General features: G+C 39.9%; 5 protein-coding genes across 6 annotated transcripts; 2 read left to right on the forward strand and 3 right to left on the reverse strand.

The window, feature by feature from the left end:
- Nucleotides 1-9217: 9217 nt before the first annotated feature.
- Nucleotides 9218-13508, reverse strand: cldn1 (claudin 1). The gene is made up of 4 exons (XM_084120681.1): nt 13150-13508; nt 11014-11178; nt 9893-9977; nt 9218-9575 (listed from the first exon to the last, which is right to left on the reverse strand). The coding sequence occupies exons 1-4, from the start codon at nt 13370-13372 to the stop codon at nt 9416-9418; spliced, it is 633 nt and encodes a 210-aa protein (XP_083976807.1). The 5' UTR covers nt 13373-13508; the 3' UTR covers nt 9218-9415.
- Nucleotides 13509-17683: 4175 nt separating this feature from the next.
- On the reverse strand, nt 17684-27671 carry LOC311087351 (uncharacterized protein). Its single transcript, XM_084120697.1, has 5 exons — nt 27471-27671; nt 24494-24530; nt 21577-21670; nt 21354-21435; nt 17684-18886 (listed from the first exon to the last, which is right to left on the reverse strand). Exons 2-5 carry the CDS (start codon nt 24528-24530, stop codon nt 18620-18622), a joined length of 480 nt encoding a protein of 159 aa, XP_083976823.1. The 5' UTR covers nt 27471-27671; the 3' UTR covers nt 17684-18619.
- A 327-nt stretch (nt 27672-27998) lies between these two features.
- On the forward strand, nt 27999-38081 carry LOC311087325 (uncharacterized protein). The gene is made up of 2 exons (XM_084120650.1): nt 27999-28316; nt 29622-38081. The coding sequence occupies exon 2, from the start codon at nt 29627-29629 to the stop codon at nt 31130-31132; it is 1506 nt and encodes a 501-aa protein (XP_083976776.1). The 5' UTR covers nt 27999-28316; nt 29622-29626; the 3' UTR covers nt 31133-38081.
- Nucleotides 38082-38403: 322 nt separating this feature from the next.
- tns3 (tensin 3) lies at nt 38404-91904 on the forward strand. The gene is made up of 27 exons (XM_084120637.1): nt 38404-39048; nt 52331-52480; nt 52567-52617; nt 53620-53742; nt 53840-53904; nt 54918-55001; nt 56768-56871; nt 57071-57131; nt 59574-59649; nt 59962-60088; nt 60843-60908; nt 61099-61197; nt 68672-69334; nt 72430-72651; nt 75841-75938; nt 76386-76491; nt 76638-76715; nt 80358-80472; nt 82170-82624; nt 84097-84228; nt 84818-84913; nt 85023-85100; nt 85870-85947; nt 86066-86234; nt 90459-90527; nt 90608-90637; nt 90728-91904. Exons 2-27 carry the CDS (start codon nt 52331-52333, stop codon nt 90867-90869), a joined length of 3537 nt encoding a protein of 1178 aa, XP_083976763.1. The 5' UTR covers nt 38404-39048; the 3' UTR covers nt 90870-91904.
- Nucleotides 91905-102348: 10444 nt separating this feature from the next.
- On the reverse strand, nt 102349-132280 carry LOC311087314 (uncharacterized protein). Of its 2 annotated transcripts, none has more exons than XM_084120635.1 (3): nt 132190-132280; nt 108711-108968; nt 102349-108632 (listed from the first exon to the last, which is right to left on the reverse strand). In XM_084120635.1, exons 2-3 carry the CDS (start codon nt 108787-108789, stop codon nt 104761-104763), a joined length of 3951 nt encoding a protein of 1316 aa, XP_083976761.1. In that variant the 5' UTR covers nt 108790-108968; nt 132190-132280; the 3' UTR covers nt 102349-104760. The 2 variants fall into 2 exon arrangements, with proteins under 2 accessions (XP_083976761.1, XP_083976762.1); XM_084120636.1 differs by lacking the exon at nt 132190-132280 and adding an exon at nt 120852-120870.
- Nucleotides 132281-144179: the final 11899 nt, after the last annotated feature.

The raw sequence follows: 144179 nt of genomic DNA on the forward strand, positions 1-144179 counted from the left end.
TAGTCATTTCAACTGTTAAATCTTGAGTAATGATGAATTGCTTTGACTTGAGAAAGTGAAAACTGATAAACTTATGTTAATGTAAAAATATTTTGCCAGTTATTGATCACATTTTTCCCCAGTGTAGTTCATTGTAATGACATTGTGTTTTCCTCTTTTGTGTACTTTTACATAATACACCAACACTTGTATCTGTTCCCAAGAAAGTGGCTGAAATATGTGCAGTAAGTGGACATTTTTTAACTTTCCAAAGGAAAGAAAGTATAAGACTTTGTAATGTCCATTTGTTTCCATTGCACTGGACAGTGAATAAACCCTCTCAGATAACTGTCATATGGAGGAACTAGCCTACCTGCAACTGCATAAATAACTTTACTTAATTTATACTTGTATGCTTTATGGCTGCAATATAAGTTGCAGGATTCCACATCTACAGAAAGGCCTACAGAAGAGTCTGCACACACAGAGGAGACATAGGCCTACAGGTGGGCAGTGTAGACAACTTTTCCTTTTTATTTGTTGAATGAGGCATGTGTCTATATCTCTTGTTGCAGGCACTTGACCACTGGCTTTTCTTTACAAAGAACAATTGAAATAAAACTCAAGGAACTAAGCATATTTATATTTTATTAAACATTTAATGAAAAGTGTTTTTTTGGCAATGTTGTGTAATATGGCACATGCAACAATGTCACAGGCCCTGTCAGGTGTGCAACCCTCAGACTTTTCAGACACTGAAATCTTCCCTTTAGTTAGCCAAAGTTCATTTCATTGTGTGTCCTTGTCCTGGCTAGAGCTGCACTGTAACTGGTTTGGGTCAGGGAATGGGGTCATAAAACACCTGTCTGCAGGCAGGAACATGTCATAATCACCTATGAAAAAATGCAGTTCTGTTAGGATCAGCATAAGTGTATGTAATACAGTGAGCTTGATATTTAATTGTGGAACTTTTCTTACCACTTTCAAATAATGTGCATAAATGTGAATCTCTGAAAATTCTTAAGTCATGCACAGATCCTGGCCATTTTGCTTTCACATCTGTGATATGGAAGATTTTAGTCAACTGCCTTTTTTTTATTTGATATAATATTAATAATCTGGAATATTAAGAATCCCAATAGTAACTGGGCTGCACATTTACATTGTGAATCCCCTTTCTGTTCACATAATCCCCTTCATTGAGGCCTTGATGGCAGTCTATGGTCTAGCCTATAGTCTATGGTACCAATCACGTTAGTGAAGCCTGAGTGACACATAGCCTACTGTAATCGGCATGGTCATGATTGCATGATCTTCATAAAAAATTATGCAAGCCTAAAAAAAAAAAAACCTGCTTTAAAAAAAACTGCTTTACAACATTGGGTCTTCAGTGGCTTGGAAATGCCACAAAAAAACCTAAAACTGTTTTTTAAACCTAAAAGCGCCAGGAAAACTCCGAATGACACGACAGACAGCACTTTCCATCAAGTTCTCCGCATCTCCAATAGTGTAAAGGAAAGAGCCACTCGCAAATAATCTTAGGGTACAGTTTGTGCTGTAGTTAAAGCCCGACTCTGACAAGTCGAAAATAAATGTGCGTTTCCAACAATTTAATAATGTAAACGACAATCTCACGAGTCACGAGAAAAAATATATATCTCAGAAAGTGCACTATCGCGCTGCGCTGGACTTCCCGTATCAGCTCCACTTATAAAGCCGCGATCTAATCCTGTTAATATGAAATAAGCGGCTCCCGAGCAGGTTTAAGCTTGCGCACCTGTTGCTATGACAGCAAGTCCAGGATAAGCTTCGAAGAACCAAACAATCCAAGATCATGCCAAATCGTCAACAATCAAATCCAGCTAACTGAGTTAGCGACGTACGAAGAACGAGCCCCTGGTTGTTAAGAGATTTGTAGACAAACAATAAAATTTTAAAATCAATTCTGTATCGGACTGGTAACCAATTCAGAGAACGTAGGATTGGGGTGATGTGATCTTGTTATCGGCTGCCAGTGAGCAGACGGGCAGCCGCGTTTTGGACCATCTGAAGACGAGAGATAGAAGTGAGAGGTAACCCAACATATAGTGAGTTGCAGTAGTCAAGTCGTGTTGAAATAAAATATATATATATATATATGAAATAAAATATATGAAATATATATATATATATGAAAGCATATTGAATCATCTGAATCCCCGCTTGAAGCAAGCATCGGACTGATGATATATCTGATATTTTCTTGTATTTAGTTTATTGTTGTTTGTACTTTTGTTGAACTGTTATTGTTCTGAACAGAACTGAAAGATGGCCTTAATCAGCAGCGAGTGTTGCTCTGCTGCCCTCTTGTGTTCACAATCATTCAGCTCCAATACTTCCATCATGTGTCCAGATTTAAAGTAATTAGCTGATGAGAAAAGCATTGTTTTACCTGGAGAGATGCAAGAAAAGAAAGCCAGAAAAGCTTTGGTTAAAGGCATCAGATGACAGGCGATCTGAAGAGGAGTGTGTATGATGGAGAATTATATCAAATTATATATTTGAGAACTCTGGTCAATTTTAACATTGAGCTCTTTTTTTTGTACATTTGGAGTGCTGTCAATACAGGGTGCAAATTTTAAAAAGAGGATAACACGGTGTAGGCAACACAGATTTTTGTCGTTGTTCTCTGTATTGACAGCACTCCAAATTTACAAAAAATGAGCTCAATGTTAAAATTGACCGGAGTTCTCCTTTAAATAATGCACAGATAATCATGAAGAACTAGACCATTCATTAATGACTACTGCATCTGCTGCTAATAAACATTATATATGATTAATAGATTAATGTCATCATGTATTAATTCCTTAATAACATAGTATTAATTAATACTGTAAATTATTGTGTTAAGGGTCAAAGCCATGTATTTCAACTTCCAGTTATGTTTTAATTAATCATTAGCATAAAGTTCATCTCTGTGAAAAAGAAAGCCTGTAATACTCAAAATAGTTTGTTTGTTTGTTTGTCTTTATGTGTGTGTGTGTGTGTGTGTGTGTGTGTGTGTGTGTCTGTGTGTTTGTGTGTTTGTGTGTGTTTGTTGTCATGTTGGGAGAAGGCCCAGAAGAAGTGAACTTGAATTCTTCTGATAAATGCCCTGAACTGAGATCTCTCCTAAATGACTATTTACATGTCTCAAAAGTAACCGATAAAATTGAAATATTTATGGACAATCTTTTAGTTGAACGACTCCAGAACCGGGTACCATTTTCGATTGCATATATCTTTGAGTATGATGACCCCACCCTTACTTGGATGGTTCTATCAATTAAAAAAATCCTTGTGAGAGGGTTTATGTCAGAAAGCCAATTTTAATGCCCTAATTGTGAAATATTACATTTGCAGGAGAGGTTGATGCATGATTCAAACCTGCCTAGCAAAGGTGTAGTTATTAATATCTGTATGTGATGGTGGTTTTCTAACAGCTCAGCCTGCTTCTCTGACCTTTGCCATTGTTTTAAAAAGACTTGTGTCCTCTGACCCTAGAGAGGGCGGCGAGAAACCAGATGCATGAACTAGGATGTGGTTTTAACAGCTGCGAGTCTACAGTCAGATGTATAGTACGCTTTCAAGCGTAAGCTGCAGAAGATAAGATGTGTGTGTATGTGTGCTTCTTGCAATCTTGCCTTAACCGTGGATATTTCCGAGGCCAGTTGTTCACCTTGTAATGAATTGCTGCATTGTAATGACAGCCCCAAACTCTTAAGACGACACCAATGACAGGGACAGAATAAAAGGTTTTGTTTTCCGTTTCTGGGGGCAACAATTCGGGTGAAGACACGCTTCTCTGGTATTTTTTCCTTTTTGAATTATTGTCTTTGTATTATTCTGAATTTTTCTTAAGTAAAACGAAGCCATCCTTTGGTGATTTGGAAAACTTTCAAGACAAGTCTGAGTGATTTTTTGGGAAGTTGTGAGACTCTGGGTGTGTAAAGTCAGTATATTTTAATCATTAAATTAATAAATTTAATGTAATAACATAAACTAGCATTTTCAGGTACGGGAAAATATGTGCTCTAGAAATAAACTTGACTGTGAGTGTTTAACTCAGTAAACTCTTAGGTTTTAAATGAAGCTCAACACTGGACATTAGTTTAGTGTGCAGTGAAATGCATTAAATGATTCTAACCTTGTTGTTGTATCTCTTCAGTCTAAATTCTGCAGTGGGTTTTATGGCGAGTGATATGGGTGAACGCAGGGCTGGCCACGATCACACTGTTCTCACGCTGTCACACCACATGTTCACTTCTCACGCAGAGACAGAACACACACTGCTTCCCTTTCAGTCCAACAGAGTGAGTGATTCCACTGAGCTTTACTTTACTAAAGAGCTCTTGGGTCTTGTAATCAGCTTCTTTTAACTGTCCCACGCTTTCGCTGTAAAACCAAGGGTGGTCGGGCCTTCTCTGCTGCGGTACCTAACTCTGGAACAGTTTGCCCTTCGCTGTGAGGTCTGCTCCGTCACTATCCAGTTTTAAATCGGCTCTTAAAACTTATTTATGCTCTCTGGCTTTTAATTAAGTCGCTTTTGATTGATTTTATATGATCTATTAAATGGATTGTATCGGGTCTAATGTGTCTATAATTGTATTTTGCCTTGTCTATTTCGATGCTTTTTATTTGCACATTGTAGTTCTGTACAGCACTTTGGCGCAACTCTGTTGTTTTTAAATGTGCTATAGAAATAAAATTTGACTTGACTCTTCTGACAGCAGTGTGTGTTTCTGTGACATGATTCATCAAACACAATCACTGAAGATTCAAGATGAATGAATATATATATAATAATTTTTTATTATTATTTTTTTTTTTATTATTATTATTATTCCTGAATGTTGTCTGATCGTTCAAAACATTCAGTGTTTTAAAAAAAAATTTTGTTTTTTTTTAATGAATTGGTTATGTGAACATTGGGAAGATTCCATTTTATCATTCTTCAAACATTATGGGAATGTTCCTTTTGAATGTTCTGAAACAAGAAGCAACATTTAAAAACGTTACTAAAAGTTTCACAAAAAAACACTCCATGAACGATATATAAATAATGTTTTTGTGCTGATGTTTTGAGAACATTATTAAAGACCAGATAACTTTGAACAAACGTTTTATTAACGTTACTGGAAGCAGGGCCGGTTCTAGACATTAGGAGGCCCTAGGCAAATTTCATGTTGGAGGCCCCCCACCCCCAATAAAAAACACTTGAAACAAATATGATTCCTAACCTTTTTATTTATACAACATTTAATTTTAAATTTAGTATATTTTTACTTACACAGTACATAAGTTTCGACACATTACTATTTTTAATGTTTTTAAAAGTATCTTATGCTCATCAAGCCTGGATTTATTTGATCAAAAATACAGAAAAATAATATAATGAAATATTATAAAAATTTAAAATAATGGTTTTCTATTTTACTATACTTTGTGATGCAAAGCTGAATTTAGTGTCACGTGATCCTTCAGAAAACTTCATAATATTCTGATTTATTATCAAATGTTAGAAATGGTGCTTAATATTTATTTTATAATCTGTGATACTTTTTTTTAGGATTTTTTGATTATTAAAAAGTTGTTTTAAAAAAGTCTTCACTATCACTTTTTATATATTTAACACATCCTTGCTGAATATTCCTGTTTTTTTCTGTATTTTTGATCAAATAAATGCAGGCTTGTACAGCATAATAAGAAACTTCTTTCAAAAACATTACAAATAGTAATGGGTCCAGACTTTTTACCGGTACTGTATATTAATCAAACTTTATCTAAGGTAATCTCTTTTTTGTTTAATGAAGATGTTATTGTTGTTGTTGTTATTTTGCTGTTTTATTTAATTTATTCACAGTTCCAGGATACCACATCAGTAGATGAACATAAGTGCTTTTATCATTTTTTCATAGCTGCGGTATGGGCAGGATTTCTCCCTCCCATTTAATCAATACTGACTGCAGATATCGTCATATTATTAATATCAGTAATATGATATTATTGCATTGTTACCTTAAATATGCTATACACAAATCAAGTGGAAGAGAAAGACACGATCGCTACTGAGCAGAAAAAGAAAATTATAAACTGATATTATTGGCGTAAGTAGGCTATGATGATGTCAGGGTATAATCTAATCATCAGCAGAGTTTAGAAGATAGACCCATAGATATGAGATCCTTTATTTGAAACATTTAATAAAGTTGTAGTGTGTTGGCTTTTTAACTTTGAATACAAAAGTCTTGTCTTTTACTTTTGTAGCTTTTTACTAGTCAGCTCCCGACGCGATGTTATTCAGTCGCGTCTGGGCACGTTAATGACGCTCGTGCTCTTTTAAACTCGTAATAAAGCGGTGAATGATTTTTCCAGAAATGACGCTGATCTACAGTACAAGTTTATATTTAGAATACATTGCAATCACTCGACAACTCACACACCTGCATTACGAGCTGTGCTTCTTTGCGTGCCTATATAGGCTTTTGCTTAGCAGCTCCTGATGGATGCGTTCATTACACAAACTTCCAGAAGCCGGCAAGGTACTAGCCTGACTACGTCAGACTTCCTACTTCCGCTCAATTTAATTTTGCTTCTGTACTCAGTCTGAGACAGCGTAATAGCTTTCCGTTTTTCTCCGGTCTGAAAACAGCCGGGCCAATCAACGAACAGAGGGCGGGCTGAGAGCCGTGACGTAGATGCTGATTGTACCGTGGATGCATAGATTTACTTCACATAATCTGCAAAAGTCGTTCACAGCCATGTTTACTCCGGTATTTCGCTCGATGGTTTTGTTTTCGCATCATACATGTGTTTACAGTGGAAGTTAGATGCGGCTGAGCATGCACATAACACACGCCATAACCAAACGTTATGTGATTGGCTTACGGGTAACCAATGATTTTAAACATCAGACAAGCGCCCCCCCGCGAGAAAGAAAACGCTTTTCAATTGTGCCATGCCAGACTCTGTCTACGAAGCAAAGCGAAGTAGCAGAGTTTGGTATTACCAGGCTAGCAAGGTACCCGCTTTGAAACGGAAACATTAATTGGTTTAACTGCAGATAAGTGACAATTCAACAATATCCAATGAACAATGAGGCTAGTATTTCTGCCCGTCTTGACTGGTGGACTATAGGGGATGTTACGGTTATGGAGGCCCCTCCTCAAAGCCCGAGGCCCTGGGCAATCTCCTGCTCTGCCTATAGTTAGCGCCGGCCCTGACTGGAAGAATGTTTGTTCGTAACTGTGCCAGAGCGTCCCCTGTTTTCTGTGAGATCCTCCACATGATCCTGGTGTTCGGACCCCGATGATCGTCACTTGTGGTTATGTTTCTGATTGTTTTTACTTTAAAGTAATTTATTTTAATTCTACATTTATTTAATTAATTATCTTTTCCAGACACCAGAGGGTTGAGAAACACAAACCAACTTCATCATCTTCAGTGCATGAAGCAAAATCCAAACACTAATACAATCAGATCATCATATACATGTTGAATTTCTTCATCTGGAAGTGTAAGAGGAAATTTATGATTCAATTTATGATTCAGTCCCAGTCTGGTCATAATAATAGGCAGATTAGATCCTCAATCTCACACTAATGTGTCTGACCTCACATTATAATGAGCGTGAACTAATATAATGCCACATAACCTCTGTGTGTGTGTGTGTTATTCTGCACTGTGATGTGTAGTGTGCTTGTTTGATGGTGTGTTTGCTGAGACTCATCTGTAGCCTGAGGAGAAACACACACCTCTCCTTATGATCAGAGTCGCGACCTCATTCGTGGAGAGAGATGTTTCCATCCTGACTCTCTTCTGCTGCTGTTCACTGGAGAATGAGGGAGGAATGTGCTGCAGGTCCACACAGGTTCAACCCCGAGCATGTACAAACACACACACACACACACACACACACACACTCACTCGATAGAGGACAAACACTCCACAGCACAACCCGCTGAATGAATCTTTAGCAGATAAACTCATCTGAAAGCACTTCCACTATCATCATAGATCAGCTGAACAACACCTGAGATCAGAGTAAAGCTGAAGTGTGTTCCAGCGTCACCGTCAGCCCGACACTCACACAAGCTGCGTTTATGTCCATATATATTTTTCAATGCGAATTTTGATCCGCTGGATGGAAAGTCGAGATAAGATTCAAATCTTAAAATGTGCATGAAAGACTTGTGCGCTCAGTTCTTCTGATAAGCAGACGTGCGCATGAACTACGACGGAGACACATTTACCAAATATATAGTTTTTGTTTCATGTTCCCTGGTTTGCCATGTGCTCCGCTTTGTCATGTGATTCCCTTGTCCTCATGTGATCATGTCCTTCTTCTCTTGTGTTGTTTTCATTGGTTCGTTGTCTTGATTGTTCACAGGTGTGTCTTGTTTAGTCATCAGTCCTTGTGTATTTTAGCCCTCATGTTAGCCTTGTTAAGGCTGATTTATACTTCTGCGTCGGACCTACACGTTGGTTTTCATTTATACTTCTGCATTGTTGTCCGCGTTGACGCGCTATTACACATGTAGCCTACGACACAGCTACGGTGTGAGTTCGACACAGAAGTATACATTGAGCTTTACTTTGTCTAGTGTTGTCCCTGTAATCATTGTCAGTCAAGTCAGTTGTTTATTTTGTATCTGTTCACATTGGAATTTAATACTGCACTTGTTCTATCAAACTCACCTACAGTGGACTACTTACAAAATCCCTCAAAACACTCATGTGACTTTGCCTCAGCGTCAGCTGTGATTGGATAACTGGAGTAACCAGCGGACCAATGACATCGCAGCATCTCTAATGTTGGTTTGGTGATTCTGACACGCCGGAGTCGAAGTGTGTGATCAGAATGATTTGGTTTAATTCCCTCCAGAAGCGTCTCCACACGAGTGTGTTCCCGAACACCAGCATCCGAACGCAAGAGAACATGCGTTTACTGTGTTTCGTCTGACGCTCTGAGACACACTCGTTTAAGATGGAGGGAGAAACAGCCACATTGCAGTAGAGCGTTGGCGCTTGCAACGCCAAGGTCATGGGTTCGATTCCCAGGGAAAGCAAGAAGGAGGAGAGCTATCAGTTTTCCTGACCAATGGCAGATTGGGGGCGTGTCCATTATTTCAGCTCTGGTGACACTAGTGGAAATGACACACTTCAGCTTTATGGTAAGAATAAACTGAAAAATGAATTAACATTAGGGCAGAAAATGTATTTATTAAAATATTTTATTGAGTATTGATGAAGCAACACATTGATTTAAATCTTTTGAAACCTCGTGAGAAGTTTTGGTATTACAACACATAGAGTAATACAAGTACATACAAAAACTGATTGGCACATCACTGGAAAGCAGACAGAGGTGTGTGTTCATGCAGCAGACAGAGGTGTGTGTTCTGCCGTTCCTGATTCACACACGCTCCGCTCCTGGCCGCGCTGCGGCGCGTGTGGGAGGCGGGAAGGTTTTCCCAGCAGCTTTGCTGGGACAGTTACAGCACAGCATGCTTCCACCGATGACGGTCAGCGCCGACGCTCCCCAGCCCACGTACAGAGCCTTGCCGAACTCATACCTGTCAGCACACCAGCAACAACATCAGCGCCTGACCACTGTTCCACACGGCCACTTAGAGCCGCACACGTCACATGACTTCAAGACACAACTCAATTCATCAAAAACAAAATGCACTATAATGGATGGATTTACCGGTGTATTATTGAGGTGTTAAAAGATATTAGACGTGAAGCCACACACACTGAAAAGGCTAATTATTGAACCAAACAATAATACTTGAGAAAAACTGTAACATTTGGCTGTAATAAATTTAAAGCATCCAAAGTATCATTTGAAGAGTGAACACTGCCCGTCTCGTGGACTCCTGACGCTTACCTTGCATTTGTTGGAGTGAACGGATCGAAGAACTTCCGTCTTATGTTTTCTCCATACCAGCTTGTGGCAATAAGAGCACAAACCCTTGTAGAAATAAGAAGAGGTTTGACATGAACATGCTGCTGAGTTCCTGTTTCAAAGGGGTCCTATTATGCCCTTTAATGAAGTCTTGATTTTGTTTTTCAAGTGCACTAGAATATGTGTTTTCATGCTTGATTGTTCATTAAGCGCATTATTTTTCACATATTTTACATTATTATATCTCCTCTCAGCCCAGACTGGTTGAATGCATAATTTTCGATGAAGCCCCTCCCTCTGATTGGAAGCGTTTGGCTCATGTTTGGGAAATGTCGAACCCCTTCATAACCACAAGCTCGACTCAGATGTAAAAATTAACGATGGCGTCAATTTCAAACCATTTCGAGCCTGATTCAGACCCTGACAATGTTAACGAACAAGAGGATCGGAACAGATTTCAAGCACGGACTTTGCAAGCACTGATTTCACAGGACGTTTTTATAATGTTCTTATACGTTATAGATACGATGTTATCCACCATTTAATCATATTTGTCGGAAAACTATGGTAAAACAAACAGTAATCGATAATAAAATCATGGACAACTTTCCTAAGGAGCGGTGAAGCATCTTACAAAAGCAGCAGAAAACAAGCTGTTCTCCGTAAAATGTGCAGCGCACAGATAAACGTTGAGGCTATAAAATTCAGGAACAGTGCTTAAAGTAAAATGTAACCACTCTAAGTTCGTCAGCCTTAGGAAAGGTCAAACAAATGAGTTTTGGAAACGTGGGAAAAATAGCATCTCTTCAACATAGGACATAACATTCCGGAAGAATCGTGTTGTAGTCCAAACGAGCCACTCGTTGTAGTTCTTGGAAAGTGGATTCTGTTTAATAAAGTATCTCCCTTTGGAGTGGACTTTGAGCTTTGTAACCCTGTAGATATTTTTTATGCTCAAACAGCAACATTACACACTAACTAAAGTGGAAAAAGTGGAAAACCAAAATAGGACCCCTTTCATAATTCCATAACTTTGTTGACCACGTTAAGCTGAGCAATGGCACACGTGAGTCGTTTCTGTAATGAATATAATAGCAACATATCTGCGATGACGAAGAGGACGCCTCCAGCCACGGCCACCTTGTTCTTCTGCTCTGTGTTGTCAGACAGGCAGGTTGTGCACTTCATCCCGACGGCGGCGATCAACAGGCCGATGCCACACAGGAAGGTGGCGAGGATCATGAGGGCGCGGGTGCCCTGGACTTCCCCTGAGAGAGGACCGAGAGACATCACATCAGCACATCGCATCGGCACATCCATCACATCATCACATCACACCATCCCATCCCATCCCATCCTATCCCTTCCCATCCCATAGAATCGCATCCCATCACATCCTATAGCATCGCATCCTATGCCATCACATCCCATAGCATCCCATCACATCCAATAGCATCGCATCACATCCCATCCCATTGCATCCCGTCCTTTCCATCACATCCCGTCCCGTTCCTTCCCATCCCGTCCCATCCCTTCACATCCCATCGCATCACATTGGCTGCTTCATCAACAGTCCAGGCTTGTTCACTTAAAGTGTAAATTGCAGGTTACATTTTTCATGAAGATAATGCAATGTGCTTATTAAACATAAAGATAAGAATCCACTATTGTTTTGTATGTTTTTTATACCAAAATTCTGAATATAATATGAAAAGTTGGTACTTTTTCACAGTGGTAACTTTCCACTAGGCTGGGCGTGACGTCATAAGAGGAACTCCAAGCCTAGAGTTACCGCTAGTCTAACGGCAAATCCCTTACGAAAATGAAACATGGTTTTTTTGTAGTAACTGTGTTTTTTTTGTAGTTACCATGGTTAATTTTTTTGTAGTAAAACCATAGTAACTACAGAATGAACCATAGTTTAATTATGGTTTTTGCAGTAAAAAACATAGTAACTGCAAATTAACCATGGTTTTACTACAATAACCTTGGTTTAACCATGGTTTCAACCTTGTTCACTTAAACCTGACAAGAAACACTATTCCGTTAAAAAAATAAGATCTTGATTTCACAGTGACTTTATCAAATGTAAGAAAATGAGTCACTCATCATGTGACTGCTTATTCAATTAGTTATGCTGAAATTTTGCCAACTCTGCATTTGATACATTTACTGAAATACCTGGTGCTCAGCTAATACAAATATGTTTTAAGAATGTTATTTCTGAATGTTCAAAATGTCTTGGTTATGCGAATGATAAGGGCACATTCCATTGTATCATTCTTCAAACATTATGGGAACGTTACTTTTGAATATATAAAATAGTATATCCCAGCTGCACTGATCAAAAATGGTAACTTAAAAATTATATCATTCACTGGTTAAATTCACAAAATTTAATTGAGTTTTTAGTCAAGTAAAAAATATTGTTTTAAATTGTATCGTAATACTGCTGAATCAACCTAAATACATTAATTTATTCCAGCAAAATACATTTTTATGGGTTAAATCAATTTAAAAAAAAAGTTCTGTGAACTTTGGCTAAAGTTATGAACAAACGTTATTCAAGTTACGTTAATGTTAATAGAACGTTCATTCAGTGTTATCTGGTCTTTAATAATGTTCTCAAACTAGCATAAAAACATTTATTCATCATTTATGTGTTTTTTCTCAAACATTTTAGATTGATGTTCCTTTTTTAAATGTAGCAACTTTTTTCAGAACGTTCAGAGAACATTCAAAAGTAAATTTCCCAATAATGACTGAATAATGATAAAATGGAATGTTCTGAACGTTCTGAAACAAGTAACATTTAAAAAGTGTTGGCGAAAATTCAACCAAATTTGTTTTGGAAAAACGTTCCATGAATGATGTAGCCTATAAATAGCTTAATGTTTTTGTGCTAGCGTTTAGAGAACATTATTAAAGACCAGATATATTTGAACAGAACGTTCTATAAATGTAACAGGAAGAACGTTTGTTCATAACTTTAGAGAACCTTGTTAAAAGAAATTATATTTTTGTCTTTGCAAATTGTTACTCAAATACAGTTCGAGCTCAGATCAAGATTAAAGTCTTAAACTCAAACATCCCGAGGTTTTCCAGTGATCTAAATCTGAAAAAGAATTCGCGGCATTCGCCAGACTTGTCTAAACCTGCGCAGGAATAAGCGCTCACACACACACACACACACACACACACACACTGATGAACGGAACGGAATGAACGGGCGCTCGCACCTGGTATCTGCAGTAGGGAGTCGTAGACTTTACACTGGAGCTGGCCTGTGCTCTGGGACACGCAGGACTGCCAGAGCCCCTCGTACATGGCCTGGGCTGTGATGATGTTGTCTCCGGCGTAGGAGGAGATCTTCCACTCGGCCATGGCTGTAGAAGCGATGAGACCCAGGAGACCCAGAAAGGCCAGGATATACCCGAGGAGCTGCAGACCCGCGTTGGCCATCAGTGCGCTGAGTTAAAGCCCGCTGGAGTGAGTGAGAAGAGCTGAGAGCTGCTGACACATGAATGAAACTCCTCCAGCATCATCATCATCATCATCATCCTCCTCCTCGCGAGCTCTGAAGCCACACCTGAAGATCCGCTGCGCCTCCTACCGCTCGCGCTTCACAGACACTCAGATCACTTTATCCATTAGCTTCACTAATACAACAACAACGACAACTAAACGTATATTAAAGAATAATTATATGACAAATAATAAATAAATAGTAGGCTAGGGGTGAGCGGGGCACAAACTAATTAAGTTGGGGTTGCAACACACTTTGTTTAAATACTTCCACACATGCCAGCATGACGAAACTTAGTGTGTTCACTAGTTTCCATATCAACACTAGAGAACATTGCGCCAAAATTCAGAAAGCTTTGGAAGATATCACTGAACATTTATTTAACAGTAGCAAAAGCTGGCTAAATGTCTTGTGTCAATTTTCATCTCTCTCTTTTTTTTTTTTCTTTTTTTTTAAATTAGACAAATCTGATATTATTTTAATCTTATATATGTTATTTAACAGTTGATATAGTTGTTTAATGCTGATCTAACCAGCAGAAACACAGGGTTTAAACCCCAGTTGCTCAGGCGGGGCATGTTGTCACACAGTGTCACAATGAGCCCCTATTAGAACTATGCTATTAGATTCTATTAATTCTATTGAGAAACCATGAGAAAAAGTCAATGTTCAGAAATTATTAATGTATTATTATGTTTTGAACTATGCTGTATAGTTGTGTTTTCCGATGTGTTTATTGTCAAACTCAAAAATGTGTTTATTTTGAAAGATTAAAAAATGTCATTTTATATGAAAAAGTTAATAATAGTATTTTATTGAGAAAATATTTTAGTTTGTCTTGTATATTTTTTTTGATTAGATCAGATAGCATTTTAATCTGTCATATGGTCATGTTACAGTGAGCACCACCTATGGGGCATGTTGTCACATTTCACTTCCATTCTTTCTATCAAGAAAAAAGTAAACACTATATTATTGGGGGAAAAAACACATAATTATACTAGACATGTGTGCCCTTGTGAAAAAGAAGTGTACTTAACTGTATTGAAAGCGTACTTTTTGTGTGCTTAAAATAATAAAAGTATACTTTTTAAAAAGTGCACTTGCAGATAATATAATTAAAATTAAAGACCACTTAAGTGTACTTAAATGGAATACATTTTAATGACAATATTTCTTAACACACTTAAGTGCACTTTTTACAAATGCACTTTGTAATAATATCTAATTAAGCTTAACTTAAAGTAAGTACACTTTCATGACAATATTTCTAAACCCACTTAAGTGTACTTTTTAAAAATGCACTTTGTAATAATGTCTAATTAAGTTTTACTTGAAGAAAGTACACTTTCTTCACAATATTTCTAAACACACTTAAGTGTAGTTTTTAAAAATGCACTTTGTAATAATGTCTAATTAATTTTTACTTGAAGAAAGTACACTTTCATCACAATATTTCTAAACACACTTAAGTGTACTTTTTAAAAATGCACATTATAATAATGTCTAATTAATTTTATTTAAAGAGAGTACACTTTCATGATAATATTTCTAAACACACTTAAGTGCATGGTTTAAAAAATGCACTTTTTAATAATGTCTACTTAAGTTTTACTTAAACAAACATTTTAAATAATTATGATTTTATAGTGTTTTAAAGTTATTAAAGGAAATTTATTTTGATGTATTGACTAATATACTAAATAAATTAAGAACTTTAATGGAAAACATGGAAAATAATTTATTTTAATTTCAACTCAGGTGTGTTGTCCAAAAATAATTTGTTAATGTATTTTAAATGTGTTTAGTCTATAATATATACTGTGTGCATTAATGCACTTGAAATGTATTTTTCCAATACATTTGCTTATACATTATAATCAAGTACAACATATTGTTGACATTTTTGTCCGTTTTATACATAATATTTGACAAACACCTGCAAATTAAGAAAACATCTTACCAGCCGTCCCAGCCGTCCGTCCGTCACTTATTGGGTTCCCCGGAAACATTTCCGTTGTGTTCTGTCCTATTTGCAGCGCGTTTCTGTATTTGTTTGTGTTGTGAGTATTTGGAGCACACATGTGTTGTGAAACTGATGAAGATGTTTTCTTAATTTGCGGGTGTTTTTTCTATTTGCATGTGTTTTCTTCAGTTGCAGCGCGTTGAGCTCTCTCGGCCACCGTAGTAATCAGACTACACTACACTGAACAAAAATATTGACTTTTAGTTAGGTGAAAGAGTCAGGTTTTGTGAATTTAGGCTACAGAGTCTAACAACACAATGAGTTATACAACTTCAACTTAAACAGAAAAGCTGAAATAACCCTTTTGTATACTGTCTATGAAATAACATTTAACCATGCATGAAATATACGAACATGTTGTTTAATGCGCATGCGCCGGAAATACTACGTCATGATGACGCACTACTTCACTAGAGTTTGAAAAATGTGCTGTTATGTTTCTGTAATCGCGATGCGTGAGGAAACAGAAGCTTCCCAACCCAAACATATACTGCAAATAATCAGTCAAGTAAGTATATCTTGATGCATTTGTGACACCCCAAAGTATGTGCACATTTTGTGTAAAGTTGTTATACATTAAGCAGAAATTTATTTTTATTTATGTGAATTGTAAGAGATGTGGGACTTGAAATTAAATCATTAATTTACAGGATTATAATAAGAGTCCCGGTTTCTTACACTAGGATTAGTGTAAGAATATAAGCCGTTTCTCAATACTAAGTTCGCAGAGTCTGGACTTCCGTCCTTCCGAGTTTGGACTTGCCAAGTTCGACTCAGAAGAACGAACTCTCGAGGACGCGAGTCCAGTCATTCTACAAATGGAACGGCAGCGTACTTGACAGCGTCACTCAGCATGCAATAGGCCTGCATGCTTTACTTGAATTAACTTCTTTTTTATTTTATTTTTTATTTTCAATATATTAGATATATTAGTATTAAACTAATATGTACCTACTCTGACTATTTTCACTTTATATTTATAATAAAATTGAATATAATATTAAACAACTGCCTCTTTTTTTATTTGAAAAACTATTAAACATTAATATGTGGTTCAGGTAGCATTACCTACTGTGATTATATTTACGTCGTTTAAAATAAAATAAAATATGTGGAAACAACTGCCTCTTTTCATTAAGAACAATCTAGCAATAAACCCACTCAGCTACAATTTAAATAAAAAAAAGCGGGAAAAACGGTTTAAAGGTGTAAATCAATTGTAAATCGATGTAAATCAAAATGGAACAGCTTAGGATTGCCATTGCAATTGCTATTCTTCATCAAGATGCTGAAGAGGAGGCTGCCGAACGGAGAAGACAAATCCGTCAAAGAAAAGCCAGTGGAGGATGGCGAAGAGACGTGCCATATTAGCATGTCTCTCCAGTCTCTCCAGCTTTGTACGTTTCTTTCTTCATAAACTGCCCATATAATTATGTGGTCTTAGTTAGGTATATCCAAATGAAAAGTAATAATAAAAATGTATTATAATGTATCATATAGGCACCTTATATTAACAGACTACATAAAGTACTAACTCACAAAAAGTTATATGAAGTATTGAAGGGATGTCATGAGACTACATTAGATTTTTCAGTGTACCAAATAAACTGACAAGTACAATAGAGGTCAGACAGTTAATAACATGTAAATTAACTAGCTTACACTTCACACACCTTTTATTTGTCTTTGTGGTGCTCAAATAAGTTGATAAGTTTGTTTACCATCTTTATATAGTTATGTGCACATCATATCACTGCATTAACACAAACAGGACATTTAATGTCTATAATAATCATATAGGCTACACCTTTTAGACTCTGGGAATAATGTTGTGCTAGTGCTTATCAATAAATGAATGAAACCGAAATTGAGTATAAACAAATACTTGAAGAAAAGAGCAAATGTTAGAGGGAAATTTAATTCTGGCAGATTTTTATTAATTTTAGACAATATCCTTAAAACAACTGAATAAATAGCCTATAGTAATAAATACATTAAATATAGTAAAAACATTTTAAAAATCCAAAAATATAATAAATAAATATAATAAATACATAATGCAACAACAGTAGCTATGTATTGCTTTTAAAAAAGTTTTTATTTTAATGCAACAACAGTACATATAGTAAAAACATAAAAAAAAAAAAGCAATACATATAACAAATACATAATACAACAAGTAAAAACATTCTTAATTTATATATTATCTATATATAACAGGAACAAAGTCCACTCGCAGGTATTCACAGATCAGTGGCCAGGTACCTATCCTGGTCAAGTCTTTTTCTGGAGAGGATTTAAAGCCAGCCTTCAGGCTCTCCAGGAACAGCATCAACATGCGGGACAGATGCTGCCCCGTCAGAAAGCCCATGACGGAGCCGTGAAGTTGAAGTGCTGGTTACGGTATATTGGCTCGCCTGTGGAGCGTCCTACAGGGTCACTTCTGATAACTTCAGCATGACACTTTCAACAGTTTGTAGGACTGTTCACAATGTTGTGGAGGAGATGATGAGCATCCTCCACAAAATTATTCATTTTCCAAAAGAAATGGAAATGGATGAGGTGTGTGTGTGTGTGTGTGGGGGGGGGGGGTGGCTTTGCTCGCCTTGCTGGCCATGAGGCATCCCGCTGTGCTGCTGGTGCCATCGACGGGTGCTTCATCAGGACTGTTCCTCCTGCAATGCCACAAAAAAGATGCTACATAAATAGAAAGATCTTTCCTTCCATCATTCTACAGGGCACCTGTGATGCCAAAGGCACACTTATAGATGTGTATATTGGCAATCCAGGCTCTGTACACGATGCCCTTGTGCTGCGCAGATCACCAGTGTACCAGCAGGCTCTGTGTCCTCCAGCTGGATACTGTCTCTTGGAGATGGTGGAGACCCTTGCCTGCAGCATCCTATTGCAATCATGACCCCACCGCCAGCATGTCGCAAGTAAGAACACTTTTTTATCTCACACACACACACGATAAACCAAATTGTTACTGTCATGAATTTGCAATACACCACACATTTTCTACATGATTTTTGATTAACAGGCCAGGTTGAAGCCCGATACAACAGGCATCATGCACAAGCACGGACCATCATCGAGCGCAGCTTTGGGATGTTAAAAACTCGCTGGCGTGCAATTTTCTTGCGGGCCCTGGAGATCAGGCCACTGTTCGCCCCAAAGGTGATTGGTGCCTGTTGTATCCTCCACAACATCTGTGTGATGGGAGGTGATCTCTTGGAGGAGGAGGAGGATGAGGAGGAGGAGAGCCAAGGACAAGAAGACAGCGAGGATGGTGAGAATGCAGCAGTGGGTGAGAGGGACCGATCAGGGAGGACGTCTCTGAGGACGTCTGGCTGCTCAGCTTTCTTCTCCCGAGGAACTGCCTGCGTGTGTAACTGAACATGACTACATCTAGACAGCAAACCTTTCCAGATGTTGTCATGTTCATTAAAAGAGGAACATAAACAGTTAAAACATTAACTATGACATTAATTAGAAAGATAGATATGAATAAATGTGCAAGTAGATGGATATAAAGATAGATAAATTTATACGTTTTCTTAATGTTGGTACTGTATGTTCTTCATGAGATTTAAAGGAGCATTTCACCCATGGGAACATTGATCTTTATTGAAAGTGGGTCATATATGTAGTCTTCAGGACGCATTTTTATGAAAGACAACAACTCCCACAATGCACCACATTGCACAGCTGCGCAAGCCACTCCCACTAATCCAGAACAGCATATGAATCACTCATCCGTCTATAAGGCTAGCTACCACCGGAGCTTGAAATTCATTTCACACAAAATGTCTAGCGTTAGTTAGTTGGCGAACTCATTAGTGAATTACTCCTCATTTGTATTTCTTTCGAAGTGGTGAATTATTGCATGGTAACGTTACCGGGATGTTCAGTCAGATGCGGTGCGAAACTAGGATAGTTCTCAACACAAACGTCCGTGTCCTCGTCTGATTCAGAGATTTCGTCCAGGAGAAATTGGCATCGCCTTTGCAGCAGACAGACTCTATCTCTGTGTTCGTAGTTGCATAGTGAGATCACCGGCGCCACCAGTCCGCCCCCAGCTCGAGCCAGTCCGGGCTTCTCGTCCACGGCAGGCAGGTCTTCTGCCTCGGCTGCTCTTCGCTATGCGGCTTGTAAAGGTAGCCACAAACACCTGATTCAAGCATCAGACTTCCGAAATCCTCTTCTTCTATATCATATTGAGCACTCTCCTCCACTATTGTCATAACTTTACATCTGTCTCCACAGCGCCTGTTAGCTTAGCTTCACACAAGATGGAGGATATTGCTTTCAGTTTCAGAGAGTAAAGTCCCACCCACTGATCTGTAATAGGCCTGTAGCGTGAGCGGGTCCCGCCCCCTGGAATAATGAGGAGCTAGTGTTTGTAGTCTCTACACTTTTCAATGAAATGTGACTTCCTGCTTATTATGACGCAAAATTATGATTTTTACGTCATAATAAGCAGGAAGTAAAACACTTAAATCCTTATTTCTCCCATCTCAGGGAAAAATTAATGAAAAATCCACGTTTATTATAATATATGACTGGGTTTCTAACAATAAAAAGCTTAATGCAAATGGGTGAAGTGTCCCTTTAACTGCATGAAATAATTGTTTACAACTATAGACATTGGTTTTTATATTATTTTATATTATTTGTATTTTTGTTGTAAATATAAAGAATACACTGTTGCTACAACAATGATTTGCCAGGGTTGAAATTGAAACATTCATTTTTTATTTTTTTTTATTCAAATCATTTATATAAAATCATTTATCATTAAATAAAACATTAAATTAGAATTTATTAACAAGTTTTTCAAACAGAGACAGATATGTTTCTGCTCTGGCTGTTGCTGCCCTCTCCCTCTCCTCTTCTCTCTCTCTCTCTCTCTCTCCTCTTCTCTCTCTCTCTCTCTCTCTCCTCTTCTCTCGCCACTGCTTCTCTCTCTCTCTCCTCTTCTCTCTCTCTCTCTCTCCCTCTCCTCTTCTCTCTCTCTCTCTCTCTCCTCTTCTCTCTCTCTCTCTCTCTCTCTCCTCTTCTCTCCCTCTCCCTCTCCTCTTCTCTCTCTCTCTCTCCTCTTCTCTCTCTCTCTCTCTCTCTCTCTCTCTCCTCTTCCCTCTCTGCCTGTTCTTTTAGAAACTCAAGAAGAGTCTGGCTGTCCCGTCACCTCTTTCTTGACTGCTGGCTGCTCCTGGCTTCCACAGAAGGGGTAGAGGCTGGTGTGCTGACTGAGACACCTGTAGTGGCAGTCAGGTTTGATGCAGCAACTACGGGCAGAGTGATTGAGTGCAGCCCCTGGAGTGCAGCATTGCAGTGAACCACCAGGTGGCAGCACTCACACTACCGGCCTCTACCCCTTCTCCTGTGGGTGGATCCCTAAGCTCCTGAAATAAAGCAAAATGCTGTCATGTTCTCACCTCACGTTGTTCCACACTTTTAGACATTTTTTATTTTTATTTTTTGCTCTACACAAAGGAAGATATTCTTAAAGAATTTTTGTAACCTAACAGTTTGAGGCACCAAAAAATTATACAAGTCAGTGGTGCCCCAGAACTGTTAGGTTACAAATATTCTTTGTTTGTGTAAAGCAAAAAATAAATAAATAAATAAATAAATAAATAGTGTATACAGGTGTGAAACAACTTAAATTTGTGGGTGAATGACAGAATGTTCATTTTGGGGTGAACTATTCTTTTTACAGTCTCAGAGTAAACAATGTAGCAGCTAAACAGAGTAAACTACATTTTACAAGATAAAATGTAAGGGCCAATGCATCTATGTTAGGTTTCATATATAACCGGAAAGTCTTAACACACATCTTGGTAAGTCTCTTTCAGTAACAGAAAGTAGAGAAACAGGCAGATTACCTTGTATTTATCTTTTAGGTTGCTCCATTTTTTCTTGGCCTGTTTGGCAGTCATGGCCAAACCAGACGTGGAAACAAAATGCCTATAGGCAAAACAAAACCATAAAGATTGACATGATTCCACTTCAATAACGTATCATTTTTATGGATGAAGACTGTGCAAATCTAGCTCCAAACCTTCAGACATACAGGGAATTACACAAGCACTCAAAATCAATACTCACTCACATCCACTTTTGGAGGAATTGCGCCTCCCGGTGAAAAGGCTTTCGTTCGCCGCCCGCCACTCTATCAAAGCCCGAGTTTCCTCAGCAGTCCCTTGATAAAAAAAAATAATGCTTAATTTAAGTCAATGAAAAATAATAATAAAAAATAATAAAATAATTTGTTAAAAAAATGAAATAAAGACAAGCAAACTATTTGGTTAAAACGACAAGAGCACTGTAGAATAAGGTTTGCGTTTAATAAGTAGGCTAGTTAGGAAACTTTTCCCTCAGGCCAAACAATTGCCCATTAGATATAACGTTACCCAAAGCACAATAGATCAAATGTTTATCCACTACAGAAACAACACAGGCAGCACCATATTTTACATAACGCTATACTTTTTAGGAGGACTTGCCGAGGGTTACTTATACCAGCGCTGGATTGCCTGGATTTTTCAACTCGTAACAGTTAATGAAATCGTCTGAGCAAATTTTCAAATAGTTGCTAACCTTAAAATTCGACGGTAGCTTTTAAGTTTAAACAACATTCTGGCATCAAAACTCTTAGGTCAGTTAGACCTACATTTCGTGATACAACAACAATAGTATTTTGAAACCGGGACTCTTATTATGAAAACTGACTCTTATATTCACCTTATTTTCGAACGCGGAAGTAAATATGGGTCCAGTTTCCGGTTTTTGTGCGGCACTTCCGTTTCCTCGCTTCTCTGGGCTAACTAACGATATCGATTGCGAAGGATTATGCAGAGTTGACAGAAAAATGTTACACATGCCTTAGCAGATGAATACAACAAAGAACTAAAGCCCCGCCTCACCCAGGTCGGGTACTGGACCTGGTTGAAAACACTCATGCATCTAGCTGGCAGATTGCCAAAACTTCGCCGGCGCCTTCAGCACCGCCCTAAACACGGTCGAGCCAACGCTGGACTAAGTTGATATATCTATGGAGGTAGGCTATTTTGTCATGTCAGTCAAATGTATTAATAATGTCATCAGAATGCAACCAAAGCACATGATAGCAATAAGTAGATGGCTATAAATAATTATAAATCATACAAAATAAATGCCATGATGACTAGATTTTATACAGGGGTTACTATAATGATTTTGTTTCTCCTTGGAGTTTTTATTGAGACTTCATAGCCCAGCCACTTTTCTGGTATCGTGTGGTCTTCTGTAGGTCTTGTGTTCACGAAATGAAAAGAACAAACATACGGTCGTTTCTTCAAATGGGCTGCGTGGCGTGTCCGTTATTTCGGCTCCCATGTTAACAGGTTATTTAGAGCTTGCACACTGCCTGCGTGACACGCGCGTCTCAGGGAAAACGCGTGCATGCTAGAAATAGAATCGATATTTTTCACGCGACACGCAAGCGTTTTGGAAGCGTTTCCAGGCAAAATAGATTAGGAAAATATGTTTGTATGTCATTTTGATATGAATACATATTAATAAATGACATTTTGATGTTTGAATTTAGGTTTTGACATAAATGCAGATATAGCCTAAATGTAAAAAAAAAAAATATATATATTATCGATTTTCAAATATTGCACCTGTCAATACAGAACGAAATATTCTGTAGCCTATTTTGCCGTCAATACTGCCGACGTTGTCTTTGCTGCTAACGTTATATATTTATGTTTAACATTAAGTGCCTTCCACAACTCTCTCCCCATATGTCGAATATATCACCAATGAGGCTTATCATGTCACCTAGCAGCAGCAACGCCTCGTCAGAGACGTTTCTGGTGTGCAAAGACATAGAAAACACCACGCAACAGAAACGCCACGCAGCCAGTTTATTGATTATTAAAATGTCAATAATTCGATGATTAAAACACTCCTGCTCCAAGTAAATCTTTCTTTTGTGCCAGTTATTATGACAACCTCTAACTGCACAAACAATCCCGGTCTTCCTCGAAGCCATAACGATGAGTTTGTTGTTACGAACAACGCTCGCCAGTGACCGGAAGTGCCTGACCGGAAGTCTCGCACAAAATACCGTCAACTGGCTGCGTCCGTATTTCCGTTAAAAATAAGGTGACTGCTCTCTGCGGAGGATTTGGTGAGACGTGATACAGTGGCTCCTGTCGCATCAATTTTTCCTGTTATTTTGCATGTTTTATTGTTACAACAACTTAATAATATGCACACGAGATCTGTAATGCAAATGTATATGCCGCAGATGTTTCGAGTAATGACGGTCGGGGTGTGAATATGTCGATATGCAGACTGTCCGCCATTTCGTGAACGCTGTAACACGAGGTGATTGTGAAATGCGTTTAATTCGATTCAAATTGACTCCAGTTACAAGGTTATAGTGTTCATTATGAGTTTACTTTAAAATTGTGTTTGGTTTATTATGTATAACGTTACATATAAAGATCGGATGCACTTTCTCAGTCAAATGTTTCAGACATACATTCAGCTGATGTAATACTGTGTTATTTACTGCCGCTGCAGAAAGAAAAAATAATGTTAAATATGTATGGTTTACATATGCTTATAATGATCTTATGCCTAACATGTTCAGTCATTTGTAATTGTGTTAACGTTATATCTATGTATAAAATATTATTTTGACTCATTTGCGTAGATGTACAAGAGTCTGTACAAAATGTATTGCCAAGACACACCTTGATCAAGCTAAAACACTGCTATCAAGTCACTAACTATCCCTATGGCTTGTAAATGCTTTGAATCTTTTCTATCTTTTCCACCTGTGCATTTACATTTACATATAATATAATCATCATATATTTTACAGGTAACAAACCAAAGGAAGAAGGCTGCAGCATTGCTGTGTCAACCGTGGTAAATAGCCTAGAGGAACATCCTTCATGAAGATGGCTATGTGCGCAAGCTTAAAGGGTTAGTTCACCCAAAAATGAAAATTCTGTCAGTAATTACTCACCCTTATGTTGTTCCAACCCCGTAAGACCTTCGTTCATCTTCGGATCACAAATTAAGATATTTTTGATTAAATCTGAGAGCTGGATCACTCCTCCATAGGCTTCTAAAGACATTATAACTTGCTGGCCCAGAAAATGCATTAAAGACATCGTTAATATAGTCCAAGTGACTACAGTGGCTCAATCTTAAGTTTATCAAGCGACGAGAATACTTTTAGTGCGCAAAACCCCCCCAAAAATAACGACTTTATTCCACTTTTCATTTCCTTCTCTCTGGGCCTCGAGTCTTTTCACGTAGTGTTATAGCGCAGCGCGTCTGTGTTGTACGTCATCACGCATCACACACATGACCAGCGTCGGCCAATAGTGAGCCTACGTGTGACGTACAACACAGACGCGCTGCGCTAAAACACTACGTGAAAAAACTCGAGGCCCAGAGAGAAGGAAATGAATAGTGGAATAAAGTCTTTATTTTGGGGTTTTTTTGCGCACAAAAAGTATTCTTGTCGCTTGATAAACTTAAGATTGAGTCACTTGGTCAATTGAGTCAATTAACGATTAAAACATTAAAACATTACATTTAATTCACACTTAAGTGTATTGTTAACTGACATTAAAGTATATTTTAGTTCACATTAATTGCTTGTCAGTGCATTGAGCAGTGCACTTTAAATCCATTTTAAAGACACTAGAAGCAATCATGAAAGTAAATATAAAGTTGTATTAAAGTCCCACTTAAGTGGTACCAAAAAATCACTCTTAATGACAACTTATTGCATTTTATTTCAACTTAATATGTGATATATTTGAAATCAGTTATACTTAATGTGCATTCAGTGCACCAAAAACATTGCATTTAAGTCACACTTAAGTGTATACATTTAAAGTATATTATTTATATAATAAGTACACTTTATAAAAGTACACTAAAGTGCACTTTTTTTTCCACAAGGGTGAGATTAATGTGGGAAAAATAAATACTCTGAATCCTAAATAGATTTACACAAACTGAGAAAGTCAAGAAGCGTTAGGTTGTGACCCCGCTCTCTCTCTTATCACAGCTGCACTGATCAAACATGGTGACCTAAAAATGATAACATTAACTGGTTAAATTCACTAAATTAACTGGTTGCAGTCAAGTAAAAAATATTATTCATTAATATTGTAATATTGCTGAATCAACCTAAATACATTCATTTATACCAACCAAATTCATTTTCATGGGTTAAATCAAAGTTCTGTGAACTTTGGCTAAAGTTATGAACAAACGTAATGTTTATAGAATGTTCGTTCAACGTTATCTGGTCTTTAATAGCGTTCTCAAAACATTAGCACAAAAACATTAATACATCTTTCATGGAGTGTTTTTTCTGGAACGTTTTAGATTGTCATTCCTTTTTAAATGTTACTTCTTGTTTCAGAACTTTCAGAGAACATTCAAGAGCAACGTTCCCATAATGATTCAAGAATGAGACCATGTAATAATGTCCCCTTAATGTTCACATAACCAAGACAAAAACATTTTTAAAGCATGTAAAAAACTGAACGTTTTCATGACTTAGAAAATGTTGAATGTTAGAAAATATGTTTTACTGGAGCGTGTGTTTGTCAGCTGGGATGATATCAGAATGTTGAACGACTTCAGTAGTTGATGTACATGTCAGAAAAACATGATCCTAAAACAACATTTTTAATGAGGATAAGATGACAAGATCTATTACAGAACCAGTCAAGCAACGTAATTATGTTTCTGATGTATGAAATTTAATAAATATGAATAAACTGAGAGATGTGACGAGGGGCCTGTCAACTTGATTTTGTTTTCTTATTAAAGTGCCCTATTATGCTATTTTAAGGTTTCTTAATGTTGTTGTGGAGTCTCCTACAACAGGTTTACATGCATCAAAGGTCAAAAAACAGTTTCATTTTCTCATAATATACATTTGCACATCACATTTTTCAATGATTCTCAAACGACTCGTTTGAGCTACTCTGCTCTGATTGGCCAGACAGCTCAGTCTGTTGTGATTGGTCTACTCTGCTCTGATTGGCCAGACGGCTCAGTCTGTTGTGATTGGTCTACTCTGCTCTGATTGGCCAGACAGCTCAGTCTGTTGTGATTGGTCTACTCTGCTCTGATTGGCCAGACAGCTCAGTCTGTTGTGATTGGTCTACTCTGCTCTGATTGGCCAGACAGCTCAGTCTGTTGTGATTGGTTTACCCGTACAGCGCGTCAAACCAAAACGCCCATTGCCATTACAACATCAGCTCTGCGTGTCCTGAGGCTTCCTACACCATAAACTAAAGACAGTAACGAACAATGACGTCGATTTGACCATATCAATGCGAGCGCCAGTCCGATGATGAAACACTGGAAGAACTAGTTATTGAACCCGAACTTCCATCAGGACGACTCGAGCAGGACTCAGTGTTTCTCAGTGATACACTACTCAGTTTGAGGAACATTATGAGATGCTGCAACTGTAATTCCTCACCCTCAGCATTAACAAGTGCATGTCCATCAACAAACCCATTATTTTACTTATAGGCCTACTTATTTATTTACAGAGTATTTTTCTAATATATTGCGGTGAACATGTGGAAACTATTAATAACAGTGCACAATAGCCGAGCTCTAGCGTGAATGACTGACGTAACATAAACGCTGGTAAAACAAATCTTGCTCCATGCTTAATCTTTCCTCAGAGTAGTGAGAACGACAGACGATCTGCATTAATAGACACAGTTATAGGTAATCGTGGCCCACAGCTGATTAGCTGAAGTATTTCAGTAAGACAGTGATAACGTGAGTTAGCCAGTTAGCAGGAGACCTACACAATATAAAACTCAAAACTAAGTATTTTGAACACCATCTTTAAGAGTAAAAGTGGTTTGCGAATCCTGCATTGAACTCCGAGATCTGAAAAGCAGTCGTCAGTGAAATAAAGGGAACACAGCAAAAGTTTAGGATTATACTACCGTGGTAAAGATGAACTTTAACCTCTGATTCTCCACATGCTCGTCCTTGGGCAGTGAAAACACTGGCTTTACCTTCACATTGTAGAGCACAGCGTCTCCTGGACATGATGCTCTCCAGTGTCCACAGGAATCAGCTGCTGGTTTGAGTTTTCCCTGGTGTCTGCGCGCGCTGTAAGTGGGCGCGCAATATGCTAATGTTTCGTCTTGACGTCACAACGAAACGGCTTATGACTCATTTGAAAAACGATTCACTTCACTGACTCAGAGTCGACTCTTACTTTTGAAAGACAATAACTTTAAATACGGTGAACTTTCAGATTTTGAAAACTGCAGGATGTTTTCATTCACTTAGAGCTGTGTTACACACTACATGAAAGGTCAATCTCAAAAATCCATTATAGGGACACTTTAAACTTTCACAAACTAACAGATGTTTGGCCTGTGAAAATGTGAGATTGAATTTGTAAATGATTACAAATTCCACCTGAATTCTGTTTACTATAGAAAAGCAAATAAATCAAAGGCTGCACATCTGGTGTTGCTCAACGGTCCGTGTGGGTCAATCCATTAGTCTCGCTCCGCTCAAACCTTCCTCTGTCCGGGGTTTACCAACACATCAGCTCTGGATTCGGGAGAATTCTTCATTAATGCTGAACTAAATGAATGATATTTTGACCAGCACTCATTGTGTTTCAGCAGTCTGATGTCACAGATCGACTCGACCAATCACAGTCAGTCTCATAGATTGACTCGACCAATCACAGTGAGCCTCCTCAGACAGAGAGATCATCAGACGGAGATCCTCAGAGTCACTCATTTCTCCTGGAGCTGATGTGTGCAACAGCGGTACGTCACAACACTGTTTCTTTCCAAAGAAGAGCAAGGCATTACTTTCATGCATTTTGTTTCTTTATTTCATGCATTTTTAGTTGTAGTCCCCTGATCCTATTTTACGACCAAATTTAAATGTTCGGTAACACTTTACAATAAGGTTCATTAGTTAACATTAGTTACTGTATTAACTAACATGAACTAACAATGAGCAATACATTTGTTACTCTATTTGTTAATGTTAGTTTATAAAAATCCAGCTGTTTATTGTTTGTTCATGTTCACAGTGCATTAACTAATGGTAACAAATACATCCTTTGATTTTAATAATGTTTTAGTAAATGTTGGAATTAATATTAACTAAGATTAATAAATGCTGAAGAAGTATTGTTCATTCTTATTTCATGTTAACTAAGGTAGTTAACTAATGTTAAATAATGAACCCTATTGTAAAGTGTTACCAAATGTTCTTTTTTGGATAATATTAATATAAATACTTTTCATTGGAATAAATAAGCCGATAAATGAGATCTTAACAATTCAAGACTGAATTCATTACCATTAGTCGGGTATCATGAACTATAGACAACATCATTTTACAGTTTTTATTAATCTAGGTTAATGTCAGTTCATAAATATACTGTTGTTCATTGTTAATTCATTGTTTACGCAATAATAAGGTCCTGTTAAAGTTAGTTAATGTATTAACAAACACTATCTAACAATGAGCAATACATCTGTTACAGTATTTAGTAATCTTTGTTAATATTAGTTAATAGAAATAACTGTTCATTGTTAGTTCAAATTCGTTCAGTTATTAAAGTTATTATAATAATTACAAGTTATTAAATGTTATTACTGACAATAAGTTGATAAATAATGTTGACATTAACATTAACTAAGATTAACAAATGCTTTAGATGCATTTTTCATTCTTAGTTCATGTCAGTCAATGTAGTTAACTAATGTTAACAAGTGAAACCTTATTGTGAAGTGTAAATGTGTGTAAAAGTAAAGGGTCTGATTTCCAAGGGAACGCACACGCTGACAACACATATGCTGTGGATAAAAGTGTGTGCCAAAATATACTGTAAGGTTAAGCAAAACCTTTCATTTGCTTTCAATCATCAAGACCTAATGAGCATTAGATGACATCCAGCGTCTTTTCTTCTACTCACTGTAATGAATCTTCATGAAAATGCAGAGCTCTTTGAACTCACGTAACATCTGCAAACTGCACATGAGAGGAAAATGCTATTATCCTTGGAAACTGGAAGAGACACAGCGACTGCAGCTGACCTGTGGCTTTTCTGTTCCCAGAAGTCATGAGCAAACCCTGGCCTGCGCTCCTGCTGGTCCTGATTCAGCTGCACTGCAGCCGTGGCTGTCCTGAGCTGTGCCAGTGCTTCTCGGCTGCTAAGGTGGTCTGCGCAGATGACGCCATGAGAGCGCTCCCGCTCAACATCTCAGCTCAGGTCAGAGAGCTGATCGTAGTGGCGTCGGGCCTCACGCGTCTGGACGGACACTCCTTCAGACAGAACCTCAGTCTCAGCAAACTGGTGTTCCTCAACGGCCAGGTGAAGTCCGTCTCGGGCGACGCCTTCGACCGGCTGCCGGAGCTGCGGGAGCTGGAGATCAGCGGGAACCCCTGGCTGAAGCTTGAAGTGCAGGCCTTCGGCTCGCTGGCCAACCTCACGAGACTGATGCTCAACCACGACAAGATCGGCGTTCTGGACGCCCGCATCTTTGACTCTTTGCAGAAGCTGGAGATGCTGCAGTTGAGAGGGAACAACTTTCTGTCTCTTCCCGATCGTCCCTTCCATCGTCTCCACAAACTGCAGGAGCTGGACCTGTCCTTCAACCACATCGGCTCGGTCTCGGCGGATGTTTTCCAGAACAACTCTCTCCTGAGAGCGCTCTCGTTGCAGGCCAACATGATCCCGCAGCTTCCGGCAGGGATCTTCTCCCACCTGGATCTCCTGGAGGAGCTGAACCTCCGAGGCAATTGCATACGCAACCTGAGCGTCGACATATTCCCGCCCAGCCTCCGCAAGCTGATCCTCAAGAAGAACGATCTGGCGCAGCTCCACCCCTCTGTCTTCCACAAACTGCTGCACGTCACCTATCTGGACTTGTCTCAGAATCAGCTCTCCGAGGTTCCTGCGAATCTTTTCCAGGAGCTCATCTCGCTGAAAAAGCTGGATCTGTCCGACAACCGGATTACGACGCTTCCCGGCACCGTCTTCAAAGGGCTGTTCGGTGTGAAAGCCATCCATCTGCAGAGGAACAACCTGAGCTCACTGGAGGAGGATCTGCTGAAGGATCTGCATGACATGGAGCAGCTGTACCTGTCCACGAACCGGCTCCGGAGAGTCCCGCACGGCTTCTTCGACGATCTGGACTTCCAGTGCCTCGTTCAGCTCCACGGGAACCCCTGGCACTGCGACTGCGGGATACGCTACCTCTCCGACTGGATCAGGAACAACCTCAGGAACGTGGAGGACGTGACGCGGGTTTACTGTCAAACTCCCGGGTTTATCCGAGGGCACAGCCTGGTGTCCGTGGACGAGGAGCGGATCGTCTGTGGGAAAAACTCCAGCTCCTCCGGGACAAACGTTACCGAGATCCCAATTGATGGCGATGATGGCGATGGTGGCGTTCACTGCTCGCTCCGAGACTTCAAAGGCCAGGCAACCGTTCAGTGCAAACTCACCAAATGCACCAGTGTGAAGTTTCAGGCTCTTTTTGAATTTGGGGATGGAAGTGAATCAGAAAGAGTCGTGAGCAAAGAGTGGCCAGCGCCTGCCGGATGCTCCAGTGGGACGGCTTAGTGCTCTCGTTTAACAGCACACACGGCAAAGAACCAACCGTCATACACTCTCAGAAAGAAGAGCAAAAACTGCACAGTTAGGTACAGCTTGTCCCTGTAAAGCCTGACATATGAAATTATAGTAAAAAAAGATCTTTTTTTTTTTTAGAAAATGGAACATTTAAGGTTTGTTGAACCTTTAGACAAAATATTTCAAGAAAAAGAAAAAGACAAATATTTGTTTGCATATGCATTTTAGGTTTTATATCATTTTGGCTTATCATATCAGGCTTTTATGGCTCCGAGAATATGGAGGGAAAACAGCTCAATATTATTCAGAGGCTCAAACTGAGCAAAAATATGCAATTTGGTGCACATGCTGATATTTATATAAACTTCTGATGCTTGTAATGTAAATCAATGAGATCTTTATAACAGTATAGCAGATACTTACATAAAATTCATATACATATTGGTAGTCACTCTATATCTGCCAATAATATGTCTTAGTAAGATGATATTGTAATGCTTAGTTTTATGATCAAAGCTCTGTAGTTTTAAAACATGTAATGCAATGCAATACAATGATGATTGAGAGACGAATAAATAAACATTTCTCCATTTTCTATAAAATGATGTATGGATAATCAAACCTAAGTTGCTTCCGTCCAGTAAGAAATGAAATATTTCTTGTTCTTGAAATATAACTAACAACATCAAATTATTTTTACATTTGCTTGATAAAAAATAATAAATATTTCACAGCAGAAAGACATGTGAAGCTGAAGGAGGACGTTTGTACTGTAATACCAAAAGGCATTTTACTTGCTACAAAAGCCTAAACTATCAATCGGAGGACAGAAGGACTGTAGTAGATTGTGTGCAAGAGGTTAATCAGCAAAGTTTTGATCATGTTGGTAATTTAGACGCCTTAGAAATGTGCATATCAATTATAATGTAGTTATATGGTTAAAGTGCTATTATGAACTTTTAGGGTGAATAAAGTATAAACTTGTCGCTTTGAGGGTTCTGCCCCGATCACAAGCTGACGTTTTTTGCCATCTTTTCTGACAGAGTCCCAGAATGCTTTGATGTAGAGCTGATTCTCTCCACTGGTGTATGTTAATGACTAACCCAAGCGTAAGCCAGACTCATGACAGCGGAGATGAATCAATGAGGGACGTGATAAGAGAGGTGGATGAACTGGACCCGTGCGGGTCAAAGAACAGTCATGAGACTCATCCGCAACACAGGCCTGTTTACTGCTGGTTTAAGATGCGTTTTGGTCGATCGGATCACAGGGAGACATTCCCGTTTACACCTGGTGTTTTAATCCGTCTCTTTTGTCCACTTTAAACCACTTCTGTCCTGATTTCTTCGAGGGGAGGGTCTATGGGCGGGTTAATGTATGGGTATTTTAAGATCTTTCGATCTAATGGATGAAATAAGCTCATGCAAGTTACCATACACATGAATGCAACCGGAGGGGAAAAACACACGGAACAGCTTAAGTTTCTCATCCTCAAACCAAACTTGGGTCTTCAGCCGACAAAGTATAAATCCCGTCTGGCTAGTGCGCTTCCCGTAATGTTGACGCATTAGGTCAGTAGGCAGAGAGTAGGCGTTTTGCAGGTCTTTTGTGGCTGTTTGCAGGTCATTCGACCACATGAGTGTTTGCACTATGAAAGCAAGTCGAATGCATTTTTGACTACCTCTGGAAGTTGTGGACAGTGGACAAGCTCAAAACGTTTTAGACCTTGTTTACACCTGTATTTAGCGTTGTCTAGTAGTGATCCGATCGACCAAAACACATCTTAATACCAGCTGTAAACAGAGCCACAGTGTGTCAACAAACCATTCATTCATTAGTTGTACTTACATCCATGCTACTGTAAAAGCAATAAATAATAAATGTGCAATTGGAATAGAATTTGTGTTGCCTTTGTGAGTTTATGTCAGCTTTCCAGTCAAATATTGCGTTGCAAACATCAATAACAGCTTTAAATGGTCATTGCTGGCAAATTACCATGGTATTAGTGGGATAATCCATGGATAGCTGTGCATTTAATGCCCGACGTGGAGGCAAAGAACCGCCCGACGTGAAGTGGAATTTAGTTTACTTGTTTTAATTAAAAGGCACCAGAATACATGAAATGGTTTTTACTCCAGTAACATTTTTCTGGGGGAGGACCCACACACTTTTTTTTTCTTCCAACGCCCATGCCTGTGAGGATAAATGGCTGTCCGAGTTACACATCATCAAATATTTCGTCTACAGGTGCTGTTTGTATGTAGCTCGTGGAAAAGAAGGCGAAAACATAGCAAGCAGCAATTTTTTAGAAAGTCCATGTCTCTGTGTCCTCGTTTTATAACACCCGAGGACACCCATGGTTTTTGCGTTGTTTGCTTGTGAGCAGAGCAGGGCATAGCGCTCACAGGTTGGGCTGGCAGAGAAATTTGAGACAGGGATTTCGCTTTCTCAGTCCTATCTTACAGGCTCTGCCGATCTTCTGGATCCGGAAGCCCGCTCTTTGGCCTCTTCTGATCCAGCAGAGAGCATGTTGCTGGTGGTGTCTAACTAAAGGAGCTTGACGTGGTATGAGGGGGTGAAGAGAGTGAGTTTGTTGAGCTCCGCCTTGTGTCAGCCTCGCATATGAGGAATTGTTGGATGTAATGGCCTGTACCATGGCCAGGTTGAATATGACCTAGTCACGTGAAAAACAGGATCTCACTTCCAGTAGACTGGATGAGATTACTTTTCTTCCAGATCTTCTCAACGAGATGGAGAAGTCCTGGAAGAAGCCATATTCAGCATGCATTATTCCCTTTCAACATTAGAATTACGCAAATGTGAAAGGATTGCGTGAGTGAGGATATGTGATATGGCTAGCTATCTCTCATAGAGTGAGGCACCCTCAGTGAAGGCTCCGGCAAGGCATGTGCGGCAGCGGGTCAAGCTGGTGGTGCCCTGCATATCAAGATGACCTGCTGAAAGACTTGGATCAGGGGCAGGGATTGTCTCCTGAAGTGGTTGCTGAACTAAGCCGCTTCAGACTTGGCTTTCCGTGCCACCAAACAAATGGCCACTGATATCAGTCATTTGATCCCAGGGATGGTGGTTGCAGAAAGGCATCTTTGGTTAAATCTTTCAGGCATCAAAGATAAAAAAGAAAACTTTCACCCTCTGGTCAGGAGATGATATCTAGCTTCTGGCAGATGACCGTAGTTTATTTGTCTGGCAGTTTGTTGCTCTATTTGTTTGAACCGCAAGAGGCGTCAAAGCTTACGATATTCCTACATCCTACGCAGGGCTGATAGCGCTCCGGCGCCACGCCGGGTTTCCGGCGTACAGACGTGTCTGCGAAAAAAATAAAAAAATAAAAATCAGGTTCGCGTGAGAGGCGCTTTGCTTTCACTAAACCACACCAGTAAGCCTACTTCAGCCTATCGGTAATAGAGTAGGCAGGGGCTGGTCTTGGGTGTTGGCCAATCAGATTCAGCAGTGTTTGTGTTTCCCATACACTACGAATGTGTTTCCCACACTGGCAGCGCGAAACATAGCCAAAGTCATGGAGTGCAACTTTATGAAGCCAGGGGAAGACACCAAACTTGTCGATAAAGGTAGATCAAACTTGATGAAAAAATTATCGCTAGCGAGCTCCAGTAGCTCGTGGCCTGATTTGAGGTAGCTCGCCAACAGGCCATTCATATATCACGTCTTTTGCGCGCTCAAGTTCATTCACATGTAGGCGCTCGGAAAGCGGTAATAAGCGCGCTCATAATTGAAGTGACGCGCTCGTTGTTTTTCAGTGGTGGAAATCCATTAGCCACTAAAACGTTTTTGTCGTTGTGGAGAGCGCAGAGCATGGTTGCATAGCAACGACAGACGCCACGGGAAAATCTGACCTAATTTTACTATTAATAATAAAAGATAATCTAAAGTGCATTGTAAATGTCAGTAATTTATCTTTTTTTGACTCATTCTTTTTATAAATAATCATTTAAAGTCTGAAATATGTGAGGTTTATATTTTTATAAAAAACTTTTTTGTCAAAACTTTTTGAACTTGTACATGTTAGTATATAGCATGTTGCAAGACACTTTTAAAATCTGGCTATCATTTTTAATGGTATTATTTTAATGTTTATGTAAACAAAAAGTGCATATTGATGCTTATTTTATTTGTTATTTGCTGGTTTTCGACATAAAACTTGGTGAATTGATTTCATTGTGTAGTATTAGTACTTTTTGAACAGGATTCTGTGATAACTTTTGTCACTATAATCATGAAATGAAATGTTCATGCCATTTCATCTCTAGTTATGATCAACTAAAATAAACTAATTATGTGTTTTTTACAGTAAAATATGCAAAGTACAATTTTCTATAAAAAAAATTATATCTGATTCTGTTCTTTTCTCTGACACGTGTTGTTGGGTGTGGATTGTTACTAATGTGATTGCTTTATCTGTAAATTAAATAAATGCTTTTTCAATTACTGAATTCATTGAAATAAAATGAATTCTTCGATTTGAATATTTTTTTGGCAATGCGTCGTAGGTCTTAAATTTCAATCTTTATGGTCTTAAAATGTCTTAAAAAGGTCTTAAGTTTGACTTACTGAAGCCTGCTACTGTAATATAGGCTTGTACTGGGTTTGTTCATCTCATGTCTGAATGATGTCCATTTATATCCACAAAAGTCACAAGACTCTATCATTTAAGGGACTATATATCAAAATGTTCGAGGGGAAATTGGACGATTCCAAGGGCCCACACACTTTTGGGGCCCGCAGAGATCGATTTTATTAATGGAATGGGTGCGGTAGGGGGCCCAACCTCACATTCTTTCATAGGGCCCAAAATTGCTAGCGGCTCCCCTGCAACCCGGTTCCCTGAGAAGGAGAACAAGATGCTGCATTTTGAATTTTCAAAAAACACATGATTCTCCTCATATTCTCCTTTGTTGATTGGTCGAGTGCTTCGAGTGTGTTTAGGAAATGTCCCGCCCCTTTCCATAACCGCCAGTTTAACACACTCCTAACTAACTCAACCAGGCCCCGCCCCTTTATTCTGCTTATGAATTATTATAATGAGGAATATTGTGACGTGTTCGTTCCTGGAAAAAACTCAAGATACAATGAAGGCGTTTCAGGGAGTTCAGAAACACTGACACTGATATAGAGAATTACTTCATTTGGAGTGACTTTGTGCTTTGGAACTTTACAAATTAAAGAACTAAAAAAAGTAAAATAAGGCTCCCTTAACTATTATTATTATTTATTTTTTAAAAACCTTTATTTAACCAGGAAAAGTCCCATTGAGTTACAGTAACTCTTCTCCCAGGGAGTCCTGGCCAAGACTGGCGGCCAAAAAAGTAAAAAAAAAGACATAAAAGACAGGACAAAGATTACACACTACACCACAAATCTCTATACACTATACACACACAAACAAGACATTATACTTAACATAAGCAAATGCAGACATACAATTTAAATGGTACCTAGTTAAAAGCAATTACACCATTCAGTCAGAGTTTACTTTAAAAGGTTTTTAAAAGTATAAATAGATGGAAGTGATTCTAGATTTAAGGTGTTTTGGACTTCATTCCAGACATTTGGTGCATAAGCTTTTTTATACCAAGTTCTGTTCTTGTTGATAGAATAATAAAACATTTTTTTTTTGACGACCTTGTCCTGTAAACACTATTTTAGTAAGTAAGCAAATGTGAAATGTAGAGGGGTAATTTACCCATTAGTGCTTTAGCAATACAAATCAATAAGTGGACTTTCCTTCTGAGGGCGAGGGAGGACCATTGTACAGTTTCATACAGAGTGCAGTGTTAAACGTGTCTCAAACCTGTCTTAGCTTGCACACAGCAGACATTAATATCAGGGCAGGAACACCTGACGGCTGCAGTGCTGTCAGCTCACCTGTAGGTGGCGTATCGCACACAGAAGCAGCTCATTCATCAGGGTTAACTATAGCCTACACATGAATCAGTGCAGGAACAAGACATTCACAAGCAGATCAGCATCTCATGCGCTGCTCTCTGATGTCTGGAACCGCAGTAAATCATTGACCAGTTATCAGAGATCACCACACACAAAGCCATGTTATGCAATGCCACATTCCTGCGCCTTCAGAAGACCAATGAACGGCTGTCTTCAAGTGTCTGGCCCGAGCTCATGTGACTAACAGCGTTCGGTTACACCTACAACAATGAACAAAATGTGAACGCTAAAGTTATATTGAGCCAGAGGACGGTTGTATTACTCAGATGCTGCTCTTTAAAAGCTCAGGAGGCTTAATCCTTGAAGAAATAACAATAGACAGACATGAGACATAGTATGACTCAAAAATGACTGAAGATATCATAGTATGACTCAAAAATGACTGAAGATATCAAGTCTTGTTTTCTGGAGAAAAAAAAGGTTCTTCTTAAAATAAGAACAAATATCTGCCAACGGGGTCAGAGAAGAAACTTAATTCAAAGGGAAACCAAGTTTATTTTTCTGACTCCATTGGCAGATATGTTTTCTAGTTTTAAGCATAGCCACTTCATTTAGATTTGTTTTTAAAACACAAAGCCCAATGTCGCAAGAAATGTGCTCCTCAGGTCTTGATTTAAAAATGTTTAGATATTTGTACTGAAAAACTAGACACAATACTGAGAAAGAATTTGTTTGTTTTTTGTTGCAGTGTTTAGAGCTATAAAATAAGTCTCACCTGATGGAAAATGTGCAGTGAGTTTAGAATGTGAGCACAGATTTGAGACACTGTCGAGATCTTCTGAAACGTGAGATTATAAGACACATCTGAGGCCTCCACGTGATCTCAGTGCTGACAAACAACTGGAAGGTTACAGAGATCTAACTTGCGAATTTCTTCTTTGTAGGGAAGAAATTTTGAAAAAGTGTTATATAATTTTTATATATTGCATATTTTTTTTTAAATACATATTTTTAATGTTGTCACTTTTTTATTCTAATTATATATATATATATATTTTTTTTTTTTTATATATATATATATATATACATTTCCTTTTTAATATTTAAAAAAAAAAATATTTATTTTTTTTATATATTTTTTTTAGTTTGTTTCCTTTTGGTTGTAATTTGTACAATTTTAAAGTAATATTTAAAAAAACTAAACATTTTGTTATATTGTACTTGTTGTTTCCTATTAGTTTCATCTTAGTTTTTAAATACATATTTTTAATGTTGTCACTTTTTTATTTTATTTTTTTATTTATTTCCTTTTTAATATTTTTTAAATACCGTTTATTGTTTTGTTTTTATTTAAAAAAAAAATAGTTTGTTTCCTTTTGGTTATAATTTGTACAATTTTAAAGTAATATTTAAACATTAATGTTAAACATTTTGTTACTTTTTGTTTCCTATTAGTTTCATCTTAGTTTTTAATGTGTTGCTGAAATGATGACAGTTTTTGTGAGATTGTTCCTTGTTGAATGATGTGACAATGAGAGCTTGTGTGTTTCTAAGCACATCATATTGATGGTTCAGTGCGTTTGTGTTTGTCTTGAAAATCTCATTCGGCCGATCAGAGTGTGTGTGTGTGTGTGTGTGTGTGTGTGTGTGTGGAGGAATCTGCTGGTATTGTTGGAGTCCCTTCCCCCATCCTCGTGTGTGTGTGTGTGTGTGTGTGTGAGGCAGGGAGGCTCATGGGAACAGCAGTGGAGGGAGAAAGAGAGCAGAGGGAGGATCCGTCTTTCTTTTCACTAACTCTGGATCTGAGTTGGGAAGAGACTAATGAGAAAGCAATGATCTGCTCGGAGATCTGGACTAAAGTTTGAGACTTCAGCACAGACGGCCTTCAGCAGATTTACAACTAAACTATGACAACGTGAAGTGAGATTCCTTTCCCTCTCATCTCACAAACACAAGACCAGCCAACTCTCCAGCAAGCCAAGGTAAGCAGCAGCTCTCTCGCTCGCTCTCTCTCTCTGTTCTCATGAATCAGTCTTCACACTGCGTTCAGGGCTTTTATTGGTTTTGATGACAGCTGTATTGAATGGCTCAGATCTGTGTGTGTGTGTGTGTGTGTGTTCTCTTCCAGAGCTTCATGAGTTTGTCACATCAGAGGGTTTCCCCCCCTAAAATCTCAAGACACTAATGAGTCAGTCGTGTCCCTGCCAACAAAATATATGGTCTAAGGACATGATGAAAATGTTATTATTAAGTTATGAAAATGTAATTTCTGAATGTTTGAAAAAACGTGTTTTCTAGGTTATGTGAGCGTAAAGGGAACATTCCATTCCATTATTCAGCAAACATTATGGGATGTTACTTTTAAATGTTCTGAAACAAGTAGAAACATTTAAAAAACATAAAACGAATGTCCATCTAAAACGTTTCAGATAAAGCACTCCATGAATGATGTATCAATAATGTTTTTGTTCTAACGTTTTAAAAACATTATTAAAGGCCTGATAACTTTGAACAAATGTTCTATAAGTGTACCGGACGAGCGTGTGTTCATAACTCTGAGAGAGCGTTATGTGAAGTCCTGTTAGCTGATGGTCCAGATAGAGTTCTGGGTTCTGGTTTACCCCTTCTCCACCAAGAGAGCTGGTGCTGGTTCAGAGCCAGAGCCTAGTTTCAAACCAGTTCTTTGTCTTTCGACTCCCAAAGCACCAGCTCTGAACCAGGAAAAGTGGTTCGTAAGTAGAACCAAAACATTGCTGGTCTAGAAGTAAGAACCGCTTGCGTCAGGGGTTGGGGCGGAGTTATCGTGACCATCAAGACGAACACAAACTTGTGAACGCCATTTTTTAAATAGCAGCTAATCGAGTTAATAGCAGCTCGATTGTAATCTCCATCTGCGCAAGTTATGGGGAGCTGCACGAACGCGCTGGATTCGCCGTGTTTGGATGCCGATGTCAGGTTCGCCACGCCATGAGCATCAATAGTAACGCAATGACTGCAAGCTTGTTGGAGATGCATCGGAGCGGCCCGGACCGATCGGAGCTGCGGGAGTGTGTGGAGAGCATACGACTCCTTGTGCTTTTGGACCGCTCTCGCAGTGCTTCGATGTCATGCGCCGATCGGTCTGCGAGAAGCCGAACCATCTCGAACAAGCCTGGTGTGTTTGTGTGTGGTGCTGCCGTGCTAGCGTTGCTGGGCAACATGAGATGTATACAGTGACGTAAGATCTGGCTCTGTGGCGGCTCTCTGGCCTGTGGAAGGCAAACCGGTTCTTAGAAGGCTCGTCAGTCGAACCAACTCTGAACTGGCAATAGCTCTGGCTCTGAACTAGCACCCGGGTCATGCTGGTGGAAAAGGGGTATGCTAGAGTTCTGTTAGAGTTCTGCTAGAGTTCTGTTAGAGTTCTGCTAGAGTTCTGCTAGAGTCCTGCTAGAGTCCTGCTAGAGTTCTGCTAGAGTTCTGCTAGAGTCCTGCTAGAGTCCTGCTAGAGTCCTGCTAGAGTCCTGCTAGAGTTCTGCTAGAGTTCTGTTAGAGTCCTGATAGAGTTCTGCTAGAGTCTTGATAGAGTTCTGTTAGAGTCCTGATAGAGTTCTGTTAGAGTTCTGCTAGAGTCCTGATAGAGTCCTGATAGAGTTCTGTTAGAGTTCTGCTAGAGTTCTGCTAGAGTTCTGTTAGAGTCCTGATAGAGTCCTGATAGAGTCCTGATAGAGTTCTGTTAGAGTTCTGCTAGAGTTCTGCTAGAGTTCTGTTAGAGTCCTGATAGAGTTCTGTTAGAGTTCTGCTAGAGTTCTGCTAGAGTTCTGCTAGAGTTCTGTTAGAGTCCTGATAGAGTTCTGTTAGAGTCCTGACAGAGTTCTGTTAGAGTTCTGCTAGAGTTCTGCTAGAGTTCTGCTAGAGTCCTGATAGAGTTCTGATAGAGTTCTGCTAGAGTTCTGCTAGAGTTCTGTTAGAGTCCTGATAGAGTTCTGCTAGAGTTCTGCTAGAGTTCTGTTAGAGTCTTGATAGAGTTCTGTTAGAGTCCTGATAGAGTTCTGCTAGAGTTCTGTTAGAGTCCTGATAGAGTTCTGCTAGAGTCCTGCTAGAGTTCTGTTAGAGTCTTGATAGAGTTCTGTTAGAGTCCTGATAGAGTTCTGTTAGAGTTCTGCTAGAGTCCTGATAGAGTCCTGATAGAGTTCTGTTAGAGTTCTGCTAGAGTTCTGCTAGAGTTCTGTTAGAGTCCTGATAGAGTTCTGTTAGAGTTCTGCTAGAGTTCTGCTAGAGTTCTGTTAGAGTCCTGATAGAGTCCTGCTAGAGTTCTGTTAGAGTCTTGATAGAGTTCTGTTAGAGTTCTGCTAGAGTTCTGCTAGAGTTCTGTTAGAGTCCTGATAGAGTCCTGTTAGAGTTCTGCTAGAGTTCTGATAGAGTTCTGTTAGAGTCCTGATAGAGTTCTGCTAGAGTTCTGCTAGAGTTCTGTTAGAGTCCTGATAGAGTTCTGTTAGAGTTCTGCTAGAGTTCTGCTAGAGTTCTGTTAGAGTCCTGATAGAGTCCTGCTAGAGTTCTGCTAGAGTCCTGCTAGAGTTCTGTTAGAGTCCTGATAGAGTTCTGCTAGAGTTCTGCTAGAGTTCTGTTAGAGTCCTGATAGAGTCCTGCTAGAGTTCTGTTAGAGTCTTGATAGAGTTCTGTTAGAGTCCTGATAGAGTTCTGCTAGAGTTCTGCTAGAGTCCTGCTAGAGTTCTGCTAGAGTTCCGTTAGAGTTCCGTTAGAGTTCCGTTAGAGTTCCATTAGAGTTCTGCTAGAGTCCTGTTAGAGTTCTGCTAGAGTTCTGCTAGAGTTCTGTTAGAGTCCTGATAGAGTTCTGTTAGAGTTCTGCTAGAGTCCTGCTAGAGTTCTGCTAGAGTTCTGCTAGAGTTCTGCTAGAGTCTTGATAGAGTTCTGTTAGAGTTCTGCTAGAGTTCTGCTAGAGTTCTGTTAGAGTCCTGATAGAGTCCTGATAGAGTCCTGTTAGAGTTCTGCTAGAGTTCTGTTAGAGTCCTGATAGAGTCCTGCTAGAGTTCTGTTAGAGTCTTGATAGAGTTCTGTTAGAGTTCTGCTAGAGTTCTGCTAGAGTTCTGTTAGAGTCCTGATAGAGTCCTGTTAGAGTTCTGCTAGAGTTCTGCTAGAGTTCTGCTAGAGTTCTGTTAGAGTCCTGATAGAGTTCTGCTAGAGTTCTGCTAGAGTTCTGTTAGAGTCCTGATAGAGTTCTGCTAGAGTTCTGTTAGAGTCCTGATAGAGTTCTGTTAGAGTTCTGTTAGAGTCCTGATAGAGTCCTGATAGAGTTCTGCTAGAGTTCTGTTAGAGTCCTGATAGAGTTCTGTTAGAGTTCTGTTAGAGTCCTGATAGAGTTCTGCTAGAGTTCTGCTAGAGTTCTGTTAGAGTCCTGATAGAGTTCTGTTAGAGTTCTGCTAGAGTTCTGCTAGAGTTCTGTTAGAGTCCTGATAGAGTCCTGCTAGAGTTCTGCTAGAGTCCTGCTAGAGTTCTGTTAGAGTCCTGATAGAGTTCTGCTAGAGTTCTGCTAGAGTTCTGTTAGAGTCCTGATAGAGTCCTGCTAGAGTTCTGTTAGAGTCTTGATAGAGTTCTGTTAGAGTCCTGATAGAGTTCTGCTAGAGTCCTGCTAGAGTTCTGCTAGAGTTCCGTTAGAGTTCCGTTAGAGTTCCGTTAGAGTTCTGCTAGAGTCCTGTTAGAGTTCTGCTAGAGTTCCGTTAAGAGTTCTGTTAGAGTTCTGCCAGATTCTGATCATTGAGATCTTGGTGAATCTGAGCACAGTTGTTTGTTTGGAGACTCTGTTGGAGTCAAGCTTCTGTTTCTCAGGAGCGCAGAAGTGTGTGTTTGCGCTCACTGACTCTCACTGCAGGAGGAATAATGGAGGCTCGGTGTTGATGTGTGTGTGTGTGTGTGTGTGTGTGTGTATGTGTGTCCTCAGGGTTGGGCATTTAATGACAAGTGCTGCGAGAAGCTTTACTCCAGGAATGTTCAGTCAGTGTGTCTCCACCCACACACAGACACACACACACACACACACCCTTCACTGCCATCACAGCCACTTTCATTGATAAATCTCACTGGAGATCCTCAGTTTGGCCCAAGAAGAACACTCTGTCGAGTGTTTGTGTTGCAGTGATAAATCAGAGTCCATCACACACACACACACACACTCACATAAAGAGAAACACATGTTCAGCAGTGCTGCCGGATGAACTGCCGCGGATGAGACAGAGAGAGTTTGAAGGGTTAAAGAGCTGGAGCTGGTGAAGTAGAAGCAGAAGCTCACTACAGGAAGCATTGAGGAAAACTGACCAGTGTGACACTGAGATACACGTGTGTGTGTGTGTACAGCTCCACATCTCTGTATCTGCTTCAGCTCATGCGCCTCATACACTGAAACACATCCTGCTCTATCATATTTAAAATCATTAAGTTATAATTCTTCAGTTATTCTACAAATACTCTGTTATTGCTCTAGTTCAGTGTCTGTCCATGAAACGAGAAATGGACTGATCCACACTGGTCAACACTGATAATAATTATAAATGTTTCTTGAGCGTCAGATCATCATATTATACTGATTTCTGAAGGATCATGTGACACTGAAGACTGGAGTAATGATGCTGAAAATTCAGCTTTGATCACAGGAATAAATTACACTTTACTATATATTCACATAGAAAACAGATGATTTATACATCGGGATAATATTTCACTATTTTACTGTATTTTTGATCAAATAAATGCAGCTTTGCTGAGCAGAAGAGACTCTTTCAGATTAAAAATCTTACCGACCCCAAACTGTTGACCGTTAGTGTGTGTTCAGGTGTCTGTCACAGATGTAAACGCAGTGTGTGTGTGTGTGTGTTCACCTGTTCTTTCAGCTGCTTCAGGTGTGTATTCAGTAGGACAGCAGGATTGTGAGCTGTCAACTACAGCATCTAATGGAGGTTGTTGTTGTGTGTGTGTGTGTGTGTGTGTGTGTGTGTGAGAGAGAGATCTGACCATCTGCTTCTCTGCTGTTTCTTATGAATATAAATCCTGTCTGATGCATCAAGGGTTGTTTCCTATTTCTTCTATCATGGCCTTCTTGGACGTCCCGGCTCACAAAATTACATTCTAGCAACGTTTTTCTACCATTTTTATTAACATTATTTCTTAATGTTCTCTGAACATTCCAAAATGTCCAGTTTTTTAAATGTTTTAAAAGCGTTTCTTCTTGGTTATATGATTGTTAAGGGAACATTCCATTGTATCATTCTTTATAAATTATGGGAACATTACATTTGTATGATCTTTGAAACAAGTAGCAAAATTTAAAAACTGTTAGATGAACGTACGACTAAAATATTTCAGGACAAAATGTTCCATGAACAATGTAAGTAATTGTGTAATCCCTGTTCCCCGTTCCATGTTCACTGTTCTCTGTTCCCTGTATCATCTTTGTACTCTTTTAATTAATTTTTCATATATCTTTTTTAATTTCTTTTAGAACTGTTTTAATTTTCCTTGCTTTTTATTTTGTGATTATTTTAATTTCTTTCTGTAAAGCACTTTGAATTGCCATAGTGTATGAAATGTGCTATATAAATATATATAGCACATATAATATATAAATGGCTTGTTATGTGTTCCCCCTTCCCCCTTCCCCTTTCCCTGTTCCTGATTCTCAGTTCCCCGTTCTCTGTTCCCCGTTTCCCATTCTCTGTTCCCTGTTCCCCGTTCCCCTTTCCCCGTTCCCCCTTCCGCTTTCCTGTTCCCCGTTCCACCTTCCTTCCATTCTCTGTTCCCTGTTCCCCTTTCCCCGTTCCCCCTTCCTCTTTTCTCGTTCCCCATTCCCCGTTCTCTGTTCCCCGTTCCCCGTTCTCTGTTCCCCATTCTCTGTTCCCAGTTCTCTGTTCCCCATTCCCCTGTTCCTGATTCTCCGTTTCCCCGTTCTCTGTTCCCCCTTTCCCTGTCCCCCGTTCTCTGTTCCCCTTTTCCTGTTCCCCGTTCTCCGTTCCCCCTTCCGCTTTCCTCATTCTCTGTTCCCCCTTCCGCTTTCCTCATTCTCTGTTCCCCGTTCCCCGTTCTCTGTTCCCCTTTTCCTGTTCCCCGTTCTCCGTTCCCCCTTCCGCTTTCCTCATTCTCTGTTCCCCGTTCCCCGTTCTCTGTTCCCCGTTCCCTATTCCCTGTTCCCTTTCCCTGTTCCCCATTACCCCTTCCGCTTTCCTCGTTCTCTGTTCTCTGTTTCCCCTTTTCCTGTTCCTGATTCTCAGTTGCCCGTTCTCTGTTCCCCGTTTCCCATTCTCTGTTCCCTGTTCCCCGTTCCCCTTTCCCCGTTCCCCCTTCCGCTTTCCTCATTCTCTGTTCCCCGTTCCCCCTTCCGCTTTCCTCATTCTCTGTTCCCCGTTCCCCGTTCCCCGTTCTCTGTTCCCCTTTTCCTGTTCCCCGTTCTCCGTTCCCCCTTCCGCTTTCCTCATTCTCTGTTCCCCGTTCCCCCTTCCCCCTTCCGCTTTCCTCATTCTCTGTTCCCCGTTCCCCTTTCTCTGTTCCCCGTTCCCTATTCCCTGTTCCCTTTCCCTTTCCCTGTTCCCCATTACCCCTTCCGCTTTCCTCGTTCTCTGTTCTCTGTTCCCCTTTCCCTGTTTCCGTGTTACCTGTTATCTGTTCCCCCTTTCCCTGTTCCTGATTCTCAGTTCCCCATTCTCTGTTCCCCGTTTCCCATTCTCTGTTCCCTGTTCCCCGTTCCCCGTTCTCTGTTCTCTGTTCCCCATTCCCTGTTCCTGATTCTCCATTTCCCCGTTCTCTGTTCCCCGTTCCCCCTTTCCCTGTCCCCCGTTCTCCTTTTCCTGTTCCCCGTTCTCCGTTCTCCCTTCCTCTTTCCTCATTCTCTGTTCCCCGTTCCCCCTTCCTCTTTCCCCGTTCCCCGTTCTCTGTTCCCCGTTCCCTGTTCCCTATTCCGTTCCCCTTTCCCTGTTCCCTGTGCTCTGTTCCCCGTTCCCCATTCCCTGTTCCCCGTTTTCTGTTCCCTTTTCTCTGTTCTCTGTTCCCCGTTCTCTGTTCCCTGTTCCCCGTTCCCTGTTCCCTTTTCTCTGATCTCTGTTTCCCGTTCTCTGTTCCCCGTTCCCTGTTCCCCGTTCCCTGTTCCCTTTTCTCTGATCTCTGTTCCCCGTTCTTTGTTCCCCATTCCCTGTTCCCCGTTCCCTGTTCCCTTTTCTCTGATCTATGTTCCCCGTTCTCTGTTCCCCGTTCCCCATTCCCTGTTCCCCGTTCCCTGTTCCCTTTTCTCTGATCTCTGTTCCCCGTTCTTTGTTCCCTGTTCCCCGTTCCCTGTTCCCTTTTCTCTGATCTCTGTTCCCCGTTCCCCGTTCCCCGTTCCCTGTTCCCTTTTCTCTGATCTGTTCCCCGTTCCCTGTTCCCCATTCCCCGTTCTCTGTTCCCTGTTCCCCGTTCCCTGTTCCCTTTTCTCTGATCTGTTCCCCATTCCCTGTTCCCCATTCCCCGTTCTCTGTTCCCCGTTCCCCGTTCCCTGTTCCCTGTTCCCTTTTCTCTGATCTTTTCCCGTTCCCTGTTCCCCGTTTTCTGTTCCCTTTTCTCTGTTCTCTGTTCCCCGTTCTCTGTTCCCCGTTCCCCATTCCCTGTTCCCCGTTCCCTGTTCCCTTTTCTCTGATCTCTGTTCCCCGTTCTTTGTTCCCTGTTCCCCATTCCCTGTTCCCTTTTCTCTGATCTATGTTCCCCGTTCTCTGTTCCCCGTTCCCCATTCCCTGTTCCCAGTTCCCTGTTCCCTTTTCTCTGATCTCTGTTTCCCGTTCTCTGTTCCCCGTTCCCCATTCCCTGTTCCCCGTTCCCTGTTCCCTTTTCTCTGATCTCTGTTCCCCGTTCTTTGTTCCCTGTTCCCCGTTCCCTGTTCCCTTTTCTCTGATCTCTGTTCCCCGTTCCCTGTTCCCTTTTCTCTGATCTGTTCCCCGTTCCCTGTTCCCCATTCCCCGTTCTCTGTTCCCCGTTCCCTGTTCCCTTTTCTCTGATCTGTTCCCCATTCCCTGTTCCCCATTCCCCGTTCTCTGTTCCCTGTTCCCTGTTCCCTTTTCTCTTATCTTTTCCCGTTCCCTGTTCCCCGTTCCCCGTTCTCTGTTCCCTGTTCCCTGTTCCCTTTTCTCTGAGCTTTTCCCGTTCCCTGTTCCCCATTCCCCATTTCCCCGTTCTCTGTTCCCTTTTCTCTGTTCTCTGTTCTCTGTTCCCCGTTCCCTGTTCTACACGATGTTGACTGCAGTCTGTGGGTGTGACTCTCATCGGCTCAGTCGTGTGTGTGTGTGTTCCTGTGTGTTTCTTCTAGCTGAAGGCTACAGAAACCTGATCCAGCAGCAGCTTGTTTCCACAGGCCCGGATCTCACACACGTGGTCTGGTGTTTCTGTGCCTGCAGGAGGTGAAGCTCCTCACACACACCTTCACCCAGGCATGTGTGTTAGACCTGCGGAGGCACGTCACTGAACACACACCACTGCTGTTCAACCTCAGATCAGGCCTTCCTCTCAATGAAATAACACAGTGAATGTGATTTCATCTGCTTCAGACACAATCCCCCTATCCTGGGCTTTCAGATCAATCGCTCAGCTTTAGTCTCCTCAAGGCACAGATGTTCTCATGGCAAAGTTCCTCTTCATTCTTTGCTTAGGGTTACAAAGGAGTATGAAATACTCTTGCACTGTGATTTACTGTTAGCCAACATCCTGACGGAGTCCACGTTTAGATGAATATGTAAATATGTGCTGCAAAATAAACACAACAGAAATGACAGTGGTGAGAGAACAGCAGTTCAGAAAGCATCAGATCATAGAGATGCACTGTAGATATGTTTGACCGTTCATTCATACAGCACTTTATACAATAGATTGATCTAAAGCAGCAGCTTTACAGTATTAAACATGATAAACAGTGTCTCTTTCAGTTAGAATCACAGCTTAAGTTACTTCTATAAAGCGACTCTCAGTGTGTTCATGTTCTTACTCGCGTCTGACCAGAGGAAATGAACCAGAGAAGATTTACACCTCAGAGCCACACCCACCTATTACATAATTGACACATGAACCAATGGGAGTTCGAAGGTGTCTAGTGACACACAACAACTTTTCGAGAAGGTTCACTTTGACAAGTTGTTTCAAACTCCAAACGAACTTCGTTTTGGCCTGACTTTGTTCGAGATGACATCACAGCAGTTCATTCTTTGATGTTACTTGACGTATATCAGAGTCTTCAGACTCTAAATATTCTGCCGAAGGTTTTCAGGTCTTGCCGTTTTCACATGATCCAGCTCTTAATAAGCCGAATCAGCGCTAAAGATGTCTGTCCACTCATGCCTGTTTTTTCACACCACTCGCGGTGATAGTGATTTACTCACCCTCATGTCGTTCCAAACCCATAAGACTTTCGAGCTTCAGAACACAAATGAAGATCTTTTTGATGAAATCTGAGAGATATCGGTCCTTTACATGCAATCCCACCATTACCGATGACACATTGCCATGGCTCAGTGTTTGCTGTGAGCAGTGAGCTCTCTCTGAACGCCTCCACCTCCCCAGCTCCACCTGTCTAGATCTGATCCAGGACTGATGTGTGTCTGTTGATGCAGCAGCAGATCTTACAGGCTCACAGCAGCGTGCGTGCATGTGTGTGTGTGTGTGTGTGTGTGTGTGTGTATCAACAGCAGCAGTGTAGCGGATCTAGTCCAATAAGACTGAATACATTAACATTGCCATATTGAATAACAATATTTTGAGAGTTGTGATAATTGAAATAAAAGTCAAGTAAGAGTATTTGAGCCAGTAAGAGGTGCTGTCAGATCTGATTTAATCACATTACAAATACAAAATGCTCATTTTATTTGCAAGGCGCAGTTAATGGTCCAGTGTTCAGGGGTGTGCGATATATATATATCGTCTGCCATAATATTGTAACTCACACACACCCATACAGCGCACGCATACACTTTGTAGTCTAGTAGATTAGACTAGTAGGTAGTCTAGTAAACTGCTAAAATGTCCCCAAAATTCATCATCAGGCTGCAAAAATGCCACTGTATGTCTTTTATATTTATATAATTTAATATACAGGTAATCAATATCACATGAAGAGTGCTGTTTTTCTCCAGATATCAGCATGAAAACAAATGTACTATTGATTTTTTACACAATTTTTCGCTCTATTTCGCCAACAGAAATAGTTTGAAACAAAGCCACAAGACTGCAATTGCGTCTCTAAAACACGTCGGTGTTTAATTACTGAATGAATCAGCTTTTTGAATGAATCAGTTGAATGAAGGATTTAATGACTCACTCATTAAGACAGTCAAATGCTTCGTTCCTGAATGAATCAGCAGTTTGAATGGATCAGTTGAATCTCAATGACTCACTCATTAACAGTGACTTGCTGCCACCTACTGGCTGTTCATTTTTTAAATCGTAAATAAATATTCAACGTTTCATGTTTAAATCATCAAAACGTGATGCATTTGTATTGCAGGTTATTCATTGATGTCCCTCTGATCTGCATTAAACAGTGTAAATGCATCTAAATCACTTCAGATGCAGCTTTTGTTTCCTCTGCATTGCAAATATGAATTGTGTTGATACAGATTTATTTTGATTGGTAAAAGCCCTATTGTGTCTTATTATTAGAATTTAATTTATTGATTAAATGTAATAATTTTTACACATATTAAGATTATGCATACATATAATTAGGTTAGAAAAAAAAATACCGTTAACGATAAAATCCCAGAAAATATTAAGATTTTTTGTCAATATTGCACACCCTACATTAAGGTTGTTACAACTGAATGACCTCTTGACCCCAAAACATGAGCCACACACACACACACACACACGCACGTTTACTCAGCTATCTAAATGAGTACATTCCACAGGCTTCTACTGTTTTATACACAGCATGTAAAGACTAATCCTAACCAACACACTAACCCTGACAGGAAACTTGTACTGTAATGCCAACAAAATCAAACATGAATTAGGAACCTGGATTTATCCAGTGTTCAGATTTCAGTTCTGGAAATGTACGGAAATCAGTGCATATTTAATTGGATAATACCTAATTTGCATATTTAAACAAAATATGAAGTGTGAATGTAGTGTGATTAATCAGCTGGTGAAGTTTGGTGAGATCGGTTAGGTAAAATCTCAAGCCTATATTAACCCGTGGAGTCTAATGGGAAGAATAATACACCCTGAAAATGTGATCATAACTCTAATGCTCAATCTACATGATATTTTTTGTAAAACTACAAGTTTAATTGAATGCAGGAAGATATTGAGTTTTGGGGAGAATATTGTCATCATGGCATCTCATGTCTAAAGGCTATGCAGTTACTCTGAAAGTAATCAAAGACAGGGTTAAAAGATTCGCGAAACGGGTTTGCAGAAAGATTTGAAATCGTTCGTGATTCAATTTGATTCCTTCGGACAGTTCACTCACGCACTGAATCATTTACGGCGATTCTTCAAGCCGAAATAGAATCGGGATACTTTATAAGAAACTATAGAAGATTCAGTGAGCAAAACAGGGACATGTCTCCTATCGTCCGTCAACGCGTGTGAGCGAGTCTGGACTGCAGGTAAAGAGTGTTTACAACCATAAGAGCATCAAAACACCAGAGTTCAGGAAAGCTACAAAGACGTTAGCATGTTTTGGTCTTGTTCTGGTGGAACATTAGGAAAGGCAAGGCAAGTTTATATTGCATACTATGGCAATTCACAGTGCTTTACATAGATAGGAATAAAAATAATCACAAAATAAAAGCACGGAAAATTAAAACAGTTATTCAAAATGCTTTACATAGAAAGGTCAAACGGGTTTTAACCTTAATAGAAGAATGATTGGGAATATATAAGTACCATAGTTTTACACTCATGTCTAAAGCTCTGCCCTTGTGAAGAAGAAGTGCACTTTAGCATACTTTTAAAAACAGGATAGCCTACTTATTATGGAAATAACACAGTGCGGAGTGAATGTAATACTTTGGACACTTAATAGCATGTTACTTAAAGTTAAATTAACATGTTCATCTCAAATGTAATTTTAATAATTACTTCTCTTGTCTTTGAATGTACTGACAAGCATGATATATAATTGAATGTCATTTTTGAAACTTGTGTGTCATCATGTTAACATGATAAAGTTGCAATTAAGTACTTTTAAAATACATTAACTTTAAATGTAATATTGAATAACACAGTACAGTTAAAATTATAATCAAGTAATTTACTTTTATTGAACAGACTGTTCTGTCATTTTTTATCGAAACATATTTCGCTTTGTTTTTGTGTAGAATGTATTACTTGATTGGAGTGGTACACAACTCGGTAAAGGTTTTGCCTCTTGCTGTGTAAAAAAAAACAAAAAAAACATGGACATGATTCGAAAAGGTTTAATGGTCCTGAAAACAAAAGTCGCTCTTGTATTGTTAGCGCTCACAAATTAGCGCATTTATAAATTAATTTCATCTAGTGGAAGCGTTTGGTACTGCGCACAAACAGACTCTCACTGAAAGCTCATTTTATCAGATATCTATGGAAGCTCGTTTATGCCACAGAGTGAAAAATAAATAAGGTAATTGCGACTTTTTAATCTCACAATTCTTTTTATCTCAGAATTGTGTGATATAAAGTCGCAATTGTGTGTTAAGTCAAAATTGCGTGATATAAATTGCGTGTTACAAAGTCAGAATTATGAGATATAAACTCGCAATTGCGAGAAATATACTTGAAATTCTGACTATTTTTCTCAGAATTGCATGTTTATATCACAATTCTGACTTTATAATATGCAATTGGGAGATATAAAGTCAGAATCGCATGATATAAAGTCGCAATTGCGTGTTATAAAGTCAGAATTGTGAGATATAAACTATTCTGAGGTATAAAAAAAAAGTCTGTCTTTTTTTTTCTTCTTAGAATTGGACTTTATATCTCACAATTGTGAGTTTATATATATCTCACAATTCTGAGAAAAGATGCCAGAAGATGTTTTTTCTATTACAATGAAATGATTGTATTATATTTTAGTTTGATAATCCTTAATATTTGGTATTTTTAGGGGATTTTATGGTACTAAATTATTTTTAAGTAGTAGTTATAATCTATTTATTCACTTTTTTTTTACCTGAAAATGGATTTGAACTTAAACTGTGGTAAATCCTGAATGTTGTGGAGGTTGTAAAGACGACGCGTGGTAGATTGTGCTGATCTGAGGCTCAGTGGTCTCGCTGTGTGCAGATGGAGGAGGGGTACGAGCTGGACCTCACCTATGTGACGGAGCGCATCATCGCGGTGTCCTTCCCTCAGGACTGCTTCGAGGAGACGTACCTGCGCAACCTGAGAGACGTCACACGCATGCTCCGCTCCAAACACGCAGACAACTATCTGGTGAACACGCTTTCAGTCTTTCCCTTCGCCGTGTCCCAGAGCATCGGCACGGCTAGTGTTTCTAACTCTCGCTCGCTGCGTTTCAGGTGATCAACCTGTCGGAGAGAAAGCAGGAGCTCACCAAGATGAACCCGAAGGTAGTGTGGAGCATCCGCTGAATCACACACACACACACACACACACCAAACATTTCAGGGATCAGCTCCTGAAAGAACCATGTTTTCGCAGTGCAACGAACATTTTAATAATCTAAAGAACCTTTTTTACCATCATAAAGAACCTTGGAAAGTTTCCATGGATGTTAAAGGTTCTTCGTGGAGCCATCGATGCCAATAGACAAGCTTTATTTTTAACCCTCATCCTTCCCTCGCACTTTGTAACACATCTTTCCCTCACGGGTCACAATGTCCCGAAGCCCTAAAATTGTAGGTTTTTTTTTTTTGTCCAGAAAGCTTATTTTATTTCATTTTGATAATACTTTTATTATTTTTTAATGCAAGTTTTTTTATATAGCTTTTTTTCATTTACTTTTAAATTACTAGATTTGATTAATAAATAATAAATAATAATTTAAGCACATTCCTCACATTCTTTCAACTTAAATTCAAAATAACTCACAAATTTCATGCATATAACCCTTTTTAATTCAGCTCTAAATATCTCACATTGGGTGAATTTGCCGACCTCTAAATATATAATAAATTATATAAGATGATATTTCATGAGTATAGATGGCCTTATATATGGAGTCAGTGTGCATTCAGATACACATGTAGACATTATAAAATCAGTTTTTGGTAAAGTTTTAGGATTTTTAGTTTGCACTTTGAGCAGTTTTATGTTTTTCTATGTGAACTGAAGCATTCCTCACATTCCCTTCATTCATAAGGGGTCAAATTGACCAGCGAGGGAAAGATCTGTTACTTTTTTAAATTAACCACAAAACTCCTCGACTCAATTACATTGTGTGTGTGTGTGTATTCGTGGTTCAAGTGTGACTAAAGCTCTAGAGTCTTGGACCCCTCTGATGAACACTCAATTTGTAAAAAAAAAATGAAAAGATGAGTTTCGGGTCAGAATGACCAGAGGGAAGGATGAGTGTTAAGAGAGTGTGTGTGTGTGTGTGTGTTTCTCCTCAGACTCTGGACACGGGCTGGCCGGACCTCCACGCTCCTCCTCTGGATAAGATCTGCACTGTCTGTAAGGCCATGGAGAACTGGCTGAGCGCTGACCCGCTGCACGTGGTGGTCATTCACTGCAGGGTGAGGCGCCTCACACACACACACACACACACACACACACACACACGCTGTGGAGATCAGTGTGTGTGTAACGCTTCTCCTCTCTCTGATCCACCAGGGTGGGAAGGGTCGGATCGGAGTCGTCATCTCCTCATTCGTTCACTTCACAGACGTCTCTGCCAGGTACTAGTGCTCTTCACACACTCTTCGCTCACACGCTGTGTGTCACATGATCTCTGCCAGGAGCAAAACACACCAGTCCAGTCAGAAAAACACACCTGTCACAGAATCTGGATGAATAAATCAGATGTAGGCCTGGACACTCTTCAGCAGCATTTCACCATTTTATCTGAGAGAACTGTCAGATACACACACACACACACACACACACACACACACACACACACACACACACACAGCTCTGCACCACAACATGTTTAACTAGTAGAATTCATGATCGAAATATACAGCAAAATGCACCTCTGAAAGCAATAATAATAATAATAGTAGCACAATTATTAAAACTTAAAGGAATTATCATGTTTTAATTTTAACAATAGACATTGTTTGCCAAAGAATAAAAGGTATTTTTCAATTTTTAATTTGATTACATTTTTAAAGATTAAATAAATTGTTAATATTATATATTTGATTACCACCATTTTTATAATAAATTTGTATTGAACCATAAATCAAGAAAAAAAATTAAAACGCACAACAGATAATTTCTGGAAAACAAAGCACTTCATAGGCATTATTATTGTAAAAAAAAAAAAAAAAGTTAAGTTGGAGTTTTACGAATTCAATTGATTAGACATGATTTTTGGTTATTAAGTTTAATGAAACCAATTAATAATGTAAAACATGGAATATGGGGAAAATAAAATGGACTTTAGGGGCCTAAAATGATTTTTTTTTAAACTTTTAATAAATTGTTGTTAAATTATATACGTTGCGTGATTTCAATAAATTTTAATTACTTTCATTTAATTTAAAAGTCCGTAAACGACGTCTTCAGCGTGTTGGAAGTGTTTGAATAAGCGAGTGCTTCAGTGATCTTCAGTCACAGGTGTGGAGCCTTTACTCTGAGCTCTCTCTAGCTGATCTAACTCAGCGGTTTGCATTAATGTATTTAGTTTGATTGATTGATGTGAGTTGGATAAGCGCAGCTGATGTGGATGTTCTGGTCCTGACAGTGCAGATCAGGCGCTGGACCGCTTCGCCATGAGGAAGTTCTACGACGACAAGGTTTCTGCGCTGATGACTCCATCTCAGAGGAGGTGATGCCCTTCACACACACACACACACACACACACACACACACACACACACTATTGCACTGATCTGTTCTGTAATGGTGTTGAAATAATGTTGGGTTACACTTTATTTTAAGGTGTCATTGTTACAGTGTAATTATATATTTAATTACTGAGTAATATTAAGCAAATACATGTACTTACTATAGGGTTAGGGTTTGGTTGAGGGTTTGGTTGAGGGTTAGTTGCATGCAATTATGCATAATACTATTTTATTACTATGGTAAGCACATGTAACATATGACTGTGGACACTGTGAAATAAAGTGTTCCCAAATGTTGCACTTGTTCTGTGAATAATGAAAACTGTTGGTAGTCTTGATGGGCTGGAGAGGAGAACATATAATTTCTTCTTTTTGTGAGTATCATATGTATCATACCCCAGGCTTTATGGCTCATATAGTCTGATATAGTGAGAATATGGAGGTAAAACAGCTAAATGTTATTCAGAGGCCCAAACTGAGCAGAAATATGCAGTTTGGTGCAGATGCTGATATTTATCTGAAACTCTGATGCTTGTAAATCAGTGAGATCTTCATAAGACTACTGACATAAAACGCATATAAATATCAATATCTGCCAATAAAATGTCTCAGTAAGATGATATTTAAATGCTTGGTTTTAATATCAAAGCTCTGTAGTTTTATAACATATAATGCATTGTAATACAATGATGGTTGAGAAATGAGCAGATAAACTTTCCTCAAAAGCCTGATGATCATATTTGATACTCATGATTATTATAATAAATGATGTCTGGATAATCAAGTAAAGCTCGGGCGCTTCAGTCCAGTGGAAATATTACTAACATTATCAAATCTCATAACTTGAGTTCCCTTTCCCTCGGTCACTCCGACGTGGGTAACATACGTAACCGAGACGGTACGTAATTAGATTACTTTTTCAAGTTACTAGTAAAGTAATGCATCACTTTTAAAATTTAAAACATATACATATACATACACATATATTATAAAATATATTTTTCAAAGAAGTAATGCAAGTTACCTTGTTTTCCCATTTATTGACTGACAGCTCTCCTGTCCTCATGTTGAGACTAATCGAAGTGCAGAGGCGTGTGTGTGTGTGTGTAAACATTATGGTTATTGTAGTTATAGACTAAATGTGTGCATTTACTCATCTCATCTCATCTTGCACAAAAAAAAAAGATTCAATATTCCTCAAAATGAATATATTGAGTGCATCAGAATACTATGCAAACCTCCAATAATTAAATATGTTAGATAAAACAAATATTTGTATGCATTTAATATCACTTTATTGACCAATGTACTTTATATTGACTACTAAAAATTACTTAATATTTTCAATATTTAATATATTAATATTTAATATTTTAATATTTTTTATTGGTGAAGTTTTGAAGTTGTAAGGTTTGTTTGAGCGGCGCCCTCTACTGTACACGCGTGAATCTGCACTTCCTTCAGCCTGAGGCTTATTATTGCCCTTTTGGTATTAAAGGGCTTTACATTTGCCCAAAAATATAACTTTTTTATAATAAAAGGCCCAGACCAGAGGAGAAAAAGTAACGCAAAAATAATGTAACGCATTACTTTTCTTAAAAAGTAACTACGTAACGCAATTAGTTACTTTTTAAGGGAGTAACGCAATATTGTAATGCATTACTTTTCAAAGGAACTTTCCCCAACTCTGCATGTGTGTAAGTAGAAAGGAAGTGTTCATAAGCTGTGTGTGCTGGTGTGTGTTCAGGTACGTGTGGATCCTCAACAGTCTCCTGAGCGGCTCCATCAAGATGAACACGTGTCCTCTGTTCCTGCACTGCGTCATCCTTCAGGGCTTCGACCGCGCCGCGGGTCAGTGTGTGTTTACTCGCTCACACAGCACCCGTTCACAACATTAACACCCTTATTCTCCTGTTTATCACTGAAGCTGACTCGTGTTCAGTCTCAGTCTATCGTGACTGCTGCTGGATCTGACTTCATGAATCCCCTGCATCATCTCAACACTGGTTTCCAGTGTGATTGTCCCAGTAACCCTGTGCTTCTCCTGCAGTGTGTCAGCCGTATGTGAAGGTGTATCAGGCGATGCAGGTGGTGTACGTCTCAGGAATATAGTGAGTTATTCTGAACATCAGCATTACTGCACACACACTGAAACACTGAGCACAGCCCAGACACACACACACACGACACTAAAGTATTGCAGTACACACTGATTTCACAACACAAAACCCACTGAGACCAGAAAACAAGAAGAAACTTGATTATTGAAAGCAGAATTCCAGAAGTCGCAGGGAGTGTCAGTCTATGGCTTTTCACTGTGAATTATAAGACGGTTTGTTGTTTTACACTTCCAGAACCTGTACAATTATATGAAATATCCTGTTAGATTTATTACAGCTTTCCCACTTACTTTTAACCGATTACACTTTTTGCCATAAAAATTACGATCATTTACAGGTTTGATTTAATGACTCTGTCTTATTTTAGTGTCATTGATGTACTATTATAGTTTTTGTTCATATTTTGAATTAGATTTTATTTGAATATTTTCTGTTTAATTTTAATTTTAAACTTTTAGTAATTTTGTTGTGTGTGTTTGTCATATTTATTGTCTATATAGTTTTAAAGTATGTTTTTATGTTTCAATTGATGTTTATTTTATTTTTAAAATGTATTTTTATTGCTCTCAAATCGATTCATCTAACATAAAAGTTTGTGTTTATAACACACATACACACATACAGTGAGGAAAATAAGTATTTGAACACCCTGCTATTTTGCAATTTCTCCCTTTGGAAATCATGGAGAGGTCTGAAATTGTCATCGTAGGTGCATGTCCACTGTGAGAGACATAATCTAAAAAAAAAAAATCAAGAAATCACAATGTATGATTTTTTAACTATTTATTTGTATGAAACAGCTGCAAATAAGTATTTGAACACCTGTCTATCAGCTAGAATTCTGACCCTCAAAGACCTGTTAGTCTGCCTTTAAAATGTCCACCTCCACTCCATTTATTATCCTAAATTAGATGCACCTGTTTGAGGTCGTTAGCTGCATAAAGACATCTGTCCACCCCATACAATCAGTAAGAATCCAACTACTAACATGGCCAAGACCAAAGAGCTGTCCAAAGACACTAGAGACAAAATTGTACACCTCCACAAGGCTGGAAAGGGCTACGGGGAAATTGCCAAGCAGCTTGGTGAAAAAAGGTCCACTGTTGGAGACATCATTAGAAAATGGAAGAAGCTAAACATGACTGTCAATCTCCCTCGGACTGGGGCTCCATGCAAGATCTCACCTCGTGGGGTCTCAATGATCCTAAGAAAGGTGAGAAATAAGCCCAGAACTACACGGGAGGAGCTGGTCAATGACCTGAAAAGAGCTGGGACCACCGTTTACAAGGTTACTGTTGGTAATACACTAAGACGTCATGGTTTGAAATCATGCATGGCACGGAAGGTTCCCCTGCTTAAACCAGCACATGTCAAGGCCCGTCTTAAGTTTGCCAATGACCATTTGGATGATCCAGAGGAGTCATGGGAGAAAGTCATGTGGTCAGATGAGACCAAAATAGAACTTTTTGGTCATAATTCCACTAAACGTGTTTGGAGGAAGAAGAATGATGAGTACCATCCCAAGAACACCATCCCTACTGTGAAGCATGGGGATGGTAGCATCATGCTTTGGGGGTGTTTTTCTGCACATGGGACAGGATGACTGCACTGTATTAAGGAGAGGATGACCGGGGCCATGTATTGCGAGATTTTGGGGAACAACCTCCTTCCCTCAGTTAGAGCATTGAAGATGGGTCGAGGCTGGGTCTTCCAACATGACAATGACCCGAAGCACACAGCCAGGATAACCAAGGAGTGGCTCTGTAAGAAGCATATCAAGGTTCTGGCGTGGCCTAGCCAGTCTCCAGACCTAAACCCAATAGAGAATCTTTGGAGGGAGCTCAAACTCCGTGTTTCTCAGCGACAGCCCAGAAACCTGACTGATCTAGAGAAGATCTGTGTGGAGGAGTGGGCCAAAATCCCTCCTGCAGTGTGTGCAAACCTGGTGAAAAACTACAGGAAACGTTTGACCTCTGTAATTGCAAACAAAGGCTACTGTACCAAATATTAACATTGATTTTCTCAGGTGTTCAAATACTTATTTGCAGCTGTATCATACAAATAAATAGTTAAAAAATCATACATTGTGATTTCTGGATTTTTTTTTTTAGATTATGTCTCTCACAGTGGACATGCACCTACGATGACAATTTCAGACCCCTCCATGATTTCTAAGTGGGAGAACTTGCAAAATAGCAGGGTGTTCAAATACTTATTTTCCTCACTGTATATATATATATATATATATATATATATACATATTATATAAACTCAAACTTTTATGTTCGATGCGATTAATCGTGATTAATCGATTTGACAGCAAAAGACGTGTATAGTTTTATCTTTAGCTAAGGACGATAGCCCTGGTCTGACAGACAGGTATTGACATGTTGTTGGCATGACGTGTAAGATATGATATTTGATATTTCTCAGCCACATGGGAGCCGGTCACAGAGACAGGATCTGTATAGCACTGGAGCCGGCACAGATGCTGAAGGGAGACATCATGGTACTGACTAACACCAAACACACATTCACCTTTCTATACTGTACGTCTGTCGATAACAGTGAGTAACAGGAAGAGTTCATCAGAGCAGAGGATTGCAGAATATAAGAGCATTACAGAGAAGCAACCAACAGATGGATAGTTTCAAACACTATCACCGTTATCAGGCGTCTGAAGCACTGACAAAGACTTCCTACAGACAGGACTTTAAGAGTTAGCTGAAGAATAAAGGGATGTTGATACGTGAGCGCATGCAGAGTGTGTGCCTCAGACGAGCCAGAGACTGTGTGTTGCTCACGATGGCTGTGTCTGCAGGTGAAGGGCTTCCGGCAGAGCAGCCGGTCCGAGAGAGACGTCATGTTCAGGGTTCAGTTCCACACGGGAGCGGTTCAGGCCTACAGCCTCGTGTTTCAGAAGGACGACATGGAGCACGCCAACAAAGGTCAGCGCGGGTCACCTGAAGGTCACCGCACACACCGCTTACACTGCATCACAAGAACACCACACACACACAGTGTAGTCACCATGGGGACATCTCACAGTCAGACTGGGAGCGGTGAAATATATGATACACCGGTGTTTTTCCAGATGAGAAGTTTATCTGTGTATCATCTTTTTACTCCTTGCTTTTATTTAGTGATTATTTTAATTCCTCTCTGTGTAAAGCACTTTGAATTACCATAGTGTAAGAAATGTGCTATATAAATAAGCTTGCCTTGCATTGCATGGAAGCTAAGTTGACGTGCACAGGTAGTTGTTGCAAAGTTACTGATAGGTCGTAGAATGTCTAAAGAAGACCATCAAAATAAACCGTTACCATGACTTCATCTCACAATTCAAAGTTTACATGTAAACTCGGAATTGCAAGGAAAAAAAAGTCAGAATTGAGAGATAAAAAGTTGCATTTACCTTTTTATTTTTGTGGCAAAAACCAGCTTCTACAGGATTGTGATCCTGAAGGCCTAAAACTAAAGTACAAACATATGAAGCATTAATACAGAGAATATAGGCTATAAATGAATGATATTTTCTCTTTGACTGAATGTTAAAGCGAGTGTCTTGTTAGTAAAGTGTATTTTGTCCTTGGTCTTACCTGAGGTGTTCAGTTCAGTACACAAGCGACAGTATCAGAGGGTTTCCAGATGTTTTCTGTCTGTGTTTCAGCATCTGTTGATGTGCTGATGTTTATCTTTCAGACGCCAGGTTTCCAGATTATGGCAAAGTGGAGCTAGTGTTCTCTGATGGCCCAGAACCGATTTCAGGTTTGTTTGTAATTTACTGCTAATCCTAAAGTTGTTGAATGCCAGCGTTTCTCCACATCAGAGCTTGTTTGCACTTCATGTCCTGAACAAAACTTGCACTGAATTGATCTGAATAATGACTCTGTTGTTTTCTGTAGAGCTGCTTTACAGCTGACTTTGAATTGGCATCTCTCTGTTGTGTGATTGGCAGGTTCAGAGCGCTGGCTGAACGGTCCAGATGTGACGGTTGACTACACCAGCACAGATTCACTCTCTAAATGGGACTCGTATGGAAACATCTGCAGTGAAGGTAGGGAAGATAAGAATGATTATTAGTAAAGGACATTTACTTGAGCTCTGGCTACACAAACACACTAATGTGGATGAGTGAATGATTCAATGACTCACTCATACTGTCTTTTGCTCCCCTGAAAGAGAGACTTTTATTGAGGGACTGGTCATTTGATATTTATCAAGCCATTTCTGATACTAGTATTATTACTGTTGTTACTGTATGAGCCTTTAGGTCCTGACTGAAGCACATGCTCACTCCTTCAGTTTTATAGTGCATGTGCAACCGAAGCGGTTTGGTAGACCAAAATATTATTAGTTGCAGAAAAAACACTCCACAGGAAGTGGCGAAATCCCGGGGCTGTAACAAACAGATCGTTAACGGCAGGAAATACAAACATTCGCCTATCGTTCATCCTCAAATATGGCGTATCACTTGAAGCATGTAAGTAGTCCGCTCGCTCTAATGCTAACATAGATAAATGTGCGCTGTTATTAGGTTCATATTTGTGTTTGTGTGGAGAGCCGCTTACTGCATGGCATTCAGGTGCCGGTGCATCCCTGCATTTAACTTAAAATACTCCGTCATTCAGATAAGAGTAATGAACATGCATATAGATGACGGGTTAGCAACATTGACTTGATCTCTGCAGCCGAAAACACAGAAAACATTATCAATAAATTATTAAAATGTTTAAACGGTCTACTTCTGTTTTTTCATAATTATTACGTTTGCCGGTGCTCTGTGGCAACATGTATGCGTGCGTTAGAGCGCTGATTAGGCCATGTATAGGCAATCAAAGGCTCATTATTATGATTTATGGCTTATTAATATAAATGTGTGATTAGTCGACTAATCGATTAAATGAACGACCACTTGTCGACTAGAAAAAACTTTAGTTGAGGGCAGCCCTATATATACTGTACACTGTACAGCCATAGCTGCCTCTGAACACTACTTCAGTTTATTGTATTGCATAGTTGGGCAAAACTCAGTCTTTTTCTGTACTGTGGCTGTGCTGTCACACACACACACACACACACACACACACTCACTAAAACCACCCCAGAAGTCCAGCATGTTTTCCTGACTGCAGTGAGGCTTTTGGCAGGACAGAACTCACACCCTTCTTAAACTGGCAGGCACAGGAATAGTTTGGCCACAATCACAGCTGTTTTGCATAAAACACATTGATGGAAACTAGTTGCAGCACCTTTAATAAAGAGGGCTTGATCAAACACAAACAGACAGCTGTGCATTCCTGCGGCAAACGCCAGGCCTTGTTTTCACACGCAGACGCCTAAAGCTCACAGGAATTCAGCATCTCGTCCTGAGCCCTGCCTGTTAATAAGGGCTAGAGGAAACAGCACTGGCAGACTCATGCTAGAACAGTGTGATTTTAGAGCTGCTTCCTTAGGGAAGTGCACCACTATTGCTCATAGTTAGTGAAGGGATTTGAACAGACCACCAGACCCAGTGTGAATCCTAGTGTGAATCCCAGTGTGAATCCTAGTGTGAATCCCAGTGTGAATCCCAGGGTGAATCCCAGTGTGAATCCCAGGGTGAATCCCAGGGTGAATCCCAGGGTGAATCCCAGTGTGAATCCCAGGGTGAATCCCAGGGTGAATCCCAGTGTGAATCTCAGTGTGAATCCCAGTGTGAATCCCAGTGTGAATCCTAGTGTGAATCCCAGGGTGAATCTCAGGGTGAATCCCAGTGTGAATCCCAGTGTGAATCCCAGGGTGAATCTCAGTGTAAATCCCAGTGTGAATCTCAGAGTGAATCCCAGTGTGAATCCCAGTGTGAATCCTAGTGTGAATCCTAGTGTGAATCCTTGTGTGAATCCCAGTGTGAATCCTAGTGTGAATCCCAGTGTGAATCCCAGTGTGAATCCCAGTGTGAATCCCAGGGTGAATCCCAGTGTGAATCCCAGTGTGAATCCCAGTGTGAATCCTAGTGTGAATCCCAGGGTAACTCCTAGTGTGAATCCCAGGGTGAATCCCAGGGTTGAATCCCAGTGTGAATCCCAGTGTGAATCCTAGTGTGAATCCCAGTGTGAATCCCAGTGTGAATCCTAGTGTGAATCCCAGGGTGAATCCTAGTGTGAATCCCAGTGTGAATCCCAGTGTGAATCCCAGTGTGAATCCCAGTGTGAATCCTAGTGTGAATCCCAGTGTGAATCCTTGTGTGAATCCCAGTGTGAATCCCAGTGTGAATCCCAGTGTGAATCCCAGGGTGAATCCTAGTGTGAATCCTAGTGTGAATCCCAGGGTAACTCCTAGTGTGAATCCCAGGGTGAATCCCAGTGTGAATCCCAGTGTAAATCCTAGTGTGAATCCTAGTGTGCTTGTTGAGGAGAATGAGCTACTGCTTTAATAAGTGATTTCACCCGCTGGATGAGAAAACAGCTGGAAAAACTTCACAATTGCACATTGAAAGAGGAACGCGAGACACATCTACAGACCAGAGGATCAGGAGTGACTCTTTACACCTAGAAACGACACAAAACTGCATAGCAACACCCTGGCAACCACCCACAACAACTGGGGCCTCATTTATAACCGTTGCGTACGCACAAAAAAGGCCCTGAAAAAGGCGTACGCCACTTCCGACGCATAAGTTGTGATTTATAAAAACAAACTTGACGGGAAAATTTGCGCACCTGCACGCAAACTCTGACCCATGCGTACGAACATTTTGGAGACGGAGCAGTTTGGCGACACCGATGGTGAGTTGGAGTTAAATGTCTTTTTGGTCACTTTTAGAATTTAGAATTAAAATTAAACATAATACAGAAAGATAATACAAATATAATTTCACTCACCAAGCCTGTCACTTGAAGCAAATATCCATGCCTTCTTAAATGTCCGCGCCAGCGAGCGTGTTGGGCCGTTTAGTGAAACTGACGCAAATAACAGTTTAAATACATAAAATAATGATTTAAACTATGTTTTACTTCTGATATAAACATTTAGATTAAATATGCCATTCAAATTAATGGAGAACACTTAAACATGAAATCATTACTGAGAAGTTACAACATTTTTTTATATTCAAATTCAATCAATAGAAATATTTGTTGTGGATGCAATGTTTTTGAACACTTTTCCTGTAGCGTGCTGTGTTTTAATGTTTTAACCACAGAGATAATTGCTTAGCATGATAATACAAGATTGTCTGGGAAAATAGTTTCGTGCAAATAATGCCCAAGGCCTATCTGTTTCCATTAAAAATATAAATCAATTAAAAATACAATTCGGCCAGTGGAAAAGATGAAATGTATTTTACACTATTTGATTCATGTATTCAAAAACAAGACAAGGATAGGCAAGTACATGATTTTTATTAATGTAATGTGTCTTGTACCGTTAAACGTTATCACGTGGATGAATAATCATATGCAAATGATATGCAGATGAGGATATGCATAGTAAAACTAGGCGTTGTAAGCTCCATATATGGTTATTTCAGGGTGGAGAGCATGTGCGCACAATCTTCCGCTGACTGGGATTTATAAAGTGAATTCTACGCAGGTTCTGGCGTACGAACGGTTTTATAAGTCTGAATATTTTTTTGCGTACGTCATTTTTGGCTTTCAGGCGCACGTACACTTTTAGTAAGGTTCCTACGCACAGTTTTATAAATGAGACCCCTGAGCCTCATAGTGGGGTGAAAAAATGCCAACGCTTTTTTCTCCATAAAATGTTTCTAATGTCTGTTGACTCGTATTGGACTGGTATTGTGACAGACACTATGAGAACGGTAATGAAGCTTTGATACGGTTCAGTCCTGCTTGTTTCGTACAGTGACAGCTATGTGTTGGTCAGCGCAGTGTGTGTTTAGCTGAACTGGTGTTGACTCACACAGTTGTGATGCTGAGGCTTCGGCAGGAAGAGGGACTGGAATTGTAATTACAGTGTTTTGTTTTCGCTGGCTAATTCTGGCTGCTTCGGATGACAAAACACAAGAAAAACACCATATAACTTCCTCCCACGGCCTCCCTCAAGATGCGTCTGGAAGCCAAGAAATGAATGCACTTCTTTTGCAAACTAAGGCGAAATTCTAGAATGACTCTAACTGAACATTGCTGTGACGTTTTAGTGAGCGCTTTAAAGAATATTCTGGGTTCAATCCCATTAACATTTGAGTGCTTTAATAAAAATCTGAGCTTGGCATTCCTGCTTTGAAACCTGCTCAGAGTCTTCAGCTGTCAGTGTCTTGTTCTCACACTGATGAACAGTAAAGGTATATTCTGTTAATGAACACTGATGGAGCTGAACTCACACTGAACCTGGACATTCCTCTACACGTTGAGCACATCTGCTCTCTCAGCAATGAGTGAGGGATCCAGCCTCTGTTAATTGAAGGCCTGGATGATCTGTTAGTTGTGGAAATAGTCTGCTTTCATCTTCGGATTGAAGAACTGCTCTGCTTTGTCATTTCTCATCTCAGCTTTACAAGACAGCCTCATGTTTCAGGCCCTTTGAGTGACGTCTGATTCATGAACCAATCAATGTTGTGAACCGATTCTTTCCAATGATCCGCTGCACTGTAAGGAATGACTGACTGTAGTAAAACAACACTCAAGGTAGCTATTGGATGGCATATCGGTGCCTGCATATTTTACTATAGCTATACTTATAACCAAAAGTTATAAGTATGGTTATAACAATATATTTTATTAGTTTATATAATGTTAATATACCAGTCTCCTTGATCAAAGTAATGATAACCACTATAATAATACAGGTGGTACAATAGAAAGCCAAATAATGAATCAGAGTAAGGCAAATCATAAGTTGCCTGTCCATAAAACAAGGCCAGTACTCGTACAATATATAGACAAAAACTCTGATAAAACATCTAATATAATATAAATAAATATTAGTGTTCAATGTTGCTTACACAAAAAAAAGAAAAAATACACAGAAATTTTGAAAACCCTGAGCTCCTGGAATGAACTGCATATAAATTCCATATATGGAGCAGCCCCGTCCTCTTCTATCATGCCCCGCCCCTGTCCTTACATCCCATCCCCATATATGGAAGAACAGCCACACCCTCTTCTCTCATGCCCCGCCCCGTCCTTACATTCCATCCCCATATATGGAAGAACAGCCACACCCTTTTCTCTCATGCCCCACCCCGTCCTTACATTCCATCTCCATATATGGAAGAGCAGCCCCGCCCTATTCTATCATGTTCCGCCCCATCCTTACATTCCATCTCCATATATGAAAGAGCAGCCCCGCCCTCTTCTATCATGCCCCGCCCCTGTCCTTACATATGCCCCGCCCCGTCCTTACATTCCATCTCCATATATGAAAGAGCAGCCCCGCCCTCTTCTATCATGCCCCGCCCCTGTCCTTACATTCCATCTCCATATATGGAAGAGCAGCCACACCCTCTTCTATCATGCCCTGCCCCTGTCCTTACATATGCTCCGCCCCGTCCTTACATTCCATCTCCATATATGGAAGAGCAGCCCCGCCCTATTCTATCATGCCTCGCCCCATCCTTACATTCCATCTCCATATATGAAAGAGCAGCCCCGCCCTCTTCTATCATGCCTCGCCCCATCCTTACATTCCATCTCCATATATGAAAGAGCAGCCCCGCCCTCTTCTATCATGCCCCGCCCCTGTCCTTACATATGCCCCGCCCGTCCTTACATTCCATCTCCATATATGAAAGAGCAGCCCCGCCCTCTTCTATCATGCCCCGCCCTCTTCTATCATGCCCCGCCCCTGTCCTTACATTCCATCTCCATATATGAAAGAGCATCCCCGCCCTCTTCTATCATGCCCCGCCCCTGTCCTTACATATGCCCCGCCCCGTCCTTACATTCCATCTCCATATACGAAAGAGCAGCCCCACCCTCTTCTATCATGCCCCGCCCCATGTCCTTACATTCCATCTCCATATATGGAAGAGCAGCCACACCCTCTTCTCTCATGCCCCGCCCCTGTCCTTACATTCCATCTCCATATAGGGAAGAGCAGCCACACCCTCTTCTATCATGCCCCGCCCCTGTCCTTACATTCCATCTCCATATATGGAAGAGCAGCCCCACCCCCTTCTATCATGCCCCGCCCCTGTCCTTACATTCCATCTCCGTATATGGAAGAGCAGCCCCGTCCTCTTCTATCATGCCCCGCCCCGTCCTTACATTCCATCCCCATATATGGAAGAACAGCCCCTCCCCCTTCTATCATGCCCCGCCCCTGTCCTTACATTCCATCTCCGTATATGGAAGAGCAGCCCCGTCCTCTTCTATCATGCCCCGCCCCTGTCCTTACATTCCATCCCCATATATGGAAGAACAGCCCCGTCCTCTTCTATCATGCCCCGCCTCTGTCCTTACATTCCATCCCCATGTATGGAAGAACAGCCACGCCCTCTTCTCTCAAGACAAGATGAGAAGCGCATTACTGGAGTCTTTCTAGGCATAAGAAACACTGTCGTTTAGATTGACAAAAACATGAGCATTAACAAAAATATTAAAACTTTGGAAAAAAAATGAAAACAGAGAAAACAAAATCTAATTCAAAATATTAACAACTATGAGTATAAAAAAATCACTGATTTAATGTGGTGTAACAACTAATTTCATAGACGACGTGACACCAAATGCAGTATTTCATCACAGAATGCAGTTACAGTTTAATTCAGCATTGGTTCACATTAGGGGGAATGTAGTTTTCATTTCATGCCACTAAGGAGCTGTTTACACCTGGCCACTTCATGTGTTTTCTGTGATCGGATAGCTATCTGATTGTGAAAAGACCAGGTGTAAATGCCCTCCATTCGAGATGGATTTAAATCCGATCGCACAAACCACATCAGGAGGTGGTCTGGGCCGCATTCCAGATGAAACTGGACACGTGTAAATGCATCTGGCTGTTGAAACCACATATGTACATTTTACTCCTCCCAACAATGCTAAAAAATAAACGTGTGAGAGCGTTATAGGCTATATGTCATGTTATGGCCAGATATGACGGCGCTACTGCAACACGCATCACCGCAGCTGATCATCTATTCATCAAGCCAACATGCAAACTATCGCAAATCAGAGTGAAAGTAAGTCGCAGACGCTTAACACACAATCATCTTCATTAAAAGTAAAGAAACAAAATGATCTTACCAGGTCTGTTGCCGCTCTCTCCTATTGCGGTCTTTGATCTTGAAATTAGCTGATGATCAATCAATGCAGCTCATATCTGTTGCTTTCAGTGACGTGAACTCCATTAAATCTGCATATAGCGCGGTAATTGAAGATCGAATTTATATCCGTTTTGCGAAAACACATTTATGTGACCAGGAGTAAATGGAATATTTTTTATATATCAGATAGATATATGATCAGTAAAAATGCATGAAGTGACCAGGTATAAACAGGCCCTAAGTGCATGAGCAGTGTGAGATGTCTTGCTTGTTTCCTTCATGCAGTGTTTAGCGTGTTGAGTGAGGTGTGTTTGTCCCCCCCCAGCGGGTCCAATCCTGGAGCGACTGGTGAAGCGTGACGTCAGCAGAGGCTCCACCCCCTCGGGAGCCCCGCGGAGCCCGGACCACACGCTCTCGGCCAGCACCGACTCCGGCCTCTCCAGCGCCCCCGACTGCTGGCCCACCCCGGGGCCCCGAGCGCCTCAGCCCAGCCGGCAGGAGCGGGTGGAGCTCAAGCGGCTGCTCAGCGGCTTCGGCCTGGACGAGGTGAGCCGAGCCCCTCCGCAGAACCACCTGAACGGGCGCCCGCGGCCCAAGGAGCGCGAGACCGACATCCTGGACGACGAAGTCCTGAGCTCGCGGCACGACCTGCACAGCGCGGACAGCCTGGGCACGCTCTCCTCGTCCTACCACAAGAGCAGCCAGAACTCGCTGCTGTCGGACGGCTTCGGCAGCCCCGGGCGTACGGAGGAGACGCACACGGGAGCCATGGAGGAGTACGAGCGGAGAGTCGCTCACAGAGGCGCTTCCCTCCCCGCCGGCTCTCCGGGCCCCAGGCACCCGTTCCCGCACGGGGGATACTCCACACAGACCTGGGTCCATCAGCAGCAGCTGGTCACGGCACAGCAGTACCTGTACCTGCCAGAGGAGGACGCCGGCGAGCAGCGCTTCCACAGCCACACGCAGGAGCTCCTGCCCAAACACGCCGGTCAGCACACGCAGCTTTCTCTCATTACAGTTATGCTTTGGTTTAAACCTTTTCACAAAAGGCCCCCAGAATATTTTGTTGAATGGATATCTTAACATGCAATATATCAAAGGAAAGAACAGAGCCTCTGCTTTTAAACAAAAAAACTGTTTTATTCTAGCATCATGCATTCTTTTTTTATCATCACTTAAATGTGGGTAAGTTTCATAAAAAAACAAACATTTTGAGCAACAGCTCAACAGCAAGAACTCAACTCAACAGCTTTACAAGGGATAGTAAAGACAAAACCTGCCAACAAATAAAGACTAAAACACTGTATAACAAGAAGGTAACAAGGTACAGGTGAGACTAATTAATTGTCATAGTAACAAACAATAGTAACTATGGAAACAAAGGCAGATAGGAACTAAATGCAGGGAGAGAACACAGGCACAGCAAGACAAAAGTATATCAAGATAAATGTCCAAGTACTCCAAACACAGGGAATCTTGACTGTTACTTAATGCAGGTCTATATAATAACGTTGGGGCTTTTTACAACTTAATTTCACCTTAAACTTAAATTAGCTGTAATACGAAAGTAAAGTTTCCATTCAAAATAAAACTAAAAACATTTTGTTTGATTTAGTTTACTTACTATAAGCAAAGACAACTTTGAAAGACCTTAAAGTCCCCCTGTGGTGAGAATCCAGCTTTTAATGTTGTTTATATGTCTATAGCCCAGCCCTATTCGGACGGGACACGTTTAGCATGGAGAGGTGGGGTAGAGTAATTATTACCAGAGCTTCTCTGTGATTTTAGTCCCGTCCGAATGTGCATCTCAGAGATCATCACGGACAATGTCAGTAAATATAATGGCAACTTTTACCTTCAGTAAAAAGGTCTGGAAAAATGACCTCAGGTAATACTGATCCCGTGCGAATAGACCCACTGTAAATATGTACGTAAATATTCCGTCATTTCCTGTTTAAAAGTAGTTTTCTGCGGTTTCTCAAGTATGGAGACGCTTGAAAAAGCATTCAGTTGCGTTCTAGATGCTAGGACGAGTCTGTGGCAAAACTCAAGTGTTTTCCACACACCATTCAGATCAGAAAGAAGATCGAAACATCTTTTAGTGTTAGGTAAGAGCCTTTTACCAACACAATCCAATCTGAAGTTAATTTATATAGTGTTCGATAGAGGTGGGCGGATCGATCCTAAAATATCGATACTTCGATACTGACGTGGTATCGAAAAGGATCGATCCTCACATAAAAATATCGATCCAAATGTGTGTGTTTTTTTACCAGTAATTTTGTATTAATTTAGCACGCAATTCAGTGCGTAAAATAAGCTTCTAAGTGGAAAAATAAGCGAATGTTAGCGGATAATTGTGTAGGATAGAACTTTTTCTCCTAGTCATCTGGATACAAGACGAAACCAATCAATCACAGAGAGCGTTCGTTGCTGGTGCTTCACTGAGCTCACAGGCACGTTTGGGAAACGAAGCCTTGCTTAGATGACAGAGAAACAATCGGGAGTTATTTTGAAATAAACAAAGCAAAAGTGTATATAACGGTTCAAAATGTTGAGGACAGTAAGATTTTTTTTAATGAAATTAATATTTTTATTCAACAAGGATCGATGCATTAAATTGATCAAAAGTGACAGTCAAGGGTTTTTCACTGTTAAAAAAATCTACTTCATATAAATGCTGTTCTTTCAACTTGGTTCATCAAATAATTCTGCATAAAATGTATCATGGTTTCCACAAAAAAATATGAAACTGTTTTCAACATTGATAATAATAAGAAATGTTTTCTGAGCTGTAAATCAGCATATTAAAATTAATTATCATCATAACTGGAGTAATGATGCCGAAAATTACGCTTTGATCAATTGAATAAATTACAGTTTAGTATGACATAGAAAACAGATAGCCTATGTTAAATTGTAATATTACAGTTTTTACTGTATTTTTGATCAAATAAATGCAGAAGAGAATTAAAAATCTTACAGACCCCAAACTTTTGAACAGTAGGCTAGTGTACAATAGTACTTTTACTATAATTAGGGTAGTTTTGTAAAAGTCACTGACTAATAATTACAGGCGAGTTGAGAGCACAAATCACAAAATATTTAGTAGTAATGAAAACGTTTTCAGATTTAGCATATTAATGATGCATTCACCTCATAAATCATGACACACTGCTCTAGCACAGGAAAGTGCATACAAGTTCAAGTGCATGCTTTTAAAATTAAAAAGTATTGGTATCGATATCGGCGATACTGGCCCTGTATTTACTTGGTATCGGATCGATACCAAAATTTGGAGTATCGCCCACCTCTAGTGTTCGACCGGACCTAAGTGTTTTATAAATATATGTGTTTGCACACATGATATTAGCAAGCAACGCAATACACACATAATGACAGGAGGGTGACGGGGTGTGTAAATCGAGTTACTCCTTCTGCTGGTTTTACTGGGATATACAAACCATGTGTAAGTTCGACACCATTGCTGAGTATTTCCTCCTTAAAACTGCAGTGAACCAAAGACAGTCTCAAAAACACGCTTTGAAATCGCTGGTGTTTCTGACGTCACAAACTACCTTGTAACCAATCAGATCAACGTGTGATCGTCAACCAGTGGATCTCTGAGCTGAGTGGAGGCGGGACTCATTTGCATATTCATAGAACCACGCATACTAAATGAGGCAAGGGTGTCGAGTTACAGTCAAGATATTTTGAAGTATGACAGATTTTTTTTTCCAAGGAAAATGTTTAAAGATGTCATTTTGGTGATCAAAGATGAGTTTTAAGGGATACAATTAATGACTACAGGGGGACTTTAATGTTTCTTGTGATCTCTTCTCAAACTATGCATCATATGTTCTGTGATGGACTAACAAAAAAAAATCATAAAAATACAATAAAACCCGCAATAATTTCTGCAATCAGTAAAGCTGCCAGTATCTGTTGTGCACGTCAAGCTAAAATACTATTTAAAGTCAGTTGTTTCTTTTCCTTTTTTCTATGGGGAGTGTTAATTTAAACAGTTTAAACCATGATTTTGGATTAGACCAGTATAAATGACGGTCATGTGGGTGTTTTCAGAGCAGAAAGAGCCTCCGGTGAGGCCTGAAACCCCTCGGATCCAGGAGCCGGACCACAAACATGACGAGGAGTTCAGCTCACTCACGCTGGACATCGACAACTCCATTCACCAGCTCAACCAGCTCATCCTGGACCTGGACCCCAGCTTCGTGCCCATCTCCACCAGACCCAGCTCAGCCCCGGGGGACGCGCAGAAGGACAGCGAGAGGAGTCGGCACATGGGTAAGATCATGATCAGACATGCTCAGCATGAGGTTATGTGCTTCCTCTCAGCATGAGGTCCAGTAACAGCCTTTTCAGGGGTTTAACCTGGAAACCTTTGAGTTGCAGCTCAGATCTTTAACTAGTAAACCTGAGTGTGACACAAACAAGCACAGAATAATTCATATTCATGTGGTCATTATCATAAAATAAGCCTGAAAGAGTTATCGGGAACATGAAGCAGATGTCTTGCATTAACCCTCTGGAGTCTGAGCTGTTTTCTGGGCCCTGGAGGTGTTCTGACATGCTCTGACATTTGTGCTTTTTTCAGTTATTTATAAACATGTTAATGACAAAGGTGTAAATTCACTCTATATAGCACAAACAGGGCTACCAAAATATCTGATCAACATGCATGTATATGTTTGAATTTTTAAGAGAATAATGTTTATGCGTGGTTATTGGAAAAAATAAAAATGAAAGTTGCAGAAATAAGGCCACAAAACACATACTAAATATGTGTCAATAAGACTTTTGACTAATGGATGTGGTCGCCTATAGTTTTTTCTTCAAAATTATGTGAAAATAGTCTTGCTTTATCGTTCACATAAAACCATACATTGATTTAAATTGATGTAAAACAGGTTTTGCTTGGAAAGCCAATATGCGAGGGGGGCGTGAACGAGGAGTGGTTTACACCTGAGAAATACAATGTCCCACCCACTCTGCATAATGATGAGCCATTCACTCAGGTGTGAAACTGACTGAGCCACAATGCCAGGACAAAAGATATTTAGAAGAAGACTTATATTGACCATTTAAGATTTTGCTTACATCTATCTTGTAAATATGTTTTGCTATTTTATTAAAAAGGTTACAACAACAATAATTACAATTTCAACAATATTTCAAGTGTACTCTTTCTTTGTAAAAAAAAAAAGATTATAGGCCTACATTTTATCTATGTATTCATTACTTTGAATATAGCCAACATTGGAACAGCTAACATCTTAGTTGATGACTTTATTTTTGACAAAAATAGTAGGCTATTTTATATATAGAAATTGCTAAACAAAAGCTTATTTGACGAGGCAGTATATTCTACAGTAAAAACTGTACCCAAATCTACTAAACAAAATGTTGTCTTTCATATTTCGCCTGACTGTAACGTTGTTTTCATGAAATATTAGTGCATATTGTTAATTTGCCGTTTAATACGTTGCTTATACAAATAGCCTACATTTTATTTCAACATATTTCAGTCGATTTTTACTCATCACAGTATAGCAATACAGTTTGCTAAAACATCATCATTCATTCACACACGCGATTTAAATTTAACTTCTGGCAAAGATGAAGTTGACGATAGGCTATTGACTCGCGATCTTCGCAGTAGGCTAGTGAACGCACCGGAGAAATGCACATTTATTAGGCTACATAGTTTTTTTGTTTTGGATGGTTTTGTTTAGAACCAGCTTTCTGTAAATATATTTCACATTTTTTAGACATGTGAGGCGAGTAGGCTACGGTCTGGTTCATGATGATCTCCAGTTCAGACCTTATGTTGTGATTGCTAGCCTATATTTACTTTAAATCCAGGAAATTTGTTAATGAAAAAATTATTAAAATTAAGATACAATTGATACAAAACGAAATTCGTTTTAAAGAAAGGATTTGTACTTTCTGTTTTGAGGTCTCTGTGAATGTTTGAAAGTCTTTTAGTGCTTAGAGCGCTCGCGTCCATAATGGAGAACTGTCACGTAATATTGTTTTTTTCCTCATAAATGCGAACACGAAAAATAAAAGACAAAAGACTTTTAAGTAAAACTTACTCTGAAATTGTGTCCTCGGCGGAATTCGCTCTTCAAAATGCTGCCGTTCGTCGTCTGAGTTACAATCTTCCTCTGAGGAAACAACCCGGTATCATGCATTCTTCCTCGCTGTCCAGAATCATCTGAATGGCGTCTTTATTACCGGAGAAGCGTGCCATACTCAAAACGCGATGAACTATCAGTAAGTCTGATAGAAGCTGTGTTTTTATGGCATTGATCGGGGGGCGTATGCGATGCATACTAGATCACCTAAACTATTTACATGTGAATAGCGCCGGGGGCGGTGCGGCCGCAGCTGATTATAGAGATAATGAGGCAGAAGGAAAAACGGTACCTCTCCTTGCTTTCAAACGGATTACATGAGTTGAAAACATTTGTTTTTTATATAAATTATTCATTTAAAAGAAGAGATTTCAAGCTTCATAAAGACATAACTCACATGCCTGTGTGAGAAGTATTCGCTGAGTTATGATTCATTTTCGGACGCGTTTCAGAATGGACTACACGGACAGAGAGAAGGCAGAACTCGCTTCGTGTTTATTTTTCTTTATTTGGCAAAAAGCACCACACTTTGTTTTTATTGTGAGTATACACAAAAATAATACACATTTAACAGAATCGATTGATGTATAAAACTCCTATGGAAAATCAAAGTCAGCAGAGTATTTATGAGTTTCTTTTACACTCATAAAAAAAAAAGCGAGCTGGTATCGCCGGCGATACCGTCGACCTCTGGGGGTTAATAAATACAATGATTTTGAATCTGTGTGAAGAAGTGTGCAGTCACTGTGTTTGTGCTGTCAGTCGTCTTCACATCTACTGTGATGTGTGTATCCAGCTGTTGACCCACAGTATTACAGATCTGCTCAGGTTAGCCGGTTATCAAACGCTCCGCTTCCACCTGGTGTTAAGATACGGCCGACCGGATACGGCAAGAGTCTAATCTACCAGTTAGCTCCGCTGGTAGCTAAGCGTATGGGGCTTGTTGTGATTGGTCGTAGTGTTATCCAATATGCTTGGTGCCGTCCCTCGAGCTGGGCGCTCTTCATTAGTCGACGCCAGACCATTAATCTTTCAGATTTCCAGGCTAAAAGAATATCCCACTGCAACTGTAATGATAACTTCACAGAGAAACGATATCACGGTATCACCACAGTTCTTTCCTGCTGATGAAGGATGAAACATCGGCAGCCGGTCAGAGTCCACCCTGCTTTACAGAGACAGACGATAAAACTGCAGCTCTTACAGTGAACAGAGTGATGTTGTGAACGCTATTATAGGTGTCTTCATAGTTCTGGATGTTCTGATGTGTTCAGTCTCGTTCACACTGTGAACGCCGTGTGTGTCCGTGTTAATGTGTTCATGTGTGTTTCCTCAGATGGTGTTCAGCTCAGCGCAGCTCGTGGAAACGCGTCCTGGACTCTGGATCACACACACACACTGACGCCCAGCGCTGACCGCGACACACACACACAGGTACAGCAATAACCTTTACTTAAGTTCAGTCAAGTTCTAGTTGCCTCATGGACTGGGCTTTTTACTCTAGTTTTAGTCATGCTATATTATGGTTAAACTGATCATCTCAATTATTTTGCTCTAAATCGTAATCTTGATTACTGATCATGTACTTATGCACTTTCGCCTATAAGCACAAATCAAGAGGATGTCGACTCATACGCACGCTTTATTGTACTCATTTACTCATCCAGTTCCCTGATTTATAATATTATCAGAGAAATGAACACACACTCAGAGTCAGTGAAATTCCTTCTAGTAATTCAAATGATTCTAAGTTATGTTGACACACACACTCGGAAAATACCAACACAGGCAAATAACATCTGTGTTATGCCTGCATTAGGTGAATTGCTTGTTAACTCCAGTGTGTGTGTGTGTGTGTGTGTGTGTGTGTGTGTGTGTCAGTGTGCGGCAGTGTTCAGTACAGGCGGTGTTCAGTTCTCATCTCCCACTGGCAGTGACGTGATGCCCTTAACACCAGCGTTCCCCATCTCACCATCCACTCCTTACGGTAACACACACACACACTCTCAAACACACACACACACACACACACACACACACACACACACACACACACACACACACACACAGACACACACACACACACTGCTGCACTGTTGTGTGACTGATCTGCTGTTGTGTGTGTTGATCCAGGGAAGAGTGTGATGATGAACTATCCTCCGTTCAGACAGACTCTGTCTCCTTCATTCGGATCCTTTAGAGCTGAACATGGTAAGTCACACACACACACACACACACACACACACACACACACACCATACACTCACTGTTCACCCCCATACAGACAAATACATTATACTTTGAACAAATATATTACACTTTGTACTGGTTAATGATATTATAGGTTCCCCTGTAAAGGTATTTGTAGAGTAATGAACTACACCTGTGACTCATTGACACACACTGTGAGGAAGGAAGGCTGAAGCGCTGAGATGCATCAGTGTTTGACTCACTGTTAATGTTTCTAGAGCCATGATTGAATTAACGCTTTTTAACTTTTTTGAACCGGAGGAAGTACCTTGCAACTTTTTTCTTTAAATGCTTTTATTGATATTAATTCATGTTAATCTGAATATTTACTGATACATTATTAGAATCAAAGTCATATCTGTTAATATTATTTAATGGATCTGAACTAACATGAAATAACAATGAACCATTGCATTTTTATTTCCTAACGTAAACAAATATTATTTAAATACTGTAAAAAATGTATTGCTCGTTATTAATATTAGTAGATGCATTAATTCATGTTACAGCCAGTTTAAACAAGCTTTCAAACACAAGCCAACAGATGTCAACACCCTCACCTCATTGGTCGGGCTGCCAACATATAGCTACGCCCACCCTCACCTCATTGGTCGAGCTGCCAACATATAGCTCCGCCCACCATCACCTCATTGGTCGAGCTGCCAACATATAACTCCGCCCACCCTCACCTCATTGGTCGGGCTGCCAACATATAACTCCGCCCACCCTCACCTCATTGGTCGGGCTGCCAACATATAGCTCCGCCCACCCTCACCTCATTGGTCGAACTGCCAACAGATGGCTCCGGTTTCGATGGATTGAACAGATTGGCCGGGTCGATGGATTGAACAGATTGGCCGGGTCGATGGATTGAACAGATTGGTCGGGTCGATGGATTGAACAGATTGGTCGGGTCGATGGATTGAACAGATTGGTCGGGTTGATGGATTGAACAGATTGGCCGGGTCGATGGATTGAACAGATTGGTCGGGTCGATGGATTGAACAGATTGGTCGGGTCGATGGTCGGGTCGATGGATTGAACAGATTGGTCGGGTCGATGGATTGAACAGATTGGTCGGGTCGATGGATTGAACAGATTGGCCGGGTCGATGGATTGAACAGATTGGTCGGGTCGATGGATTGAACAGATTGGTCGGGTCGATGGTCGGGTCGATGGATTGAACAGATTGGTCGGGTCGATGGATTGAACAGATTGGTCGGGTCGATGGATTGAACAGATTGGCCGGTTTCGATGGATTGAACAGATTGGTCGGGTCGATGGATTGAACAGATTGGCCGGTTTCGATGGATTGAACAGATTGGTCGGGTCGATGGATTGAACAGATTGGCCGGTTTCGATGGATTGAACAGATTGGCCGGGTCGATGGATTGAACAGATTGGCCGGTTTCGATGGATTGAACAGATTGGTCGGGTCGATGGATTGAACAGATTGGCCGGTTTCGATGGATTGAACAGATTGGCCGGTTTCGATGGATTGAACAGATTGGTCGGGTCGATGGATTGAACAGTTTCGATGGATTGAACAGATTGGCGGGGTCGATGGATTGAACAGATTGGCCGGTTTCGATGGATTGAACAGATTGGTCGGGTCGATGGATTGAACAGATTGGTCGGGTCGATGGATTGAACAGATTGGCCGGTTTCGATGGATTGAACAGATTGGTCGGGTCGATGGATTGAACAGATTGGTCGGGTCGATGGATTGAACAGATTGGCCGGTTTCGATGGATTGAACAGATTGGTCGGGTCGATGGATTGAACAGATTGGCCGGTTTCGATGGATTGAACAGATTGGCCGGTTTCGATGGATTGAACAGATTGGTCGGGTCGATGGATTGAACAGTTTCGATGGATTGAACAGATTGGCGGGGTCGATGGATTGAACAGATTGGCCGGTTTCGATGGATTGAACAGATTGGTCGGGTCGATGGATTGAACAGATTGGTCGGGTCGATGGATTGAACAGATTGGCCGGTTTCGATGGATTGAACAGATTGGCCGGTTTCGATGGATTGAACAGATTGGTCGGGTCGATGGATTGAACAGATTGGTCGGGTCGATGGATTGAACAGATTGGCCGGTTTCGATGGATTGAACAGATTGGCCGGTTTCGATGGATTGAACAGATTGGTCGGGTCGATGGATTGAACAGATTGGCCGGTTTCGATGGATTGAACAGATTGGTCGGGTCGATGGATTGAACAGATTGGTCGGGTCGATGGATTGACAGATTGGCCGGTTTCGATGGATTGAACAGATTGGTCGGGTCGATGGATTGAACAGATTGGCCGGTTTCGATGGATTGAACAGATTGGCCGGGTCGATGGATTGAACAGATTGGCCGGTTTCGATGGATTGAACAGATTGGTCGGGTCGATGGATTGAACAGATTGGTCGGGTCGATGGATTGAACAGATTGGCCGGTTTCGATGGATTGAACAGATTGGTCGGGTCGATGGATTGAACAGATTGGTCGGGTCGATGGATTGAACAGATTGGCCGGTTTCGATGGATTGAACAGATTGGCCGGGTCGATGGATTGAACAGATTGGCCGGTTTCGATGGATTGAACAGATTGGTCGGGTCGATGGATTGAACAGATTGGTCGGGTCGATGGATTGAACAGATTGGTCGGGTCGATGGATTGAACAGATTGGTCGGGTCGATGGATTGAACAGATTGGTCGGGTCGATGGATTGACAGATTGGCCGGTTTCGATGGATTGAACAGATTGGTCGGGTCGATGGATTGAACAGATTGGCCGGTTTCGATGGATTGAACAGATTGGCCGGGTCGATGGATTGAACAGATTGGCCGGTTTCGATGGATTGAACAGATTGGTCGGGTCGATGGATTGAACAGATTGGTCGGGTCGATGGATTGAACAGATTGGCCGGTTTCGATGGATTGAACAGATTGGTCGGGTCGATGGATTGAACAGATTGGTCGGGTCGATGGATTGACAGATTGGCCGGTTTCGATGGATTGAACAGATTGGTCGGGTCGATGGATTGAACAGATTGGCCGGTTTCGATGGATTGAACAGATTGGCCGGTTTCGATGGATTGAACAGATTGGCCGGGTCGATGGATTGAACAGATTGGTCGGGTCGATGGATTGAACAGATTGGTCGGGTCGATGGATTGAACAGATTGGTCGGGTCGATGGATTGAACAGATTGGTCGGGTCGATGGATTGAACAGATTGGTCGGGTCGATGGATTGAACAGATTGGTCGGTTCGATGGATTGAACAGATTGGTCGGGTCGATGGATTGAACAGATTGGTCAGGTCGATGGATTGAACAGATTGGCCGGTTTCGATGGATTGGTCGGGTCGATGGATTGAACAGATTGGCCGGTTTCGATGGATTGGTCGGGTCGATGGATTGAACAGATTGGTCGGGTCGATGGATTGAACAGATTGGTCGGGTCGATGGTGACACTCAAACAGATGAATGTGTGCAGGGAGCGACAGATGCAGTGTCACACTGATGCTGCGTGTACAGCTGTGATTCCACTATTGACACACTTCACATTTCATTGTTTTATATGTAAGCAGTGCACATGTTTTCTTTCAGACACGAGAGAGACTGCAGGGTTTATGGGACACACAGCGTCAGATGAAGCTTCACAGCACAGAGCGTACGTCCAGCCTGCCATCGGGGACATCATGTCCTTCTCCGACAGCTACAGGTACAGTCATCATCATCATCATCATCATCATTCATGCGCTATCAACCGTCTGTTTATTGTTTGTCTGTCTAAAGATAAAGCTGAGAATAAGATGTTGAGCAAACTGAAGCAGTGTGTGTCTTCATGTCCGTTACAGTACAGCTGTATTGTAGCCGCAGTATTATTCATTATTTATTATTTCTGACAAACAGCAAAAGAGAATGTGAATTACAGTGCGTACAGTGTTTATTATACGAGGGCAGAATCCGCAGCTCAGGACTCACTACTCACGAGTACTTAAATAAACTGCTCTTTTACTCTTACTCTAGTTGTTTTTTGGACAAGCTCTTTTACTCACACTACATATTTTAGAAAGTAATGGTACTTTTACTTGAGGATATTTTTTTCAGTACTCTTTACACCCCTGTGAGCCTAATGAATTTATAACAATATAATGATGTGCACAACAAAATCATTTATATTAAAGACTGCAATATTCCATAAAATAAACAAGAATTGTCCATTTTGATTTCATGTGGACTTTAAATGATTGAGGATCCTTCAGTTCTGCAAAAAACCCTGAAGAAACTGGAGGATTTGTTGGCTTTTAGGTCAGAGTTGCGCTCCATCCAGGTTGTGTTTAGATTTATCAAATGCTCTCATAAGTTTTATGTTTGTAATGCGTTTTTGTAAAGTCATAATTTTATTATGTTTGTTTCACTGTCTCTTTTTTTTTCAAAGGTTAAGATTTAATATGTTTCATAATGTGCTTTTTTGGTGAATTGTATTACAATTACCACTTATTTTAATTGAGCCATCATAATAATTCCATGACATTCATCGTGCTTTTACTGCCTGAAGAGCCGATTGCAGCTCTGAATGATTTTAAAGGTGACATATCTATGGTGTGCCCAGAATGTGTGTGTGACATTTCATCTCAAAATACACCCAGATCGTTTATTAGAGCTTGTCAAATTTGCCCCTTTTTGGGTGTGAGCAAAAACGCGCCATTTTTGTGTGTGTCCCTTTAAATGCAAATGAGCTTTAGCTCCGCCTCCATTCAGAAGAGGGCGGAGCCTTTACACAAGCTTCAGAAACTCCAGCAATAACAAAACAGGCCAATCTCACTCATCCAGAATCCCAGAATCACCGGTAGCGAGTGCAGCCTTACGGAGAGACTCAGGAAGAGCCTCTGAATGTTAGCGGAGACATTTATGTAGTTGTTGTGGAGTTACATTGATCATCTCATCATTGTTTAACTTCTCCACAAGTGTCCACAGTTCCTGAGGTCTTTATAAGACAGCGGGCTCAACCACAGAACAGTTTCAGGCTTTGCTGGATCTTCATCATTGCGTTAGAACTGGTCTCTGTTGTCGTGGGTGTTCAGCGGCGCTGTGTGTGTAAACATGCAGATTAAGGGCCGGTAATATTATCATAAGATCCTCTTCATACGCCAGAAGGAGAGCGAAATCTGATCGGCTTATTTTTTGCCATGCTTGCAGAGAAAGGCTCACCAGAACACAGTTACTGGGTTTCACTGTTTTTACGTTTTCTGGGTTGTTAGAAGCACCGGGTTCCCGATTATAGCACTTAAAAATGGAAAAAGTCTGATTTTCACGATATGTCCACTTTAGTGGTGAACACTACGACGAGGTAACAGAATAGCCCAGCAGTGCTAGTTGTATAGTTAACAATAGTGTGTGTTGTGGTTGATGCAGGTCTCCACAGTCCATCTCTGCTCATCCCTCTGACTCCGTGAGCTTCGCCCCAGTGTCTTCTGTCCCGTCTCAGCACTCTCTCCCTGTGCCGAACGCCCACAGCTCTCCTCTCAGCGGGCCGAGAGCCAAAGCCCTGCAGCAGATGTTCAGCCTGGGCCCGGCGCTGGAGGGACTCGACTGCCAGCCGCCGCCTCAGAGCCTCGCGGGGTTCGACGGAGAGACCTCGCAGGGGTCAGCGTCTACATCTCCCAGCGGCTGCTCCAGTCCTCACAGCAGGAGCTCGCTCAGTATCCCGTTTCCCAGCGTGCTGCCAGAGCTGCCGACCGGCTCGTCCCCGACTGCTCCGGACCCCCGCGCCGATGCGGCAGAGGTGCTCTCCAGCAAGCAGCTGACCGTGAACTTCGTCCAGGACACCTCCAAATACTGGTACAAGCCAGACATCGCACGAGACCAAGGTACGAGCGAACCCCGTGACCTCTGGCTTCACGAACCCTGTGACCTCTGGCTTCACTCTCATCTGACTCTCATCTGACCTCTGGCTTCTGTTTCTGACTCTCATCTGACCTCTGGCTTGTGTTTCTGACTCTCACCTGACCTCTGACTCTCACCTGACCTCTGGCTTCTGTTTCTGACTCTCATTCGACCTCTGGCTTGTGTTTCTGACTCTCATCTGACCTCTGGCTTGTGTTTCTGACTCTCATCTGACCTCTGGCTTGTGTTTCTGACTCTCATCTGACCTCTGACTTGTGTTTCTGACTCTCATTCGACCTCTGGCTTGTGTTTCTGACTCTCATCTGACCTCTGGCTTGTGTTTCTGACTCTCACCTGACCTCTGACTCTCACCTGACCTCTGGCTTCTGTTTCTGACTCTCATTCGACCTCTGGGTTGTGTTTCTGACTCTCATCTGACCTCTGGCTTGTGTTTCTGACTCTCATCTGACCTCTGGCTTGTGTTTCTGACTCTCATCTGACCTCTGACTTGTGTTTCTGACTCTCATTCGACCTCTGGCTTGTGTTTCTGACTCTCATCTGACCTCTGGCTTGTGTTTCTGACTCTCACCTGACCTCTGACTCTCACCTGACCTCTGGCTTCTGTTTCTGACTCTCATTCGACCTCTGGCTTCTGTTTCTGACTCTCATCTGACCTCTGGCTTCTGTTTCTGACTCTCATTCGACCTCTGGCTTCTGTTTCTGACTCTCATCTGACCTCTGGCTTCTGTTTCTGACTCTCATTCGACCTCTGGCTTGTGTTTCTGACTCTCATCTGACCTCTGGCTTGTGTTTCTGACTCTCATCTGACCTCTGGCTTGTGTTTCTGACTCTCATCTGACCTCTGGCTTGTGTTTCTGACTCTCACCTGACCTCTGACTCTCACCTGACCTCTGGCTTCTGTTTCTGACTCTCATTCGACCTCTGGCTTCTGTTTCTGACTCTCATTCGACCTCTGGCTTGTGTTTCTGACTCTCATCTGACCTCTGGCTTGTGTTTCTGACTCTCATTCGACCTCTGGCTTGTGTTTCTGACTTTCATTCGACCTCTGGCTTGTGTTTCTGACTTTCATTCGACCTCTGGCTTGTGTTTCTGACTCTCATTCGACCTCTGGCTTGTGTTTCTGACTTTCATTCGACCTCTGGCTTGTGTTTCTGACTCTCATTCGACCTCTGGCTTGTGTTTCTGACTCTCATCTGACCTCTGGCTTGTGTTTCTGACTCTCATCTGACCTCTGGCTTCTGTTTCTGACTCTCATCTGACCTCTGGCTTGTGTTTCTGACTCTCATTCGACCTCTGGCTTGTGTTTCTGACTCTCATCTGACCTCTGGCTTGTGTTTCTGACTCTCATTCGACCTCTGGCTTGTGTTTCTGACTCTCATCTGACCTCTGGCTTGTGTTTCTGACTCTCATCTGACCTCTGGCTTGTGATTGACAGCTATAGCATTACTGAAGGACACAGAGCCTGGCTCCTTCATCGTTCGGGACAGTCACTCGTTCCGCGGCGCGTACGGCCTAGCCATGAAAGTGTCCACAGCGCCTCCATCGACACTGCAGCAGGGCAAGAGAGGTGAGCAGAGAAACATATCACACACACACACCTCCAGAGAGACCCAGCGTTTCCTCGCACGTCGTTACCTGCTCATGCTGAACATATCAATCTGCTAGTCGTGACTGTGCCGTTTCCATAATATACAACAGTTAAAGTGTAATATATACATTAAAGGCCAAAAGTGATGTCCGGAGGGGATGTTTGTTTATAATGACCCTACAACTTCAATTAAACCATCAAAATATGAGGAAAATACTTATTATGTTTTAACTATTTTAAATATGAGGGAAGAACAAAACACTAAACTTGGTTAAGGTATTTATCTGACAAAATTATTTAGCAAAAATCACAAACTACAGCTACAGTTTTTATTTTACTATGTAAAAAAACTGGTACGTTCATAATTTCTGGCCAAAAGATGTGTTGCACAATTTGGCAAGTTTTATTACATTATCACAAATAAAACAATCGACTCCAAGTACAACTACGCAATAATGTGCTTGCAAAATAAAAAATAAAAAATAATATTTGAGTAAATGTTGAAGATGTCAATATTCCTCAGCCCGCCGTCACTCTGGGTCATACTGATGTGTGTGTGATGTTTCAGGAGCCGACCCGTCCAGCGAGCTGGTGCGGCACTTCCTCATCGAGTGCACCCCAAGGGGCGTTCGGCTCAAGGGATGCCCCAATGAACCCTACTTCGGTGAGTCTACCAAACCTGCCACAGATGGGTACATTCATACTGTATATATATACACGAGTACTGCTCACATCAGCTGTGTGTGTGTGTGTGTGTGTGTGCTACTCTTCAGGCAGTCTGACGGCTCTGGTCTGTCAGCACTCCATCACTCCTCTGGCTCTTCCATGCCAACTCATCATACCTGACAGAGGTACAGCAGGACAACTTCACTTATACGTCATTCAATTTGAACTAAATTTGACTTTGTTAGACACCAGGGGCCACTCGTGGGAGCCCTCAAACACCTCTGACGAAACTCAGAAAAGGCCAATGAAGTTGGCGTGTGGAATTTGCATGCCTGGACACTCCCTGGATATTCTGAATACATCAGAGGTGTTTGGGGCTCCAAAGAGTCGAAGCGAGTGACCGAGAGGGAAACAAAGCTTTCAGAACATTGAACCAATTGTTTCACAAAGGAATTCCCAGTTTGGGAAAGCATTGAAACTCCACAGGCTGGTGACCTCTGCTGGTCAGAACAGTGTAAATGCAGCTCACAAACACATTTAACACCTCTTACAAACCAATGGAAAATAGTTAGTTGACAGTGTAATCTACTAAACGCAATTAACAAAATCATCTTATACCATAAAATATAAAGTGTCGGTATAATGTTCTTTTATTAAATTGTAGGGCTTCTTTTGTTTGTTTTGTGGAGAGCTTGGTTAATCAGCCCAATAACTACAACTCTTCCATGAGTGATGAGTGAAATTATCCAAGATCAGGTCAAAATCACATATTGACACTGGTTCATTGGTTCACAGAGATCATCGCCCCTTGGCGGCGAACCAAGCCTTGTTCACTGAAACACTGATACACTGGTTTCAAACAAATGATTGGCAAAGGTTTGGAAGCTTCACAAAGCACCCATCGCTGCTCTAGGTTAATGGATGTTTGATCACATGAGTGTTGTCTCTCTTCAGATCCTCTAGAGGAGGCTGCTAGTGCATCTTCACAGTCCATTACCAATTCTGCAGCTGAACTCTTGAAACAAGGAGCAGGTGAGTCCAAAACACGATATTCAGGACAATGACTGAGCGATAACCGCATGGATCAGCGAGCGAGTCCTCGTGACTGTCTCTGACGTCAGATCGCGTGTGTGTGGTGTGTGTTCTCCAGCCTGTAACGTGTGGTTCCTGGGCTCGGTGGAGATGGAGTCTCTGACGGGTTATCAGGCGGTGCAGAAGGCCACCAGCGAGATCCTGAACATGCACTCGCTCCCGGCCTCCACCGTAGTGCACTTCAAAGTGTCCTCGCAGGGAATCACGCTCACTGACAACCGGAGAAAGTAACTCACTCTTACCTTACCTCACATTAAACATTACCTTGCATTCATGCCTGTTATTCAAAGAGATTTGCTTTCGAGCTACAGTCAAACCAGTTTATTCAGACTCCTTCAACATGGCTCACAGTATCACAGTTTATTAGAGCAGTGGTTCTCAAAGTGGGGTCCGCAGACCCCTAGGGGTCCGTGGCGCACTGCCTGGGGGTCCGTGGAGAGTTTGCTATAAAATATAAACATACCCGGAGAAAGTGCAGGGCCCATCGTCATTCATTACTCCCGCGTTCTGTAACGTTAAACCAATGAACATTCGGCTTTTACATTACGTCAATCTACCAAAACATTTCCCTTAGGCTTTAACTTCACGTCTCACAGCTAATAAATGAATAAATGAAAGCCAATTAAACAGGCGCATTGTGTTCAACACTCCCCCCGCTTTAACTTTGGGCCAATAGAAACTCTGTTGTTACATTACGTCAATCTGTCAAAGTCGTTATTTCGACATCTCGTAATTTCGACATAATAAGGGGACATTCTAATCTGCATTAAGCCACATTAAGCGTTCTTATAATGGTTTTCTAAGGGAGGAAAATGCTTAACGTGTAATTAAACGTTGCGTTCATATTCTGGGCTTATCTGATTTACATAGCATAGCCTACTTTGTTATGATTTTAGTATCATAATGATTAATAAATGCACGCACAATTATCCGTGAACTTGATTTGAACAAATGCCTTTTTAACTTGTTTGTGCAAAATTCAGAATTAAATGAATGTGCAGCAATTTGTAGAGAGTCTGTAGGCCTACTATACTGTTGTAGCCATTAAATAAGCGCATTTAGTTTCATATTTGTTAAAATATTATGATGTTATTTTATTTTGTTTCCATTTATGTTGATTTATGAAAAGTGAACAGCATGAGTAAGATAGGATGCGCAATATATCAAGAGACATGGAGCGGGTCAGACATGATTTTGACCACTTCATTAAGTTTGTTTTGTAGAAAGCATTTCTTTAAAGTGAATTTCGTTTTGTATAAATTGTATCTTAATTTTAATAAATTTTTCATCAACCAATATAACAAATATAACAGACAATAATCATGGAGGCGCCCGCGCGGTCACTTGCATTGCACGTGAACTGGAGCGCGCATCTCATCCTAACGAAACTCAGTGTATGCCTCACACAGACATGAGAAATACATCAAATACACAAAGTTTGAAATGTCTTAAAACGAAATAATTCAAAACGAAAAGAAAAAGGCTACTCTCTGATTACGTAATCCATTATGTGCATTTCTCTCTATAGGCGCGTTCACTACGAATATGGCGATCGTCAACTTCATCTTTGCAGCCGACACTGTAATAAAAATCAATGCACGCGTCACCGGATTTACATGCACATCTTGCTTGTTGCACGCACACATATTATGTAACATTATTATTAATTAATACATCTTTTAGAATATTTGATTGAATGCTGAATGTTACGCTTGTTCAATTTAATAAAATTAAAACTTTAATTGTGATCATTAAAATAATTTAATATTATATTTAGTGTCCAAGTTTTGCTAATTTATTAATAGTGCGTGTATGTATATATATATATATATATATATATATATATATATATATATATATATAATTGCGCAGCTCCCCCTGTCAATGATCTAGCACCCCCTCAGCACATGCGTTAACGATTTTGCCGGGGCTTCAGCCCCGAATGTTTTGAGTGTAGCCCCGAATGTTTTTTGAAAAGTTGACTGACAAAAATGAAACTGGACAATAGCCTATGTAAACCCCCGAAATCATAAGTTGCCTTATTTCATTGTGCTTTGGCTTTGCTGCTGTCTCTGACTAGTGATTGTTGAAGTCTGTCTCTGCAGACGCACCACGTGAGTGATTTCAACCTATCCTAGAATATCTCCAGGATTTGCGCAACAGAAAACAATCTCACAGCAATTTAAAAAAAAGAAGAAATAACGCAGTCAGCACCGCCGCACAGTCCTCTGTCAGACCAGATGTTGTCAGGCTATATGTCAGTAAAACTTTCCTGTCGTATGACTCGTATCAGCCGTGTGCTCGCGGCGCGCACTCTTCAATATCAAGCGCAAATGCAGCGCGCCCTGTATCACGCAAAAGAAACTACGAGCATGTACGTTGTGTTCTGTCGTCAATTAGGCTAAGTATTGAAAACCAAAAGGGAGAATAAAATTGTGCCATTTTTCATTATTAATATTCTAACATTTTATCAATATTGCAAAGCCATCAAAACTGACTCGTGTCATAAAAAATATATTTTGTGACCAAAAATGTGAAAAATACATCTAGCCTAAATGATCGTTCTTGACATTCTTTTAACTATAAGCAACCCAATTTGTCTAGATCTGTAATATTATTTCCTTTGTATAATGAGCTTGTCTTTGTTTTAAATTATATTGTATTTTTATTGTGAGTGTGTTGGAACTGCTGCACAGTCATGTGATTTAGGCAGCTTGATTAACATTATTACAATGTATTCCTATTTAACACAGATGTTCTTTGCTAATTACAGAAACTATAAGCAAAATATAAGCATAAATATATATTTATAAAATAAACAAACAAAAGATTGCACTGGTGTTTGATTAACATCTATATGCAAAATAATCCTTAAAAGATTTCTCATTTCAGGCCATTCCTGTTTGGAATATGTGTAAAATATATTTTTGCTTTTTTCCTGACATCTTTGAAAAATACAAATGCAATGGCAATGATTAATGTACATTTTGACAGGATATCAAATATTACCCAGAGCACTCTGCTTTAATACATGTAGCCTTAATGTAACTAGAAAGACTATTAATACAGTATAATATATAATTTTAAATAAAATGAAGAAATACATCTTCATTCCTTCCCATACCCACTAACATTTCCCTTAGTTTCAGATAACGTAAGCTAGCCAAACTGAGCCAAAGCTTCTGGCCTGGTTGCAAAGTAGTTGTAGAGTTTTTGACTGCATCAATAATAATGTATACGATGGGCTATATATTAAATGTTCTAGACTAAAAATGTTAGACGAGCTTTCTTCCAACTTATCATCTCCATCACAACGTGTGTTCGCGCGATGTTGTTGGTTACCTAGTAACGAACGTACGGTGGCCGAGAATGTTCCGTCAACTTCCGTGTGTTCACACTTCTAACGCAATCTGGCCGAGATACGCGCTGGCGGCAGGAAACTTCACTCTGTGTGCCTGCGCCTCGTATACAACATTATAAAGCTTGCAGGACAACTTGGTTGGCATTGCCTTTTCAGCGTGAGAAATACACGGTGTGGCGTGTGAGCGTGTGAACTGGTTGAATTGCGTGTGTCTCACGGCTAATGCGCGAGACTTGAGAAACCTGTGAGAAAGTTTACTTTATTCTGCTCTCCTCACTTATATAAATGAACTATAGTGTCCTGCACACACTAGTGAAAAAATATATAAAAAAATGACATCTGGTGTCTGAATAATGTTTTGGTTTGACTGTATACTTTTTTCCAATTCATGCATTCCCTGGGAAACGAACCAATGACCTTGGTGTTGCATTTATGAGGAGTTTCTGTGTGTTTCTCCCTCATTTCTGCTTCAAGCTCTTGATAAATTGTGGAATTTCTTTGTTGTTGAGAATCCAATATTCTGTAATACTTTTCTCTTTTATGAGTTTAATGAAGAACTCTGTCTCGTCTTCTGTCCAAACACACCGCTCCATCTACGTCATGTGACCTGTGAACGCACAACATATGTTTCCATTGCAGTTTTGCGAAATATTCCTTTATTGAATTGCCTGCAACACCACCTCATGCTAGCGTAACATTTTTTTGGGCGATTTATGTGAGTTTTTGCTAAATTGACGCGTTTCCATTAGGTGTATTTTAAATTTAAATTTGCACAATTTAAAGGGTAATGGAAACGCGGCTACTGTCACCAAAACAGACATTTAGATGCGTAGTTCCTGAAGTCGCTGTGGTTTGCGAGGGCTTCAGCGCTTGTAATATAGATTTACATTACATTTATGCATTTGGCAGATGCTTTCATCCAAAGCGACTTGCATTGCATTTCAAGCTACACATTTACATTCCTATCAGTTCTTGCTTTCCCTGGGAATTGAACCCATGACCTTGGCGTTGCAAGCGCCAGCGCTCTTCTGTTAGAGCTACAGGAACAGATTCATAAGCATGGAGCTGATGAAACCTGTTGTCTTTCCAGACTGTTCTTCAGAAGACACTATGCTGTGGGCACAGTCATATTCTGTGCTCTGGACCCTCAGGACCGGAAGTGAGTCCCTTCTGCACTTTCATGTACTTCATCTTGAGTTTCTATAGGCGTTTTCACTGTGTCTCCGTGTTCCTTCACAGGTGGAGACGAGACGGCTGCAGCTCAGCGAAGTGAGTACGACTGTGTTTCAGGTGTAGCCCAGAACAGGTCAGGTCTCCTTCATCATGTTAACAGGAGTAACAGCTTTTCCCCCTCCGCAGGGTCTTTGGGTTCGTGGCCCGGAAAGCGGGCAGTAGCATGGAGAACGAGTGTCACGTGTTCGCGGAGCACGACCCCGAGCAGCCCGCCAGCGCCATCGTCAACTTCGTCTCCAGAGTCATGATTGGCTCACAGAGGGTGTGACGTCATGAAGAGGGCGTGGCCTGTCGAGACCAGTGCTGATCAACAGATTTCCTCCAATGAGCTGAAAGACCGTTTTTGATCACATGACAAACCTTCTGAAATGAAACATGTACATTGTTTTGTATATTTTTGTATTGAAAGTGTATGTATCGTGGACACAGACTCAAAGGAATTATTCTTATTGAAAATAAATCTCAATATATGCGTGTATGAGCTTTTTAAAATGATTTTTTAGTTTTCTGTGATTTAATGTATTCTACTACTGATGACATAAACCAAAAACGTCTTTATAATGTCATTGCTTTTTAGATGTCTATATATTTAGTATTTTATCATATTTTTTACTCGTAAATCTCCATTTGCCAAGTTTTCTAGAGAAAAAAAAAATCAGAACTGTTTATATTTCATATATAAAAGAAATGTTTTAAAATGTCTATAGTTTCTCAGTGCAAGTCTTTGGTAAAGTCCTCAGTGCTGACAGAGTCAGTCCTCACATCTTCAGCTTCTGTGATTGTGAACTTACAGCTCTAAGTATATATACGTGTATCTTATCTTTTCTTCTTATATAAACTGATAGCAGTATTTGTGAAGGAGAGGCGGCGGTTATGTGATGTACAGGAATATCTATATTAAGTTTGTTGAGATTTGGGCTTGGCTTTATGATTTGTACTCTTCTGTGGATTAATGGACTGTTACGCATTAACAGAACTGAGCCAGTGAGCGGCTGTCACATGTAAAGCCTGTTTCAGTCTGTTATAATATACATGTGCTGACTATATGTACACACTACAGTGAGACACGCACTACTTTTAAGGCCTCTGATTATTTATACTTGATCTTGTTGAAGTCACTGGTGATTTTCACAACCACACACACACACACTCAATCTCAGCATACTGAACAGAAATAAATGGAAGATTTGTGCTGTGTTTTCAGTACTGAATGTCTGTTCATGTACTTCATCTGTGTCCTTCATTGCAATCCTTTTACAATGTGGTCAATTCTATGTAGCAGTGACCCTTAAACTTTAAACGCATCTTTTCTCTGTCAGCGTTATTTAGTTTAGGCCAGCGGTTTTCAATAGGTGAGACGCGCCTCCCCTGGGGGGCGCCAAAGAGCCACAGAAAACGCAAAGAAAAAATAACTGTATGCAGCTCTTTTGATATCGGTAATTGTGTGTGCGAGTATTAGCTTTAAAATGCGTCGTTTCTGTTCTGTTGTTTAATAGGTACAACAACAACCTTTCTTAAGGAGCCAGACGCGACAGCCATCCATAACTCTTGATAACTTTTTATTGCCTCCCCCAAGTACCGTAACACACTCAATATATGTTCCACACATTTCCTATGCATTCCAATGCTACCGTAAAGAACCTAATACTACATCCCCCTTTCAAAATAAGGCTCCTTCTCCTTTCATCTTTTTAGGGGTGCTAAATAAACTCCAAATAAGGAAACAGTTATCTTCTCTAAATAATAATTCTGTAAAATTTTACATTACCACAATGCTCTTTTTTTTCCATACACAACCAAATGACAGCAAAACGTTCCATAACTTTTTCTCTCTATACTAGAAGGATGGGGTAGATTGCCCAAAACCTTCAACTGAGTGTGGGGATTATTCTGCCCCATTGACCACTCAGTATTTATCCGGGGTATCTCTAACTACATTCAAAGTCCTTTAGATACCCAGGAGGAACTCTAACCCTGGAAGGATAACGTCTTGAACATTGTGAAGACTGTTGGCAGACCTTCTGAATTTCTGGCGTGACAGTTGAACTTGCAGAGAGTGGAGATGCACTTATCTCTGTTGGGTCTGGAAGATCAGAAGATGTCACAGGAGCTTTTGAAGTTGGTGAGAGGTGAAATCTGTTTCTCCTCAATGTACCTTTGGGTGTTTCTACAAGGTAAGATCTGGGTGTGCCAGCAGTAGACACAACAGTACCCCTTTCCTTAGTGTCTTTGACCCAGACATGTTCACCTGGTTGCAAATGCGTCATGTCATGTGCTTTGTGTCTTGAGTCGAAATTTTGTTTCTGTTTACGTCTGTATGTCAGCTCTTTCTTTTTCAGCATGTCCCAATCTGCACACTTTGGAGTGAGCTGAGACGGAATCATAGGAACTAATGTCCTTATTTTCCTCCCCATGAGGAGCTCGGCAGGACTGTATCCATTAGCAAGAGGAGATGCCCGGTAAGCCATAAGTGCAATGTATGGATCACTTGACTTTTTGAGGAGGTTCTTGATTGTCCTCACAGCTCGCTCCGCTTCTCCGTTGCTTTGTGGAAAATGAGGACTCGACGTTACATGGTTGAAACCCCAGTCCTGTGAAAACACTCTGAAACACTCCGAAGCAAATTGTGGCCCATTGTCCGAGCGCACTACCTCTGGGACTCCATGACGTGCAAAAATGGATTTAAAGTGCTCAACCACTGCTTCAGAAGTCGTCGACGTCAGTTTGGTAACTTCAAAGAACCTAGAGAAGTAGTCCACAATGACCAAGTACTGCTTGTTGTCTTTTTGAAACAGATCTGCTCCTACTGTGGACCACGGCCTGGATGGAAATTCAGTAGGCAACATTGTTTCTCTGAGATTTGTTCTCTCACGTGCACATGTGTCACAGTTCTCAATCATTTTTGTTAGCTCTTTACTGAGCCCCGGCCACCAAACTGACTGTTTAGCTCTCTCCCTGCACTTTGTAACACCAAGGTGTCCTTCATGTAGTTTCCTCAGTATCTCAGCTCGGAGGGAAGTTGGAATTACAATCCTGATTCCATTCAATAATAGACCATTTTGCACTGAAAGTTCTCCTGAGAATGACAAGTAAGGCTGGAAAGCTCTGTCAATGGAGAATTTGTCTGGCCATCCTTCCACACAGTATTTCTTTAACTGCTGGAGTATGGAATCACTGTCTTGGTGTTCTTGTATCTCTCTTAGTCTTTTTTCTGTAGCTGGTAAACTTGCCATGACAGAATCAGCATACAAATTGACGTCGTCTTCAGAAAGCCCTTCTGCCACACTGCTTATGGGAGCTCTAGACAACACATCAGCTGTTGCAATATTTTTGCCAGCCACATGCGATATGGTATATGAGAACCTCAAAAGACGCATACGAAGCCGCTGAATACGTGGAGGAAGTTCATCCAACTTCTTTGAGCTAAACAGAGGAACTAGGGGTTTGTGATCTGTCTCGATGTGGAAATTTTTCCCAATGAGAAACTCAGCAAACCTCTCACAGGCCCATGTGGAGGCCAGCGCCTCCTTTTCAATTTGCGCGTACCGCTGCTCCGTACTACTGAGAGACTTTGAAGCATATGCCACAGGTTTCCATACGTTGTCTGTTTGCTTCTGAAGGAGAACAGCTCCCAGCCCATATGAAGAGGCATCTGCAGAAACAACTGTATCTTTGTTTGTGTCATACAGTGCCAAACCTGGAGGTGTTGTCAGTTCCTCTTTGATTTTCTCAAAGGCCTCCTGCTGTTTTGACCCCCAGACCCACATGTTGGACTTTCTCAGTAAATCCCTGAGTGGTTGTGTTTTGTCAGTCATAAATGGTAAGAATTTACCAAGGTGGTTGACCATTCCCAAAAACCGTCTCATTTCACTTACATTACGTGGTTGTGTCATGGCTTTTATTGCTTCCACCTTCTCTGGGTCTGCACTCACCCCTGACGCCTCGATGATTTGTCCAAGAAATTTGATTTTCTTTTTGGAGAACTCACATTTCTCATTGAGTGTGACTCCTGATTCTTGAAGTCTCGAGAGCGCCTTCCGCAGCCTCTCGTCGTGTTCACTCTGTGTTGATCCCCAAACGAGTACATCATCCATTTGACATACAACTCCTTCCAGTCCCTCCAGAATTCTTGACATGCGTTTTTGGAAGTGCTCTGGCGCAGAGGAGATTCCGAAGCATAGGCGGTTATAACAGTATCGGCCAAATGGAGTTATAAAGGTGGTGAGTAAAGACGATTCCTTTGAAAGTGGAATCTGCCAAAACCCAGAATTGGCGTCAAGCTTAGAAAACACTTTGGCACCTGCAAGTTGTCCTAATGTGTTCTCTACAGAAGGGAGAGGATGTTTTTCCCTCATAACTGACTTATTCAGTTCAGTGAGATCTGTGCAAATTCTCACTTTCCCTGTCCGCTTGGGCACCACGACCATGGGAGCACACCATTCCGTTGGCTCTTCCACCTTTGAAATTACCCCAAGCTGTTCCATTCTGTACAATTCTTCCTTCACTTTTGGTAGGAGAGGGAGGGAAATGCGCCTAGGTGTTGAAAGAGAAAAGGGTTTTGCACCTGGCATCAGCACAATGCTGTACTCACCCTCCATTTTGCCTAAACCACTGAAGAGTTTTGGAAACTCCCTTTCCACTCTATCCTTTGTGATTAAGCTGACCTCATCCAGCCTGGCTACCAGCTGAAGTGCTGCGACTGCTGGTCGGCCTAGCAATGGCATGTGCAATCCTTCAACAACATAAATGTCCTGTTTTGTACATTTATTGTGCTTGCTGAGGGTCGCTATGAATTTCCCTTTTACCTTCAGTGACATTCCACCCGGCCCCTGAAGAATTTTTCCCGGATGTTTCAGCTTGTTGAACTGGCCTTGGTTATACAGCGTCATAGGAACAACTGTAACATCAGCTCCAGTGTCAATTTTGAACACTGCATCCAAATTGTCAATTTTAATGTCAGTCATCCATGGGCTTCCTTCCACATTAGCCGTTACTGTGCCCAGGAATACAATTTCCTCATTGATCCCCTCAGTTGGCGTGGCTATACTCACCTCGTATACTTTCTTTGATTTGCACACCCTAGCATAATGTCCCTTTTTATGACAACGATTGCATATTGCATCTCTCGCTGGGCATTGCTGCAGATTATGGCCCTTTGTGTCTCCGCATCTTGTGCACAATGACCCCTTTTTAGGTCTTTCCTGAGGTGTTTTCTTTGCCAAATGTCCATATTGTGACTTCAATGGTTTAGACTTCATATAACTGTTCTGTTTAGCTTGCACACTATCCAACTGTTCACTTGAAATTTCCCCTTTGAAGTTTGACTTGAGTAATTCTTGTTGTTTTTTTACCTGCTCACTCTGTCGAACTCGTACGACGGCTTTCTCAAGTGTAAGTTCAGGGTCCAGTTGCAACTGTTCTGACAGCCTTTTGTCAGTCAGACCCACGACGAGTCTATCTCTCACCATCTCATCGTGCAAATCTCCATAACCGCAGTGCTCGGCTAGACAATGCAGTTCCGTTATGAAGCGATCCACAGACTCACCCACTTCTTGCTGCCGCTGATTAAATTTAGCCCTCTCAAAAATCACGTTCCTGCGAGCTACAAAGTGATCGTTCAGTCTATTCTTTACTACTTCGTAGTCACTCGCTTCTTCAGGACTTAAATGCAGGGAAGTTAATATGTCTTCAGCTTCCTCACCCATCATGTAGATCAAGGCATTCACCTGATTTTCATCAGCCTGCGTCTCCAATCCTGACGCAACACGAAATCTTTCGAAACGTTTTATCCATTTCAACCAGTCCTCCGCTTTAAACGTGAATTTTTCCGGCGGAGAAACTTGAAACTGATTCATGATGGTGCCGTTAACTTGTCCAGTTAATCGCTAACCCGAAACTGAAACTAACTTCACAACTTGTTAATTCACGAACGAGCCGTTATTTCTGCACTTCTGACACCATGTTCTGTTGTTTAATAGGTACAACAACAACCTTTCTTAAGGAGCCAGACGCGACAGCCATCCATAACTCTTGATAACTTTTTATTGCCTCCCCCAAGTACCGTAACACACTCAATATATGTTCCACACATTTCCTATGCATTCCAATGCTACCGTAAAGAACCTAATACTACAGTTTCCTTGTCCCAAGTCAACAGAAGTCAGCATTAAGGGAGGATACGGAGCCCGGGAAGTCACCTGTGTGAGTAAAAAAAACAATCCGTGGCGACGGTTTTGCAATCCGTCCGCTCAGTTTATAAACCGTACTCACGAATTCTCAAACTGTTGCCTCGGTTTAACAAATCGTGCCCACGGATTAATAAACCGTACCCACGAGTTTCTAATCCGCGCTCTCAGACTTGAAAACCTTGCCTTCAGTTTTTGCAATCTGTACAAATTCATAAACCGTGCCCACGCTTTCGCAATCCATTCCCACGGTTTGTAAACTGTACTCGCGGATTTGTGGCTCGCCCTCATTTTAGAAGAACACCAGGAGACCGTTGTTAACGAATCTTATTGTATATTGTGTATTAAGTGGAATACATCAAATTGTCTTAACTCCGTCTGCATGTTTAAAGTGATTCTCAATTGTAGCGGGTATGGGGTGGAATATACGATTTAATATGAATGACGTGCATCAAAATCTTTTGTTTATTTGTGATAATCTTAGCACTTTAGTATTATTGTCTAACCTGTATTATGACTGATATTTGACGAATTGCTTTGTTCCTTTTTTATAAGTTTTGGACAAAAGTGTCTTCTAAATATGTAGCCTAAAATGTAATAATAATAATAATAATAATTATTATTATTATTTGAGTTTATAACTATAAATGAGTTCACTTAAGACAGTAATAGGTTTATCATAAAATAATTTATGAATGCTTTATTTTTAAGCAAAAATTATGCAAAAAATGTAGGCCTATTTTATCCAAAACTGTAAAAGGTTATAGCCTATAAAAATAAAGCATTGATAAATTATTTTATGACAAACATATTACTGTATTAGTAAGTGAACTCATTTATAGTTAAACACAAATAATAATAATAATTATTATTATTATTACATTAGGCTACATATTTAGAAGACGCTTTTGTCCAAAACGTACAAAAAATGAACGGTTTTGAATGAAATGAAAAGGCACGGTTTTCAAGTCTGAGAGCGCGGATTAGAAACTCGTGGGTACGGTTTATTAAACCGAGGGAACAGTTTGAGAATTTGTGAGTACGGTTTATGAACCGAGCGGACAGATTGCAAAACCGTCGCCACGGATTGTTTTTTTTTTCTCCCACAGGTGACTTCCCGGGCTCCGTATTAATCTGAGGTTTTATGTGGCTGAAATCGTTAAAAAAATTTGTTCGTAAAAAAGAATCTGTTCGATCTGATAACATGCCTTCAATGCAGTTGACTGTTAAACAAACAGCGCTGTCGTTCATTGATCAGAGAGCTGTCCATTGTGCTGATTTAGTTCGAGATGATGTGCATCTCCTTCAAATGTGCACTTAAAGCCCAGACACACCGCACCGATTTCAGCCGTCAGGTGTCGTCGGCGGTAGCTTTGGCGCTGATTGCACGTTAAGCATGTTTTGTTGACTTGTGGTTAGGCCTACTGATGTTCAGTGATTTTAAAAGTAGCCTCAGTTAGGCCTGCACGAAGTTGGAAATTATTTGCTGTTGCAAAGAATCGTTTATGAATGCACTTTTAAGAAAGTTGTGGAAATAAAATAATATTTACATTTTTATCAGTTGTTATTGAAACTCATCATTGCCTGAAACACACAAAAGATGGCATGTACTGCAGAGGCGTGTGTGGGTTAGGGCAGGCGGACGGGATTTTGGGGACCCTCGGCTGTCCTTACCTACTCTAAGGGGAGGCTCACATTCACCCAATTTGAAAACCCCTGGTTTAGGCTATTTTAAGTCCTATTCATATTTTTTTTCTTTTCTTTTTTCCTCCAAACTAAATTTGTAAAATAATTATTTAATTCATATAATGAAACAAGTTTAAAGTGGTTACGGGAACTTTAACATTATTTCTGCTATACAAGACACACCTGACGGGCTTTTGTGCTGCTAATCGCCAGAAGAACTGCTTGCTAGCATGTTGAGTAAACCATTGATAATCTAACATATAACATCATGTTTATAAGCCGCTCTACACATATAATACCAAAGTGATGTTTATTTATAATGACGCTATAATTGTGAGTTGGCTGACAGTGCTAGCGTTAGCTCTAGCCTTAATTAAACACAGCTAATCAAAGTCTCCAGGATCACCAAAAGCTTCCAGGTGTTCTGGAGCAACACTGCTGGAACTAACCAGTGTGAAGGCTTCATTAATACATTCATAAACGATTAATATTGCTTCGCCTGTAGCCAGAATATGACATGCTTTTTTTTCCACCACAGAAGCAATCTATTAATCGACAGTAATGATCATTATTACAATACCAGGAGCAATAATCAACAATAATGATTTTGTGACGATATTGGAGCTTCACTCTCTAATGATTTGTTGTAGTTTTTTATTTGCATCATGCATTCTTTATGTAAATACATGTACAGAACAGCATTAAATAGTCTGTAAATAAGCATAAATTCCATGTCAGATGCAACTTCTGTTCCACCCTTGCAGTGTAAAGATGGCTTTTGTTGATGTTGATAGAAACTTGATTGGTAACAGTGTATTGTATTGTGAAAATGTTTTTATTTTTAAATTTTTTAATGAAATGCAAGCACTGCGAGTGCATCTGATGGAGAGATTAAAGAGTTCATCAATCGCTTCGGACAGAGAACGGGAAGAAGAGCAGGACCAGACTTACCGTTCCTGTTCTCAGTCTGGGGAAGCACATGTAATGGGGAACTCATGGGGAAATGGGTCACTGATCTATATAATGACTGGATGGCTCATGATATTCTAAACTGCCAGTAGGCAGTGAAGCCACCGGAAGTGTTCGAGCGGCCATCTTACGATTCCCTCCCAGCAGAGGGCTCCAACGCCCGTTATACAGAGATTGGTAGCTCCGACGGCACTTTTAAGATGACCCGCTGTGCAGCATACAAGTGTAAAATTACGTTCACTGAAGGATGTAGAAAAACTGCCCACAGGTTGTAATTCAAGCCCTATAAGTAGTAATTCATATGCACAATTGTCTCTATTCCATGTTGTTTTCACCGAAGCAAGAGTAATGCTTCTTCTTCTTCAAAAAAAAGAAAAAAACACAAAACAACAACAAACAGTCAACAGTAGCCTATAAGAAACTTCAGATAAGCAATAAATCACAATTAAGTGTCCAATAGCGACACCATTTGACAGCTTCAAAATAGCTTCGTGCAGAGTCCGTTTACCGTTACATTAACCCATACAATTTGTATTATGCACTTTCTGAACATGCACAAAAAACTTTATTTGAACAAACTACTGATCTATAAAACACAATCGGTCTTGCGACCACTATCGTGTCAATTGATGTTGATAAGCGCGAGGGAGAGAGAGCAATACAGCGCTCCTGTTGTTTGAAGGCGGTGAGAGTGAGTGCGCACGGCCAGGGCTCTATCTCTCTCTCTCTCTGCTCGTTCTTATGCACCCTGTCCCCTGATCTAAATAATCTGTTGTTACGACGACTTGTTTTGATTTGTTGATTTGTTGTTCCCTCGTTTTAATAATCGTGGACTCGTTGAACTAATTCCCTCCCTCATTTTGATTTAACGAATTACAACGTGGCCACAATATAGTAAAACGAGAGAACAAATTAGTAAAACGTGCTGAGGTATTATTAATTTGTGGCCACGAAACAATATTCACCTGAATATTCACCAGTGCACAAAAATATAGGTCTTTAGCATTAACTACTTAATTAATTGTATAAAACTGTTTTTCTTACCTGTGAAGATAGCTCTTCAGTGAAGGCCGACTAGTGTTCTCGTACAGCTTTTTATTCCTTTTGCAAAGAAATTGCCGTTTTTTAACCCTCTGGGGTCTGGGGGGTTTTTGGGGTCCTTGAGATGTTCTGACATGCCCTGACATTTGTGCTTTTTTCAGTTGCTTATAAACATATTAATGGCAAAGGTGTAATTACACTCTATTTAGCACAAACAGGGCTACCATAATATGTGAGCCACGTGCATGTACATGTTTGTATTTTTGAGAGAATAATGTTTATGCATGGTTATTGAAAAAACTAAAAACTAAAGTTTCTGAAATAAGGCCACAAAACACATACTAAATATGTGTCAATAAGACTTTTGACTAATGGATGTCGTTGCCTAGAGTTTTTTCTTCAAAATGATGAAAATCATTCCTACCGACCTAATCATTCACATAACACAATACATTGATTTAAATTTTGTAAAACACTTCTTGTTTGGAAAGGCAATATGCGCAAAGGGCGTCAACAATTGAACACCATCATGCATATTTAGTGATTCACACCTGAGGAGACAATGGGGCCCACATACTTAATGAGCCATTCATTCAGGTGTGTCACCTATAGCCACAAGAAAGAATGCAAGAGCATTGGTTCACAGTTGGAAGCATCTCAAATTTATTTTATTTTTCCACAAATTGTGCTTGCAAATTGTATAATATCCAAGGAAAACATGTCTAGTAATTGCGCAGTTAATTTTCATACTATATTCTCAGTTTTGGAATATGTATCCTCTCCCCAAATTTGTCAATAATAAAACACAATAAAAATTATTTAAAGAAAAGGCTTATATTTACCTTTTAACATTTGTTTACATCTACCTTGTAAATATATATTTTTTTATTAAAAAGTTTACAATTACAACAACAATTCAAGTGTAATCTTTCTTTGTAAAAACTAAACATTTTATCATACATATTTCAAAGTTAAGGATTCATTACTTTGAATATAGCCTACATTGACAAAACATACTATATTTAACATATTAGCAAAAATTGGCAAACAAAAGCTTATTTGAGGTGGCAGATATTTTACAGTAAAAATATATAATCTATCCAAAACTAGCCAATGAAATGTTCTTTCATATGTCTGTAACAGGTCTTTCGTTTTTATTATAAGGAATATAAATGTTAATTTGCAGTTTAATACGTTGCTTATACAAATACATTTTATTTCAACATATTTCAGTCGATTTTTACTCATCTCAGTATAGCAATACAGTTTGCTAAAAGCAGATCATTCATTCACACACAGAAACGCGAGTGTGCGAGCTGTGGTAAACAGCGCATCTCTGCTGTTCATTCATTCACACACAGAAACGCGATTCACTTGAGAATGAAAAAAACTTACTACAGTATTCCTCAGCTCAGCTGCATCTGCTCCTCGAAATACCAGCACTTCTGATGTACATTTTCCATTATTATTATTATTCCTCACAGCGCTGCGAGACGGTGTAAACAAGTACAATGATCTGTATAAGCATGATGTGTTTTCTCGAGCTGATATGGGGGCGTTCACAGTTTGCACAGATCGCCTCAGTCATTTGCGTTTGAATAGCGCGCGCTCTCCGTGGGCGGAGTCACATTAAAAATAATTAGCTGAGATGAGAACGACTGACATCTCTCTCTTTTCATAAAGATTACATAAACAGAGAATATTTGTTTTTTTTAATAAAAAATACTTCATTTAAAAGAAGAGAATTCAAGCTTCATGCCTGTGTGTCTGTATGCCTGTTTGAGTATTCGCTGAATTATGGTTCATTTTCGGACGCGTTTCAGAATGGACTTCACTGACAGAGAGGAGGCAGAACTCGCTTCGTGTTTATTTTTCTTTATTTGGCAAAAAGCACAACACTTTGTTTTTATTGTGAGTATACACAAAAATAATACACACTTAACAGGATCGATTGATGTATAACACAAGCATATAAGATACAAATTATTTTTTTTATATTTTTTTTCACTGATAAGGAAAAAAACGAGCGCGATAGCCGACCTCAGGGGGTTAATAAGCAGAAAAAATGTACGACTTTAAACAAATACCCATTTAGATGCTTAGGATGTTTGCGTTGTAAAAATGTACAGGGAGACTTTAGATTTAAAAACGGTGTCTCGTTAGGCAATGTTTTCTCAGTCAAATCATAAAATTTCCTATTGATTCAATAGAACGCGTGAGCTCACTAGGGAATACCAATATGGAGGTGCGGTGGCTTCACTGTTTATGACGTCATGAGCTATCCAGTCATTTCTATATAGATCAGGGGTGGGGGTGCCATGGAAAAAAGATACCATCTTTGTAAAGTTGACATATTTAGTTGACATGCATCAGTACATGTAGGCTTATAGTGCTCTAAGTGATGTTGGGTGACGTCACTTCTTGTTGACGTTCGAAGTATTGTCAAACAAAACGGAGGCTAGCTCGACCCTCCCTCTTCCTCATCCGCGCACTAACCCCCCAAACCCCACCCCCAAATCATTCTTGTCGGTTATTGGCTGGAACAGTTTGTTGTGTTTCGTGGTGCGGGTGAGCCCAGTTTGTTTTTCTTGCTGTTTCTGGAGCCTGTGGTGTCTGCAGAGACTGTGTGTCTTTACAATGTGTTCAGGGGAGAGGCAGTTAGAGGATGATGGGGAGATGTTTGCTGTATGTGACAAAAAATGTTTTGGCCTAAAAAACTTGTGACATCGCTTAGAGCACCTTTAACAAAGACACTGTAAAAAATAAAAAGGTTAAAAGTAGATTTTAAGGCAACAATGTCATTTTGGATGACAGAATGCCTTCCATAAAAACTGGAAGGAGTCTTTAATACACATATTTTAGAAGTTGTACTGAACACACAAATAGTTTTTAATTTTGTATAAGAGTAAGTGCAAGTATATTTTTTAATTTGGCAAACAAGACTCGGTGTGTACCATTCTTGTCGGTGTGGTTGTGGCCCAATGCCGGCAGGTTTGCAGTTCTTCAGAGTTCTTCACTGCTCGGGTCAGTGTGTTTGGGCTGATTCTGGGGTGTCATTCATCCCAAGTCTGGCAACCGCAACTGTGCCGAGTTATTTCTTCCGGGCTGCCAGATCTGGGCCATTATCGGGCCAAATCGTTAAAGCTACCTGGGTAATTGTACTGATGAACGTAAATAGTGAAAGTGATGGTTTATAGTTTAAAATATTAGTATTTATCTTACTTCATCAGCTGGGCTCGTGTGGATCACCTTTGTTGATTTTATGTAGATTATGAAGCATAAACTTTGGGGTCCTGTACACTTGCGATGGATTATTTTTCTAAAAATCTACGTTCATCTGAAAGTCATTTATATCCGGGATGGAATGTGGTGCCAATGAGATAATTTTTATTTTTGGGTGAAGTATCCCTGTAATGCTGCGGATCAGTCTTTATTTACACAGATCAAGAAGTAGGCAAAAAATCACTGTTCATACAAACTTCATTCAGACGGGATCGTTCACCTTCTACAGGCCAAAGGTCTCTATATTAAAGGGATCACCCAAAAATGAAAACTTTCCCTTAAAGGGATAGTTCAATCTCACCCTCAAGTCATCCTAGGTGTATATGACATTCTTCTTTCATACTAATCAGGAGTTATATTAAAAAACTTCCTGGCTCTTCCAAGCTTTACAATGGCAGTGAATGGAGGATCAGATTTGGAAGCCCAAAAAACTGCATCCATCCATCATAACAGTAATCCATATGTCACTGGGGGTTAATAAAGGCCTTATGAAGCGATGCATTTCTGTGAGAAAAATATCCATATTTAAAACTTTAAAAACTAAAATAACAGGCTTCAAATATGGATATTTAAATACGGCCAGACCTGAAAAAGAGTCACACGAGTCAGAATTCGGCTCAAAATCGGATGGAAATCACACAGTGTATGCCCGCCTTAGTATCTGTGAAGTAAAGAGGTCACAGATTCTCTGATCAAGATGCACAACGTTCCAACGAGTTCAGTTTAATGTGGGGAGCCACTTCAGCCGGTTTACAGGAGTGATTAGCATGCTCATCATACATACACACTGTCAGGGATGTTGGTCACGCTTCCAACAGGAAACTCTTTTAACCTTGGAAAGATCACTTCTAAGTTCTTTTTTGCATATCTTTTCAACAGCAAAAAAATAACTTTGAATGCTCAAAAACTTGTGAACGTTAACTTTATTATTTGGAACCAGTTTATCTGAATTTAAACCCATGCACTGACAGAGTTCAGGGTTGAAACGAAGCGTGCTCACATTGGAAGCTTTGGACAGTTATTAGTGCTATGTCTCTTTTGAGCGCCTGCTGTGCTGAAACTCTTCCCACACAGAGGGCATGGGTACGGCTTCTCTCCTGTGTGCACTCGCGCATGTGTCTTCAAGTTTCCTGACTTGGAGAAACTCTTCCCACATTGGGAACACTTGTGAGGTTTCTCTCCTGACTTGTGAGATTTCTCTCCTGACTTGTGAGGTTTCTCTCCTGACTTGGGAGGTTTTTCTCCTGACTTGGGAGGTTTCTCTCCTGACTTGTGAGGTTTCTCTCCTGACTTGTGAGGTTTCTCTCCTGACTTGTGAGATTTCTCTCCTGACTTGGGAGGTTTTTCTCCTGACTTGGGAGGTTTCTCTCCTGACTTGGGAGGTTTCTCTCCTGACTTGGGAGGTTTCTCTATGACTAAATGTATTCTCCTGTGCTCTTTCAGACAGGTGGCACTAGTGAAGATATTCCCACACTCAGTGCACACGTGAGCGCTCACTCCTGAATGTAATTTCTGGTGCTCCTTCAAATAGTCCAGTCGTGGAAATCTCATTCCACAGAAGGAACACAAGAAAGGCCTCTCATCCGCATGGGTTTTCAGGTGCGTCTGCAAGTTTTCTGCCAGACTAAACTCCTCACCACACTGATCACAGTTAAAGTGACTTTCTCCAGTGTGAGAGAGCATGTGTTTCTTGAGGATCTGTGCCCATCTGAAAGTCTTTCCGCACTGACTGCATGTGTAAGGTTTTTCAGAAGAGTGAATTCTCAGGTGACTCTGAAGTTCTCCTTTACGTTTGACACTCTTTCCACACTCATGGCAAGTGAAAGCTCTCTCTCCAGAGTGAACTAGTGCATGCTTCGAAAGGTTTGTTTTCTGTGAGAAACTCATTCCACATTGACTGCAGCTATAAGGCTTTTCAAGTTCACCAGTGTCGTTATGTTTATGTGTCTTAAGGCTTTTGTTGGATTTGAATGTCTTTCCACACTGCTCACATTTGAACGGCTTCTCTCCAGTGTGAACTCTCATGTGAGCCTTAAGGATTCCTCTTTCATTGAAGCTCTTCCCACATTGATGGCATTTGAATGGCTTCTCTCCAGTGTGAACTCTCATGTGAACCTTAAGGTTTCCTTTTTCATTGAAGCTCTTCCCACATTGATGGCATTTGAAAGGCATCTCTCCGGAGTGAATTCTCATGTGAGGGCGAACGTGTCCTTTATGTCTGAAACCCTTTCCACACAGAGGGCATGGGTACGGCTTCTCTCCTGTGTGCACTCGCACATGTGTCTTCAAGTTTCCTGCCTGGGAGAAACTCTTCCCACATTGGGAACACTTGTAAGGTTTCTCTCCTGACTTGTGAGGTTTCTCTACGACTAAATGTATCCTCCTGTGCTCTTTTAGACAGGTGGCACTAGTGAAGATATTCCCACACTCAGTGCACACGTGAGCGCTCTCTCCTGAATGTAATTTCTGGTGTTCTTTCAAATAGTCCAGTCGTGGAAATCTCATTCCACAGAAGGAACACAAGAAAGGCCTCTCATCTGCATGGGTTTTCAGGTGTGTCTGCAAGTTTTCTGCCAGACTAAACTCCTCACCACACTGATCACAGTTATGGTGACTTTCTCCAGCGTGAGAGAGCATGTGTTTCTTGAAGATCTGTGCCCATCTGAAAGTCTTTCCGCACTGACTGCATGTGTAAGGTTTCTCAGAAGAGTGGATTCTCAGGTGACTCTGAAGTTCTCCTTTACGTTTGACACTCTTTCCACACTCATGGCATGTGAAAGCTCTCTCTCCAGAGTGAACTAGTGCATGCTTCGAAAGGTTTGTTTTCTGTGAGAAACTCTTTCCACATTGACTGCAGCTATAAGGCCTTTCACGTTGACTAGTATCGTTCTGTTTGTGTGTCTTAAGGCTTTTGTTGGTTTTGAATGTCTTTCCACACTGCTCACATTTGAACGACTTCTCTCCAGTGTGAACTCTCATGTGAGCCTTAAGGTTTCCTCTTTCATTGAAGCCCTTCCCACATTGATGGCATTTGAACGGCTTCTCTCCAGTGTGAACTCTCATGTGAGCCTTAAGGTTTCCTCTTTCATTGAAGCTCTTCCCACATTGATGGCATTTGAAAGGCATCTCTCCGGAGTGAATTCTCATGTGAGTGGGAACTTGTCCTTTATATCTGAAACCCTTTCCACACAGAGGGCATGGGTACGGCTTCTCTCCTGTGTGCACTCGCGCATGTGTCTTCAAGTTTCCTGCCTGGGAGAAACTCTTCCCACATTGGGAACACTTGTGAGGTTTCTCTCCTGACTTGTGAGATTTCTCTCCTGACTTGTGAGGTTTTCCTACAACTAAATGTATTCTCCTGTGCTCTTTCAGACAGGTGGCACTAGTGAAGATATTCCCACACTCAGTGCACACATGAGCACTCCCTCCTGAATGTAATTTCTGGTGCTCCTTCAAATAGTCCAGTCGTGGAAATCTCATTCCACAGAAGGAACACAAGAAAGGCCTCTCATCCGCATGGGTTTTCAGGTGCGTCTGCAAGTTTTCTGCCAGACTAAACTCCTCGCCACACTGATCACAGTTAAAGTGACTTTCTCCAACGTGAGAGAGCATGTGTTTCTTGAAGATCTGTGCCCATCTGAAAGTCTTTCCGCACTGACTGCATGTGTAAGGTTTCTCAGAAGAGTGGATTCTCAGGTGACTCTGAAGTTCTCCTTTACGTTTGACACTCTTTCCACACTCATGGCATGTGAAAGCTCTCTCTCCAGAGTGAACTAGTGCATGCTTCGAAAGGTTTGTTTTCTGTGAGAAACTCATTCCACATTGACTGCAGCTATAAGGCCTTTCACGTTCACCAGCATCGTTCTGTTTGTGTGTCTTAAGGCTTTTGTTGGTTTTGAATGTCTTTCCACACTGCTCACATTTGAACGGCTTCTCTCCAGTGTGAACTCTCATGTGAGCCTTAAGGTTTCCTCTTTCATTGAAGCTCTTCCCACATTGATGGCATTTGAAAGGCATCTCTCCGGAGTGAATTCTCATGTGAGTGCGGACGTGTCCTTTATATCTGAAACCCTTTCCACATTGAGGGCATGGGTACGGCTTCTCTCCAGTGTGAACTCTCATGTGAGCCTTAAGGCGTCCTTTTACTTTGAAACTCTTTCCACATTCTGGGCAGGTGAAAACATCTCCAGGCGTTTCAATCTGTGAGCTATTAGAAGAATGCTCTCCTGTGACAAACTCCTGTTTCTCCAATTCATTCAGCTCTTGACTTTCTTCTTTAACTTCCACCTGTTTCTCCACTTCATTCAGCTCTTGACTTTCTTCTTTAACTTCCACCTGTTTCTCCACTTCATTCAGCTCTTGACTTTCTTCTTTAACTTCCACCTGTTTCTCCACTTCATTCAGCTCTTGACTTTCTTCTTTAACTTCCACCTGTTTCTCCACTTCATTCAGCTCTTGACTTTCTTCTTTAACTTCCACCTGTTTCTCCACTTCATTCAGCTCTTGACTTTCTTCTTCAACTTCCACCTGTTTCTCCACTTCATTCAGCTCTTGACTTTCTTCTTTAACTTCCACCTGTTTCTCCACTTCATTCAGCTCTTGACTTTCTTCTTTAACTTCCACCTGTATCTCCACTTCATTCAGCTCTTGACTTTCTTCTTTAACTTCCACCTGTTTCTCCACTTCATTCAGCTCTTGACTTTCTTCTTCAACTTCCACCTGTTTCTCCACTTCATTCAGCTCTTGACTTTCTTCTTTAACTTCCACCTGTTTCTCCACTTCAATCAGCTCTTGACTTTCTTCTTTAACTTCCACTTGTTTCTCCACTTCATTCAGCTCTTGACTTTCTTCTTTAACATCCACCAGGTCTAAAATGAAGATGTACACAAGTCAAATTAAGCTGAAAATTTAAATGAAAGTGAAAAGAATCAGGAATGGACACCAACCTCTTTGTTCCTCTGTATCTTCATCTTTGTATGCCTCACTCATGTTGTCACTCTCCTCTTTGACAACCTCCATTTCCATGTTTGCAGTTGTATACCCTCAGTATTTGTTTGAACTGGACTTATTTCTTCTGTAATGTGTTTTATGGCGCATCCGAGTGGTTTGTTCACTTGTAAAAAGGTGGGAATGTTCCTGTATTTACCGATGAACTTCTATGGCTTCACCGCAGATGTGAATCATAATCGCTGCGTAAATTTGAACTGTTGGAGTAAAGTTAGAAAGACATTATTAGTATTCAGTATGCAGCAAATAATCCAAGCAATACTGCCCATTTCCTACACACTCAATCTAAAAGTTTTCCTACTACAACCCTCTACAATACAAGTATATGGAAATAAAATAATGACAAATGTATTTGAAACAAAAAAGCTTGTTGAGTTAAAAAAAAAAATGTATTGCATTAACCATGGTTGGATTTTAATGCATTGTATTTTTAGAGCTTGCATATTTATTGGCTGAAATTCAACATGGTTGTATATTTAAGCTGTGAATAATTCAATTAAAAAAATTCACACATTTTCATTATTAAAAATTCAGTAATCCATATTCACCGTTCAGATTTCCCTTCCAAAATATTTGGTCTGTTTATTTTTATACACTGTTTATATTTTTAAATACTGTTTATACACCCTATTATATTTGACAGGCAATTTCATTTTATTTCTCTTTACAAATTCTCTTCCACAAATTCAGTGGTTCAAATTCATCAGAAAATTCAACATTTCACATCCGGGAACTGCAGGAATAGCAGTGTGTTGATTCATAATCTCCATCTGCTGTTAGTCGACCTCACCAGCAGGGGGTGCAAATGGCTGTTGACGAAGAAGACTATAGAGCAATTAGAGTTCTCAGCGGGCTTGAAAATTACAACCCGACCCGACCCGGCCTGTGGCTTTTAAAGCCCGGACCCGATGTAATCCGACATCATCAACATGAATTATCTGCCCGAACACGGCCCGCAGCCCGACGGCGCCCTTTTTTTTCTCATACACGTATTATCATGACCAGCAGACGGGAATTCAAATCAACCTTTAATGTTCACGCCTTTCCAGCACCAGCACCACTCCAAACACTTTCCAGACCTCTGATTTTCCCACTGCTGTAGTAGCGACGGTGAATTCACCTGTGGCAAGTTTACTTTTCACCAACTCCATCTTCTTCTCCATGCTAAAGGCGTGCACGCAGCGGTGTCAGGTCTGCCCCCGCCCACCTCTCCATGATGCACGTTGCACGCAGCAGCCAGACTTTCTTTACGGTGAACAGCAGCGATGATTAATAAATGTTTTTTTTTTTGTTTTTTTTTCACTGAGCGGAAAAGATTAAGCCCGAGGTCCGACCCGACCCGAGTCATTTGCTTATATTTTTGACCCGAACCCGGCCCGAACCCGCGGGTCTCGTCGGGTTTGTCGGGCCGACCCGACCCGTTGAGAACTCTAAGAGCAATGGGTGAGATACTCACTCATTCAAAACATCGTGCTCCAGAATTCCCCTGTTGTCGGGACGTTTAACATAGCTTAATGGACTAATACAGTGACATAAAAGACAGCAGCTCGGGGGACCGACCAGTCGGGCTCCAGTGTCTCAGGAGTCCCAGGGCGGGCGGAGCAGACAGCAAGCGGCGCCGGCAGGGCGGTGGGGCTTGGGGAAGGCCTCCAGGCCGGCAGCGGGCTCTGAAGCGGCGGTGGCCATTGTGACCAAAAGATCTTTTTAAACATTATTTTCTCAAAAATACAAACATGTACATACATGTTGCTCACATATTATGGTAGCCCTGTTTGTGCTTAATAGAGTGTATTTACACCTTTGCCATTAATATGTTTATAAGCAACTGAAAAAAGCACAAATGTCAGGGCATGTCAGAACATCTCAAGGACCCCAAAAACACCTTAGACCCCAGAGGGTTAAAAGCGCGATAAGTCATGAAAGAGAACTGAATTCTGCTTACAGGATGCCATGCCGCACGCGCGCTCCGAGTTGCACTCTTCGGTTGCGCGCCTAAACGGACAAATAAACACAGAAATATATCAAAATGCCAAGTTCGAGTACTGTGTGCATTTTCTCTCTCTCTCTGTCACACACACGAAGAGGATTTATGCTCATCAGTAACTCAACCTCACTGTGAAAGCCCTGCACAATTAATTCCATATTGCAACTTATTTATTGTTTGCTGAATATTTGTGTTTAGTTGTCTATGGACAACTAAAGCTTAGGCTACTGTTGGAAATTTAATTGGGAAAAAAAGGCATGTCTTTAATAATCATATTAGATTATTTTTTACTGTGGCTCTTTTGGAAAAATCATGCATTAACCAAAAATTTAAAAATAGCTCTTTGGACAAGAAAGGTTCCCAACCCCTGGCCTACATGATGTTAAGAGGATGCTGTATGTGTGTGCCTTGCAGTAAATCAAAATGGCGTCAGACGAGGACACTGACAGGGAGAGAGAATGCAGCAAACCTAAAAAGAAGCGGGTCTGTGCCCCTCAGAAGTTCCTGACAAAATATCAGGGGCAGTGGCCCTGCCTCCACCCCTCTAAACTGCCCAATCATGCCTTTTGCACTTTGTGTAATTATAATTTTGACATTAGCCACCAAGGAGTTACAGGTAATAATATAGCTATCATATGAATGGTTGGTTCCCTTTTAATTAAACAATTGAATACAATTAATTTATGGTTATTAGTTTATATAAGCATACATAACATACAATTAAATATTGATCATGAACAAAAAAAATTAAGTGTACTGAAAAGAAGTATAGCATAGTAGTGCAGAGCAAGTGATATTTTTAGAATCCGGTGAAATCATAGTTTTGCCTAATCACTTTTACAGTCTAACCTAAAATTATGAAGAGAAGCTTTAGTGTGTGTGTGTGTGTGTGTGTGTATACGTATGCGTTTTGCAGACTGTCGACGGCACGTGGAGGGGAAAAACATTTAAAAATTGTGTCTGCTACAGACTCAGTGCCTATAATTAACTCATTCTTCGTACAACCACAAGATTTGAGACCAATCCGTGCAAAAACCCTTTACACTATATTCAATGTAGAACACAACCTGCCATTAGCTGCTGCAGACCATGCCGGACCACTGTTTAAGAAAATGTTTCCTGATAGTGAGATAGCCAAACATACTATCTAGACAAAAGCAGCAAGAGAAAGTCAAGCCTACGTGATATTCAAATCATGTGTGACACAGAGGTGAGAAAGATCCTCAAGCTGGCCTCAACAAGATGGCTGTCTCTGGGGCAGTGTGTGAACCGTTTACTGCAACAGTGGGATGCTCTTACTGTTTTCTTTGGTTAATGAGGTGGATGCAGGAAAAAGTCCTCAGGTTCCTCCAATCTGCCAAAGCTTCCACCTGGTACTACCCAGAAGCCAAATGCCACACCCTCCACCAGCATGCCAGCTACAGTGCAGCTCAAGCTATCCTCTATGCTACCAAAGCTGTCTGCACCTCCACCTGGTCCTACCCAGAAGCCTAAAGCTCCTGGCAATCTTGCTGCCGAGTTTGGCTTGACCAATTTCCTCTTCAAGCAAAACGAAATTGGAAAAAGAGCTGCAAAAGAAAAAGAAAAAGCAAAGGCAGAAAGAACAGAGAAAGAAGAGAAAAAGGATCTGACAAAACCTGAAAAGGTTCTTCAGTTCCTTACCAACCCTATGTTCAAAGGTGTATTCACTCTTTCTGAAGAGGGTCATACCAGTCTTTGACATCAGCAACCAAATTCTTCAAAAAGATGAGCCATGCTTACATATTCTGCTTCCAACTTTGGAGCTGCAACTGCAAAAGATATTGCTTTCATTCTGTAAACCTGAGCATGTCATCACTATGTTGAAGGAAATTGGTAGAGGTATCGGGCCAACCATCACAAGTAAAAAGCAGCTGCCTGACGAGGAACTCTCAATTGGGCATGAGACCCAAGTCTTTATCCAAAGCCAGGGTAACTTAGAGCTGAAGCCATTCTATAGGGATGTGAGGAAGTTCTTTTCATCTGCAGCTGACTACATGCCTTCTAAATTAAATTTCCATTTGGGGATGAGCTGCTTATGCATGCTGTTGTGGCCGACATAGAGAAGTGAAATTCTGTTCTGTTAACTTCTTCATCAGCCACTTTCCTTCCATTTTGCCGGGCAGTGTAACAGTGGATCAGGTAGAGGATGAGTTCAGGATATATCAAACCACCAGCTTTGATTCCAGCATCCTCAGGAAACATATTGATGAGGCCAGGAGAGACATCGGCCTATTGAAGAGGGGAGGCCGGGACGTCTTCGCCAAGCTCTCAGCAGTCATACTTGGAATACTAGAAATATTCCATAGCAATGCTGACTGTGAGAGGGTTTTCAGTCTTGTTACCAAGAACAAGACCCAATACAGAGCCAGCCTGAGCACTGATATGCTCAGTGCTTTGGTTATGAAAAAGGTGAGCATGGCTGCTAAAGGCACTGTCTGCCACATGGAGGACTTCAGCGACAAGCTTCTCAGGAAGGCCAAGTCAGCTACCTATGAGGCAAAACAGTCTAGAGCAGCTGCCACTGCCACAAGTGATACATCTCAACAGTAAAATGTTTATTAAGAAAGGACATGGCACAGCTTTAGTGATTTTATCTTTCTTTCAATAGTTTGCCAGTTGTCAATGTTCAAAAGGACATATTTTCTTCTGTGATTTTGAGTTATTTTTATGATGTTGAAGGTCTATGAAGGTCTCTGATAAGCGTCATAAACCTTTTGGGATTTTCACTTCCCTTTTGTCAGATGTCCAAGTTGAAGTGAATGTTCTATGATGTGGATATATATCTTTTCATTAAAAATGTTCTTGCTTCCTTCATAGTGGATTTATATGTTGAATAACTGAATATGGTGGTGGGTGGGGAAATGACAATGGCCTAGGACCAGGTGAAGTGATTGGTAAGCATGTGAACTAAACGATGCACTATAGTATACTAATGCCCGACCAGCCAAATTGACATCAAAGACAGCGGTAATAGCATATTTTTCCGCGTGTTCATGAAGTAGAACTTCGACAATAAATCAGTAAGTTGCTACTCAAAAAAGTTTTTCCAAGGTTGGCAGGTCTGGGTCTGTGAAAGCGCTATATAAATGCTGTCCATTTACCATTTACCATAAATAAATAAGTAGGCCTATAAGTAAAATAATCAGCTGATGGACATGCACTTGTTAATGCTGATGCTGAGGAATTACAGTTGCAGCATCTCATAATGTTCCTCAAACTGAGTAGTAGGGGTGGTCGATATGGAAAAAATATCATATTGTCATCTTCTAAGCATCTATCCAGTATATTGTCTCTATTGTTTTGTGGTGCAAACGATCCCCATTCAGTCTCAGTCTCCCCCTGCACACATTCACACCTCTCCAGCCTGGTTATGGCTCTAAATATGCATTTCTTTTGTCTGCATTATAGTTACTAACAACTGGCTATTCACAGGCTATTCATATGGTTTCAGTCCCTAATTTCTTTTCTCAAAGTTCACCTCACATTTTAAACTGTATCAAATGCATTTCTTGAATAAAGAAACATTTCAGTAAGCATTCAAAAAATCATAAAAGTATAACTTCTAGGTGGCAGGTGCACCTAGGGCTAGCTAGCATGTTAGCTTAGCACACCATCAATACACGACAATTTATGAGATTAAAACCATGTTTGTGCTCCAAACTTACTTTATAACGCAAGTCGAGTATTTTAAATAATCTTCTGTGATCTAATTTGGCTTCAGATAAAAAAATCAGACAGAAAATATACTATTGGTATAGTATTCTGCACAATGATAGTCTATATAGATTAGCATTACATTATAAATATAATCTATTATTATGGAAATACCTGGCATGGCTTGAAAAACACAGGTAACTCAAATATCATTGCAAACATGTTTATTGTCTTCAAAACGTCTGTATCTGCATGTTACAGCGCGATCTCTTGTTAGCTTTGTGTGTATCAGTGACGTCCTGGAATGTCACATGATCATGGCTCTTCTTCATGTTCCATATACGACAATTCACCATGATGTCACAACAGTAATAGACGTTCTTCCGGGTGGCAAAAGCCGAAGCGTTCCTATGACAACGCTAGTAAATTGCTTGGAAGGGAGGCCCACCATCGACAGTAAAAATGTAATAAAAATAAATTTTTTTATTAAATATAATGCATTTTTTTATTATAATAATAACTGTGTTTAATGATATAAGTAAAAAATATAATAAATATGTAATATAGTAGGCCTACACATAATTAGCAAAATACTCTCTATAGCTCTTTTTTCTAGCCAAAATAACGTGCTATATAGCCTATCATGGTCATTAAATGGCTTTCCTGAGGTAAATGTTATGTGACAATTGTTCTCCAGCTGTTATATCGACCTCTGCGCGGTTGAAAAACACTGATTGGTCGATATTATGTATGAGGAATATACATTTAGGTAAGTTGCGTGAGAAAATGGATGTGTAGTGAGAGCGTGTGAAAAGCATAGACTGTAAAAAATACAAAAAGTGACAATTGTATGAGGCGCCACGTAGGATTTAAATCAAACTTCGCTTATCAATACATACATAACACACGTGCATATACAATTATAAATTATTCGTATATACATTTATTGGATGTTCAAAATACATATATGAAATACTCGTGCACACTAATATGAAATCCATACCAATACATATTATGTTGGTAATGAATGCTTGTGAATAACTTGCATATAGGCTACATATAAACTTGACGCACGCATACACCTATAAATACTTTTAAACTTCCATGCATATACACCTATAAACACTCGTCTCGCACATACATATACACTCACAGCACGCAGACACACCTATAAACACTCGCACATATAAACTCGGTGCGCGCATACACATCCATATAACACTCGCGCATACATACAAAATAAAACGTGGATGCATGCTTTAGTTGTGTAGGCTATAGCCTATGCGAGTATTTATAGGTGTATGCGTGCGTCAAGTTTATATGCAATATTCACAAGTGTATATGCATTCATTACTAACATAATATGTATTGGTATGAATTTCATATTAGTGTGCACGTGTATTTCATATATGTATTTTGAACATCCAATAGTATAGCCTACATGTATATGCGGGTAATTTATAGGTGTGCACGTGTGTTATGTATGTATTGATAAGCGAAGTTTGATTTAAATCCTACGTGGCGCCTCATACAATTGCGTGAGTCTCACAGTCAGTGCGTGAGAGTGGGCAGCCTTCTTTTACTTCAGGCAGTGACTAACTGGCAATGAGTCTCTTCATCAAAAGAGACAATTTACTAATATTAGTCTCGAATTTCGCCGGCGGAAGATAAATGCAGTGCTGTGATTTTGTAGATGGACCGTTTTGAGAATACACGAAGCAGAGTTGAAGGGCAAGCAGGGTTGGCAGCAGAAATGTAAACGTTGGATGAATCATATAATTTAGGGGATCGTTAAGATTTCCTACTTTTGACGACACGACGTCGCTATAACCTCCTCACCCACAGGAAATCGATAAAACCCTACACATTTTGCTGTATATCTGGCAGCGCAACCCCAAACACAACACGTTTTCATTATCGTTTCAACTTTGATCAACAACAATGTTTTTAACTATGTAACTGTTGCAGTCGCCGGCTGGATCTCTTCAGTTAGTCAGTGGAAGCCGCTCGCGTTCTGCCACCCGGAAGTATCTTGGTGCCTATTGTTTACAAACATCCTGAAAAGGCCTATATGGACTATTATTGTGCATATAGCGCCCTCAGGCTATTGGTATGAATTGAAAACACAGTATCAGAGTATCCAAGCGCTCATAATGATTACATCGACGCATTTGGGTATAAATTCAATAAATATTATTCCTGTCTATAGAAATCTGATGTAAACCTATGAGAATATATCAATATTTCTCCAAATCTGCACATTTTTGAGCTAAAAGCCCTGAAGGACGTTGTTTTGTGAATCGCTGTCATGACGACAGCACGGGGGTTTTTTTATGACGCGCATAATTCATATCAAAGGTATCGACTCATTTTTTCATTTCATAACTCCTGACACAAATTAAGAAATAACTGTTGCTATAAGTTTCTCAGAATACAATAGTGGTCAAATACTGAAACTTGAGTCTTATATCTTTTTAATGATGTATAGTTTGTCAAGGTATAACATTAAATCTGATAGTAACTTTTAACTATATATAAAAAAAAAACGCTTCAGTGCGCCTGCGCACTGGCAACGGTTAACAGGTTAATCAAGTGTATATTTAATGGAAGTGCAATTGTGCAAAGTAAGAACATTCAACAGGACTTGCATTACAATCAAAGACTTCTCATCACAAAATGAACATTGTTTTAAAAAAAATCAAGCATTGGCAACAGCTGTAAACCCTGAGCAAAACCCTTGTCAGCATGTTTTTCTCTTTCTATTTTTTTGAGGTAGCATCTAGCATGAAAAATATAGATAAACAGATGCATCAAAAACAATTAAAAAAATGTAAGCTTATTTTAAAAAGGTTAAATAAAAATGTTTAAATAAAATGTAACTAGTTATAAATGTAAGTACAGTCAGAGACTATAGCATTTGCTTCAAAAGGTAAAACACAACACAATAAATAGCTTAATAAAGAAAAGTCAAATACAAAATGTAAACTACCTTTTATAATCTCTTAAGTATTTTTTTTAAAAGTGCAATGTGATTCAGAACCAAACAATCAACCAAAGGTGCAAACATGAAACCTGACTCTTTTAAACTTAGCAGCTTTAAAACAAACCTTTCACATTTGTGTAAAGTATATATCCTAAGATTGTAAAGTATGACTGATCCCAATCACAAATTTTTAGAGAGGAAAACTAGTTGATTGACTTTATCTGGCTTGAGAGTTGCCCTCTGGCATGTGACAATATTGCCACCAGTGCTAAAAGCTCTTTCTGAGGGAGCACTTGTGGCTGGAATGCACAAGTACTTTCTAGCAAGTTGGCTAACTCTTGGAAAGTTTGCCTCATGGACTTTCCACCATTCCAAGGGATTCACCTCACTTTCTGCATTTGGTATGGACACGTATCCCTTCTATTGCCTCTTTTAGAGAAAAGGAAGTTGATCCTGAAATTGCAGATGCACAACAAACAACACCTGAGGTTTTCAAAAAGCTGGCAAGTGATTTCTTTACTTTCTTGTGTGGGGTTTGTTCTGCGTCAGGGCTCTGTGATGTGGAGGCGGATGTAGGCTGTTGAACCGATGCTGCTGGATACTGTACGGTTAGCAAAGACTCCAGCTCAGATACAGCTCTGGCTTGTATTCCCTCTATCTTGTCGCTGTCAATTAGGGCTGCACAATTAATCGAATTTCTAATCGCGATTACGATTATGGATGCCACGATTACGTAATCGTTCAAAGCTGCGATTACAAAAACAAAAAAAAATCCACTCTGCGTGCATTTAGAGCATGTTATGAGAGGCGAATCACAACTACTTCAGAAAACCCAGCACAATAGGAACTACCAGGCAGCGACGTATTTGTACGCTGAAATAAAAAAGTCTTTCACCTCAGAAAAACGGACGTTCCTGTCCTTTCAGCCGTTACACTGTGCTCGTTAGCGCCTATGGTTAGCGCATACCCTTCAAATGCACGCGCAAATGCAGCGGCGCGCTGTGTTTAAGTGCAAAGGAAACTACGAGCATGCAACGTTGTAAATTAGTAAGTCACGAAATAAAAGTAAAATACCAATAAATCACGTTACTGGTACGTCGTGTGTTAGCTGAGAAGGATTTGCATGCAGGGATGATTTTCATTCTATTCACCAGGAGCAGTTTCCATGTTTAATTAACAGTTGTTAATATTGTGTACTCTACTATTCACCATGGTAACTGTCGTTTCAATATTAACCCCAAAATGCCACTTTATTTTCACTTTGTGTTATTTTTTTATATTTTTAAATGACTGTGGTGGCTCATACCAACATTGTATTAACAAAAGCTAGTTTGGGACTGCTATTTAATAGCTTTAGCATAGGCCTAATGTTTATTTCTTAGTAGTCTTTACTATTAGTCATATTCTTACAATTTATGTGCATGTTAAGTAAAGGGGGACAGTGTGTGTGTTCACAATTTTTAAGTAAACGTATAATAATATGCCTATATTATATATGTATATATATATATATATATAATATATATATATATATATATATATATATATATTATATATATATATTCAATGTAAATTGTGATAATCGTAAATAATAATCGCAATTACAATTTCAAGGGAATAATCGGCAATTATGATTTTTGTCATAATCGTGCAGCCCTACTGTCAATGTATTGGGTTTTGAAGCTGGGATCAAGAAGCGAAGCCATATCCAACAGGTCATCAGTGGTGGGATCCTGATATTTGTCAGAGAGGTAATTGAGAATTGTTTGCTTCATTGTTTTTGTTAGTTCAGTGTCATCATCATTCAGGCTCAAGATGTTGACTTTCAACAGGGAAAGCACTGGCTTTACATGGGACAGACTCACATAGTCCTCACCGGAGAGTGCATCAGTGAAGTCTCTCAGTGGACTCATTGCCTTTTTCACAGACTCCATCATATCAATGTCTTGCCATGATGGGACCAAATGCCTCGCCTTCCGGTCTGCCTTCAGGACCTGCGAAATGGCCTTTTCCTGGTCAAGCACTCTCTCGATCATGTTGAGTCTGGAGCCCCATCGTGTAGGGGATTCAGTGATGAGTTTATGTTGAGGTAGTTTCAGCTTTATTTAATTCCCTCTTTTTCTTCCAACTGAAAGAGAATGTACTGACGACTTTCTTGCAGATAGATGTTATGCGTTCAACATGAGAGTCTTTGGCACTTTTTTCTAAAAAAAAAAAAAAACCCAAAAAACATTCATTGATTAGATTTATTTACATTTTTATGCACAAAGGTTTATATTTTTTCAATTGTAATATTTTATTGAAACCAAACAAATTGTGCTACAACAATACCGTATTTTTTCATATACAAAACATTTAAATAATAATCCAATTTATATAGTAAACTAGTCTCATCATTTTACTCTGCTCAGTGTTCCTAATGTACATTTATTAGTAAATATTTAGTATTACAAACAAACTTCTAAATGCCAGTGACAATATTTTATTTTTAGTTTCACTCACCAATAGCTAGGTGAAGTCTGTGCCCAAAGCACTGTAGACGTGTCCAACTGTTGAGCTCCAAGGCCCTCACCATGTTAGCCCCACTGTCAGTGGTCATGCAGGTCATGTTCGCTTCTTTCAGTCCGCAACATCCAAGCGCTTCCCTAAGGCCTTGTGCTATGAGCTCTCCCGTGTGGTCTTGTGGGAAGTATGTTGTTTCTAGACACGCACTGCACAACTTCCAGTCATTAATGAAATGAATTGTCAGACTTAACTCTCTGAGGTCTGAGCTGTTTTCTGGGCCCTGGAGGTGTTCTGACATGCTCTGACATTTCTGGTTATTTCTGTTACTTGTGACATTTTCATGGTTAAAGTCTAATTACACTGTATTCAGCACAAACTCTGCTACAATAATATATCAACAGCATGTATGTAAAAGTTTGTAGTTTTGAGATAATGACATTTATGCGTGGTTTGTGAAAATACAAAAAAAAATCTCACTGAAATAAGGCTATGAAACCCATACTGATTATTTCTTCACAAGACTTTTGAAAATTGTATGACGTAGCCTAGAATATTTGCTCTAAAACTATGTGAAAATCACCCTGATTGCTCATTCAGATAAGACAATATATTGATTTAAAAATTTTACGACGTGTTTTGTGTGAAAAAGCCTTATGCGAGAGCTCATTAATATGTAAGCTTTTCTCACCTGAGAAAGACAAAGACCCTCCCCTAACGGCCCTATTAGGAGCTATCAGGCCCTGTCATTCTGGGCAACCTTGCACAATACTGTAAATGAGGAGATTTAAAAAAAGAATGGCTTTTAAATTGTTTGGATTTATTTACAACACAACATAGTCCAAAGATACACAACAGATGCCAAAAAAGCACTTATTGAAAACAATGATCCAAAGACTGAGACCTTTGTGCCATTCCTAAAAACATTGTACATACCTTTCATTTCCAAGGTGTTTGATTTTCACTTTACCATGTTCATGTTCACTTAAGTCCTCAGTGGCATCTGGGCCCTGAAAAAAAAAAGTGAACATACTGATATCAAGAGAAAGGCCTGCACGATTTTGGGAATAAATTTTAGATTTTTCTGGTTAAAATTGCTTTTTAAAATTCACAGAATACACACACACACACACACAAATGTTTCCAACAATATATAATATAATGAACAGTGAACACCAGGTTTGTTGTGCCTTGTAGGCATAGGCTATGCGCAGTGCTGGATAAAATATGATACATTCAAACGCGATCGCGCTGCAAAATATGATACATTCAAACGCGATCACGATCCAAAATATGATACATTCAAACGTGATCACGATCCAAAATATGATACATTCAAACGCGATCGCGCTCAAATATAAAACATTATGGTTACCATACACATATCTTCGTTTGAGCAGATATCCACAAACACAGTAACAGTAAACACGGGTCTAAATATTATAATATTCACCATATATCTAGCAACAGTTCAACTGCAATGTGAAATTTATGCAACAATAGCAAACTAATATGTAAGTATATCATTTCTTACCTTATCTTTCTTGTCTTCAAATCGGGTTCTTCTTCTTCTGATGTAAATCCAATGTAAGCTCAGGCACGTCTTTCAAACTCGACGAAAAGTGAAGTGAAGTGTTTTGTTGTTGAGGTAATGAGCGCGATCGCGTTCCATGTGGAGATTTGCATGTGAATATCTTTTGCGCGAGTGGGCGTGGTAAATTAAAAAATAATTAGGAAGCGTTTGAGAAGCTGGACATCTTGTTGGTTTTATACAAATTACTTAAACAGAGAATATTTGTTTTCGTTTTGAATCCGATCATTTAAAAGTACACACTTAAATGTTTATAAAGGTGTATGGCTCATAAATGTGTGACAAGTATTCGCTGAGTTTTGTTTCAGTTTATAGACGTGCTCAAGAAAAAAAAGTTCACCGCGACGGAGAGGCAGAACGCACACCCTGTCTATTTTCTTTATTTTACAAAAGCACAATGTTTTGATTTGATTGTAAGTGGACACATACAAAAGTAGAAATATCACAGATTTTTTTTTATATTTCTTTTTTCTGTATGACCATAAATGACGAAGAAATTTAAGTTTATAGTGCTACAATGTGGAGAAAATCCAGCAAAACGCGCCCGCGCGTTTGTCGACCTCAGAGGGTTAAATATGGTTCTGAAGTGTGGCTAGACCATAAATCAGCTGTTGTGGCAAAAACATTAACATTTTGAACTTTGTGTTCCATCTTGTTGCGGCATTTGGAATACAGCCGTGGAATTGCCGTGGCAGAAAAATATTTGCGGCTGGGAATCTTGTAGCGCGGATCTACGACTTTGAGCAGTCTTTTGAAGCCCTCGTTTTCCACAGTTTTTATGGGGATCATATCCTTGCCCAGGTAAAATGTCACTGCATCAGTTACGTCTTTCCAGCGCTTACTTGTCCTGTCATACGGAGTTCCCTTCTCGAATGCCTCCTTCGTTAGAGTTGTTTGTTTAAGCCGTGTAACGTTAGCCTCTGGCTGCTGCGTGGATGTAGGCCTACCTGATGCACTCGCGGGGGGTCCCTTCACAGATTGACTGTCAGCATATTCTTTAGGGTGTTTTCTTTTGAGGTGGTTAAAAAGATTAGTTGTGTTGCAGTCTGACGTGCGAATCTTATCATTGCAACATTTGCAAATAACTGTTGTTTGCGCCGTGTCTGTTATGGAAAATCCAAACCATTTCCATATTACCGATGTTGAATTTTTTTTAGGGATCAACTCCTCTGTGTTTTCATCCATCGTCCCTGCGTTGCTAAATCTCACCAGCAAGTAGTTTATGACCGTCAACACACCGACATCTAGCACGCCGCGCATCCAATGTTGTTACGTAGCTGAAAAAAAGCCATAGAGCTGCATCTTATAGAACGTGCACTGTAGCGTGATTCAACGATATTTCTGAAAAAGTGAATCGTGGAGACATTTTAATCGTTCACGATTAAATATCCTCATATCGCACACCCCTACTGAGTAGTGTATCACTGAGAAACACTGAGTCCTGCTCGAGTCGTCCTGATGGAGGGTCGGGTTGAATAACTAGGCTAGTTCTTCAATGTTTCATCATCGGACTGGCACTCGCATTGATATGGTAAAATCAACGTCATTGTTCGTTACTGTGTTTAGTTTACGGTGTAGGAAGCCTCAGGACACGCAGAGCTGATGTTGTAATGGCAATGGGCGTAAACCAATCACAACAGACTGAGCCGTCTGGCCAATCAGAGCAGAGTAGACCAATCACAACAGACTGAGCCGTCTGGCCAATCAGAGCAGAGTAGACCAATCACAACAGACTGAGCCGTCTGGCCAATCAGAGCAGAGTAGACCAATCACAACAGACTGAGCCGTCTGGCCAATCAGAGCAGAGTAGACCAATAATAAACTTTTTTTTTTTTTTTATATATAGCGCCTTTAAAAAGCATCTCAAAGCACTTCACAAAACATAAAACCTACAATAGAACAAACAATGCAAAAATAAAACAATGAAATATATGATAAATAACAATAATATAGCAATTATAAACAGTTAAAAGCTACCCTAAACAAATAAGTTTTCAGGGAAGATTTAAAAACACTAAGAGATTCAGCTTGCCTAATCTCCACAGGCAAGGAATTCCAAAGTTTTGGAGCATTCGCCGAAAAGGCCCTATCACCCATGGATTTAAAGGAGCCGTATGTAAGATTGTGGCCAAAACTGGTACTGCAATCACTTTAAAATTACTGTAGAACAGTGTATCCCCTCCCCCTCCCCCCTGACTCGAGGTTGCCAGATAGGCTGCAGAATCCAGCACGAACGTTTGTAGCTGCAGCTGTGGAAACTAGAGCTGAGCTGGCAACCCGGATGCAGAAACACTACTGACTTTGTGATTGGTAGATAGGTGGAGGGTGGCGCTTCAGGCCAAAACACAACATGACAACATCAACATCAGTTGAGGGCTGCAACTTCACTTTTTAAATGACAATATCCTGGCCGTACTACTGTTGTCAGTGATATAAGTATTTGAAATGAACATGATTTCTTAATGTCTAGTGACATATCAGGGCCATTTTATGATTAATTGAAATACATTTCTTACATACAGCTCCTTTAAGTCTAGTATTCGGGACAATTAAAAGGCCAGCTTCCGAGGAGCGAAGTTCACGTACTGGTGTGTATGGGGTTAGAAGTTCAGTGATATAAAGAGGTGTCAGACCATGCAAGGCCTTATAAGTAAGCATTAGAATTTTAAAATCACAACAGACTGAGCCATCTGGCCAATCAGAGCAGAGTAGACCAATCACAACAGACTGAGCCGTCTGGCCAATCAGAGCAGAGTAGACCAATCACAACAGACTGAGCCGTCTGGCCAATCAGAGCAGAGTAGACCAATCACAACAGACTGAGCCGTCTGGCCAATCAGAGCAGGGTAGACCAATCACAACAGACTGAGCCGTCTGGCCAATCAGAGCAGGGTAGACCAATCACAACAGACTGAGCCGTCTGGCCAATCAGAACAGGGTAGACCAATCACAACAGACTGAGCTGTCTGGCCAATCAGAGCAGAGTAGACCGATCACAACAGACTGAGCCGTCTGGCCAATCAGAGCAGAGTAGCTCGCAGAAAGGAGGGATTTAGAGAGACTGATTCACCTGACGAGTCGTTGGAGAATCATTGAAAATGTGGTGATGTGCAAATGTATATTATGAGAAAATGAAACAGTTTTTTGACCTTAGATGCATGTAAACCTGTTGTAGGAGACTCCACAACAACATTAGGAAACTTTAAAATAGCATAATCGGGGCACTTTAGCAAAATAAACTGTCAAGTCGTATACCTATTTTTTCACTTACGCATGAGCTCATATTTATGAATAAATATCAACAATCTAAAAGGTGTGTATCATGCCTGACACCTATAAGAACACTTTACAGATGGTTTAATGACTGCAAGTCATTCTCTTTAAATGTTTTTGAAGTTAGAAACCTGTATACCCATGTCGTACGATACTTAACAGGCGGTCTCTAATGAACTTTCAACGTCAAGCAAACCTAACGCCAGTATATCACTGGGAAACGCTAAGCATGAAACTAAGCATGCGCGTCCATTTTGCCTGTAGCCTATATAAGGCAGAGGAATCCTGGAGCATGAAACGCTAGCAGTGAAGTACAGCGCCGTGATATAGCTAAAGCTAAGGAAACTAAACAACCGAGAGAAATATAGGCCTACATCTACCTCAGATTTAACATGTACGTCAACATCGGTGAATAACGTTATAATCTCGTTCGCGGTAGAGAAAGCTGCTTACATGTACAAAGTAATCGTGAAGACTTAAATGTAAAAACAGCTTTTGTGTCTTTATCAGCTTTTGCATAAACACACTGGCCCTGATAATCATCACGAATACTGACACTTTTATTGCGATTAATCGTGCAGCCCTACTTGCCACTGGTAAGTAGTAATGTAATGTAGAACATCTTACATTAAGGTCTCGTTTGTTAACGTTGCAGGGCTCTACAGTGTGAGTATTTCACTCGCATTTGCGCCTAAAAATAGTTATGCGCGAACTTGAAAAATAAGTTACGAGCACAGTGCGCGAGTGACGGGCTGTTCTCAATACACTGAACAACAGCGCGATGAAGAGAAGCATACCATTGATTTCACATGGAAAGCAAGCAAGAGGACGGGGGGGGGTCACAATGTTACACATGGAAAGCAAGGAAGCTAGAGGATGGGGTCGCGACAGTGCGATGTGAACATAATATGATTACGCGCTTAACTTTATTCAAATGAGAGCGACGATTTGCAACCAATGAGCCAATCACTGAAATAGTGCGGGAATGTGCAGGAACTGCTGGATTTTAAGTGAGAGAGTCAAGTGACTCCTCCCAACAGTGCTAAAAATAGACGTGTGAGAGCGTGTTATTGGCTATATGTCATGTTATAGCCAGATATGATGACACTACTGCAACACGCATCACGACAGATGAGCGATCTATTCATCAAGCCAACACGCAAACTGCCGCAAATGAAAGTTAAAGTAACTTTTTTTCTCACAATTGTGATACATCAAGTCAGAATTGTGACTTTTTTCTCAAAATTGCGAGATATGAAGTCAGAATTGTGAGAAATAAAGTCGCAATTGGGAGATATAAAGTTAGAATTGCAAGATATAAAGTTGCAATTGCGTGTTATAAATTCAGAATTGTGAGATATAAACTATTCTGAGGTAAAAAAAAAAAAAAATCCCGTCTTTTTTTGCCTTAGAATTGGACTATACAGTATATCTCACAATTGTGAGTTTATATCTCACAATTCTGATAAAAGATGTCAGAATTGCGAGATATAAACTTGCAATTATGTGTTATAAAGTCAGAATTGCGTGATATAAAGTCGCAATTGCGAGAAAAAAAGTCAGAATTCTGACTTTATATCTCGCAATTCGCAAAAAAAGAAAACCACAACTACCACTTTGATGCTTCGAAAAAAGTTCATAAAAAGATCATAAAACTAATCCATATGAATTCAGCAGTTGAATCAATTTTTTTCACTGTGCTCCTATATTTCTTTGTGTGGTCCTAAATTTTTTCATTTAGGAGCACATGTACTCCTTGGGAAAAAGGTTAGCGTAGAGCCCTGCGTTGTGTAATGTATTAACTGACATGAGCTAACCATGAGGCATGAGCTATACATCTGATGCTGTATTTGTTCATCTTTGTTAAAAATACAGCTGTTCATAGTTTATGTTCACAGTGCATTAACTAATGTTAACAAATACAATTTTCTTATAATTTAAGTGAATTTAAACTTATAATTTAATATTAGTGAATGCTGAAATGAATAACTTGTTAACTTTCCAAGGCTGAGAAAACTGGCTATGTATTCCAGACACAAGCTCCCACTGGGAGAGACTCTCTTTAGTGCTAGCGAAACGCTGTGACGCGTGTGTGTGTGTGTGAGCCTGGCACGGCAGGCCCACCCACTTTTCAACAGGCCCACCCAAAACTTTTCTTCAAAAAAAAAACAACTTTTCATATATTCTAATTTTGTCAAGAATTATAAAAAAATCGTCAATAAGCTCATACTTTGTGCTAAAATATTAATGTTTAGTTTTAAAAACAATTTTTAAAAGCTGGTTATGTCTATTTTGATGTTTCTGCGCAGGTTCAGCAGACAGTGGTTCGGGTTCGATCAGAGCTCGTGAGCGGGGAGCATTTCTGAATATATTCCGCTCGCTCGACCCAGAATGGCCAGCAGGTTTGAAAATATGTGGAATAAGGGCTGCCTCCGGCTAAAGTTTTTTTCTAGTCGACTACTAGATTTTCATTTAAGCCATTAGTGGACAAATCACCCCTTTATATTAATTTAATTACTTAGGCTATATACAGGATAATGAGCGTTTACGTAATATAGCTGCACTCAAGCGCTCGACCACACGCATAAAGCTTGCCACAAAGAACCGGTTAAAGTAATGATTATGAATGTGTCTAGAATAGCAAGCAAGGAGACATTTAATTATTTATTAATAAACTGGTGTTTTCTGTGTCGCTGCAAAGATGAAGTTGACGATGCGGACTCGCCATGAACGCCAGAGAGATATGCACACTTCATATTGATTACATAATCTATGTAATTACATAATTTATGACACATGACAACAACTTATTTAAATGTACTTTTTTTTTACTTTTTTTTTTTTTAAACCAAACTTAAACTGCTTAATGTGCAACATCCAACTTATTATGTCATGAGTATGACACATAACAACTTATTTGGTGGATGTGTAACAGTGGGAATCAAAAGCAAGTGTCTTGTCCACTGCTCCATCACCACCTCTCTCTTTATATAGCCTACACTACACTACACAGAAATAACATACAATTAAATTATGCTTATTTTAAATGTATTGTGCAGACTAGGTATACAAAAATATAGGCTTTTAATAATCTTTCAGTGCGCGAAACCATGATAATATGAAACGCTTCAAAACAGAGCGCACAAAGCGCGTATGCGCATCACGGGCGCAGAATGATGTGCTCAAAGCAACATGGAGTCGCAGCGCTGCGCATGTGCGCATTTAAAAGTTCACGGCACAAAGTGAAGAAATGTCGAGCGCACAAATCCTAGTGTCTATCTGTCCAACAGTTTATTGATCATTTGTTTCTTCACAGTTTTAAATTCCAGTTATTGTGTGTTTGATGCCGATTCATAGTCCTTGTGATGTGTGTGATCTAACACTGTTAGTAACAGGCACACGGTAGCGAGTCGTTTAAAAACAGCAACAAACTCCAACAAAATAAAGTCATTGTATGCAAATCCACAGCCTTTTCTCTACAGATCAAGCATTATAATGTGAATATCATATTGGAGAGAGTTTTACCGTGCATCCTGCTGTAACCGGAAGAGGCGCGCGCGCTGTTTGAATACTGAATGGAGAATGATTGACAGCCACAGAGGAGGGAAAACGAGTTTCCGTATACTTTATTGATGTAAATAGACTTCTGTCCCTCACATTAAGCTATGAAATAGGCTTCAGATGAATTTGTCACCCAAACTGACGTAAAAACCGCCCGGTGTGGCCCTGTTGCGCGGGGACGGCGATTGTGGTTCCGTCCCGGGTTACCATGGTGACGGCTGTGAGATTTTTTTTTTTTTTACAGATCTGCATGATTCACGTAGGTCACATTTTCAGGTCGGAAAATCTGGAATTCCGGATTAATCCGGAAAAATCAAATCCCTGCTTTTGGTTTTGAATATTTTCATTTAAAAGTAGACATTGCAAGCTTTCTATAATATATATAGCCTATATTTCTCAAATCTGTGAGGCACAAGCTGGGTTTCGGCGCCCTCCAGTTCACGTGCAATGCAAGTGATCGCGCCGGCGCCTTATTACATTATCTGCTATATATTTGCTTCTTATTTATTAACCCTCGAACGGTCTTCGTTTCAGAGTCACATCCTGGGCCTTCCCGGTCAGAAGTGACCGGACACCTAAAAATGAAACTTCCTCCATCCCAGTAAAACCAATGCAATTTATTTTTGTTCTATAATATTTTTTCTTTTTAATTTTGTATTTTGACAGAATTTTATTGAATTTATTAATATTTATGCAATATTTATGGTCTATTTTTACCACTGAAAATAATTAAAAAATGTATATATATATATATATATATATATATATATATATATATATATATATATATATACAGTGAGGAAAATAAGTATTTGAACACCCTGCTATTTTGCAAGTTCTCCCACTTAGAAATCATGGAGGGGTCTGAAATTGTCATCGTAGGTGCATGTCTACTGTGAGAGACATAATCTAAAAAAAAAAATCCAGAAATCACAATGTATGATTTTTTAACTATTTATTTGTATGATACAGCTGCAAATAAGTATTTGAACACCTGAGAAAATCAATGTTAATATTTGGTACAGTAGCCTTTGTTTGCAATTACAGAGGTCAAACGTTTCCTGTAGTTTTTCACCAGGTTTGCACACACTGCAGGAGGGATTTTGGCCCACTCCTCCACACAGATCTTCTCTAGATCAGTCAGGTTTCTGGGCTGTCGCTGAGAAACACAGAGTTTGAGCTCCCTCCAAAGATTCTCTATTGGGTTTAGGTCTGGAGACTGGCTAGGCCACGCCAGAACCTTGATATGCTTCTTACAGAGACACTCCTTGGTTATCCTGGCTGTGTGCTTCGGGTCGTTGTCATGTTGGAAGACCCAGCCTCGACCCATCTTCAATGCTCTATCTGAGGGAAGGAGGTTGTTCCCCAAAATCTCGCAATACATGGCCCCGGTCATCCTCTCCTTAATACAGTGCAGTCGCCCTGTCCCATGTGCAGAAAAACACCCCCAAAGCATGATGCTACCACCCGCATGCTTCACAGTAGGGATGGTGTTCTTGGGATGGTACTCATCATTCTTCTTCCTCCAAACACGTTTAGTGGAATTATGACCAAAAAGTTCTATTTTGGTCTCATCTGACCACATGACTTTCTCCCATGACTCCTCTGGATCATCCAAATGGTCATTGGCAAACTTAAGACGGGCCTTGACATGTGCTGGTTTAAGCAGGGGAACCTTCCGTGCCATGCATGATTTCAAACCATGACGTCTTAGTGTATTACCAACAGTAACCTTGGAAACGGTGGTCCCAGCTCTTTTCAGGTCATTGACCAGCTCCTCCCGTGTAGTTCTGGGCTGATTTCTCACCTTTCTTAGGATCATTGAGACCCCACGAGGTGAGATCTTGCATGGAGCCCCAGTCCGAGGGAGATTGACAGTCATGTTTAGCTTCTTCCATTTTCTAATGATTGCTCCAACAGTGGACCTTTTTTCACCAAGCTGCTTGGCAATTTCCCCGTAGCCCTTTCCAGCCTTGTGGAGGTGTACAATTTTGTCTCTAGTGTCTTTGGACAGCTCTTTGGTCTTGGCCATGTTAGTAGTTGGATTCTTACTGATTGTATGGGGTGGACAGATGTCTTTATGCAGCTAACGACCTCAAACAGGTGCATCTAATTTAGGATAATAAATGGAGTGGAGGTGGACATTTTAAAGGCAGACTAACAGGTCTTTGAGGGTCAGAATTCTAGCTGATAGACAGGTGTTCAAATAATTATTTGCAGCTGTATCATACAAATAAATAGTTAAAAAATCATACATTGTGATTTCTGGATTTTTTTTTTAGATTATGTCTCTCACAGTGGACATGCACCTACGATGACAATTTCAGACCCCTCCATGATTTCCAAGTGGGAGAACTTGCAAAATAGCAGGGTGTTCAAATACTTATTTTCCTCACTGTATATATATATATATATTTTTTTTTTTTAATGCAGTATCTTAGTTTAATATAGAGTCTAGGCCTTTAAAAAAAATGTTTTAAGCAGATTAGCACCATCTGGTGAGAGTATGGAGAGAAAGCGTAGAGCCATGGTGTAACCACTAGATGGCATGTACAGCTCTCTATGGAGAGGCATGTGAATTCCCCAGCTGTTTATGGACACATTTACTTTTTTTTTTTTTACAGAATTTGTAACAAAAAATGCAATTCATTCAATTATAACACTTTATGTAAAATAATATTTAAAAATTATTATTTATACATTTTTGGGATTTTTAGAGTTTTTGTCAATTTCCCATTCATTTCCTATGGGGGTCATTTTTGACCGAAGACCACAAGTGTGACTATTTTTTTTACGACGACTTAGCATGCTCGGCTCATGACCTAATTTTTTTTGGTGTGTTCACATACCTAATGCCATAAAAGTCACCAAGTTTTGTAACATTCCGATGAAGCTTTGATTTTTAGAAATTCAAAACAGAAAATGTCCGTCCGAAAATTGACTGTCTGAGGGTCAATTGGTTGATAAAACATTGATCAAAATTAAGATACAAAATAGGTCCGTCCTATATATGCACCGAAACGTTTTACAACGCAACAAAATATTTAAAGAGCATCAAGCTATTAAAATCTATATTATGTATACAGACAGATAATATAACAGTATATTTGTCAGTCATTTTTATTAGGTTAAACAGTGATTGGATAACGTTTTTAATTTAACGTTTTCAATTTAAGGCCCATCCAAAACTGGAATCCTGGCGCATGTTAGTGTGTTTTAGTGTGTGTGGCCAGAAGTGTGTAAATACTGTCCTCAATCCAGTGTGGACTTGGGGAGAAGACAGTTCAGCAAAGGTTCGCCAGAGTCCAGGTGTGTTCTGCCACTGACTGGCTTTCCTGCGTGGAGAACACCTCCAGAGTCCAGACGTCTGCGGTATCTGTACTCGACTGTGTGCGGTGCAATACTTCACAGACTCAGAGTCCTGTTTCAGCTGATTGAGAATATTTTGTGTGGCATTTGTGATCATTATTTTGTGTTTTGTAAGCTTAAAGTCAGAAGAGCTTGCCTTCAGATAGATATGGTCATTTTATTTGCTCTTACTGGAAACTGTTTGCACTAGAGAAAAGCGATTCTGTTTAATTCAGTTCATATCGTTTCAGTTCTTTTTCTCGAATTAGACTGCATTCTGCCGGCAGCACTAACCGTAACAGTTCCGACTACACACACACACACACACACACACACACACATGCGCGCGTACACACGCACGAGCGTACACACACGCGCGCGCGCGCACGCACGAGCGTACACACACACACACACACACAGGCGCGCGCACGAGCGTACACACACACATACACTCACACCTGCAGCATTATCACTGTGTGAAACACTGAAAAACATATTTACCTGAGCTGCAGTAAACCTGTCATCATCTTCAGTTAAAGAGCTGCTTCTTCAGGGTGAGTCACTAGCGGACTGACTGTGAACTGACCCGTGTGTGTGCAGCGCCCCCTGCTGGACTGGAGGATGAGGCGCTGACCCGTGTGTGTGTGTGTGTGTAGCGCCCCCTGCTAGATGATCCGTGGTTGTTTTTTTATTTATTTTTTATTTACAAAAAACAGCAGCATACAAAACTGTCATAGGGGAAGGAGAATACATGCTTATATACAGACGTCAATACACAAAAAGTATTAACACAACAACAAAAAACAAAAAAGAGGGGGAGCTACTTCAAAATACACAAGTCAAAAGCAAAAAGGCTAAAGAGAATAAAATTAACATTTGGAGCGGCACAAACACAAGAGGAGATCAATCAAAACAGCAGTTTCCTACTGATGAATCTACAGTATTCATATAAAAGAGGATGTGTGGCAAGGTGAGAGTAGGGATATTATCAGTCTTAAGTGACCAGAAGCTGCTGGACGCTGGGCAAAAACAGAACGTGTGTCCCAGAGTCTCACAAAATACACAAGGGTCTACATCAAATCTGAATCTTTTTCTAAGAAAGTCAGCCACCGGGTATATCTTATAGATTATTTTAAAGTGAGTCTCCTTGACTTTTGGGGAAATAAGCCATTTAATGGATTTAAAATGTGTTTTTTCTATGGACAATGCTAAAACAAATTCGTAACCTTTACACACAATCCTCTGTTAAAATCAAACAACTATTTAGATTTCAAAGCATCATTAATATATTTAATATTACATTTATTGTCAACTAAATTACAATCATTAATAACTAAATTTGGTAATGTTGGCAAGGGTCTTATTCTTGTATATAACAATGTGCTTTGAATTAACTGTAATAATGGTACATGTATCGCTTTACAGATCTTACTGTATTCTCTACTTGTCCAGTTTAAATTATATTTGTCTAAGAAATCTTTATATTCCAAGATTATCATCTATAGCATCATTCACAAGCACAATGCCCTTTTCATACCAATCATACCTGAACAATGATTTCCTATTGATTATAATGACCCTATTGTTCCATAAGGTGGATCCATGTGGACAAAGGTTACTTATGGGTGAATGTCATTGTCCAATATTGGGGAATTTGTTTGTGGAAGTTTGATAATTTAACAGGAATTTTGGTCACCTCAAAATCACATTGCAAAAGACAATCAAGCCCTTTAACTTTTTAAATAAATGTCGAGGTATGTGAAACCACATAGAATCTGGTCGTGATAAACATGTTTTCAACCAGTTAATCTTAAAGGTCCCAAACATTGATTCAAAGTCCAAGGCTTTCATATCATGCTCTTTAACGAGCTGAGATTTCCTTATATAATGGCTTTTATTTTCCCACAGGAATTGGAAAATAATTGAGTTGGCTTTAATTAAGATTACCTGAAGAAACATACAGTGAGTGACATGGATACATTACCTTGGAAATACCTTCTGTTTTAGAGTAACTCTACCAAAGATAGTGAGGTCTCTGGTAAGCCATCGACTCAAAAGATTTCTTCATATCTATTAATCACATAGAAAAATTAACATCTTCCCTTTTGAAAGTATTGTTAGATAAGACTATTCCTAGATATTTCACTTCAGATTTAACCTCGATTGAAGAGATGATGGGATCCGTTGATGAGTGAATGGGAAGTAGCTCACATTTTTTAAATATTTTAATATTAATCCTGAAGCTTTAGAGAAAATCGACAACATCAACCATGACTTTATTCCTTAAAAGGATTGTCATCTGCAAATGGACTAATTTTAAATTCCTTTTCAAATATTGAGATTCCATGCAAGTCAGGGTTGTGATTAATGAGCATGAGACGTGATTGAGGCTAGAATAAACAGTTTGGGGGAAATCTGGCACCCTTGTCTAATACCGCGGAGCACCTCAAACCTAGGAGTCATACCAGGGATTCAGGGACACAGAACTATGTCAGTATAAAACATCTTAATTATTTTACAAAAATTGGTCCCAAAACCTAGCCTGGCTAATGTCAGACCACGTCTCATTGAGATATACCTCCGTTTTATCTGAATTTAATAGCAGAAAATTACACGTCATCCAGTATTTTATATCTTTAACACACTCTGTCAATTTGGATAATTTAGTGTTTTCATCTGGTTGTGATTAAATATATAATTGAGTGTCATCAGCATAACAGTGGAAATTAATTTCATGTTTTCTTATAATATTACCAAGTGGCAGCATATATATTGAGAATAACAGAGGGCCTAACACAGATCCTTGCGGCACTCCATAGTTTACTGACGTTATCTTCTGATAAGTACGATCTAAACCAGCTTAACCCTCTGGGGTCTGAGGTGTTTTCTGGTTTTGAGATAATGACATTTATGCGTGGTTTGTGAAAATACAAAAAAAAAATTGTCACTGAAATAAGGCCATGAAACCCATACTGATTATTTCTTCACAAGACTTTTGAAAACTTTTTTTGTTTTGAAGTTTTGAAGACTTTTGCTCATTCAGATAAGACAATATATTGATTTAAAATTTGTAAGACGTGTTTTGTGTGAGAAAGCTTTATGCGGGAGGCGTGATCACATCATTAATATGATTTATTTACAACACAACATAATCCAAAGATACACAACAAATGACAAAAAATGGCACACTATTGAAAACAATGATCCAAAGACAGAGACCTTTCTGACATTCCTAAAAACATTGTACATACCGTTCATTTCCAAGGTGTATGATTTTCACTTTACCATGTTCATGTACAGAGACTCATGTGAATGCTGAAGTCAGCAGGACTCAGTGGCATCTGGTCCCTTTATAAAAAAATAAAAAACTGTGACCATGCTGATATCAAGAGAAACTATAGGGCTGTACGGTTAAAATGTTTTTTTTTTTCTGGTTAAAATTGCTTTTTAAAATTCACAGAATACACACACAAATGTTTCCAACAATATATAATGAACACCAGGTTTGTTGTGCCTTGTAGGCATAGGCTACGTGCAGTGCTGCATAAAATAATAATAATAATAATAACAATAACTTATAGCAGCCTATAAATCTTTTAAACGGATCACTTCAGTAACAACTACTAGAACAAAATTATATTGATTATCATATGTTACTTCAAATGTTTCCATTCGTTATGATGATATAATATGAAAAATTCAAACGCTGAGCGTGCTCCAAAATATGTTACATTCAAACACAGAGCGCTCCAAAATATGATACATTCAAACGCAGAGCGCTCCAAAATATGATACATTCAAACGCACGGTGCGCTCCAAAATATGTTACATTCAAACGCACAGCACGCTCCAAAATATGAAACATTATGATTACTATATTATACATATCTACGTTTGAGCAGATATCCACAAACAGTATTTAACAGTAAACACGGGTCTTAATATTATAATATTCACCATATATCTAGCAACAGTTCAACTGCAATGTGAATTTTATGCAACAATAATATTCAACTAATATAATTAAGAATTTCTTACCTTACATCTTTCTTGTCTTCAAATCGCGTTCTTCTTCTTCTGAGGTAAATCCAATGTAAGCTCACGACGTGTCTTTCAAACTCGACGAAAAGCAGAGACTTGTGAAGTTTTTTTGGTGCTTTGTTTTTGAGGTAACGAGCGTGTTCGCGTTCCATGTGGAGATTTGCATGTGAATATCTTTTGCGCTCGTGGGCGTGGTCAAATTAAAAATAATGAGCAAGCGTCTGAGATACTGGACATCTTGTTGGTTTTATACAAATTACTTAAACAGAGAATATTTGTTTTCAGTTTGAATCCGATGATTTAAAAGTACACACTTAAATGATTATAAAGATATATGGCTCATAAATGTGTGACTGAGTTTTGTTTCAGTTTATAGACGTGCTCAAGGAAAAAAAGTTCACCGTGACGGAGAGGCAGAAAGCACACCCTGTTTATTTTCATTATTTTACAAAAGCACAATGTTTTGATTTGATTGTAAGTGGACACATATAAAAGTAGACATCTCACAGATTCCTTTTTCATATTTCTTTTTTCTGTATGACCATAAATGACGGAGTAATTTAAGTTTATTGTGCTACAATGAGAAGAAAATCCAGCAAAACGCGCCCGCGTGTTTGAGGGTTAATGCCTGTCCATGAACACCAGTGTAGTTTTGTAGTCGATCTAAGAGTATTTTGTGATCTATAGTGTCGAACGCAGCACTAAGATCAAGTAAAACTAGTATTGAGAAACAGCCTTGGTCAGAAGCTAGAAGTAAATCATTTGTGATTTTAACGAGCACAGTTTCTGTGCTATGATGCGGTCTGAATCCTGACTGAAATTTTTCATAGATATCATTTTCTTGCAAGAAAGAGCCCAATTGAGCGGACACAACTTTTTCTAGTATTTTAGACATAAATGAAAGATTTGAAATGGGTCTGTAATTTGCTAGGTTATTATGATCTAATTGTGGTTTCTTAATGAGAGGTTTTATAACTGCCAACTTGAATATTCTTGGAACATGACCTAAAGATAAAGACGAGTTAATAATATTGAGAAGAGGCTCTTCCACTACAGGTAACACTTCTTTCAGTAGTTTAGTGGGTATTGGATCTAATAAACATGTTGTTGGTTTAGATGCAATGATAAGTTTATTTAGCTCTTCCTGTCCTATAGTTGGGAAGCGGTGTAGCTGTTCTTGAGGGGCGATAATTGAGGCTGAATCATTAGACCTGCACCTGCACTCAAAGGTAACGTTAGACACACATCCGATATATTATAGCAATTATAGAATTATAGCTTTCAGTGATACGGGTGTAAATAAGACGATCGATAGGCGAGACCACGCGTGCAATGCTAGCGGGCTAAGGCTAGTAGCGGAAGTTCAGAAAGTTGGATATAAGTAGCGATATCAAAGCAATCTGATTGTTTTTTATAAAGAATAGTATCGGAGATATGTTCACACATTTGTAAAATTAGAAAATTTTGATTTATAAATAAATGTGAAAGAAGAAAATCAAGGATTAGGAATCAATTCGACGGAGCTCCAAACACAAACAAACGTCTCAGTGACATGCTGGTTAGAAAATATGTGAAATAAGTTGGGCTGCCCGTGCACGACTAAAGTTTTTTTTAGTCGAATAATAGTAGTTAATTTATGCCATTAGTCTAATCGCATATTTATATTAATTTAATCATTTAAATATATATGGGAGAGAATACTAAACCATGATGAGCGTTATCGCGATATATTGCCTATATTCCGAATATCAAGCGCATGCAAAAAGCTTGCCACAAAGAACCGGCAAAAGTAATGTTTATGCAGCATAATACATTTGAATTGTTTATTAATAAACTAGTGTTTTTTGGCTGCAAAGTGTGATAGATTTTTTAATTAATGAAATAGTAAACTGTATATCAAACTTTTTGTAACTAACATCTAACATTTGAATGTACTGTTTGAAACCAAGGGAAAACTTGTGACTTTGAGTGTGTGTGTGTGTGTATATAAATAACAAATAGGGGAAATGAAACTAGATAGATGACTAGTTCTCAAACCTTGTGATAAGTAATCACAAAAACAGAGTTAGCTTGTGTCAGTGACAGAGGGAAAAGGTTGGGGCTTTTAAACCAATTGAACCAATCATTGAAGGTGACATGTTAGTCACGATAATCTTATTTGTTGTATCGATTCTAAAAAAACTGTTGTATCCGTGTTTTCTGGTGGGATTCTCAATGGTATTTGTCTGAGATCCTCCGGCCTTGCTTCTTGGGAGAGATTCCCTGAGAACTGCTCAGGAACTCTTCGGCCGTGATTAAAGCATTTAAAGGACAATTGCTGAAGTCTGTTTGTTGATTATTCCTGCGCAGGAAGTAAGCTAGTTTAGGGAAGCAAGTCAGTTAGTAGACCCAGATAGACTAAACGTCGACAGGAGACGTTAGGGGACGTCGATTTGTAGACGAGACCCAAGTACGTAGTTATGTACAAAAAAATGTGTAAAAACACATCGTCACTTTCCTAAAATAATTGCCTAAGTCATTTTTTGACAAAAACATGCTTTTCAAGATGGGAGCTGCATCAAGAAGAACAAACCTCTGAAGTTATTTTTCATTTTTTTTGTGTTTTCTGAGAAACCTGAAAAATGACTTAGGCAATTATTTTAGGAAGGTGACGATATTCAATTGTTGGTTCCGTTTTTGTGTTTTCTGAGAAACCTGAAAAAATGACTTAGGCAATTATTTTAGGAAGGTGACGACATGTAAAAATAGCCGTGACCAAAATCCGTGACCACGTTGTTTCATATTCTGATCATTTTGCATTTTTTTCAGTTTGTGCAATATATTTTTACATGTCGTCACCTTCCTAAAATAATTGCCTAAGTCATTTTTTCAGGTTTCTCAGAAAACACAAAAACGGAACCAATAATTGAATATCGTCACCTTCCTAAAATAATTGCCTAAGTCATTTTTCAACACACACACACACACACACACACAGCACGCGTCCCCTCAGTATGGCACAGTGGGTGTTAGCATCCTTGACACATCCGAGTTCCCATTCGAAAGAGAACGCTTCAGGTTACCAGAGGTGGGAAGAGTATCCAAAAACTGTACACAGGTAAAAGTACAAGTACTTATATAAATATTTACTCAAAGTAAAAGTAAAATTAAATGATTTTGAAATGAAAAGTAAAAAAATATCCAATGAAAAAAGCTAGTTACTTCGGATCATATATAGGCATATATATATATATAACATGATATTATTTAGATATTTCTAAATTTAAATGACTATTATTATCATAATTAGATCTAGATCTACAATCTAGGTACTATTGGTTAAACATGCATTGAGGAGAATATGTTAATGTTCTTCTGTCCCTCTGGATCTCGTCACATTTGCCTCATCTTTTGGTTTCCTGTCGGTTGGGTTTCGGTGTTGGTATTCCACTCATGTTTAACAATGCTTTGCTCAGGGTATAAGAAGGAAAGGTAACTGTTGATCTAGGAGAATGGCTGTAACCCTGCCACTCCCGCACACCGGTGCTTAACCGCATACTATGAGAAAGGTTTTTACAGCCTCGTCTGCACAACAGTGCATTATTTGTTCATTTCTTTGGTTCTACAAACTGATTGTTGCTGCAGCTGTCTGGGGGGCTGGTCTCAGACGATCTTGGAGGAGAAGATGCTGGATGTGTAGGTCCTGGGCTGGTGTGGTTACATGTGGTCTGCGGTTGTGAGGCTGGTTGGATGTACTGCCAAATTCTCTGAAACACCTTTGGAGACGGCTAATGGTTGAGAAATGAACATTCAATTCACGGGCAACAGTGGACATTCCTGCAGTCAGTATGCCAATTGCACGCTCCATCAAAACTTGCGACATCTGTGACATTGTGCTGTGTGATAAAACTTCACATTTTAGAGTGGCCTTTTATTGTGGCCAGCCTAAGGCACACCTGTGCAATAATCATGCTGTCTAATCAGCATCTTGCTATGCCACACCTGTAAGGTGGATGGATTATCTTGGCAAAGGAGAAGTGCTCACTAACACAGATTTAGACAGATTTGTGAACAATATTTGAGAGAAATAGGCCTTTTGTGTACATAGAAAAAGTCTTACATCTTTGAGTCCAGCTCATGAAAAATAGGGGCAAAAACGTGTTGCGTTTCTAATTTTGTTCAGTGTATATGCATCACATCACTTTTGTGTTCACTATCAACATGTGGATGAAAGTGTTCATTACTGTCATTATTTACTAGGGCTGGGTATTGACACAAATTTCACAATTCAATTAGATTTTGATTCACAAGCCTGCAATTCGATTCGATTCAATATTGATTATTTTGGAAATCAGGTTCAATAGATGACAAATTTTCTCAAGGAAAACAAATCTCTTAACTAATGCTGTAAACTATGGGAGTCAGTTGTAGCCTATAGGCTTCATTAGCCTACTATAATATTGAAGGTAAAAATGAACTGATTTTTATACAAACACTTAAATAACACTTTTATTTATTTTTATAATAATAAAGTTATATGAAATATAAACATTTAAATGGTGGCTGTCATAAAAACTTGACAGATTTATTCAAACATGCATTAAAAAATTGAAGAACATTAAAAATTATAATGAATATGTAATATGGTGCATATATTTAGCAGAATGCTCCTCTCTAGAGTTAATTTTTCTCGCTGATTGACGAGTTTATGGTCACTGGATATGTTTTTTTTCTGAGGTAAATGTGACGTTACATGACATTGTTTACAAGCTGTTTTACTGACGTCTTTCCACGGTTGAAACACTGATTGAGCGATTCCATGTGACATGATACAGATTTCGATAAGTTGTACTCTATCATTTAACACACTTTCAGATGCTCATTCATGTTTATATCGCGCCGTAACTGGTGTTATTAAGGCGGAAGAGAAGATCATGTGCTTCTCTAGAGCTGAGCCAGAGCGATCTCACGCCATAGCGACAAAACGCTATTTATGTTTTTGAATTTCGTAAGAAAATGGACGTAATTTGAAATCTGAGAATTTGTTTCATATCATTAGTAACAAAGCACAAAGATTATTGTGATTTATTGGATGGGATGCGTGCTACAATGTTCCATTCATTCATCAACTTAAAACAGGATGACTTGCCTAATCGATTCTTATTTCATATCATTAATATGTTGTGTACCATACTGTGAAAAAGTCTAATGTTCACAATATCTGAACATGAATTAGCTTTTCACCAATATTAACACAATATAATTTAACATGTGAAACACACATTTTGTAATGATTTGTAAATCTTTAACAGAAATGCCCATTTCTCGTGTGGATACAGTTAATATACTGTACATTTATCACTACATCAAGTGTCAATAATTAGAATCAGACACAGATTAGTGGAACATTATTAAAGCGTAGAGCAGAATCAAACTAACTCAACGTTTACTGACAGACCTGTGTGGAGATTCACAAACATCAGTGTCTGGAATGAAACTGCAAATAAAGTGATTTTGTTTTCAGGAAGTTATAATATTTTGTCTTTACTGATGTTTTTATTCAGCACTTACTGCATAATCATAATTTGATAAACTTACAGTATGACAAAATCTTAGTTCAAAATCATGCGGTTGCATGTGCATTAACTGTTAATGATGTTTAATGCATCTTTGTTTGGTGTTTCTGGAGTTAATTCAGGCTATAAAAGAACGCTGAGCAGCTCATAAACACCATCATCTCCTGATGAGCAGCGTCTTCAGTCTGATTCCAGGTAAGATCATGTCGTCTCATGTGGGAATTATTGTGTCATTGTGTTTCAGCCGTTCAAACGTTAGCACATGTTGTTCAGCTTGTTGTAACTGTAGCTTTAAGATGTGTATTTTTACAGTGTGTGCAGTGAATGAAGAGCTCTTTAAACACGGCAGTCTGTGTGTTGCTCCAAAAACTTCTGCTTTAACCTGCAGACGAAACACACAATCCTGTCAGTAACGTAAGTTCTTCAAGATTTATTCCTAGTTTAATAAACCATTGTACACTTGCAGCTGTGCTGGACTGAATATTCAGAACAACAGCATTCTTGCTTCTGTGATATTGTTCAAATGGAGGATTTCCAAACTTTAATCTTACATTTCACGTATTTCAAGCTTTCTAACATTACACACATCTCCTCTAAAGAACATGTGAAGCAAACTGAGGAAACTTTATTTCAACAATCACACAGAAAACAAGTTATGTTATATATTTTTCCCTAATGTTTTTAATAAAGTAGTAAATAGTAAATGAATGCATGTTTTTTAAACTAATGACTGGTTTGTTATTTAGTGTTGCCTGTCAAGATTTCATGAAACAATGGCAGAACAAAACGCCAGCAACGACGGATCAAGTGAAGATTATTATATCAACGGATCAAGTGGAGTAGATTATGATGACGATCCAATGAAGAAATTTCTGAGTAAACTTGTGTCTGCAGACTCATTAATTATCAAGATCATTTCAGCCATTGAGATTCTAATCATGATCTTAACTCTGTTTGCGTTGTGTGCTCTTATCAAATCTCATCGCTCCACTCCAGTGTTTGTTATTCATTTGATTCTTTCAGATCTCATTCAGATCATTTGTAGATTAACATGGACAATCACAAGGTCATTGGATGCCTATTATGCATATTTGTATAGTTTGATTGTGGGTGTGTATTTTATGGCATGTGTTGCTTTTGAACGATATCTTCTGGTTTCTCATCCTATCTGGTACAGATCTCATCATTCACTAAAAGTCTGCTGTGTCGTTTCTGTGATCATCTGGTTTGTTCCTCTGATCTTTGCAGACGTTAACTCTCGTTGGCTGTTTAGCCATCTGCCCCTATCGATCGCCTGTTTAATCCCCTACCCGATAATCATTCTGTGTTTTATTGGCACTTGTCGCGGTCTTTCACGCGCAATATCACTTACTTCTCTACAGCGCAAGAAAATTTTGGGCAGTTTGTTCCTGGTGCTTCTGACTTACACTTTTCTCATTCTCCCCTACGTAATCCTGAGTTTTATTATAGATAATTTTTACATTTACAGCTATATATTGTTTTATATATTTGTGTATTTGTCTAGTTATCTCCTGTTTTTGAACCCACTGGCTGACTGTGTATTGTACATGTTCTTGAGGCCTGATGTTGGAGGGTTAATGAAGTCTGTTCACTGCTGTTGTAGAACTGATGTTGGAGGGTTAATGAAGTCTGTTCATTGCTGTTGTAGAACTGACACACATCAGAGTTCGACACACAGCCGGGACGAACACTCTCGAGACAGTAGTGCAGCGTTTGCCTGCTGTGTTTCAATGCAAAAGCCTGCGTCTCATTCACAGACCGCCTGCAGTTCAGTTTAAACATCTGCACTCAATAAATGAAGTCAATGTCATTATTTTCACTGCACACACCCTTCCTTTCTGTGACATTTAGGGTTATTAGAGATAACTCTTGACTCATAAAACTCAATTGCTCTGTTTGCGCTCCATTAAACACATACGGTAAACAGAGTTTTATTAAAGATGTATTGATGTGCCGTTGATGCTTCTGCTGACGTTCTGTATCAGCAGGACTTTATCATACGATGGAGAGGAGGGTTGTATAAAGCACGGTTTATTCTCATTAATTCCCCCGATAGACTGACAGATCAACAACATCAAGTAGTTTAATGTCATAGTCTTGCTTGTGTTCCTAATGCATGTACATTTTACTCTTTTATCAAATAACTACTATTCACGCTATTATTCACATCACTTGAATATTGTTAGTTTAACTTCTATTGTTCTCCTCATTTGTAAATCGCTTTGGATTAAAGCGTCTGCTAAATGATTAAATGTATTACAGTTTTTCTCGATTGCTTAAACACATTTCTTGAAACTATGCCTCGTATTCTCAAAACTGTAAACACAAATTCATAACGTCTCACCCAATTCCCCAAACATCATATTTTCAGGTCAAAATGAAGTAGGGATGTCCCGATCCGATCACGTGATCGGAAATCGGGCCCGATCGCGTGTTTTCAGACTCGATCGGAATCGGACGTTACCTCCCGATCAGGACTCGGATATATATGTATTTATATTCTCATTATTTTTTAACACCTCTATTATGCGGTGACACAGAGTTACGGCGGTTTCACACTGCACGCGTTATTAGAGTGTAAGCAGCGCAGGAGCAGTGTGTATGGTGAGCAGGAGCAGGACACCCCCGTTTTGCTTTCATACTGGCAGCGTTTGTCACGCGCGGCTGAACCGCGGGTTGTGTACAGACAGTGTCTATAATGGATAATGCCAATAAGTTGGCATTGCTTTTTTTCGTTTTCAAATACATTTAAGAGAAAAGACTTGTCAAGAAGCTTATTTTATTAATAATTTCATTTATATAACTTTTGGTTCATCTTTGTTTTTATTGTTATGGCAACAAGTTTGTTTTTGGACATTTGTTTTCTTTTTAAAT

Source organism: Abramis brama (assembly GCF_963993115.1).
Source record: "Abramis brama genome assembly, chromosome: 7".
Classification (NCBI taxonomy): Eukaryota; Metazoa; Chordata; class Actinopteri; order Cypriniformes; family Leuciscidae; genus Abramis; species Abramis brama.

Coding starts and splice junctions, on each gene's coding strand:
- cldn1 (XM_084120681.1), bottom strand. CDS start 13,372: ATGGCCAACGCGGGTCTGCAGCTCCTCGGGTATATCCTGGCCTTTCTG. Junction 11,179..13,149: donor CTCCCTACTGCAGATACCAG/GTGCGAGCGCCC, acceptor GTCCTCTCTCAG/GGGAAGTCCAGGGCACCCGC. Junction 9,978..11,013: donor CGTCCTCTTCGTCATCGCAG/ATATGTTGCTAT, acceptor TTATTTCTACAA/GGGTTTGTGCTCTTATTGCC.
- LOC311087351 (XM_084120697.1), bottom strand. CDS start 24,530: ATGAACGAAGGTCTTACGGGGTTGGAACAACATAAGG. Junction 21,671..24,493: donor GGGGTTGGAACAACATAAGG/GTGAGTAATTAC, acceptor TTTTTTATCAAG/GGACTGCTGAGGAAACTCGG. Junction 21,436..21,576: donor TCCTCCAAAAGTGGATGTGA/GTGAGTATTGAT, acceptor TTTTGCCTATAG/GCATTTTGTTTCCACGTCTG.
- LOC311087325 (XM_084120650.1), top strand. CDS start 29,627: ATGAGCAAACCCTGGCCTGCGCTCCTGCTGGTCCTGATTCAGCTGCAC.
- tns3 (XM_084120637.1), top strand. CDS start 52,331: ATGGAGGAGGGGTACGAGCTGGACCTCACCTATGTGACGGAGCGCATC. Junction 53,905..54,917: donor TTCACAGACGTCTCTGCCAG/GTACTAGTGCTC, acceptor TGGTCCTGACAG/TGCAGATCAGGCGCTGGACC. Junction 86,235..90,458: donor CTCACTGACAACCGGAGAAA/GTAACTCACTCT, acceptor TTGTCTTTCCAG/ACTGTTCTTCAGAAGACACT.
- LOC311087314 (XM_084120635.1), bottom strand. CDS start 108,789: ATGGAAATGGAGGTTGTCAAAGAGGAGAGTGACAACATGAGTGAGGCA. Junction 108,633..108,710: donor AGATACAGAGGAACAAAGAG/GTTGGTGTCCAT, acceptor TCTTCATTTTAG/ACCTGGTGGATGTTAAAGAA.